The sequence below is a fragment of the Centropristis striata genome, chromosome 23 (assembly GCF_030273125.1).
Source record: "Centropristis striata isolate RG_2023a ecotype Rhode Island chromosome 23, C.striata_1.0, whole genome shotgun sequence".
Classification (NCBI taxonomy): domain Eukaryota; kingdom Metazoa; phylum Chordata; class Actinopteri; order Perciformes; family Serranidae; genus Centropristis; species Centropristis striata.
Genome location: NC_081539.1, coordinates 21,904,534 through 22,048,712, shown reverse-complemented (window position 1 = coordinate 22,048,712; position 144,179 = coordinate 21,904,534). Strand labels below are relative to the sequence as shown.

The window sequence follows — 144,179 nt, the reverse complement described above, 5'->3', positions numbered from 1 at the left end:
GTCTATTATTATTTTACCCAAATTAACTTTCATAGTATATATATATATATTTTACCCCAGGATGATATTAGTTGTTTTGAGAATAAATGAGTAAACAATTTTGCTATGATGGTTGTTTCATACAGTTAATTCTTAGTTGCTAAATTAAATATGTTGGTAGGGAAAATTCCAGTCTCCAGAAATGTGTACGCTAAATTGTGATTAGTTCACCCTCTATCAGTGAGATGTATGCTTGCGCTCTGACCACTGCAACAAGAAAAATGATAGTTGTAGTAAATATTGAATTGAACTACTGGAAGGGTTTTGGTGTGCTAGAACATAAGTTATACTTTTACCTCAAAGTATTTTTCACTGTACTATTCTATTTGAACGGGAGTCAAGCTGCAGAATCCCCAACTTTCAGTTTACCATAGGAGGGGTATTAATTCTTCACTCCAACACTGTATTTATTCAATTGGATTATGTATGCATGGGAGGCCTAATGAGGGCTTAAAAATGCAATTATTGCTTAAGCAAAAAATGTGACTTTTTTGATAAATGTTTCTATTACCTAATAAATGGAGAATCAACAGACTTAGGAAACTGCTTTATTCAGGGCTTGAAATTAGCCCATCAATCATTTGCAGAGTTTGTTAACTATTTCTCTCCTTCTCGCCTCCTTCCACTGTTGGCCCATCCTCGGAGGTCTGGCAATATGCAAAAAGGAAGAAGCGAAGGGAGGGAGAAAAAGCAAAAGGAGGAGGATGAATTGCATATGATAACCCTGGAAAAATATGAGGGAGAAAATCATCCCAGATGGGACAAAAGGAAAACACTTACATGCACGGTATAATATCCCTAAACGACTGGACTATGATAATGAATTGCATTTATAATTCATATAGTCTATAGGCACAGGTCAGTGGTGCGATGTGAACAGGGTTAATCAGAAGCAAGAGGGTCATGAAGCGCCAAAAGGTCGTCCTGATTTTTTATGAGCATATTGATTATGTTTTCACAACAATGAATATCACATAGTAGCATATGTGTGTGCTTTTGTATTGATTTGGTGAGTTCTCATCCATATGTGGCCTGCAAATATCAAATTGACCCCAATAATAGGCTGTTACAAAATTCAAGAAAGCCACTCAGTGTGTCCACAACTGACCGGTGGGAGTGCATCAGTGTAAAAATCATTTGGGTTTAAACTTTCAGCACTGCAGAAAAACTTACAACTAGTTTCACTCAAAGATAGAATACAAATGAGGAAGCCAGCCGTGTAACCGAGATAAAATGTTGCCTCTTTCAGTTTTGTAGAATAAAACTGTTATAGCGGAGAGATTCTTGAAATTAAACTGTAATGCTGAATTTTAATTTTTACACTTGCGTGATATTTTACTGTACAATTACACCAAATACCTGTTTTTTTAATTGTTGAAATGGTGACATGAAGCAAATGTTTTACTCTCACTGGGTTGGTTATTGTTGCAAGACATGTTGGTGTAAACAATACAGTTTCTTCCCATCATCAACCACGGCTGAAATGACTGCTATTGCTGCTTTTTCGTGGAAATCCCAGTAATGAAGAAAAATCAAACGCTGTCGTGTCTGGGTTCATAACATCATATCATCATTTTTTGTGGTTAAATTGCAACACACAGGTCAAAAGTATGCTATAAACACTAAATAATGATGTTGATGTATGAAAAAGCTAAATTCATGCTTTGTCTGGTCTGCCAGCAGAACGAAAAACAAACTTTTGTTTTCTGAATGAAGTTCTGTCTCTCTCTCTCTCTCTCTCTCTCTCTCTCTCTCTCTCTCTCTCTCAATTCAATTCAATTCAATTGGCTTTATTGGCATGACGTAACAATGTATATATTGCCAAAGCAAGCATCAGAAAAAAAGATAACAAGATAAGGAAAGCAATATTTACAATAAATTATTATATTTAAAATAATTTATTCTCTCTCTCTCTCTCTCTCTCTCTCTCTCTCTCTCTCTCACACACACACACACACACACACACACACACACACACAGCAGGTGTGATAGGGACCACACCTGGGGGAAACTGGGGGGGTTTGAATACAGACATACTGTACCTCCATTCTGCCTGTTATCACTTGTGTCAGTCAGTTAAGCTCAGCTTCTATCTATGGACAGGTACAGTAATCTGAGGTAGGGGACAGGGTCCATCTGCAAAGGAAAACAATAAGGCAATTTCATTTCATTCCCTCATCCACTCTAAATGAATGGAAAGTGGCCCTTCTTGTCAGAGTTGATTGGGAAAATGTTTTGATCCGGTTGATGCGTGACACGGGACAGACGACATGAATGCATATACGCCCTGCTGTACATCAATTCAAACGCAGGCGAAGGGAATATTCAAAATATATTCATGGAATGTTCAGAGCTATTTCAGCGAGGGATCACACAATATTACCTCCACACGGTGATAAGATAAGGTATTTTTCATATTTCCATGTATTTTCATTCATTTTCTCATTTTGGGGAAGGAGGAGGAAGAGTTTGGCCTCAGGCAAGATTAATAAGCATTTAAAACGGTTTCACTGCTAACCGGCAAATCACAGTGTGTGTTTCAGAGTATTGTTCACTACTGAGTGGCCATGAATGACATAAATAGATTGCCCTAGTATACCTCGCCAGCAAGCTATTGAAGGCAGGAACAAATAAATAAACAAAGCACACTTGCTTTACCTATAGAATTTCAGACATGCAAATGCAGTGTGGCAATCACATTCACATTAATAGGAAATGCACACAGTATACAACACATATATTCCATCTCCCATCTGAGCTATAATTAAATGAAAACTTGCCTTCCGGTGGCTTTTTTCCCCTCAAAAGACAGAATTCAAAACACTTAACCCCTATTAGATACCAATTGACAACAGAGCCTAAAATGGTTGCTGCAGCCGTTGGCTAAGACCAAGTTAGTGTCAATAGCTGGCTGCAAGCCTGTGTATGTGGCTACAGGCTCACCACCAGCAACACCAACCTCCCACCCACCGACACAGAAATCCCCAAACATGAAGAATAATATGCACATGCATATACCATATATAGGGATGTAGAGATGTGCGTAAAAAAGAACATTTTAGGCCGCTACTATATACATATACGAGCATACACACATACACACACACACAAACAAAGTTGTGCCCAAGCATTACAACTGTAAAGTGGTTTAATGGCTGATGTTCAAACAAGCAAGCGCAGCCGCCATAATTGAAGCCCTCCCCAAATTGTGTTTTTATTTTGCTCCCCAGTTCTGAAATATAATCAGTTTGCCTAATTTTATTGCATTTCCTAATGATGCTCGCCCAGAGCAATTGTTCTGTGTGTTCCTTAGCAAACAGCGCGTGTCAGCTCACTGAGATTAATCTTGATTACTTTAGCCCTTGATGAAGTAGGCTACAATAATGCTTTAATTGGGGAATATTACCACATACAGAAAAAAACGGTGATAGATAGACCAGGAGATGGATGTTTGACTCCAAACTGCACTAATTGTAATGCTGTTTGGAGTGATTAACTTTGGATGGATCAGTGGCTGTGGCGGAAGGCAGAACACAAACAACAAATAGGGAACCACATCCATGACTGTAGTGTGCTGCAGTCATTGATGTTATGTTTTCACTGTGCCAATGACAAAAAATGACTTGGATTTTATTTTCAAAAAAAGACAATGCTTTGTAATAGAAGGCTTTGGCTTCATGGTGTAAATAAGCCAAAAATGTCCTTATAGTGTCTTATACAATATAATGTCTCTATACAACGGAGCGCTGAACACGGCATTTTTGGTTGGCCAAAAATGTTACTATTAACTTTCTAAACTCAGATTCAAAGAAGTTCAAAAACTAAAACGTGGACAAAACCGAAACCACACAACATCGTGGTCGCAGGATATCAATGTAACTACGCCCTAAAGCCTGCTTGTCAGTTTTACTCTAAATGGAACCATAATTTATAAAACAATCACGTTGTATTAAAATGTGTGATTGAGGCCATGGATGCATTAAAAGATGTTTACTGAGATGATAAACCAAGTGAGAAGTACAGTAACTTTCTCATTGACTTCTATACAAATGGACTTATTTTGCAGCCAGTGGAGACGCCCCCTACTGGCCATTAGAGAGAATGCAGAGCAATTAAATAAACAAAGCTCACCTATAGAATTTCACACATGCAAATGTAGTGTGAAAATCACATAAACATCAATAGGAAATGCACACAGTATACAACACATATATTCCATCTCCTATCTGAGAGGTAATTAAATATAAACTTCCCTAAAGAATAGCCTGCTTGTTAGGTTTACTCTAAATGGGACTATAATTTAAAATAGATCATTCTTTATTGAAACTTGTGATTTAGGCCATGAATGCATTAAACAAATGTTTACTGAGATAATAAACCAAGTGTGAAGTAAAGTAATTTTCTCATTGACTTTTATACAAATTGACTTATTATGCAGCCAGTGGAGCTGCCCCCTGCTGGCCATTAGAGATAATGCAGGTTTCAGGTGCTTCCGCATTGGCTTCACTTTGCAGGCCTTGAGGTTGCAGCATGATTTCTAGCTGTGAAGAATATTTAAAATGTATAAGTAGGCAACAGAGAAGAGTTAAAAATTGTAGCATATGGTCATCTCAGAAAACAACCCAAATAAATTGTGCTTGTATCGCCAATATAAATTCATCCTTCTAACCTCATTACCCAAACCTGAAGTATAATGAAGCCCCTAAAAATACAAGTCCAAGGCCTGTCATGTCACTACTTATGGATACTACAGTACACACCCTGGGGGCAACACCCAAATCTGCTCATGCAGCTCTCCTGCTATTCTGCCCCATCTTCACTTGTGTAGTATTGTACGTGACACGGGTGAGCGTACACACACACACACACACACACACACACACACACACACACACACAAACACACACACACACACACACACACACACACACACACTGAACAGTAAAATGCATCACATGCATACACACACAACCACACAACGCCGAAGCTGTAGGAGAGACCCAATCTGCTTGGTTGGGACAGTTGTCTTACGAGGTGTCGTACGCTGACTGGACATATGCTGACCCCTTCCGATTTTTTTTGTGCTGACTTCCTCGTTGGTGCCTCTTTGTGTCATGGCTTTGTGCTGAGTTTTTATTTAGGGGGGATGCAGAGGGAGGAGGAGGTTGTTTGTAGTGTATAGGGTAAGAGAGGTTGTTCCTAATGTGTCTTTGTTGTGCTGGTGAGTTGGTTTGTTTGGTACTTGCTGGCCAAAGTACAGGAAGTAGTGCCAGAGCCAAAGAGTACAAACACACACTTTTGCACACACTTGTTGAGCACATGAATGAACACACAACCTAGAAAAATGTCTGTTTATATACTGGCTTTTTTCACACACCAACACACACTCCCGGCTCAATCTCAATCCAGTCCTTGTGAGCGACACCTGACAGAATGTGTGTGACCTAAGTTAAAGGTAAACACACACACACACACACACACACACACACACACTCACACCTCCAGAGAGCTTGTCACCTGCTCACGCCAGGCGACTTGAAGAGAAGAAGTTGGGATAGGAGAAGGGGGAATGGGGACAACAGCCTAAGCGTGTGGGCATTGGTGCTGTCTTGTGAAGGTGTGAATCTGTCATTGCAGAACATCACAGCTCACACACACACACACACACACACGCACACACACACACACACACACACACACACACACACACACACACAAGGGCAAACACTGGCACAACAAATGCATACACACAAAGGAACAAAAGCTGATATATTCTCAGTTTTTTTAAGGATTCTGGAGTCCTTATATAGAAAAATCTGCGTGAATACAATTGAATCCCTATTTAGCATGTATCTTTATGTACACACAGACATACCCATGCACACAGTCCAATACACCCACTGTACCACAGTCCTTGGTTCGGACTAGGAGGTCACCCCCAGAAAGTCTACTGTTCATCATGCCACGTCAAATGCTGCTGCAGCGTGGCTGTGCATGTCAAAAAGGCCTTTCTCTGAGAAGCCTGACAAGATGCAGAAGGATCAGTCACGCTGTACCGGAAAGATAACGTCACCAGAATCTGTTACGACATATTGAGGGGGGGGGGGATTGTGACACGTTCCACAAAAGCAGTGCTTAAAACAGGAGCTGTACAGTTATTTGGTGATAATAATGTATGACGACAACTAGCAAAAGAAAAAAATCAATAAAATTTTTTATGACATCTCCATCTCCCCTGGCCGGCATGTCTGTAATACTATTCAAATGGTAGCAATGATGATAAGGTTTGGCCGAGGCTTCTGTAAAGGAGGGGGAAAGGATGATAGAGGGCCCCCAGATAGCTCGCTTCAGGCTGTCTGCGGTGCCATAAGCTGTTGTTTTATTTCTCATTTTGTGGATGTAATCAGAAGAACAAATACAGTATGTAGTTGGCAGGGAGGTCTGAGGGTTATCCCCATATCTGAAATCGTGTAGCACAGTAGCAGTATCTACATACTGTACGCTATGTGAGGAATTATATAAAAATGTGTCATTTTGGATCCATGTGAATATGGCCAGAGGTCAAACTGTGTCTCATTCTAGCAGTGCTAGCTTTGAAATCTACACCACAAAATATATATCAATGTATTTAATATATTGTAGTCCAAACTATAGAAGGATAAAAACAATAATATGATTTACAAACGCCATATCCAAAAATCACAAAATACTAAATGGACTTCTGAATTGCCTGAGAGAATTAGTATAAATAAACATTTGGCGCAAAGTTTTTGTTGAGTGCATGCATGCTGAATATGCAAAATGTATCGGCGAATCAGGCGACTGCTTTGTATGCTCAGCTATTTAGTGGTGGTGCCATGTCTCCTGCTGCTTGCTTACAGTGGCAGCCGCATGGGTACTAACACATTTCTAAGCTAATTGATGACAAACGTTGGCATAAAATGTAGATATTATTGACTGCCAAATGACAGGCTTTCCATGACATAGGATGGCTGGTGTTTTGGTTAAACAAGTGAATCTCAGCAGATTGCATTTGTGGTTGCTTGTAGTAACTTGGTTGGTGTAGATGATAAACAGAGATGTACGCTAAGTATTTAAAATTGATTACAGTAAAATGTAAGCTGTTTTCGACTGTTACCATCACTACGAGTAAGCATGGACACAATTTCTTGATAGTCTCTTGTTAACACAGTAACTTGCTAAAACTCCATCCATTTGTGATGCCAACCAAATTACTTTTATTCTGTGGTAATTAGATTGTACTAGTTTTGAGCAAATGATATATTTCACAATAACACCACAAGAGTTCATTTATTCTGTGGACCACCAATGATAGCCAACTATCTAAGCTGATGTTACATGCTGTTTCACCATGTTAGTAATAGTACCAACATGGTGAAAGAACTCCTTGACATTGGTGTCAAAAGTAACGTTTAGCATAAAGGTAACAATGATAAAGAGTAATGGCGACTTATTAACTTCCAGTGATTTCACAAATTAATCTAGAGAACTGCAATGATGAGTCAACTAACTGATAATTCAATTAACAAAAGTAATCACCAACTATTTTGAAAATCGATAAACTGTTAATGCAAAAATGTTATATTTTCTTATATATGGAGACTCCTTGGTTTTCCGTTATGTAACATATTAAAGTGAATATCTTTGGGTTTTGGACTGACAACACAGAGCATTTAAAGAGATCACCTTTAACTCTAAAAGACTTGAATTTACATTTTTCACTATTTTTGACATATTATAGACCAAACAAAAACAATAATTATTAGTTGCAGCCCCAACAATGTACTTTAATGTTTCCTTAATCTGTGAGTGAACAGCTGAGTTGCAGTCACTTAATGCATTTCACCATAGTGTGTCTATTTGCTGATTATGAGTGTGGTTTTCTCACAGTATTAGAGTAGATTTCATTCTAATCTTTTGGGTTAACTCCATGTACAGTCCAACAGCAGCTTCAGCTTACAGGATTTTTTGACAGTTAACAGTCACCCCTGGTTTGTCTTGTTAGAGCTTGCTGAGCTCTAACAAGACAAACCAGGGGTGACTGTCAACTGTCACAAACACACATACACACTCACACATAGAAGCAGAAGGAGAGCCAACTGTACACTAAATAAACCTGCTTGTCATAATAATGATGAGAGCCGACTCCATTATGTTCTTTTGAGTTTATTTCTCTGATTTACCGCAGTCAAAGCGACGCATGCCTGGGACGGTCTCCAAGGTTGCTGTCAGGGGGAATTTAATGTCCTTGGCTTTAGCGTCTTTCTGGGAGCCTGTCACATCGGCTCAGCACTGACTGGCATACCAGCCGGGACCTCTGGCATTGTGAATATTAATAGAATATTGATACCGCCAAAACACTGCGGTGGGATTCTCATGTCTTCTCCCCCCTTCCACTCTCGGCAGGACTTTAACCCCCCCTCTGTCTTCCTCGTCTTCTCTCTACATGCCCGGGCTCTCCTTTTTTTCTTCTTAATTCAATAAAACCTCTAATATTATGCAAAACATGATTAATTACTGTTTTTACTACCTCTCCTTATCATTATATTAATAATTAATTGAGCAAAAAATACAGGTGTGTTTAATGCCTCAATTATCAGCGGAAGTTTTATGTGGGAGCCTGGTGGTTGGCCCTCTACACACACACACACACACACACACACACACACACACACACGTATACTGACATGCACTACCACTGATTTCATGGCAGTTGCATAAAGAACGCTATGCATGTACCTTCATGTGGACATTTCTGAAGAACAATGAGTCAGCCTTGATTAAACTGGGAGCTGGTTCAACTATCTTTATTCATGTTCCCGCACTGCAGTTCCACCAGCCAGTACTGGCATGACCCCACAAGTGCTGCAAATCCTCTCATCATATTACTTAACTGATGCTGGTTTTAGTATTTAAAAACCATATGCTTAGGCAGGAAATTAAATTGGACAATAAATATGTAATTTTTGGAGGGGAAACATAAGGAATTTTTAAATAGGCCCAGTTCCAAAAGCAGGTACCCTAAAAAAATAATATTTAAAAAAAAATGTATTCAGAGACCCTGAAAAGTTTTTTTTCAAATCCTTAGTATTTTTCTATGACAATAAGACTGACTGACTAGCAACAATCAGAAGAGAATGAGAATGATCTCTGTATAGAACCACTGAAATGAGAAATACATTTTCCCAGTTAATTGATAATTTATCTCTTGATGTATGCGAAATAATACACAGTCGCCAATAAAGTTTGAATAATTTTGTTTTCAGACACAATCTTTTGATATGATTGGAGGAGACTGATTAATAACATTTTGAGAAGATATACACTTTATCTGTCTAGAATAAATCACATTTTCACAATCTTTTCATGGACAGACTTTTTGGGCGACTGTGTAGATGTAAAAAAATAAATAATAAATGTCATTTAACATAAAATATCCCTGTTTTTTTCTCTTCCTGTAAAATCAAGAAAAATGGTTTCAAATGTTTGATGACTCATCTTGCATTACAAAAATGTATCCGGTTCAATGATACTTTAGGCGTCTCGCTAGCCACAGCAGTCATATAAAACCACACTGTTTGGGGGATGTAGTCATGGTCGTATTAGCTAACGTTGCATAACGTAACGTAGCTAATTAGCTGAAGTTATATGGAGAGATGGAACATGGAAGAGATGTGTGTTCAGTGGGCAAAAACACCAACATTCATAAAATGCACATAAACAACTAACCAAAGTATTTCTTATTATTATTTTAGCACTTTAAAAGTTAGCTAGTCTGTTTCATCTGTACTGTGCGGAAACAGTTGTATCAAATTTAATTGACAGTGCTAGCTATAAAAGCCAGCAACCACACACATGCCATTACATTTTGATTTAAATATTGATTAACTCTAATTGGTGAATGGAAATATGTGACATTTTTCCAAATGAGCCTCACCCACTTCAAATTGCGAAAAAATAAAAATAAAGAATACAAATACTGAAATGTCATATGTAGATTAACAAACTGTTAAACATTAAAACAAACATTATAGGAAGCTGACTGAGAATCGTTTCTGTAAATTAAGCTTTTTGTACCATCAATACCAAAACCAAACTTTGAGTTATTTATTACGACGCACACAACGTCACTGTCTTCCCTTATGATATTGAACCACATGATGAATTCCAATATATATCATCACAAGGGGCATTGATTTTGATGTAAACATAATTATCAAAGAGCGTCAGACTAAATTGGCCTGACAAGATAGAGAGTTCATTATCAGCCAAAACACTTGGGAGTGTGTTACTCTAATTAATTTTCTATAATGAACCCAATGTTTTTGTTCAGCTCGGAAACGGCACATTGTTTACTGAGAGACCTCGGCCCAGCTCCACTGGGTTTATGTGTTATAGTAACGTGGTGTATGTTCATGTTTTATCAGCAGTTCTTGAAAGTAAATCAAGTAACAGGATTTTTAAAGAACTTTAGACTTCAACAAGGTGGAACATAAAGCCTGGATTTAACTCTTGTTTCTTTTAATTAAGAAATATTTTAAAGTTCCTCCATTTTGGTCAAATAAGTACTGTCCCCTCTCTGCCTGCACTCACCGTGCCGGGCGGCGTTGGCATCAGAAACTATTTTCAATAATTGATTCTGCACTCTAATTGAACAGCACGACTGAACGACATAGCTCATTACTTTACTCATTAGTTAATTATCGGAGAAGTAGGACAAGTCAATAAAAGTGAAGGCAGTAAATTCCGATACTAATTAGCCGCGCTTCCTTCAAGACATATTTAAAGGCAGATTAGTTACCTGAATGTCCCGCGATGGAATAGGAGGGGGCTGGTGGGGTGGGTGGGTGCAGGGGGGGTGGGGGGGGGGGACACTAACGGGAGAGTTGGCTAAGGTTAGCTGCCTGATATCATTAAAGTGGGAGAGAGCATAGTTACAGCAATGTGATGGAGCTCCCCCAAAAGACAGCTTTTTTGCCACATGGAGATTTAAGGTTATTTATTATTTTATTTTATTTATTTTTTTCAATAATGAAATAATTTTGTTTCTGTCAAATCTTTGTGTCAGTATAAATACTTTTTTATCTTATTTTTTAATTAAAAAAAGTACAATTTAAACTGAAAATGAATAATGTAAGAAGGTCATCGATAAATAAACTAGCAAAAATATAAAAGAAATTACAAAAACAAAATGAATATGAAACTGCAATGATTCCTTGTGATTACGATCTGTGTTGAACAATATTAAGTGTGGCTCGTCAATATCAACTGGGATTGTGTCTTTGACATATTGCTCCAAATTGATTAATGGGGAGAAATGATTAAAACACTCTATTGCCTTTCATTATGAACCTCTCTGCCTCTATTTGTTTTCTTGGCTAACGCTGCTAATAATAACCGTTTGACATATTGGGCCCACAGTGAATAGCCGTGACTGGGTTCATGCACTCCTAACAGGGGGGCGGATTTGCAACAGTAGCGCAGATGCCCTGTCAGCCAATCATAAGGCGGGAGAGACAGCCGGGCCAAGCCAACGCTAGTGTCTTTTTCACATGCAAATGCTACAATGTGATAATAAACACCTGACATGGAGCATGACTGAATTATCCTGCCTGTTTAATCAAAGGCTCTCCTTATTGCAGCTCCCAACCCTCTGTTGCCCCTCTCTGTCTCTGGCACCTTCCTCTTTCTGTAATATTTCATCATCCTCTCCTTCCTTTCCTGTGCTTTTTGTCTTTGTTCATATTTCTCTCTCTATCTCTCCTTTCAATACTTTCTTTACTTTCTCTCTCCTTCCTTCACATCCACTTCCTGCCCTGTTTAATCCCCCCCCCGCGCGCTTCTATCACTCAGCTGTTTTCACAGTCATACATTATCACTTTTTCTGTCAATTGGCTTTAACCGTGCTAAGTTTTGTGAGGAGCTATTGGCGGGGGCCCCTTGGGGACAAGGAAATGACAGAAGGCGGCCTTTATTTACCTCTGTGGCCCCTACCGTGTCGTCTGCTTAATCATGTGGCTAATCGACAACACTGTCTCCCCGCTCGCCCGCACCCGGACAATGGGGAACCTCATTCATATTTAATACAATGGAGTGTTTAAGTCATTGCACGCGTCTGAGGAGGAGGATATTGTGTTTCATTGTGAAGGGCTCCACAGGGACCTCCTCCCTGCCCACCCAGGCCTCCCTATCTGCCCTCCTCCTCCCAACTAGCATATGCTTGGCACTTCTGGTGTTAAGCAGGCGGGCCCCGGCCTGTGCAGCTGGCTGGACGCGAGGGCCCCGGCCTGGTATCAAAGCGTTCATTCCCATGATTAATTCAAATGGTTAATTCTGCTTTATCATGGCTTAAGAAAAATTACCAAGACAAATATGTACTCCAGTGAAGAATGAATTACGTAGAGGTGCCTTTAATAATGCAACAGGGCGTATAATAGGGGCTCCTTTGCTTGCACTAATCTCCTCGCCACCTCCACTTTAGAGAGCATGGTGTCAGATGCTGGGCACCATGTGCTGCCTCTGTTCTCTAACAGCTCTAAAAAGGGATTTATCCCACAGAAAGGATCATTTTGTACTGTGTGTGTTTATGTGTCTGTCGTTACTTAAAAATGACATATTAGCAGCGTGGCTTGGCAATAGTTGGAAACTTACATAACTGCAAACATTTCTATTGAAGCTGATGTATTCCATGTAGTTCCTCTCGTTGTCAGCTCCTCTCCCTATCTCTCTCTGGCTGTCTGCTCTCCTCCCTGTTTCTTTAAAAGATTAACCAGGGTCATTAAGGACACTGAGAAGGTTCATTTCGTCGTTACGAGTGGCAAATTAATCATGGGGGGATGCCATTTAATGACACACTTCCCTGGACTGATTACTTGTGTTCTTGCTAATTACATTGGTTAACTACAGTGCACCTATGAAGGTCCTTTTGGTATTTGGTCTCCCAGGTCCACGGGCCTCCTTAAAGACACACTCACACGCTTTATTTTCTCCTCCGAGCAAATTAAAGAACATAAAAGAAACAGCTGTGTACGGCGCGGTACCCCGACGAGCCCATTACTGACACGCCTGCCTGTGCGCCACGGAAGGAACTTAACTGTGTCCTATAACCTTAAAACGAGGGCACGCCGCTTGCCGCAGTTTTACTGTCGCAGTGCTGCGGCGGTTTTCCTCCTCATCTCTCACTCCTTGTCTAAATGAGAAGAGCACAAAAGCTCAGTGTCATTAAAAACCAGCACCATTAGGACTGGCTGGCTTCATTTGTCCTCCATTATTACTGAAGACGGCTCAGGCTTCAGAGCCTCAGAGGTGCGGAGGGGGGGGGCTGCACGCAATAGAATACAGGTTAGACAGAGGCCCAGTTAATAAGGGAGGGATTCTTGGGGCAGGTAAGGGTCAAACTGGACACTTCCTAGCATGCAGCGAAGAGCCATTCATCTGAATGGAAATGTCAGCGGAGACCATCAGGTCAACAGCTCCAGGCTAACTTGGACCTGGGTGTGACTCCTGACACTCAACAGTGGACAGGGGCCAGATAATGGGTTTAGGACCCTGATGGTTATCTCCTCAACTCTGGCTTGTTTTCATTCCTCTCCTCCCCTGCCCCTCCTTCCACCCCCCACCCCCACTCTAATGACAACTGAGGAGGGGTTAAATGGTCCAATTCCACAGAGATGTTTTTTGGGAGAAGATACGTGACAGATGTATGGCGATAAACGTGATGCTGGCATTACTTAAAAACTCAGAAGCCAGGGACAAAAATGTGAATGTTGTTTCCTTTGTGATGTGTGCCAGTACTATTTATAGGGTGTGTGTGTAAACAAGCACAAGTCCCGCCTTTTGACTATCATAATTGGTTGGTTTATTTATTTATTTTTTCAAGATCACAACCCAGACCTCAGTCATTTTTTTTCCTTGAATACATTTTTCCTTTGCTAAGTGCACTGATCTGAAGCAAAGTTAGTTTTAATTGATATTTTAAAAAGTGATTTTCAGTCGTTTCAGTCGTTTCAGTCGTTCAGTCGGTGATTTTAAATATTTTAATTTCAATTGCTTATCAGTAGAATTGAAATAGCAGCACTTCAGATGTGTTTGAAATGACATGTTTGATGATTTAAATCAAAAGGGTTTTAATCCCAAGGGGGAAAAATACTTTTCCAACATGTGAAATGCGGAACGTTTCTTTTTTTTTTTTCAGGAATGCAACCCCTTTGTGTGGAAAACAGCAGACAAATATCCACATCTTCCTCATGTCAAAATCTGTCAGAGCATTTGGAGTCCTTTGATTTTTTTTTTCTTCCTCTTGCTCATATTGAGACGGCTTAGAGGAGATCCTGAAAAGACCTTTTGAAATGGACCAGAGCTGGCAGTCTGGCTATTTGGTAACCCCCTCCTTTTCCTCAGCCTGTTTTACAATCTCATTAAATCGGCCCTTTGTTTTGCCACTTTCCAAGCTCTGATCTCTGGCTTAGGACGAGTCAAGAGGCCGAGACAGTTTGAAAAAGGCTCCCTCCGCCACAAAGAGGCCGCTTGTTCGCAATCATTCCCCTCTTCAACGCCACCCAGACAAAAAAGAGAGGGAGAGAGCAAGAGGGTCATTCACTGGAGCGTTATCGTGAGAACTTAATGAAAGTTTTATAACTCTTGAAATGTTTATGACCTTCCCACTCAACAGCTTGTCCCACAAATTGATGGCTGATTCTGACAAGAGCCCATGCTGGTCCTATAGGCAAAAACATAGTAGAGAAAATGATTTAACATTTATTGCTCAACAGAAATTGGATGGTTCTCCTCTAACAAACATTGCTCAGTACTGAAGCCAATTTTTCAAAGGTCTTAATACATGTGCATTACCAACATGCATCCTGGCCAAACAGTTAGTTTAAAAACTCAGTCAAACCACCACGTCTCTTCATACATGTCTCAAAAAAGCTTGTTTGACCACAACACTGCAACACTTCTCACTCAGAAAACATACAGTGTCACTCATGGAACGTTACATGAATGACTTATCTTTTCATACAAATCAGTGTTTCATTACAGAATGAGATTCTCACCTTTTCACTTTATTGACTGTAATGAAGCATATATAACAAGAAGGAATCACAAATGCTGCAATTTGCCTCAATATCCCTTTTTTCCTCTATCTTTGCATATATTTTACTAATGAAAAATTTAAAAGTTGGAAAAAAAATCGTCCCGAAGCCATCTTTTTTTGTCTGTTTGGTAATAAGACAAAAAAAAGAACACCTGGGTACATTCAGCTGAAATTGCAATCTGCCGTCTGGAATAAAATACGATTTTCTGTATATTTCAATACTGCAGAGAAGCAGTTTCCAATGTGTATTTATATTTTTATGATGGATTTTAGTTGAATGCATTTTGTGTGAAAGCAATGCAAAAGGAGACACAGACTGCTGCTTCACTGACTGCTGACTCAAGTTTGGACCAATGCATGTTCACAATACAAATCTGTAATCTAGGTGAGACTATCACTACCTGGCCTGTTTTGTCTTTCTCTTCAGATAGTGTATATGCCACCAGTACTTTACCTTGGCTGTGTAGTTGCTACAGGGAGGCTCGGCACATAGAGATATTATAATCTCTTTGGCAGCCCAGGCCTCTCAGGCACTGCTAACAAAGTCTTCCTCCTCTTCCCTGCCCAGCAGCTTTCCAGCTCTTGATAAATACTGCTCTATTGTGGCCTTATTATGCAACATTCCACTCCATTATGTCACTATGTTTACAGGGTGTAAAAAAAGAAAAAATTGAAGAATTGAAAAGGCCACAATCAAAGAGAGATTCTGCTTCATGTTAACATCCGAATAAAGCGTTCAAAAGTGTTGTATCAAAGAGCAAAATGAACAGTGAATGCAGCCTCTTTCACTCAGCAGACAGTAGTTACTGAATTACTCCTCCTGCAAGGACTTAGCAGAGATCCATCTTGGTACCGTGAACCTGTCATGGAGCAATGAAGGGGAATCCAGCGCCCATCTGAAACAAATGACAAAGTCTATCGCCCAAGGCCCCTCTCTCCCTCTTCTTAACAGCTATGCTGAGAAGCCATCACTGTCCACAAAATATGATAAAACCCATGCCATAATAGGATTCATAAACATGCCCAAATACAATTTGCTGAGATGTATTTCAGGAAAAGACAATCATTTACAACTTCTGAGGGGGATTTAGAATAAGTATGTTTGTATGCAAATCCGGCAAACACGTTTTATGTACTCCGCTCCCACAGATCATGAAAGCGCATTAGATTTATGGCAATGTGTGTGCATAATTGTGAAGATGGTGGGGTGGGGTGGGTGGGGTGGGAGGAGAGAGGAGGAAGACGAAGGAAGAAGCAGAAGAAGAAGTCTCAGGATTTATACTGAGACCTTTTTGGGGGTTTTGATTAGTGTAGAATGAGCCCAGCTTTCATGCCCCCGACATGGAAAACAATCGCTGCCACTTGGCTGAGTCCTGGGCATCCAGGCCCCCATTGCTTCCACATGGGATGCCGCCAACATTCGCTTTTGGCAATAAAGATAGCTGAGGACAAAAGACAGACAGCAAGTACCTCTTGGCAAATTCTTATTTGCAAGCAGGCCTTCTTAATTTGTAGATGTTTTTTTCTTAAAAACAAGAGCATTTATAAGGGGAAAAGTTTAAAAAGGGGACATATTGCATTTTTCCTTTTTTATTACTGAAGAAATGAAACTAAAGCCCGTATGTCCATGACATTTGATAAATTGGACTCTCCCAACATTGCTTAACATGTACCTGGAAAATGTAGAAAACAAGCTGGAGATATTTTGTTTTTTGAGACATGCAACTCCATTCTTTAAAGGAAAAGCAGCAACTTTTCTACTTTTCTCAAGATTTGTTTGCTGTCATATCCCTGAAGTCTGAAGCTTTCATCTGCATACACTGGTAACATTTAGGGTCTTATCGAATTCTCTAGTAAAGAAACTAAAGCATCTTGATTGGCCTTCTATGAAGATGCCACTTTAAATAAAGAAAGTGCTACAATGTCTAATGACTTTATGCTACCTTGGCTTATATAAACACCATTAGAAAGTTTAATCCAATAAAGTCCAATTTACAAACTCATTTATTACCAATAAAGGAGAGGAGAAACACCTGCTTCATGCCACCTTAACCTCATTTTGAGATGTGTTTTCTTTTCTCCCTCTCGTTCTGTCTGGAGAGACCGTTATGTGCAATGTGGCATGAATTTGCACGTCTCAGACAGCAGCCTCCTCTTCCTCTATCTCAACCATTGGTGGGAGAGAAGAAGGGGTGGGGGGGATTGACCCAGGAATCTGGAGTTTTTTTGGAATGAGAGTTCAAAGGAACTCCCCGCAGCCTATATAAACCACCCTCAATTGGCACAAAGAGGAAACTCAATTTGCAGGGAGCTGCGCTGTATACTTTTTATAGAGGAACTTTTAGTCATTAGGCCATATACTCCATCTCACTCAAAGAGCCAGGCGACGCGGCAGGAGGCCGCAACGTGCTTCTTCTACAAAAAAGCAAGACAGAACCCCCCCCCAACTCCAGAGAAGAAAAAAATTCTCCTAATGAGAGCCCAGTTAGTTCCTGTGTCTTCAGATGGTGTCCTGTTTGTTCAGCAAAGCAGGGGGATCTGTGTTAACCCTTCCACAACGAAATCTGCTTAGAAGGTGTAATCCTATCTAGTATGCATGTAGCAGTCTTCAGGCGGGGCTGTGCAGGAAAAACAGCCAAAGATGCTGTATCAAATTAAACATATGTGTGGAAGAAAAAAGCACACTCTTTTGGGCAACAATCAGTCCGCATTGAAAGAGAATGAATTTGCTCTGAAAATCTAGTTTAAGGTTGTCATATTCATTTTAGTCAAATGGGATTTGAGAACAAAACAGAAACATGACAAAAACAGACCCAATAGTTGATCTGTTTACAAAAACATTATTCACTGTGCATACTGTAGCACTTTCATCAAAGCTAGTCCACAGCTGCTTAAGAGGAATAGGGAAAGATTATTTTAAATACATATATATTTATTTTAATATTATTGATTTGAATATTTAAATAAAAGTCATTAAAATAGAACAAAAGTCAAAATATATATATATTTTATTTTATTAATTAAGACACATTTGGGTTGTTTGAGATAATCATTTGACTCCACAAAGGTGGAGCAAATCTACTGTAGTCTGTGTCAATTATGAGATAAGATCATTAATTTCAAATAAAAATAAAAAATATGACTGGAATTTAGGCTTCAGTTTTATATATGTAAGCTGAAAATGATTTTTGTTTTGATAGAAAAAATGTTTTGTGTATGAGAATATTATATTTACTTACTACTTATTATTACTTTTTATCAGTCCATCCTATCTTTTTTCGGTCTCTGTTTTGTTATAGTCATGTGATTAAGAATGTATGACATGTAGCCATGGGTGTCATTTACACTGGGGACTTGTGACCACCACTTTTTGAAATAACGGATTTTGTGCCATCACTTTTAAAAATTTGTTAAAAATATATATAAATAGGTTGCAATGAGAAGACAAGAAAGGTTTATTCTGCACAATGAAAAAAAAAGGTACCTAAATATATAAGAAATAAATATGCACTGCTCAAAAAAGTAACATACATTTAAAAAAAAAGAACAACAAAACAAACTCTAACCTACTAATTAAAAAAATAAAAATAAAACATGCATGGGCCAAAAGGTTGCAGCTGTGCATGTGATGCATCTGAATGACTACGAATGTCCGACTGATATTGTTGTGTGTTTTATGCTGAATACTTGTATTGCTGACTGCTATGCCCTTTAGATGCACTGCTATACATTTTTTTCCCAAACTGCCAATGACCACATGCCAATCCTCCCATTATATTGCTTAAAATCTCATAATTAAAAAAGCTTTTTCATCTGAGCTGTTATTAAAAAGTGACACCTTTGCATTTGGGCTGTTGCCAAGCAAAACAAATTGAATTTACCTGTCATTCACTATTTGTCCACTTTATTCACTAATTGAATAAGTGCTTCTATCTTACTGTCAGGACTGAAACAATCAGTGTATGTCGATGGAAATAAGTTGTTTTATGCGGCGTCTTTGTAGGTTGCAATAATCTCCAGGTCTGTTTCCAGTTTCAGACTCCATCCAAGCATCATCGTTCATCATCTCCACCTTGCATTGTCCACCTGGGTTCTTGCTAACCTTTGTGAACTTTGACCTTACCACACCAGCCCTCACCAGCCATCATATTTGTCTCTTTGTGTCCTCTGTTGCCCTTCTCTCCCCCCTGTTCTCCCCCTTCACTATGTATGGCAGATTAATGACAGCTAATAATATCTGATGTTCCTGGACATTGCGTCTGGTAATGAGATGCATTCCCAATGGGTAGGCAAGGTGTCACCACTAACAAATTCACCGTGGCTGTGTGCAATTAGCCTGTAAAAAGGCTGGAAAAATACACTAAATCAGTATCGGCCAAGATGGATGAAGCCCACTGAAAGAAAAATACCCCATTGTTACCAAACACCCAACGCGGAGGAAGAGAGAGAGAGAGAGAGAAAGAGAGAGAGAGAGAGAGAGAGAGAGAGAGAGAGAGGGAAAAATGTCTCTTTTCCTCCTCCACATCTTTCTCCTAGAGGAGATGTGGACAGGTTACCTTTATGGAAACATTATTCCTTGACTGCTCCCTGGCAGGAGTTCATTACAGCTCAGCCTTACGTTGAAATATTCTCTGCAAAATGTCAGCATATGTAAATGAGGACTCAGCCCTCATTCGCATGTCATGTTTTGTTAAAAGTTGTTGCAACCTTTCTTTCCTACTTATTTCTGGCTTTCCTTTGGCCCCACCAATGATTCAGTTCACTTCTACAATGATACATATCAGCTTTGGGGGAAAAAAAAAAAGAAATGAATGACAAGAAAAATATGTATATTATAAAAACTGACCACTAAAAACCACGGCTGTTATCACCCATCTAATGGAGCGTTAATTAGTTTTATTAATAAATAATGTTTTAAAAGCTACTTATATGTGAATGTGAAATAAATCTGATTTGATGTCTGTTTCACCAACATTCTAAAGAAGTTAAATGAAACACCAAATAATCGATTTTCTGTGTTATGTGGCCGTATTTATATCTGTACCAGTAGGCCATATTAAATCATGTTCAACAGCATCGATCCCTCAGGGCAGTTTAAATATTAGTGAGCATTAAATCAATATCAATGCAGGCTGTTGTTACACTCTAAAAGGGACGCTGGCATGATTCAACATTTATGCAAAACAACAGCTAAACTCTGGCATAATGTCTTGGCTGGTGCCATCCTCACTGTACGGGCCCTGTGGCTACTTCCAATGATGAGAATGGATAGAGCTTCCATTCACAGCCATCCATGTATGCCCAGTAGCTCAAAGCATCGACTAGTTGCCCAGTCATCCCCCAATGTGACAGCTAGCACAACTCAGATCGGAGCGGCTAATGCTAACACCACCCACTTCTGGCTAAATAAACTGTCTGTGCTCATGATGTTCACGCTCAAAAGCTCTGTTGCTTTCCAGGGTGAGGAAGATGCAAGGCTATATTGTAAATAATTTCCATCTTTGGGGGGGTTCTGCTTATCTCATGTTGCTACGCATGTATGAATGCATCATATTCTCAGTGTTGCATTGTCAAAAATTTATTTTATGCAGGGGTACAGAAGATGCCAACTAGTTCACCTAGAGCTGGTGAGGAAAGGGGATTTGGTGCATTGTGCCTGTGAAAAAGAACACTGCAGCACTCCCATATTCAGCAGCCGGCTCCTCGCTCTGCTTTGTGCCCCTTCTGTACCCCTCTGCACGGGCTGAATCTGTGGGGGCTCTATCAGCCTAATGAAAATTACATTCACACCCGCGCCACTTCTGCCTATACAGCCTACATTATGCAACAGATGAGCACTGGGGCCAGGGTGTCTAAGTTTGATAGCATTTCTTAAGCAGGATCAAACTGGAAGCGCGGGAGGAGTGTTGGCAGTGATGTGAATTTGATGAGTTCAACAGTAAAAATATTCACTTTTCACGTATAATAAGAATGACAAACAGGTCGGAGCTGGGTAGATTTTTTCGGGAGACTTTTTTTGGGGGGGGAATCTTCTTTGCAATATCATTACGTGAGGTAAAATTGATATAAAAATGAACTTTTTGGAATAATTGACTCTGTGCTCATAACGAGAGGGGATCCCGTCATTTGTTATGAGCCAAATGTATGCTACAATATAGGAAATCCAGTTAGGAGGAAAGTGATGAGTTTCAGGAAGGCACTGAAATCTACATGCAAATGCATAATAATCACACATCTACAATATTGCAGTGTTAAGAAAAAAATACCTTGAATTCAATTATCATGTGGGCTGGAATAATCATAATGTTATTGGAAACTCAATTACGGAGGCAAGCCATGTCTGGAAATTAGCTGAACTTAGCTAAGGCAAGTCAGCCCCTTGAATTCATCAAGTATGGATTATCACAATATTACATGTTCACTTTGATTCTGCTGTCCAAAGACAAACATTCACAGTCACTGCTGCATACTCCCCACGTTTGTTTTATTCATGAACTGCGCTCTGATCTATTATACATACAAAACTGATTCTATGCTGATCGCCTCGGGCTAAGAGGCTCAGACATAGAATTAATTATATTATATACACATGCATGATAATTGTGTACGATTCGGTCAAACACAGAGGTATTTCTCTATGTGTGATTACCATTGTTGCTTCAGCGGCAATTATTTTCATTATTGTTGCTAATATTGTTAATGTTATTGTTTTCTCATTACAGCATTTCTCTGGGGCTTATTTTTAAGATATTAGGATGTATGTGACCGCTACTCTGGAATAAATCATGGCGTTGGCTGACGAGGCCCATGACATTAATACATAAACGGCACGCTCATATAGCAAGAAAATTACTTTGAAATTAAACACCAGGCTAGCACAGGTCGGGCACAGGAAATAGAGATAAGGGTGCTAATTCATTAAAAAATATTAATGAAATATCCCCCTCTACACAGTGTGCGTGGAGACAACCATACTTTTGAATATTGCAACATTAAAAGTATTTCCTCTGGCTGATAGGAAGGGTAGATCTTGCTTTATTATTAATATTATATTGGTTGATACTTGTGCTCTGTTTTCCATGCCTGAGCATGATTGAAAATATCATTTCCACTTGGTACTGGGAGCGTCATGCATGGTTTGGTTATCAAATTCCAACACACACTGTAAGGTCCAATATGATTCCACCCCAAGATTGTCCAAAGACATTTATAATAAATATACTGAGTTTATGCAGAGTGCACTATGAAAAAAGTGGACGGAGGTCAATTGCATGCCTGGGTGGCATTTCTAATAAAGATTCTGTGTTTAGGCATGGACCATGGAAAAAGGTGTACAGCTCTTTATTGATATTTGCATAGATTCATGTGAGTGCATGTATAGTATGGGAATGTTTATGGCAGTATAACTGTACATTTTACACCTTTCAATTTAAATCATTAAGCATGATAAACAAAAAAAGGGAATCAAGTGCTATAATTTCTTTTCTCTGCTGTCCGCCATCAATGATTCTATCAATTCATGTGTCTTTGTGTGTGTATCGGTGTCTGTTTGTGTCAACTTCCAGAGTTCCTTTCAGTTCATTCTGTCACCAGCCTTGCCCCTGTTCCCCCTGCACCGCTGCCTGCCATGGCTGAGCTGGGGAACATGCAGCCTCGCTCCGAGACGACTTCAATCCCCTATTATCAGGAGAGCGCACATTGCCGCTCACAAGGGTTTAATTTATTTGTGCCTGTTTCAGCCCAAGATTAAAGTTTAATTGGCGCTGACTGGCAGCTCCCAAGTTTTGACTAATTCTCCTTATCGGGAATCCTTACCGAGTAGCTGTGGGCAATGTGAGGCCTGCCTGCCTGCCTGTGTGCGTGGCAGCAGTGCCCACACACACACACACACACACACACACACGCACATTTACACACACAGGCACACATGCAGTCAACATAGTAATCCCTTATTTTAATTGGTCGATACATTGAGTACCTGTGACTACATGTTTATTTGAGCTGTGTGTTTTCTAGGTGTGTGTGCGGATGTGGATGCAATTATGCATGTTTGTGTACATGTGTTAGCTCCATTTCTCCTTGGCAAGGCCCCCAAAAGCTTCTGGATTGTTGGGTAATTAGACATGCATCGCATTATTTACTCCAGACTTTATAATTGATTTGTAAAGGTGGAACCATCGTGCTATAGTGCAGGCCGCTCTTGTGTTTCCGGAACACAAACCGAGGCTTTGTGGCGACGCCGATGTACATGAATGTACACATTTACAAGTGAAATGTCTCATACAGTGTTGCAAACACAAGAGAAGAAAAATGCCGGGCAAAAAAAACAACAACCCAACATTGGATTGTGGGTTGATGCGGCTTGTGCTGCCACATTTTCCATGAATCGTTCTAGCATAAATCATTATAAAGTGCATTACCGTAGAGGGATCGCATTTCCATAAGTGCGTGTTTATGCCAGAGTGATACACAAGCGTAAATAACACTGATAATCTCAGCCTGTGTTTGATCAGCCAAATCTGAGTCTGAGGGTGCAATCATTTGTGACCTGTAATATTAGTGGCAGCTATTAAAAGCTGTGGAGGATTTGCAAAGCTTCATTTAGTCCGTCGGGGAGATGTGCGTGAAATAGAGTTCCTTTGGTCGTAACTAATGTCTCTAATTCTAATGAGCGGAGCTTCTGTGTTGCAGCTACATGCTCCTAAACTGGGAAGCAGTGTATTAAGAGAGTACTCATGAGGGCAAATGGACCCGAGTTCAAAGTCATCGGATTTGATCAGGCATGCAGATGTACACATTGGCACAAAAGCCTGCATCAAATGATTTTACTGATGTACTTTTGTATATGTGGTTGAACACACGCTCACTTTCATCCTATCAAAAATAATTACGATAAAGTGTTACGAAATTTGCCACAGCGAGTTTAGGCACATTTTCATATATGACTTTGAAACTTTTCCAACAGCAGTGGCATTTATAATGCATCAGTGAGAGGAGATGTATATGTTGGGGAAAAAGGAGATACAAGTGAGTGGGAATGAAAATGAAGAGCATGCATATGCAGTTGAAAAGGAAAGAAAGGGGACTGAGTCTTGCTGGCCAGTTGAAAGCAGTTTCTCACCTGCCAGAGCAAATCTGGGATAATGCCAAACTCACAGGTAGCGTGTGCATTGTGTCCAGCTGGAGAAAGCAGGCTCGCCTCTAATGCAAATAATGTGTTAATACGTCGTCCCTGAGCATATTGCAAGGCTGGGCTGTGCAATGAAACATGCCACCACTGGCTAGATACCTGTGGGAGTAAGGGGGGCAAAAATAAAAACACACACAAGCACGTATGTGAACACAAGCACATTCTTTTAACTTGTGTTGATGCAGAACAAAGGGGACAGCTTGTTCTTTAGCTTTGCCATTAACCACGTTGATATCTGTGTGTTAAATATGTATCTGCACCAGAAGACAGTCAGTTTAGCTTAGGGCAAAGACTGAGAGGAGAGGGCACAGCTAACCTAAAGTAGATTTACAATTAATAGACAAGATATAACATGTTAGTTAGTAGGTTTAATAGGTGTATTTTTTGTACCTTTGGTCAAAGATAGACAAGCTGTGTCCCCGTTTCCAGTCTTGTCGCCTAAAATAATTTTTGTGTTTCCATTAGACTGATCCCTTAATATGTACATAGGGAGCAGGTTCTCTTCACCATGGTTGTAGGCTATAATAAGAACTGGAAACCGGACCAAGAGACGGTACCTCTTCAGTCCAATGACAATAACTCGCCTGGTGCAAATGCCAAAATCCTTTGTATGTGGCACCCTAAACATGCTCAGTAGTCTTTTTCCAGCTAACCTCACTTGCGGGTTCCCACTTGGCCCATCGACTTTACAATGTGATCACGTCACCAATTATTTACAAATATAAAACCTCCATAGGTCCAAAATTCATCATTTTCATGTTTTATGGACAATTCTTTTGTGGTCAAAGGGGAAAATCTTTTTTGGATGATTTTTTGGAAAAAAGTTGCTGCAAGGCTAAGTAGTTGCACCATATCCAGTTCTATAATACATCCAGAGTTTGCCATATTGCACTGCCATGTTTTACAGTAGCCCAGAAAGGACAAACCAAACACTAGCTTTAGAGAGAGCATTTCATGTTTTATGTTACCTGGAGGCCACTGACATGTTTGAAAAAGCATCCTGTCTAGGAATCCTAGACACAGCCCCTATAACCCTAGTGCTATCTAGCCGCACATATAGTCAATTCAGCTCTACTGTGTTAGTGTGGTGGAGAAATCCTAGAGGCATAAACGTTCAAACATGGGCAACCAATAGCATAAGAGGCGTTGTTTTATGCAATTTGGGTCTGAAGATGTCAAATCAAGTAAGATGTTGTATATTTTGAAATAGAGTGCGAATTTGCTTCGCAATCACCATCAGAACCGATTGTGTAAGAGACAGCAGGCTTGTTGAATTGTAGAAGAAGGTGCTTGTGAATGATGGTTAGTGGTTGGCGTGGTGTTTGCTAAAATGGCCCTGGAGCATCACACATCCGTGCAGGAAAAGAAAGAGATGGTGAGGACACACAAACACACAGACACACACATGAATTACACTCTTGGACTTGGTGAGACTCTTAGCTGGGAGTCATTATTCGGAGCTGTGGGATCAGACGGGAATGGCGTGTGTCTGTTATGTGTGTGAAGGGTGTAAGTGTGAAGGGCTGTCAGTGTGTTGAGATGGGGGAGGTTGTCCCTAATGAATCCCCCAGGTCTGAGGGTCTTTCATTGACGGCTGCTAATTTCACCTGACATTGTGGAGCCGCCGCTGAGCACGGCCTGGCAACCAATCGGCACGCATCAGTCTCAATCAGGAGATGCCCCCTCGATGGTGCCCACACGCACAAAGACACTACTTAATACAGGGTCAGGGCAGTGATTCTACAAGTTTCATCCCCAAGGAGAGCACCTGATCGTGACCCGGGGGAGACGGTTTTGCTGAGTCTAACTCTCCCTGACCTCCAGGCGCTAAACACTGCTCTGACTCGGTTGTCACATCTGTCACACCTGAAAGAGAGAGCCATGGACTCTGGAGAAACACACCGATACAACACTCGGGCCTCTTCTTTTCTCTGAAGCAGAAACTCTTGATGACATCACCTTGGCTTATTGCCACCTTTTGCACGCCCCATGACAACTCCTCTAAAACGCTGTGTGCACCACCTGAGGAGTTGCAGAGTGGATTCCTCTCAAGCTGAAATCAAGCAGCACCAAACAAACAGCACCCAGTAGACAGATGGTGTCACGCTGCTGAGCTGAAGCACAGGAGAGGCACAGCCAAATAGCAGGGTTGCCAGTTATGGTATAACACCTCCCATATAAGATGCGGATGTGTGCACCAGCTTTTAACAGTTGTAAGTGTCATGTTTGTGTGTTCTTCAGTATTCAAAGTCGGTTTCAGTGACTTGGCTGGAGAAAGTGCACTCTTGTGTATCATTGAGACACATGTTGGCAGTCTCTGCTGGTCATCTGTGCAACAATAACTCAACAAACCTCTCTTTAATTCATAAATGTGACAAATGCACAGCCATCTTCTGCCTTCATCCTCCTCCCACTGGTCCTTTTTATTTAGCCTTTTTTCAAGGTCGTTACTCCGGGGCACGAAAAATGTTCCTTTCTGCCGTCCAACGTCGAGTTATGATGAACAAATTGTGAGGCGAGAGTTGTTTACAGGAGGAAACAAAACAAGAAACAATGTTGAAAAATGGGCGCCGCAGTTAGTTTTCGCAAAACAATTAATGTTGCTCGCGGTGGGCAAAAGCACCCGCGGCCAAAAGCCATCTCTCGTCCTCCTCAGCTTGTGTATGTAGTCGACGTTGCGGGTTTCTCACTGTGTCAAGAAAGAACATATTCAAATGTGTATGGCTATTAAATGTTAATTTGCACAACAGATGAATGTCAAGTACAGTGCTTCATCAACAAAATGCCCCTCTGTTTCAATATGCAAAGAGCCAGGCTTTCACCGAGTCGAATGAGCTCTTGATTTTGGCATTAACAAAGCTCAATCTCATTTCTTTTTAAGTTTTTAAAAGTTTCTTCTTTTTAAAGACCATTCATAAAAACAGAGGGCAACTAACGGCTCCAATGAGACAAATGGGGATGAAATGCTGTGCTCAATAGTAAACAGGAGCGGAGCCAGACGCTTTAAATATCCGGGGCTCAGCCTAAACCTTGGAGGGTCCAGGGGCATGCACTGAACAGATTGTTTAGTAAGCTACATGTTATTTTTCAAGCCATTTGAGATAATAAAATGCCTGAAAGTCTATACATCATTTAGGAAAATGAAAAAAATAATCCTACATTTTATTCTGTATCTGCAACTGTGTTGATCATTCTGAGACCATAATGTAAAAATATATATTACATATGGTCCAAAGGCTCCTAAGAGTTGGGGGTTCTGGAGTACTTACTCAGAAAAGTTCGCAGTCATCTTTTTTAAACACATACCACAGCAGTTATTGCCTTTAAGCAGCATAATATTCTGTCTTTGTTCAAACACAATTTCTCAAAATAGAAAACAACTAGACAACCATAATAAAATGTTGAGGATGACAAATTTTCACTCCTGCCACCTAAAAAGAGACAATTTATTACTTATTTTAATTCACACAACATAGGGTAAGAATTTTGCGTAAACAGCATCACTAATCTTGAAACTTATTTTTGTTATACTGTACCATTCTAGAGGAGAGTTCACAGAATGAATGTTAAACTGACAATTCTGCTTATTTTTAATCCATCCAATAATAATCTGCGCTGATCTAATCACAAATTAATTGAGGATCTACCAACAAAACTAAATATGGTCTTCAATACTCACCACATTATATTTCTTTAGGGAATAGCGTAGTAGTAGTAGAACTAGAACTAGAATAGATATTTTAAAGTAACAGAACTTTTGCCGAATTGATTTTGGGAAAATTACATAAATGTTGAAGCTATTTTAAAAACCGTTTAAGAAAACATTTTGGGCAGCAGCCACCCTCTCACTCCGCCCCTGAGAGCAACACAAGTACAGTTGTTGGGGAGAATGATTACTCCTCACCTTTCCGAGCGCAACATGATTCAACTTTCTGGCTTATATTCAATATTTGAACAGCGATTATCAAAAGAATTCTGCTGTGCCACATGTATCAACTCAAGATTCCTCTATTTCCTATTTGATGTTTAGGACTTAATCTTGAGCAAACAGCTTGAATTGGCCACACACCAGGAGTGACTAATGTGCTTGCTCACCACGTATCACACAGCAGAGTGTTGACACTGAAGAATGTTGAAGCGTTATTGACAAATGTCATTATAATCAAAATAAACCAAATCACTGGAGATAGAAACCTTTTAATACAGCTGGCTTAGTTTGCTGATAGATGGAGATTATCACAGTCATGAACGGTTGTACCTCTCAGCACATGACTGAAAATTTCAAATCCAAACTCAAACAAAGTCTTAGGTTCAGTAAAGCCTCATAGAGGCCTCGATTGATCCATGTAACAGTCTCTTTGTCAGTTTGTTTAGCCTGCAAGACTGTAGCACGGAACTCTAGGCTTCATTTGCCTAAACAGATATCTCTCTTTTTCAAGCTTTTTCATTTTCCTAAATAAAGTATTTTTATTGTGCTTGTAGAAGCTATTTCATCACCTTTTTAATTGGTAAGAACTTAAATGTTCTGGTAACTATTAGTTACTTTTTATTAAAGTACTTGGAAAATTATAATTAGTTTAATGTGTAAACTCATAGAACTAGCAAGTATTTATTCTGTTAGATGAATTGATTCATTGTTTGTATAATTCTGGCAAATATTTTGTTTATGGGTGGAGTTTTGTAACTATATAGGTTTGGATGCTTAGGCGGTGGTGAAGGGAATTTTTCTTTGTCTGATGAAAGTGATGAGGTAAATGTTTTTTGACCGTGCTTTGAACCAGTTTTTTGGATATGTTATAAGTTGATATTGATGAGAAAATCAACGAATCTATTGAGTAAACTGTGATTCATTTTATATTGTAGAAAAGTGGACAAGCATCAGATATACCAGATCGGCTCCTTCCACTTAAGTGACAGTTTAAAACTTTTTAAGAAACTGCCACGACAGTGCACTTAAGAGAAAGTCAATAAAACTAGTGTTATAATTTTAAAAATGGCTTTTACTTGTTTTTTTTTTTACTGTTTATAAGCCTTGTAAAAGCTCTATATGGGGGTTAAAAAAGATTGCAAATTTTATAAATGTTTGTCTTAAAATAATCTCATATTTACAAAAAAATAACTTCCACAAAACAAAAAAAGATATCCACCCATGCTGTATCTTTTCCCCCTCTGCGGTATGAATGTTTCTACATTTGTTGGTCCTTTAACTGCAACTCAGCCATGAAGCATTGTCCAGGCATGAGTCACCCCTCTTCTCTTTATCACACACACTCTTAAGTGCCACTGTCAGTAGTACTCAGGTATGTGTGGGACGTATGTACCTGACAGCTTCTCCCGACCACGTCTGGGAGTCACAATGGAGATGCGACACACACCCGCACCCGAGCTGCTGAAACGGAGACCAAAGGAGGAAACGGCCTTCCCGGCGCCTAACGCTGGAGCTTGAGCTGATGTCGCTTGACACGGTCAACAACAAAGCTCAGTGTTTCTTCGCCGCTACGTTAAGCATCGAGGCCGGCGTGTCAGGCCTTACCTGCTTCCTGTTTGAAGGCTCCGTGGAAAGCCATTGTGACGACGCCACCTGGTCGGTGTCGGCAGAAGTCAGTATGAGCAGGAGGAAGGGAGAAGTGGAGAGGTAGACCTGCAAGAAAGCCACAATGTATCCTATACTCCTAATGTAGCGTATTGCTTCAGGATACTGTTGTCCATTTTCACAAATATTGATTATTTTGTTCTAAAGAAGTAACATGCTGTACTGTTGGCTCATGCTCGATTGTCCAAAACACTGACCTTTGCACTTAATTCAGACAATTGTTGAATTAAATCTTATTTAACCATTGCAGTCACTCTAAATCACTCTGCTTTAGTCCTAAATATTACTTATTTTGTGTTTTGTTGCCATATACCTGGAGCACGATATTGTGCACCTGGGGTAAAAGGAAGTTTGTGTTGGGACACACAGTAACATTCATTCGTCTCCTGAGCCTGCTTCTGATTATTTTTTTGACTGCATTGTTGTCAGATGGTTATGCATTGAGGCTCCAGAGCCATGTAATGCCTTCAGGGGATTTTTTTTATTTATCTATTCATTTATTGAGCTTCTGGTGCATTTTAAGAAGTTACAAACATTGAATGTATTCATTCTGTCGGCCCACTATTTATTGATTAGTAAAGTTGTGCCACATGCTGAAATTTTGTACAAGCTTGAGGAATAATAATAAGACTGCAGGCCTTGGCTTGGAGGCAGTGTATCACGGTCACGGTTTCACTCATCAGCCCATTCCCCAACAAAAAATGTTCTGTAACATATTTTTTGTCCCGTGACGAAGCGAAGTGATGTTGAGACACATAAGTCCAACCCACGGGAAGATGGAAGGGGAGGTCGACAACGGGACCAAGCAACCCAGGACTAAAACCAGGAAATCTGTATTTGTGTCCCATTGTTAAGTATCAGTTTTGTTCAGAAGTTGTGTTTCTGTATGACTTTTTTGGAAGTTATGTCTTGAATTAGTGTCTTTTTAAGCCTAACTCTATTTAACCTTTACTAAGTGGTTTAAGTGCCTAACCTTAAAAAATTTAATTTTGTTTTAAATATTCTTAAAATGTTTAAAGTGGCCGCAACATGTCACAGTGAGAACATGTTGCAGTGGTTCAGAAACCTTCATATTAAAAAAATAAAAATAAATGTTGCATTCAACGCATCTGTCGTTTGTAGAGATGTAAAAAGACAATATTTATTGTGGTGACTGGGTTATGGGCAGATATGCAGTGTATAAAGCTCACTTAATGTGACTACCATTTCGATTACAATGTAATTCAAATCATGTAATAATATGGATACTTCAAGTTCCAGCTTAATATGCAACATGAAATATGTTAAAATAAGTATCTGCTGGAGTCAGTGTTGATTTCTGTTTCCTGTTTAAACTCACAACACTGAAAGAAATATACAAAGCTGCCAGTTGTTTAGCAGCACCTGCAGTAAATCTGCATCCTTTTTGTTGAAATTAAACTCAATTGCAGTGTGATAAAAGTAGGGCATTGCAACAGAAGTGCAAAAGAGAAGGAAGAGCAGAATGCCTCTGTGTGTTTTCAGCCTTCCCCCAAATTGAGGCCACACTTTTAAGGTCAGCAGAGTGCGAGGAAGTGCAGCGGGTTGCAGAATGTTGCTGGCACTTAGCTTGGCGCACTTCTGAACCTCGTAGACGTCTGTGGCAAGGTCACTGCAGGAAGCATAAATGGGAGTTGATGGCTCCGTTGTTCCGTGTCATCCGCCGTGCTCTCCACCATACTATTTGGGGACGGCACTACTGAGCACAGCTGACATTGTGTACATACATACACAAAGGAGGCAGGCTGTATTAAAAAAGCGTGGCAAAAATAGAGCCCGGGCCCCACATTATTAAGACACAAGCTTCAGTTAGCCCACACAATGTGATGATGGGACGTAATTGATGCATTTCCTGTCTGACGGAGAGAGCTTTTTATCCCGGCCTTCACAAACACACATCCTTGTGTCCGACTGCATTTTAGTGGAAGTTTTTTGTAAGTATGTTTTTTTTCATCATTTTATAAATGCAAAGGGATAATGGATATTCATGATGAGAGGCCAGAGTGGTCCTGATCCTCCACTCACCCTTTTTCTACTCAGGACTTTTTTCCTACTTTGCGAATGCATTGTTTTACTGCAAATTATAACCATAAAAAGCCTCTGATCCCCCATTCTGTTAAATTAATAGAATTACGCAAAAAATGTAATGATAGCAATTAAGTCTTGAAAATGCAAATTTTATAGTCAAGGACGATTACCTCATTTATAGCATGTGCTGGAATGATGCCAGACGAAGGTAATTTAGATCCGGGTTGCTCACGGTTACATCATGATGAATATGAGACGAGCGGGGCCTCATCACGCACCTCCACTCGCCCAACTCTCAATCAAATGGAGAGGTCGGGGCGGAGTTAAGGGGGATGAGGAACATGAATGCTGTCAGGGACGACTCCTCCGCAGGAAAAAAGACATACATCAGGAGTAAATGGGACTGGAGGAGGATAAAAACTGCAGGTGTTCTCCAAAAGATGTGAGTGCTTGGGAATTTAAAATGACTGCAAAGGGCACTTCTGCGCTGACCATAAGCTTTAAAGGGCCTGTTCTTGACTTCTGTGACTTTACAAATATTATGCATTCCAACAACTCCTCGACAGAGAGAAACTGTAATGTCTTTTACAACGAATGCTGACATTTTAGAGCCAAATGGATTCTAACACAGGTTTGATGGAAGCCTCTCAGGACGACACCGCGTAGCTTCCTTCAGCGCGCCCTGTTAACCTCGTAATGTTTATTGCCTAAGATTAAGAATTCACATCTAAACTCCACGCCCAAATGACATTTAAATGCAAGGATTTTTAAACCGTAACTGCGTTTGGCTGAGTAAAATACTCACATTAGTTAATTATTCGAGAAAGGCAGCTGTAATGGCATGAATCTTTTATGGGGGTCTGCCTGGTGCCATGATCTCTAATAGCTTAACATTTCACTTTAGCACTCCCTCCATGCTGGTACACTCTTCTAATCAACAACTGTTTTACATGCCTTGGTGCAGTGTGGTGCAGGGGGCAGCACAGCACCAAGGTCCAAATGCAGTGCATGTTTTATTATAAAATCACTGCCTCACTGGCAGTCCGTCACAGCAAAAATCACCAGGAAGGAAGAGACTTTCAATTTGTTATGGCAATTTATCAAAACATTTCCAGTAACATGATCATGTCGGCTGGATATTCCCCACCTCAAAGCATGGATGGATAACTAAGCGGTCTACCAGGAACAATCACAGGGACTCAAAGTGTTAGGGTCCTTCACCTAGAAAGTGTCATTCAAGGACAAAGAGATACCAAAAGCATACAAAGAGGCCAGAACCACTACAAAGAGATGCAAAACAGCTGTAAAGAGAAACAAAGAACCAACCAATAGAGTTACAATGAAAATTAAAAGGGGCAAGAGTCACAGAGCAACTACAAAGAGGCTTCCAGGGACCACGAAGAGACGCAAAACAACTGCAAAAAGGGGCAAAAAACCCCACAGAAAAAACTAACGGCAAGACAACCAAAACAATTGCAAAGATACACATGAAAAAACTACAAAAAAGGCTAAAGAGGCTAAATACCTATGAAATCAAAGGTGGTGGGGCCTTTTGCATGTCTGTGCCCGAGGGCCCATTGTCTTATAATCCACCCATGTCTACCAGTCATATAATGTCTCCACATATCACTTAAATTTCACCTCCAGGGAGATTTCATAGTGCAAAAATCTCTGGGATAAAATAAGAGAAATAGCACAAGTATCCCTCTTGTTTCTTTTTAAACTGGAAAGCCATTTAACTAACATTTCACCCAGGTCTGGCTATTACACAGTCTATTGACACACATTGCACCCGGGTTGGACTCTTTCTCAACCCCATCCATCGGTCACACAGATTGTCCCCTGGTAGGCAGAGGCCTTAATGGAAATGGGGCGATGCTGGGAGCATAGAGCCTGGAGAAGCCTGGATGATCCCTCAGGCCATGGCTGCCACGGGATGAAATAGAGAGACTATTACAGCGGAGTTGTAAAGCCCCACACGCTCCACGCACTATCATAATAGAATATTGATTCTATCAGATGCCAGGCCCGGGCCTGTCCCTGCAATGAAGGAAAGAGCACTAAAGGTCATTGTGTAAAAGAACAGAGTGGGGGGGAGAGAGACAGAAGAGCAGAGAGGTAGAGGGGAATAGAATAGAGTGGACAGGAAAGAAAGAGTGAGCTGCTGCTGTTGTGATGCTGTATTTCTATTATAACTGAATATATCATGCTGTTAGAGCGCACTACAAAACTATTAGAAAAAGTAAAAGGACAAGTAGAAATGAACAATACTGTATGAATAAAGTTGAACCAATGTTAACACACTTCTGTTGTTCAATTAAACTATCTTTCCTTTTTTCTTTTTTTTTTTTTTTTTGCATTGCCGCATCTGTCTCCACAGCCATAAGTAACAAGGAAGCAATTTCAACCATTAATTGTTGATCAAGGCGGTTGGGAAAAGCGCCAAAGGAAAAGGATGACAAATAAGCGCCCACCACGCGAACAGCAGTACAAATTACACCACAAGCAGGAGACGTTTATGCTTGATTGGAGCAATTTAATGTTTTCTTACAAAAAAAAGCTTGCAAATCCTGGGAGGACAGTTAAGGAAATGACTTTTTAATCATCCAAGGAGCCGCTGCGCCTTGTCTCTCCTGATGGCCCCATATTGAAGACTTAGAGCCATTAGGAGGAGTTCAGCGGTAGAGGCCGTTCTTAGCAACAGTTGGGACTGATGGTACTTAAAGGAACTACAAGGAGTTTTTAACTGGTTATAAAAAGGTATATAGATCTAATACTGATGCTTCTATATGACCTCCACAAGCAAACAAGACCATTAGGAGAAGTTTGGCTATTTCTATATACTTATTCTTCATGCTGTCTGATTACATTTTCCCAGGCAAAGTTTAAAAGTGAGTTGTATGTTAGCAGAAGGCCATTTTTCTGTAGAGAATTCTTTTCTTTTTTTTCAGTCATTCAACAGATGGAAGAATTGTTGGAATTGAATTTCCTTCTTCCTTCAAATTTAATATGACTGGGTTTTTTTTTTAAATACATTGCAAGACGTGGTTTTACATTAATATAAACATTTTAATTTGCATTATGTTGTTTGTAAATAGCCACACATAGATAGATTAGCTCATCGCTATGCATCCTTCAGTAATCTGTGTTTGAAAAAAGAAGAACAGAATTAAAAGTAAGCTTTCTTTATTTCACTTTCACCTACAAAACAATGGCACTTGCTAGCCAGAACAAGATCTTTACGACACGAGGTGGTGGTGCTCATGTAAACAATATCCCTTTTGTCCACAGGGGGCACCAAAATAGACAAACAGAAAAGCTCCTTGTAGTGTCTTTAAGGAAAACTTTTCAGGGTGCAGCTAGTCCAAACAAATATTCAATTTAATTTATTTATTTTGAATTAATTATTTTTTTTATTACTTTGTTGAAATGACTTAAAAATATTCTATCTATTACAAGAAATTGTACAAAAATGCGTGTAAGCATACATGTATTGTCATCAAAAAAGTAAAGTATGCAGCTTTGAACATGGCTCTAAATCCTTTAAAAGAAGCCAAAACTACACTTTTGTAAAATAACAAAAGCCATCGCAGTCTGTCACCAAGTCAGGGGGGCTTTTTGCGCAACAATGCCACAGTTACATGCACAATACATTAGGAAATTGACTAATCTTCGCTGTGACATTATGGCCTGTACAAACTTCATGATGAATTCTGTTTTTCCGGGGCCCTTGGAAAATATATTCATGAAATTTCAATGTCCAATGAAACAAGTCATCTTTTAACCAGAGCTTGACTGTGACATACCATTCCTCATTTCTATTCCAGGCAAGGCTTTATTTTAGTCAAATAAATATCCATTTGTCTTGTTGTATTTCTTTTTTTTTTTTCAATTCACACACAGCTCCAGTAATTGAACAGTAGTTGTTGTCGAGGCGCTGGCAAATGAAACTGCCATTGTAGCATCAAAAATAATCAATTTGATGAGTCTTGTATATACTCCCATACTCAAAGTAATGTGATATTGATTTGGCGCTCTGATATAGTACTCCTCTTCTGCACCAGAATGATTATTGGCTTTAGACAAATTCCACCACAATCTTTTATCCCCCACTCTCCCTCCCTCCCTCCCGCTCTGCCCGGCCACCTCTTTTGTCTCAAAGCACCGTTGCCAAAGCCCTCAGCTCCAATTCCACTCCGCGGCCCGACTTTGTGTGTGTTTGTAACACACTTGGACAATAAAAGACTCTTTTCTTTATTGCTAAACAACAGCGGGAATACAATTTGACCCGATCAGTCTGCATCAAACCATTTTACACGCAACTCAATTTGCATCTAAAAGACATGCAATTTCATATAGTGTGCCTCTCTCTCTCTCTTTCACCTTCACACACACACACACACACACACACACACACACACACACGTACCTTTAAGTTATTATGTTTCATAGTGTTGTGAGGCATTGTGGATGGTAGCTCTGAAAATCTAATACATTATTTAAATCCAAATCACCCTCCCCTGTCCAGCCATGTTATAGATGACAATAACGCTGCCTCTCTCTCTCTCTCACACACACACACACACACACACACACACACACATACATACATACATACATACACTCTCTCTCCCTCTTTTATCCCCTTTCTCCCTCTCTTTTCTCTCTGAATCAAAGAGATGCCAAGGACCAAAACAATCATATGGATGGAGTGATGGTTGGGCCGTTAGGTGAAGGGATAGGGGGTGATGGATGCATGGATGGATGGATGGATGGATAGATAGATGTATGGAGTTCAGGGGTGGAGGGACAGAAGGGTGGATGAATGATAGGAAGGAAGAAATGGGAGAGATGAATGATGGGAAAGAGGGATGATGAGGAGGGAGAGAAGGAGGCCGCAGAGAAAAGATGGAAAGATGGCAGGCCTCAACACCAGGCCACTATTGATTAGTGTGTGTAATAAAGAAAGCGAGACACTTGGCCCCAGAGAGGACATGGTTCACTTGGTGTCTGCTTTAACAAGGAGTGTGTGTGTGTGTGTGTGAGAGAGAGAGAGAGAGAGTGTGTGTTTGAGATCTAAAGCCACTAAATATGCCGATGCGTGCATTTTACACACAGAAATGCCTATGGGTGTCTACAGAAATGAATAAATGAAAAAGCATGTGTGTGTGTGTATGTGTGTGTGTGTGTGTGTGTGTGTGTGTGTGTGTGTGTGTGTTTGTTTGTGTCGGCCATGTACAGAGCATGCGAGTGTGTGTTTGCGCACGCTGCAGGCTGCATCCCCTATGTGCCGTGCATGAAAACACCTCACACACACAACGGGGGCCTGCTCATGGAAAAATCAATATGCTGGTGATAGAAATATGCTAGAATGTTCTCTAGGTGAGAGATTGATCTGAGCTCCACAGAGGGTCTGTCCAAAACCAAATAATGGTTAGGGGCCAGCGACCTCCAGATCTCCACAGAAAACAATAATTATAACCATGCCGTGTATGCCTGGACTAAGCATAAAGGCCGCGGTCAATGAAGGCTAAATACTTGCACTGCAAAGGTGGTGGCTCAGCATTCACAAACAATAATTAGGTCCAAAATGTAACTGCCAAGATTCGTGTTTTAAAGTGTATGTACACCTATGTGACAAAAAAACAGATTTTCTTCATGACATTTAATAACACATATCTCTTCACACAGTCAATGTGGTTTGTATTATCTTAGGTTTTGGGATATCCAACATTTTCCCATGCTAGTCCGGTACAACAGAGGTGAGTGGAGTTTAATTTATGAAAAAAGTCTTTGGTAGAAAAAATTCCATTGAAAACTCAGCAAAAAAACTAAAAAACTCTGATTGAGGTAAAATCACTACGGAAGCCCTGAGAGGCAAGCGGGGGTAAAAATATTCTTGAGATTTCCTGAATCTGATCTTAATTGTTTTCTATCTTGTGCTCATGACTTTTTTAGTGACTTTTTTATGAATAGAAAATGTTTGGCGGGTGAAAAATGCTTAGTTTAGAAATATATATTTCTTCTTGTTTGTTTTTGCAATACCTATTTCAGACACATGAGGCTGAAGTGCACCACTATCCCATGTTCTAAATAGGACTAAAATGATCAATGTTTTCTTCCATTTCTTAATGACACACCACAAGTTGTCAACACACTTTAAAAGTACCTTGTGTTTACAGTCTCTGGAGAAGTTTAAATATATCCGAAAGATAACATGAAAAGTTTAAAGTCCTGTTTGGAACATGGGGTAGTGGTGCACTTCAGCCTCTTGTGGCCAAAATGAGTATTACAACAACAAACAATTTAGACACAACTTTTTCCCCACCTGTTTTGGAGATTTAAAAAAAAACAAAGGAACTAAGAAAAATGATCCTGACAGACTTTTATTTCATCAGTTCTTAAATCATAAAAACAAGAGAGAAAACAATTTGGAACAAACTCCAAAGATTTCTTCTCTCACTTGTCTCTCAGGACTTCTGTAACTTACCCTTTAACATGACCACTAATAGAACATATTCAACTTAAGCCATTCGGTGTGTGAAACTAAACATGCTTTATGTCTACACTGTATAGTGCCCAAGTTGCCAATTTAGATTTAATCTATAGTTCCACTTTCTACACAGATGATCACCATCTAATTATAGAATCATTCAACATAAGCAATAATCAATACAAAAGTGTACATGAGTGGTTATTGAGTTTATTGATAACTATAACCCAGACTTCTGCTGAATGACGTTTGTCAGCCAAAACAACCTGCATCATGATCATTTCATGTTACACACTGTTTCTGGTTACATAATGAATATTTAGTACGGCTGGATGCATGTATGCATAGCTGCAGCAGCACAGAGCCGCTGGTTCGGCTCTCCAGCACCTTGCACAATGCAGGAACAACAACGAAACAGGGCTTCTGTTTCATGAATACACCAAATAAAGAGCATGCATTCAGGAGGAGGGATATGTGTTTTCAAGCCAGATTGAATTTGGAATCTGAAATATGCCCAATGCATGATGTGTACCTTAAGCCACAGATCCATAGACTGCCCTGGCATTCTGGATGGTGATACCTGTGTTCAGCTCAGTGCTGGCTGGTGCAGTAACACAAGCTGTCTGTGTGAAAAGCAACCAGGCAGATAGACAGATACAGAGAGACAGCCAAGCCCAGCACTGTACTGGTATGAGGGGGTTTAACTGCTCTGTGTGTCAGGAAAGTAACTATATTTGGTCATTTTATTCAATTATGCTACAGGAAACGATAGATCTCCACATTTAAAAAAATGTTTTATGTGGAAATATGACATGAAAATACCCAAGTTAAAATTTTAAGTAGTCTTGGTGTTGTTTTCTCAAGGCTGGATTGGCCAACAGAACATCCTAATATTACCTAGCCAGCCTATCATCAGCACAGCCACTTTTTGAGTGATGAGTCTCCTACAGGAACCAACAGCTGTATGTGCAAATCATGCATATAAATCAATTACTGGGGCCCTATGTACTTTAAATGCACCCATTAATTAAGCAATGTCAGACACAATGAACCGTGAAGTTCATTACATTTTTAGCATTCAAACCCAGGATTATTTGAAGAGTGCATGAGAGAGAGGGAGACGGGTTTACCTAATGATTAGCCCCATAGCTCAATGTCGGGCAGACGCCAGCGGAAATTTCAGGAAAGCTGTTGTGAAGAGACAGAACAGCAGCGAGCTGTCTCAGCAATCTACAAAACACGGACGGGTTGATCAAAAGGAAAGGAACAACAACAACTAGGATGTGATCGCTGTGAACTTTCAACTAAAAAAGAAAAAACTTGCACAACTATGCTTACAAGTTCTACCTGGTGGATTGATGTGCTTTTTTATCTTCTCAATTTATATTTTGTCAGAGCCAGTTTTCCTAGACAGAATATGTAACATGCTTTCTGTGACAATATGTGCATAATTATACCAGAGCTAAGACAACCACTCCTTTTTTTATTTTTTCCAGTAAGATTTTCCTTTAAGTCAAGTGACAAAAAGAATAAACAAAACTAAAGGTTTTCTTTTCACAGCATTATGCAGGTGTTTTGTGTATGGATGTGTGTGTCCGTGACCTCTGTGCTGCTTCGTGCCAGGCTGTAGTTTGGTTCAAGTTGCTGTGAGATGACAGGAGAGGTTGGAGAGGGGGGGCGCACAGAGAGAAGAAGCTGGGCCCAGCTGCCTGGCATTAAGCAATGACCTCTGCATAATGAAAGATGGCGACAACATTTCCCACTCATTACAAGGTTCCACACTGTGACAAGATTTGCATATTCATATATTTTTCCCCTCCACCTCCCCTCCCCTTTTTTTTCACCGCAAATTATTTTTTCCTGTGAGCAGGACATCTGCCTCCCTGACACTGCTCTGGAAGAGGAAAAATAAATAAATATGTGTGCAGAGAGGCACATGATCTATCCAGATGCCACAGAAATATGGCACGATGTTGACATCTCCGCACACCCCGACCGTGTGTGTTTTTCCACGGCTTAAGCACCAGGAAATCATGTTCGGGGTCAGTGGAGAAGAATACAGCTCGGGCAGGAAAACCTGACAGAGGTCTGGAATGTATATCTGTTTTGCATATTATTGTTCTACTACAGTGACATAAATGCCACTGTTACACTGGTGTTGCAGGTTGCACATAGTTGGGGCTGACTAAAATTCATGCCATGTGTTGCCATGTCTTGTGTTATTTCTTCGTATAAATTACTAAAATCAAAGATATGATAATGAAGAGAGCTTTAAAAAGTACATTTATTTACAACCCAGTGTCGAAAATTAAAGTTTACATCATTTTTTGGAGAATTATAAATTACAATGTATGTAAAGATAGAAGTTGAATGAAAAAGTTATAAATTGATTTAATATTTAAGATGACATTTTTCAGAAAAATAAATATCATTTATAGAATGAAAAGTCACACTGTACACACATTTAAGCTGCATGTCGTCTGACTTCTCTGATGGATATTATTATGTAGGATTTCTCAGATCAAAAACACATCAGAACACCGAGTTCTTCCAAGACATAATTACATTTCAACATCAAACAGAAAGGTGCCATAAATGAAGTTGGGTAAATCGAAATGTATGCAAAGACAGTAAATGTACAAAGTTCTTCATCAAAAGAAATGGTTGCCTTAAAAAAACAATCAGAAAAGGTTTGAAAAGAAAAAAAAAAAAAACAAAGCAGCAAAAGTGGGAATTTGAATCCCTTTTATTTAGTTGGTAACTTTAATTCAAATGAATCAGGCTGAGCTGCACCCGCCAACCGTGCCCGAAGAGTCGCCGATCTCAACGTGCAGCGTAACGATCACCGCAGCACTTCTGAATACAAACTGTTTTATGTGAACACCTCAAGCTGAGGGCTACATAAATATAGAATTAGACAAAGTGTTATTTTTTTCTTTTTATGTTTTATTTTTCCCCCTCTCTTCTCACTCTTCAGCAACATCCCCAGGTTGGGTTCGCTCTAAGCAGATGCAGGCACTTCAAAAAGTTGCAGCTCCCTTATGATAGCTCTGCAAAAAGGTTTTCTTTTAACTTAAATCAGCAAATGTGTGGAGCAGAGACCTAGCGGCGTGTTTCTCTCCCCCAGAAATAATTGCTCCCAGGGATCAATTTGAAATTTAAATTGTGGTGAAATGGTGTTTGTCATTAACAATCAAATATTTGAACCGTTGAAATACCTTTGCCCCCTCTGTATCTGCACCCCCTGCCCCCAGTGGAAATATTGCAGAGGGCATTGTTTTGATGATGATGAAGTGAAAAGTTGGTGAAAACATCACATGAGAGAAAAGCAGGACGGTAGAGAAAAAAACATTCATCAAAATTATAGATTTATACAAAGGTATTATCATATCAAAACAGATACATAGACAACAGCAATATTTACGCTTTGCAGCTGCATTTATTTTGGTTGCAAGGCCATGTTAAACATATAATGTAGTATTAAAAAAGACATTGAGGGAAAGTGAAAAGAACAGGAGTGTTGGGTAGAATGATAGGAAAAATGTAGATAGAGTAGAGAGAGAGGTAGTAAAGTAGGACAAATGGAGAGAGAGAAGAGCTTCCTGTCATCTCTGAGAAGCAGCGTCTCTGCTTAATGTTCATTAGGGGGCTGATTGAATTGGGGGGTGTAGCACTGTCACTGTTAATGGAGTGATCTCTAATTGGAGCGCATTAGCTCTATAGGTTCTGGCTAGTGTCAAAGGCAGACAGAAGGACAGGATGCAACACGCCAGTCTAACACATCCTGCCAGTGCTGAAAATACACCAAATTAAACAAAATGTCATTTTCACACAGTGAAGATAAACAATCAATACAATCCTTGTAGGATTGTACTTTCGTGCATTTCCTTGTTTTCTAATAGTGCCTCAATTATACGGGATTTTTGAGACTGATCATTTTAGAGGGGAAAAATTTCCCAATTACCAGCATTGTGAGGAAAATAGTGATTTTTCTTTCAGCTGGGATGACATTTTTTATTTTAATGCATTATGCAGCAATTTTACACCAAAGGTACTCTTATACACATACATTTATTAAAGAATATTTGACATTACATGAATAACAACATATTGTCAATATATTGTATAGAAATTAAAACTGAGGGAAAAAAATAATAAATAAAATAAAATAAACAGCGCAATAAACACAAGTCAGTTGCTGACCATTAGGATACAGAATAAATGAAAATAAAATAAATAGTTTCATAAATATCAGTACTATGTTCTGTATGAGTCAATTGCTGATCAAGCAAATTAAATTAAATATAAATAAAAAGAGCTAACACCTGTCTTAAATCACCATTTTGCATTATAAAAGTTTTCCGATAGGTGCATATCGGAAAACATAAATGTCTATGATAGGCCAATATCAATAGATCGACTGATGAATCTAAAAATGTCATGTAAAATTTTAAACATCTTTTAGGCCCATGTCTCTATCAGATCTCCAAGGATCAGAAACAGAGGTGTTAGGTGTGTGTGAGAGAGAATGTGTGTGTGTCCATATGCACTGTGCACCACGCCCCCCGGGCCATGACTCTGATGGTTTAAACATGGAGGTGAGGAGCAACTTCAAGGCCAAAGTAAGGTGTGTTCCTGATAATGACGAGCCTGAATGGCCGCTATCGCCATCCAACAAGACCCAGAACTTGATCTGTAATGGCTGCCCATAAAGGAAAATCATCATCAATGAAAATGACAGGTTATTAAGATCCGATTTTAGGGGGGCTATGGCTTTAGTATGATAGGTTAGCTATCTATAAAACCTTTAAAGCCTGGCCCTCAACGACATCAGTCCCGATTCCCATCTCCCCGCGCCCTGTGCCAGAGACACATGCTAATAAGCTCACAACCTTTAATTAAGCAATATGTGTAAGTAGGCAGCCATTATGGCCTGATTTGTGAGCCACTTCATTACACTGAGCACCGGCTAGCAGACACATATTCAATACAAATCAAGCTGGCCTGAATATTATCCTGCTTAATGTGAGGCCAATATTGATATTTTATCACTCGTGTTCTGATTAGTGACTTTCAGAATCTTCATTTTTCATTGTGTTGAAGCAGTGCTGAACACCTAACAACTTGCATTCATTAGAAGTGTTGCTTAACATTGTTTATTGGGTGACAAATACATAGTAGTTCACATATTCTAATATGTTTACCTGCAAAGGGATGTAACACCAATATAATCTACAATGCTGTTGGTTGCTGATGAGTCAAACTTCTGTCATTTACTTTTTTGACAATATTAGAGGGATAGTTTAGATGATTTTAAGTATGGTTTTATGCAGTGCTGATCCATAGTGAATGTATGACCCACAGTAGAATGCAGTCAGCACACCCTACAGTTTTTCTGTCATATTTTTAAAGGTACAGTACCCAGGATGTACTACAAGTATACAGTACACACAAGCATTTTTTTCCCACTGACAAAAAGTTACTCAAAATGATTAATGGGATATTTTACATCATGGTTTTAGCTCAACACACATTTTTAATGTGGCTGAACTATTAGTATTGAGAAAACTTCCACCTTTTATAACTGAACTAACTCCACATCAGCCCAAAATTATTCAAGTATTTAAGGAACATAAAAAACTTCTGCTGAATACTGTCGTGACTTCAAGTCAAACAGACAGTTGATAAGGTGACTTACATTAGTTTCGGCTCCAACTATCTCCCTCTTTGCTTTGCTATCATTGGTTGAGGTCTTGCAGGGCAAAACTGGAGCCACACCCACTTCCTCCTACTGGCTCAACACGATGAGACCCTGAGGAAACGAAACACCAGATCAAAACTGTGTAAATGCTGCTAAACAAACACCAGCTAGGGAAAAACAAGGTTTGCACAGGCAAGAGTGTCACATGCGTGCGAGACGAGGTGACGAGGACTCCCGAGTGTGCTCTCAAATGTAACACTCACGCCCAAATAGTCTCTTCCGTTTCCGTAGCTGATGCAGATCGCTCACAGCATCCTTGTGGTCTCCCTGATTGGCAGAGCCCCGACCCGGGCAGGGCACCATCCTGGTCGCATTGTCCACCCCTTCCATGTCACCAATCACCTTCAGAAAAAACATAACGTGTGTGAGAGTCAGCAAGGCAACATGACCGGAAACTTAACAATAAATGAACAACTGTTTCAGGAGACCCCAGGGGTCCATATGCATCAAGCATCTCAAAGTACAGGTTGAACTTGGATGACAGTGACTGAGATTGGCAGGAGAACTGCTATTTTCCTCGAGGCCTGTGAGTAGTGTTGTCATGCATAGTCTCTACCTCTGTCCTGGTGCTTAGAGTGAACTTGGAGGAGAAGCAGAAATGGAGACTTTATATGACACACTACCTCCAGTCCCAGAGGGGAAACAGCTCTCACAACTCTGGGTTGGCCTACTTAGGTATGTACAGTGATATGAAATACAACTTAAATCTCACTGGTTGAAGCCGTGATGAAATGAAAGCTTGTAAATTTGTCTAAAAACTTAAAACACTTGTACTTTTAATTAGGGCTGGCAATTATTTCATTATTTAATATTTATCTATAGTTAATCGCAAATTATTCACACATTTTTCTTTTCAAAATTAAAACACATTAAAGGGAGATTTGTCAAGTATTTATCAACATGGGAGAGGACAATTATGCTTTATGTATGTAGATTTATCATGGAAATCAACACAGCAGTTAGAGGGCTATGCATGTATTCATAGAACTGGAGTAACGTCAAGTAACCACTATTTCCACTCCTGGTCTAAATCATTTTCTGTCACCCTGAGGTAACTGCGACTGCTGGGTGAAGTCCAGTAGTGCAACCATCATAGTCCGTCTCAGCTCCTCTGTTATTGTTGCTTTCTGGTCTTTTCTATTATTGGTGTGTCTACAATGTGGTGGTGGCTCTGGAAAGCAGTTTGTAAGTGTCGCAGGACAGGAGTTTGTAGGATTTACTACAAAAACTTTTACAGCACTATTCGTAGGTTGTCAGTGATAAGATAACATACGGCCCACCAAATCTTTCAGCCCGGTCCACAGAATAATAGAAAATGTGTTCTGGTATTTAGCATATTTAAAATGCCATTTCACAGTCTGCCTGCTTGGCAGAAGTCTGAGAGCATGTACCTAGTTATCATTATGTATTTCCCATATTTCCCATATTTATTAGGAGTCTGTTGACACTGACACATGCAAATAAAAATAGCATGAATTTAGTAGGAAAGTGAAAATATCAAACAATATTAGGGTAACTAGGCATAAGAACATTATATTTTCTTTATTTTAAAGTCTGGTACCGACAGTGTCTGCTTAGAAAAATTTCAGCCCTTCAAGGACAAATGTAGTTGATGGCCCCCAATGAAATGTGACTTGTGACAAACGCTGTTTTCAGCACATTGCACATGCTATAAAACAGTTACAATTAGGCACCAAAACCTCTTTCTTAAGGTTGGAAAAAAAAGAACAGTATAGGCTTAAAAAACACTACTTCCTGACATAGCTTCCAATAAGACATGAACACCGCTATCCTGGTTGAGGGACAGAGATTTAACCCATCCACTGTATTTCCCACCCACCTGATAGATGACCTACGTGGCTTTAAAGATCACGTTTCTTTGCCATTGCTCAAGATTTCATGGTATACCTATGAATTCCAGCATGTTACATGTCATAGGAAATCATTCAAAGTGTTTGTGAGGAAAGCCTCCACAATTTTAGGCAGCACCACATGCTAGATATTTAACTTACATCAACAGAAACAGAACTTGTCATTTAATGCCTTTTTCTTTATCCATTGCTTAATAGATGTCATCAGACTTTGGCCAAAGTGTGATCATAACACAACCTGTGTTAATGCGTCAGAGCATTTAGCGGCTTCATATCAGATTTGTGTCAGCATGTTATTATCATGTTAACTTTGACAGCACTGCTATAAATAGCTGAAGAAAACACATACAGTAGATTGTGATACATAAATAACGACTAGAAATTTAATACAATGATGGGTTAAGTTAAAATTGTTTCTGCATTCTTTCCACACATCTTCAGCTCTATATTTCATAACAGCATAAGAAGAGTTGTCAAAAAGGTAGGCTGGCACTTTTCTAAAGTTGCAAATTACACAGATAGAGCAGCAATTGAGCAAACTTGAAAAATGTGCCACAGAGTGCTTCTTTATCTAAAACTAGTATAAACTTGCCAGATAATTACATGCGGTGTACTTTGGAGAAGTCCTCCTGCTAAGCAGATATGGCTGCCAGGGAGGCATTAATCTCCTCATGCAACATACAGTATGAAGCCAAGGACATTCCCCCCTCTCTCTCTCTCCTTCTCTGTGTCTCGTAGCCACACACACCACAAAAAGACAGCACACACACACACACGCAGAATACAGAGCACACTCACTTCCTGTATAAATCATATTCATATTTCTGAGGGCTGCCGATGACCTCACGGCAAATGAAGCGTGGGTCCTCAGCTCCGCAGCGGCAATCAAACGTGCGGCAGAGTAATTACAAAAGAGGGGTAGGAGGGAGAATTGATGCGGTTTGTCAATTAATGTTGCTGCAAGGTGTTTTTTCCAAAGGTTAACTTCTTCATATTCTCGGAAAGCTAAATTAGGTCAATATTGGTCCGGCGAAGAGTCAGACGGACAGTGGGCTGAGTCATGCAAAGCCAAGACAAAGGGTCCTTGTTAATGAGAGATTTGATGGCATATCATGATGATGAGGTGTCCCCGGTGGAAGAGAAATTCTCTGCACTCTTTTTCCATTTCTTACATTCTCTGATCATCATCATCCGTCATTATTATCATCATATTTATCAGCTCTGTCGCCGTTATTATAAAAATCTACAAACTATAAGGGGATATCCTCTTGTAATTATACAAAGCATGCATAATAAAGCACGGCCCTCCCTGCTGAGGTTAAGATAATTAAATGCAATACAGTTAAAACCCCTCTATGTGAATAAACTGCATACCTTTTGTTTCTACAAATGGTTAAGCACATCCCCCCAAAAAGGGAGAGAAAAAAAGCTCAGCTGAAATTGCAGAGAAAAGTGTTTTTATTTATACAAGTCGCTGGAGATGCTCATCATCAGCGTTTTTTCCGAGCCATAAATAATTTGCGGAGAGAGGTAATATTCAAGCTGGCAGAGCCTTAGTTGTGCATCTTTAATGGAAGTTTTACAGAAGCTGAGCCAGTTCTTGCATATGCTGCTGCCTCCCATATGGAGGAAAGGAGACAAAAGGGGCACAGTTGGCTTGTCCTATCTTTTTATAAGTCCATCGACACTTAAATGCTAGCCCCGGAGAAAAAACGACACAGGGGGACATAAACCCACTGTGGTTTTAGGAGGGAAGATAATGACTTTGCCTGCATTAATTTCTTCATCAGCCATCTTGTTTCCTCAGACAGAGTGGTTATGAGGCCTTCTCTGAAGGTCCTAGGTTATATAGATGCATTTCCCTGCATAATTTCGGCCCTAACAGTTGTTGTCAGCAGTGCATTTTGCGAGTTGGCAGCTGGGGAACATCTGTTTATAGGTAATGAGTGTTTGAAAGCTACACCTCACTTTACCTTTAATGTCTTTTATTGGAGCACACTGATGGGAACGTAGCTTTAACTTTTTGTATTGTTGTGATTCAGCGAGAAGATTCCTTCAACATGGTCAATATTACAAACACCTGCCTTGGGCAACACGCTGAACGAGAGCATATGATGGATCATTAATATTAACTTTCTTTAAACAGAATTCAATATGCGAGACAATAAAGACTTCATTATCGTTATATTTTTTACTACGCAGCCACAACTCAGAACTTACTCCTTGCACTCCGTTTCTACTTCTTGCTAATGATGCAACGCAGAAAGGAAAAAAAGACTTTCAGTCAACACTGCTGGTTTTATAATGACTGAATAAACAACAGAAATATTTAGTTTCTCATGACTCTTACTCAGTTGCTCAGTCTTCAGCAAATCAAACAGGACACACCTCGCTGTTCTGTTACATTCAAACAGTGTCTAACAGTGTCTATAGCTCAGGGCTCTTCTTCCAGGACTTGCCTTTTAAGGTGTTCGTTTAGACACATTTTGGATGTAAATTTGTGGGTATTATGTAAAGCAGCTGGCCCCTGGAGCTGTGGTCATGTTAGTCTAAGGGAGGAGCAAGTCCTCCGGGGCATTGGTGTCCAGGACACTGCCTGAGAAAACAGAGCTCTTTAAAGGAAATGAGCCATCCGTCAATATTTCCTCAGTAAATGGAAACAGACTTCTTAAGTAGGATTAGTCTTTTAACTAACTGGGACAGGGAAGGGAGTCACGTTAAGACACAAAATAATGTTTTTCTGTCACTGTCATCCTATTTCAAGTGTCATCTGTGAGCGGGATTTCAAAACAGAATCTGAAAAATTACAAATTTATTGTAGCTACTACTAATAATTTTAATATAGAGAGAAAAAAAATCTAAATTTAAATACTGAAACAAAAGCAATGATATGTTGAAATAAAGCCTGTGTGAATATGTCAAATATACCTCAGCTTATTTGGCTTAAAGTAAAACAAATTACACTATTTTTTATTGCTCAACAGGCTACATAATACTTCGTCTAGTAACATAGCAGTGCAACCACATCACCATAAAACATGCTATTATTCGGATAAGTGAATAAAGTAATAAGCCTGTACAGGAAAACCCATAAAATTGCTTTAAAATGTCATAAATCTAAGAACAGACCTGAACTTCTCTGCATTAGTGTGGTCACTGCATCTCATAGTCAAGCCTTTTTCTATTTCATTCTATATTTTTTATCTATTTAATTTTTGTCTAAGTGCCTGCACGGCGGTTATTTCTCTCTGAGGAGCTGTCACCTTACATCTGAAGGCCAGTTTGTACACAGCACCCTGTCGCAGTGTGTGTGTATCGCTGCCAGAATTATATAAAGCACTAATAAAATCAGCTCAAGTGTTCTTCCGAGTGCTGGGGATGCCCTTTGGTGATTCCTGGATCTTGCTCTATACATAAAACCAGTCTATATATTCAGGGGAGGATTAGTTTTGAATATGTAAAGTGGGGGTCCGTGCTGCGAGGCGAAGGGGAATGGCATAGTGCTCTCTCGGCGGTGCTGCGCGTCGGTGTTATCGCTCCCCACTACCAGCGGGTGAAAGAGGATGCCATCGGCATCTCTTTGCTACTGGAGGTCCCTGCCTGTTAAGTTGCGAGGAACAGACAGCAACACCCAAGGGACACAGTGTGTGTGAGAAAAGAGAGCAACAGAAAGATAGAGTCTGTGTGTGTGTGTGTGTGTGTGTGTGTGTTTTCCAAGGACAGTAACACCTATCTCTCACTTAAGGTGGCCTCTATGAAACTGCCTTTACAGTTTAAAGAATGGAGAGTCAGCACAGAAGCAGAAATGGCAGGAATTCACTATTCTACTCCCAGTGAGCTCAGGTTTTGCGTGTCTGTGTTATGGGTGTACTAAGTAGAGCCCGACCAATATGAGACCGATACCGATACTGATTTTAGAGGGGAAAATTAATTGATAACCGATATGGTGGCCGATATAGTCATTTTTTGTGCTGGAATGAAAATAGACCTTTTTTATGTGGATCGTGCACTAGTTTTTCACCACCCTGCACATGTACCCAGAGAGCTACTTTCTCAAAAATAAAACGTTATTAAATAATATTTAACACTGTTATCCATTATTGTATTGCATTTTCAGCCAATTCTATAAACGGAGGAAATAAAGATTAAATAGGCAAAAAAAATAGTAACATCATTACTCTTCGTTTTCAGTCAATTGCTGACCATTAAAAGAAAAATAATAAAAAAATAATTAAGTCCAAAACCACTACTAAATCACGCCAAGCAACATTCTCTGCATAATATTGTGTAAAAAACAGCACATATCTTCTGGTTCTAGTATTAAATATGTGGTGTCATCTGCATCTTTATCTATGTTTTCATAATTCTTTCCACAAATCTGTTGTGTTTGTCCGTCTCAATGAGTATGTACTGTTTGGCTATGAACAATCCACCCAGATGTCTCATCTGCTATGCACAGGTCTAGAGGCTACATGCACACACACACACATACACACACACACACACACACACACACACACACACACACACACACACACACACACACACACACACACACACACACACAGACAGTGCGACACCAGTAATAAATATACCATGCTGTGTGTTTACTCACATAAGCTCACCATCACTCAAATTATGACGGAGAACCATTAGAACGCAAAAGAGCCTCAGAGCTAATTGTTAGCGCATACACCCCCCCGCCCCTCTCGCCTTCCTCACTCCTCTGACATTCAAACTTCAAAATATTAATTTTGTTGGGATGATCCAGGTTGCTCTTGGGCGACTGACAGAATGATTGAGGAAAGGAATGACTTCTTGCTACTGCAGCAGGAGTCACAAAGCACTACTTTTAATTAGGTAACAATCTGTGAATCAGTCTGTTTCTGACCTGCCTGTCTTGCAGGGGCTTGAAGGACGAGGAGCTAAATATAAGTTGCAATAATTACAATGCACGGCACAGTGAGGCGGCATTTGTGTGCTTTTTTTTCCCTGTCAAAAATTACATTTCATTGTAAATCATAACACAGTGTTAAACAGGATGAGGCGCTGGTGTTTTTATTATACCACAGAGATTGTAAATGCTTGTCACAAACAGAGGAGATAAGGAAAAGGTGAGTTTTGTTGACTTAGTTGTAGTAAGACTTACATTCACATGATGGCACATGATTTCTTTCTCAGGGTATATGCTGTCATTTTCTATTTCAAAAGAAGAACTAATTTAAAAACTGGTTTTACCATAGGAAAAATATTGCCATGGTAGTTCACCCTTTCAGACCGCAGAGCTGTACTGTTGCCTTTTATTGTTCTGAAAGCAAAATAAGCAACTAGTTTCTGCATCCCTTTATCTCCTCTTTTCTTCTTACCCTATTTGTTCTTTGTCCTCCTTTGTTTATTTCTCTTTATGTGAAGATGTAAACTTCAGTTAAAGACCGACCTTGCACATACAGTAGTATTTCGATGATTTAGATCATCTTTAAAAATCTGCATAGTTTTTGGTAACTATACTTACTGGTATCACTTTATATTGTGGTCAGTCACAAGGCATTCATAAGCCTTAGAGTTAAAAATGAACTAATAATCAACAAAACATTTATGACTTAATAAAGGTACAAATAACTATCACATTTTTGATACACCTATTAAACACCTATTAATCAGTTACAAACTCCTTTTTTTATACAACAGTTCATTACTAACTTTTAATTGTTAAAACAGATTTACAGGCTTGGGAAAGTACCCTTTGATACTGCAGAATGTCACATTTAATCCCACTTGTAATATTATCAGATATATTTGACGCTGAAAATTGTCCAGCAAAACTTTTGTTTCATACACATCCTGTTGATAAGTTTATTGTCAAAATGTTTTGACTATAATATGTTGATATCCCACCTCAATGATGGCCCCATCCGGCTGTCGGAGGAAGTGTCGGTATCTTTGTTTCAGTCCACTCAGGTAAAGGGTGTAAATTGCCACATGGGTGCTGGTCTCGCCCTCTGGTAGGGATGCACCATCCCTTGGGGGGTCACCTGGGGCTGCAGACCCTGCCAAGGGGTCCTCCACTGTCCAGATATAGTCATAGACCACCACCTAATCAGATACAAATATGAAGCGAGGGATGGGGATAAGGTAAGTATAGAGGAATGTGGGTGATATACAGTTTGCACATGGGAAAAAATCCAACACAAAAATAAGTGTCAGTAACTTTACTTCATAGAGACAACCCAATATCAAAAACCCATTTACAGCATATTAAAATCAGCCTGAACCTTACCTTGTAAACTGCTGAGATGCTCATTTTAATTACATACAACTGCATCCACCTGATAAGCACCACTGGCTTACAGTACATCAGCACACTAATTCCTAGCAGTGCATGAGTCCTATGGGGCCTGATCTGTGGCAGGTAAAGAGACAGGTTGTGTTTGTGATCATGCATACATATGTATAATCCTGGTGGCAGGCTTGTTTATGACTCTTTGTGTGTTTGTGTGTGTGTGTGTATTGGGGGCGTACACACCTGTAATGCGCTGCCCTTCTGTATTAGGGTGAGACACAGGGGAGCAAGCGGAGCGTGTAACATGTTATATAGGTCATGTAACTTGAAGTCATCCATGTGTGAAGATCATGGAAGCTCTCTCCCCATGTGATAGTGTCTGCTGGTGAAGGCTGGAATGTGTGCTGATCACATGGTAGATCTTATACATTACATTAACATAAAGACAAAGTAGTAAATATGTATACACCAACTATATATATATATATATATGATGAAAATATGACAAAAATCTGAAATTCAAAGTCCAGACTACAAGAGAAAGGCTGGCCCCGATCTCCTGTTTTAGGATGTGATAATTATGGCAAGCAAAATTAATTGTTCTGCAATGCTAGTAAAATGTGCACAAGGCCTGCAAGGTAAACCTAAATCAGATTATGAATCTACAGCAAACTGGGGGGCCAAGTAAAAAAAGTAAAAATTTGGGGAATCAATGCGTTAAGGCAAAAGTACTTGGTTTGGGTTAGGAAAAGATCATTTTTGTTTGGGTTGAAAGTTGAAAGCAAGTTGTGTATGTAAGCTACACTACTTATATGACGTAAGTATGTTACAGTATGTACTACATGACATAAGTTAAGTTTGTTGGGCGAGTTAACTTGCATACATAATTAACATAACCAAGCAGCAACCTCCAGGGGTGAAAAGTGACACTAATGCAGATTGCAATTCCTCAACTGGCCACTTGAGGCTGGCTCCAAAATGCAGTCAATCCCTATAGACTCCAATTTTAAAATTTTCAGCTTTATATCAGAAATAAGCATGTTTATAGCCTGGTACAGATAATGGTATGTATGTGGGTTTGTATGTGTACATGCATGTGCTATAAGGAACCATCTGGGCCATAATGGACACTGAAAAACACCATGGTTCAGTGAAAACCTCATGCATACACACACCAAGCCACCCTAAGCCACACACTCAGTTAAAGTAATAGAGGAGGAAGTTTTCCAAGTAGTTTCTAAAACTCAAGGTGACCCCCTAATTGGCTGCGTAATTATGATTCGTCTAAAAATACAGAAAAAGGAAAAAGGCAAACTCATTCAGCAGGCCATGAGTGGCAGGGTCAAGCTGAAGGAGAGGTTTAATTTGGCGGTGTATCGCTGTCACCCCACACTTATAAACGGTTAGCCAAACACAACTCTAGGCACTTCACCGAGAAAACAGTGGGAGCCATTACCCCTCTTGTAATTAGAGACATTGCATAAACTGCAAACCAGACAGCCCCCATGAGTAGAAAGGACCTCATTGTCAAAATGTCAAAGAGTCATGAGTGCAGAGAGAAAGAAGACCAGCTCAGAACATTTAAAGAAGGTGTGTGTGTGCATGTGTGTAGAGGGGAGGTGGGGACGCGGGGATGCATCTCTTCAACGCTAATTAAGACGCTCATTAGTGAAATCGCCTCAACTGCGTCTTGCCTCCAGCTTGGCCTCGGCCCACACTGGGGGAAACTGATTACCTGAATTCCTTAAGTAATCAGCACCTCTGCTAGGCAGCAATCAGTCTGTTTGGATAGTGTGTGTGTATGTTGATTTGCTGCCTTTTTTTTTCTTCGTCTTTTTGGGGAAACACAAGTGGGAGTGTGCAGAGGTCTCTTCCTGTAAGCTAGTGCTGAGCATGATACAGTAAGAAATCACAAACATTTGAAGTCACGAATGTGGAATGAGCGGAGTAAGAAAACATCCTCTCCCGCTGTGCTAGTCACAGAAAGTGTGCCTATGACCCGGTTAAGGCCCGAGTCCAGGATTTCATAAACCAAGCTGTACAGTGGTGATAGAAACACGGTGGATTCAGCCTCTGTACTCTCAGTCACTTTGGTTAAACACACCTGCTTGAATTCCCCTGTGTGGTGTGCATGTGTATGTATTTTGGCTTGCATGAAAATAGATTTTTTTGATGTTAGCCATGCCACCATCCTACGCTAATTAGAACGTGAAATCCAGTTGACAAGACTAGACAAAAGCTTGAAAAGGTGTTTGTGTGTTCGGTTTGGGTGATGCCATTTCATGCAATGCACCATGGCTCTCAGGATGCATCATTGCTGAGACACAAAAAGGAAAGAGCATTAGAGGGCCTGTCTGCTCTACACTACTCTGTTCTGGTCTGTTGTGTTGCGTTATGGTGCTAGCCTGGCTTCTAGCCCTAGCTTGAGTGCTCTCTCCACTCCACCATTGTTCCATTTGATAGCACTAAGTGACTGATTTAGGTTCAATGCCTGCATGGAGCAGACAGGCCAGCTGTGGGTTAAGCAGATAGCATTCAAGTGAGCTAACCCAATTCAAACCCAATCAAGCCGGGATTTATTGTTGGGGTCTGTATTTAGAAATCTGATAGAGTCTGCATCAGTCCCTTGACTTGCATCAGGAGAGACGGGCCTTATTTCTTTTAGCGGAGGACTATAAACGGCAAACCATGTTTTCCAGCAGGGACATAAATTTCAGGATTTGTAGACATTACCGCAAATGCACATAGAGAATGGGAGGGAGGGACAGGGGCACAGGAAGTGGGGATGGCACAGCTGCAGACATGGCTCCATGGTTCACAAATATAGTCTGTCTGTCTTTCTGGGAGAAGATGCGATTTCACACCAATCGAATCATACCATACCACATATGAATGCCGAATAAAAGCAATCAGTACTTAAATACAGGCGCCTGTGGAAAGCTTTTCTTTTTAAAAATGCACTGTGACTTGTAATAAAATTCGACTGACCTGTCAATCATGTTTATTCAAGTGTGTGCAAATATAAAGTCTGTCAAGAGATGGATTTGGAATTCCTTTGCTGTTGTGTTAGTTTGAGGCCAAAAAATAGGCATCACTGCCTGGGAGATAAAAGGATAAATGCACTACATTCTAAAAAGGATATTCTTTTGTGTTATATATATATATAAAAAGTGACCCATATTCAAACCTAAATTAGGGTTTAAACTTGCAACTAACAGCTAAAATTGAGGGCAGGCAGTTTTCTGGGAATTAAATAGTAATTTTCCACTGGGTGACAGACTGGTGTAGCAAAAGCTATGTCTGGGGAAGGTACAGTGTATTTTTATGTTCTTGTCTCATGCGTCCTTGACTGTCACAAATATCAGTGTCTGACATTTTCCTCCATTTTGTGACATGTCGGACATAAACAGTGTCTAGAGTTGACCATTATTAAAAAAAGGACATTTCCACTGTTTGGCATGTTCCTGCTGACAACCAAAACAGTTCTCAGACTTGACCCCATGAGCCCACTCAGAAAACTTTGCCATTTTCAACTGATAATCTAAACACAGCGTCAAAATGGAAACCAATCACATGACGACAGAGCAAATCTGAAGTCCCCCTTAGTCAACTCATGCAACATCTCTATAAACAGATTGCATATGAATGCAGAATTTGTAGACCAGGATTTTGCTTTTTGAAGCATTTTGGTTTCCATTTGTATTCCAAGGAGCAATGACTAATGCTGTTTGAGTTAAATGCAGGTAAAAGGTTTCAGGTGTGGAGCAGAAGAGGTGGAACGCTTTGGACCAAATGCAATCTCAAGAACCATGAGCATTCTTCTGACAAGATTTAGGTTTTCATATGAAGATATCTGGCCTGAAGCCCAAGGTATAGATGAAGTTGCTAACCAAACTGTTAACAGTGATCGGCAAACAGAAGAGGAAGTCTTGACCGGATATCTGTTATCTGGATATACCGAAACACCAGAAATATTGACCATTTCCCCCAGAGGCTATATCTTTGTCAAACCAAGATTTTCTTCCAAAATGCATGCCCTAATCCACCATTGTGAAAACACAACTAGAAGGAGGGATGCATCTTTGATTAATAACCAAAAACTAACAAGGCCCCAGAGTGAGTTATCCATAAGCATTGAATACTAGTTTTTTTTATCGGGAATGTGAGTGTAAATCTGTGTTGAACGCATTTGTGTATAATATATGACTACACACTATATGTACGTGTGCGTGCTCGCGCATGTGTGTGACTGAACCAAAGAGAGGAGAGAAGGAGAAGTCTCCATGGTCAGGCAGACTGAGCCGGGCTGGCGACTGTCCAGGACAGGAGCCTAAGGCGTGGGCACGAACAGGCCTGTCAGTCCCCCTGATCCTTTAATGATTGATCCAAACTAGATAGCCATCATTACCATTCATGCACTCTCTCTTCCCCAGGTCTCCCTTCCTCTGTCTAATTTTACCTTCCATTTGCATGTTCCCATGGACTAATTAAATCGTTCCTTTCTCTCTCTCCGTCGTTCTACCTCTCTCTCTCTGTCTTTCTTTCTCTCTGTGTCCATTGGTATGAAAAATAATGCAGCACATTTTTGGCACATTATTATGTATGAAATGTGAGGGCATAATATATTCCAGTTGGTTGAAGTTCTCTAGACCCTGTCTGTAATGAGCACAACAGACTTGCTGCACAGCCTGTGTGAATACCATACCTCCCTTTTCTCCCCCTCTGTCTCTCGCTATCTCCCCTGTTGAAGACAAAAGCTGCTGACCTTCCCTCTTCCTACCATCCGCACACTTGCTTCAGCTTCCCAACCTTCACGCACTTCATACATAGAGGGGATCCGGGTTTTCTCTTGCCACTGCCATGATCATTTTGGTTTCTAGTTCTGTCCCACTTGGCTTTAATTTACAGTGGGAAAATAATTAGAATCTCACTTTTGCGAAGAGTGGAGTGAAAATGTAAACAATGCTTCCCTGCGGGCGGGTGCTTCATCACTTTGACAGGTGCATTTGAATTTGCCTGGGTGGCGGACAGGCTTGGTTATTTATGTGTCAGTCGCACATGGAAGCCCCGGCTGTGGCTGGGACTACGGTTGGGACTGAGACTAGGGGAGAGATTGGCGCTCTGTAGAGTGGGGGATATACTGTAGGTTTAGCTTTGGGAGGAAAACTCAGGATGGTGCTGGTTCTGGACCTAGTACTTGGAATCGGGCTATGGCTGCTTCTGGCATTTAGAAAGGGCCGCTGAACGGAGCAGGATATGGAGCTTGTGCTGTGGCTAAGGACAGATTTATTGGTGTAGTGGGGAGAGAGCTGAGGACCAGAAGAATACTGATACCTGGAGGAGGCTAGATTTAGAGAAAAGGAGTGAAGTAAGGTGGGGTTTGGGCATGGGGATGTAGCTGGTGCTTGAGTTAGTGCCATCTTGAAAATTAACAAAGGAAAAGATATATGGACTCTGCTTTATTGGATTGTATAATTTATAGAACTTTGCTGATTTCAACCAGGTGCTTGCCACTCATTTGCCACCAAAAAGCTGCTGACTGATAAAAACGTGCCACCCAGCACTGCAATGACTCAAAGCTGGTTGAAAATTTACAAAATTGTCCTTTAAGTAGAGCTTCTTGAGTATTTTGGACACACTGATCCTTTGAAATGTTTAATGAGGCACCAAGTCATCTCCTGTAATTACATGTTTTATGTTGTGCCAAAGATGAACCAAATCGGACTAATTGAGATAAGTATTTTGAACAGTTTTGGTTGTGGAAGTTGTGGAGTTGTTGGTGGAATACCCTACCACATCTCTGCAGCATATTAAGAAAGGCCAGGCTCGTCTCACACAAACCTGTCAGAGCCGGTTAGCCAACTCAAAACATACCAATTGATGAGAGCTAGTTGTGTCCATGATGCTTTTCATTAATGAATGGCTACAGATTTTGAGGTCTATGCTGGAGCATAACATATGATGGTGCTAATATAGCAGCACTCTGAATCAGAATCCTAACAGAAATCGCTTGTTTGCTCATGAAAACTTTATCAACCAGCTGCAGTATATTAAACTGGACCACAATGCACAGATTTTTGACAAATTTTCATTTCCAATCCATCAAATTTATATTGTTGCACTGATATTGTCCTCAATACCATTTGACACAGATCTTTCTGTACATTTCAAAACAAAAGGGAGTCTCAACATGACAATTTAGCAGACACACTAGCAAAGATAGAGCAGAAAGGAGCATCAATGATTATTGCCAAGTGAGAGCAGAGGTAGACATGGTTGCTTCTTTTGTCCACAGATCCTCATCCACACACACACACACACACACACACACACACACACACACACACACACACACACACACACACACACACACACACACACACACATACTCATCTACATGCTAACACACACACATACATCCATGCTCACAAACAGACAAAGCCTCACACAGTGTGAGGCAACGCATGCGTGCATCTCCAGTGCCTGCGGGCGCTTGGGGCTAGGCAGCAGGGAGTGGGGGGAGGGAGGGGAGGGTTGTGGGGAGATGGGGAGGAGGGGGGAGACGAGTGTGTACTGTGCAGAGGCTCTCTAAGCTATAGAGGGTCAATCCCTCCACTCCACTCCACTCCGCCCCCCACCACCACCACCACCCTGTCTGTCTGTCAGAGCTGGCCCGGGCTCAAGGCCTGCTTGCTGAGCACTGGGTTCATACCACAGACACACACACACACACACACACACACTGGGTTCACACACTCAAACACAGATTTGAAATAACAGGCCCATATACTGTAGTACAGATGCACAAGCTTTGTACATCAGGGGTCACACTGCACAAATGCACATGCTCATTCACAGAGATATTAATGCATGCACATATACACACAGATACACACACACACACACACACACACACACACACACACTGGCTTCATGCAAGGTCAAGACAGGGTAAGGAACATTGCACATGGCTGGGAACAGACTAAACCATGAAGCATAAAAGACCACCGACATACATGCATGGATAAGCCAAGCAATGTCAGCCATTAGAATGGAAATAGATATGCTATTATTGTAAATTTGGCCAATATGTGGACGGTCGGCAGATATAATTGGAGCAGCTTGAAAATGGCATGGATGCACACTGTCTGCGTTGGGCCTGATTTGGCTGAAGCAAAGGTCTGTGTCTGGTTAAACGCACCACTGGACAAGACAGGCCACCCATTCATATTTGCATGCAGGGACACACGCATATATGCACACACGCGTACACACAGAGTGACAAAATGGCTAGTACGCTACAGTAGCTTTCATCCACCCTCCTCTCATTACTGTGCCCATGAAGCAAAGATCACTGGCTATAAATATTTCAACTTGAGTAATCATGGTTAAAGTGCAATAACACACTCCTTCCAAAAGTAGCACAGACCAAATTGGACTTCGAGAAAAGATAAACAAGCAACAATGGCTATATTTACAGTCAGAATAAACTGAACAACTTTAAAAGAGATTATCCAGTGAGATAGTATCTCTGACTGCCTGAGATAATCCAGAAAATAAGATATGCATAATTCACTGTTACTAATCTCCTTTGCAGAAAATAAAGCCTACTCCCAGCCTACAGTAAACAATTCATAGTAGCCCATCTTTTACTTCCACGGGATGTCTGACTCACCCTGTGCCCTAAGGAGATCACTTTTCCAGGTTTGTTCTGGAGCACATTGAAGTTTACCTGCAACTTTATTTAACAAAGGAAAATATGTGTGCTCAGGGGTAATATGCAAGGGTAATTAAAACATTGAACATATTAAATTAATGACTCCATCTGCAAATATATAAATTAAAGCCTGCAACACTACCACGCATAAGCCAGATGCAAGCATTGCAAATGACAACACAGTTGTGAAATTTAACATATTAGTTAGGAGATTAAATAAATATGGGAGATTAAGGGCAAGAGCAGGGGAATAAAGTGAAAAGAGGATTTTTTTTTTTTATTTAAAAAATGTTGAGAATAAAGTTGAAATGTTGAGAATAAAGCTGAATGTTAAGAATGAAGTTGAAATATTGAGAATACAGTCAAAATACCAAGAATAAAGTAAAAAAAACTTGAAAATGAAGTTGAAAAATTAAAAAACAAAGTCGAAATGTCAAAATGTTTAACTTTAATCTTGAAAGTTTATTCTCAACATTCTAACTTTATTCTCAAGATGCAAAAGAAAACTAAATTCCTCTAAAATATTTTTCCTATCCCTGACACTAATTATGATTATTACTAATTATGAAATTACTGAAACTTAAATTTGCAAACAGTTTGATAGTACTGGCCAACCAGAGACCAATCATTCAAACTATTGAAGTTTTACCATTATTTTTTTAGCATTATTAGTATTTTATGAAACCTTACACCAAACTAATTCAATGTTTGTTGCTCTGGCCATTTCTGGTAATCCTTGAAAACATGTATGGAATACCTATTTCAAATCACTGTGCTCAATTCTCAAAATTTCAGCAGCCCAGACTTCGTATTAAGATGCTGCAGACAGATGTCAAAGTTGAGTATTGCCTTTGATATCCAAAATTTGACTCTGGAGTAGCTTCAACCTAATCAGGCCTCGGAGGCTGGAGGTGATAAGTATCCAAGCCAATAACCCGAAATGAGAGCTGGGGAATCAGCGGTAAGACGCACACACACACACACACACACACACACACACACACACACACACACACACACACACACACACACACACACACACTGTCTCTTTAAGGTTATGAGTGAAACCCTTATGAAAAAAAATCCAAATGTCTATCTCTCCTCGGGATGTCATGTGGGGCTGTTAAGACGCGACACCTGTCACAATCACCAGACCTTCTTCATCCCCTCCGGGGCGCAGGAAGCAGCCAAGGTCAAACTCTTTAAAGGAGAGGAAGGGAGAAAGGGGGAAAGAAGTGACTAACGACAGACAGTCACAAAGAATCAGATCTGTCAAGTTCAAGCTGTAAAACCTCTGTTGAGTCAGAGGCTGTATATGCGTCTGTATATGCGTGTTTGAGTGAGCATTACATACAGCATTGTAGCTATGTGTACGCAATATGTCTGCATATATGTCTGTAACATTTCCTCAGCTGACATAATTACATTACATACCTCCTACTACTGTGCACATGTAAGGTTAATCAATTATACTATTTGGTTAAACCACATTCTACATCCACACTCAGGTGGTTTGGTCACAAAACTACTGGAACTGGCATACGTCCTTTTAATTTTTATTCCATGTGTGCTTCTGCTTCAATCTTTTCTCACTCCACAAGAGTCCAATTTGTTGCCTTCTGTTTCACATTATGGGATGTAAAGGGCCAGGACTCTTTCAGATGGAGGAGGAAGCAGGGAAGGATGCTTTTCCAAGAAAAAGGAAGGATGGAAAAGCATCTCAAAGTGGTGAAAACCTGGCGTCAATTTAACCTCCTCCAGCTGGACATGTTTTGACAGCTGACAGGCAAAGCTTCATATGATGAAGAAAATGAAGGAAAAATCTCTTCATCATTGACGGAGTCACAAGTGTCCGAAACATTCGAAGATGTTTTATAGCCTCTGAGAATCTTAGCTTGATCTTTTTGTGTGACATGGAGGTCGACTACACTGTAGGCTGCTAACCAAAGGCGCTTCACTGTTTTGACTCGTTTTCCTTTTTTCACTCCCTCATTCCCTCCCTCTTCTCCCTCAGACAGAAAAGCCTGCCCAGGCCCAGGCTTTGGTAGATAATGACATCCTCTCCCTGGATTAATTGTGAGGGACACATTAAGCAATGGGGCTGACACTCCCTGTAATTAAACTGTTCACACCGACGAGTTCATACTGGAACACTTTCTCCTTTCTCTCTCAATGTGCTGCTGGAACTGTGGGCCGGTTTAGAAATGGGATGAGACATTATTGTGGTGTGTTTGTTATAAAAATAAGTGCATCACCTTGTTAAATTTGTGGGCTGCACCCTCCTTCAAAGAATTAGAATAACCATATTTGCATAAGTAAAGCATGACCAAAAAACACTTTAGTTTTCTCATGCTGTCTGTCTGAATATACCGGATTACCCTCTATCTGTCTGTCTCTTTAAGTCCCTCCCTAAAAAAGGACAGTCTGCTCTGATTGGTCAGTGTTTTGGGGTATTCCACAAGTTCTTAAACCAGGAAGCAAGTTAGCATTTTAGCGTGCTGGGTTCTAACCTCTCAAACTCAATAAGTATTGTTGAATGGATGTTGGAAATAAGGTCGGTGGTTTACATAAGATGAAGAGATGTTTGCGTTTTATTGTACAACATAAAATGCGTTAGAAAATACCCCCATTATTTTGACATTTTTACTTGTCCTTAAAACGGTGGTTGCCAACAAGTGGCTAAATGAGATTACAGTGGTTATCAGGGACATTAAACGTCATCACGGACAGCAACTCTGTCATTCATCCGCCTCACAGCCTCTATTTGTGCTTGCAAACTCTTGTAGATTATAGATTAGCTTCATAAACAATTTACTAGGCGATGGTTTCGCTAGCTCTTTAAAACCGCTGGTTAGCTTGTCAGAGAGCGTCTTAAACTAACGGTAGTGACGTTTAAATCATGTGAAGGTGGAGTAGTTCGCAATAGCATAACTTTAGCTTTTTATTTCTGTCAACTGCATTAACGCTTCAAACATCATAAAAGTTATGTTCATCTGTGAAGATTATGCTGCTGAACAAAATGAGTATGCATCAGAAATATTTGTTTGCCACAAAGATTATTTTCTGCCATGATCCATAATCTAATGCAAAAATCCCATAGGTGAATTCTTAATAGACCCCATGGCGATGCTACTTCCGGGTTGGCCTTCAGATTTAAGTTACTTTGTTTGCCCTTTATTCCTGAACTCTCTGCACCATCATTGCAACTCGTGTACAACTATAAGAGCATTGCAGTGACACTATCACAACCTTACATCAGTCCTGATGGCTCATTTAAAGGCACTTTCTGAAAAATGGCTTATAGAAAATTAACATTCAGCCAACCTTTGTTTATTAAAGCACTGAGACATTAGTAATAGGTCTTCCTGTGACCATGCCCTCACACGTCTAGGACTCTTGAGACAGCTATTGTATGTATGGGCCTGAGTATGGCTATTGTGTGTGGCCCCTTGCTCCAAACAGCAGGTGCTTAACAGAGGTCAAAGAAGAGGCACGTACATCACAGAGAACAATGCTGACTGAAAAAAGGTTGCAAGGGACAGACTAATGGAGAACAGCTCACCACCCATAGCTCGATTTAAGATTTAAGAAGGGTTCATAGTAAAGCACTTAAAATAACTGTTGTGTGGAAAGTTGTTTTTACATCCTAATTTACATTCATAAAATAATAAATGTGTGAATTGGTAAGAAGGTGAGAGGTTACATGTGTTTGATCTTTATCTGTTTTTTTTTGTCCTTTCTTTTTTAACCACTGTGTTCCGCTTTCACACATTACTGCCCAGCAAAGTCCGTGACCTTTTCAGGAACACAGGCATGTAGCCTTTGCAGTCATATCTCATATTGAGCTCCCTAATGCTCTGACTGTGGATGCTGTGCTTGCTGCTCCTGTCCTTGCCTGCCTGCTCTGCTATCGCCTCGGGGCCATTGGGGCCCTCAGCGCTGTCCACTAAAAAAAAAAAGAAAAAAGAAAAAAGAAAAAAGCCCATCCGCTGTAATTGAAGAAGCCACTCTAATGTGACATGCACATGCGGGCGTGCAGAAATGTTTGCATGCATGTACTCACACTTACAAATGTGCATGATTGTACACATATACAAACATACTGGCTTGAATTCACACACATGCAGCTAAGCACATGAATGCACAAACATGCACGCACACACTGTGCACATTTCTATTTGGAAGAGGTTATTGGGGGGTTGGGAGGACTTTGGTGATTCCACAGTAATCACACATGCATGCACGCATGCACAAACACACACACACACACACACACACACACACACACACACACACACACACACACACACACACCATTGACTAATAGTTGCCCTCTGACTCTAGACGACCCCTTCTGTGCTACCGGAGCACTCAGCTCCTCCTCTCCTCTCCTGGTGTTCCTGTGTTGCTGTTTTGGGTTCCTGTTCAGAAGCTGAGGGTTCTATTGTTGTGTGACAGCGGTTCCTGTGTATCCTGACACGGCCTACTGCTCCCTGTGTCTGCCTTCTTCCTCCTTTATTCGATTTGCATCTCAGGTGGCCTCATCCTCACTTTACTGTACTATTGGCACAGCAAGACTGATAAATAATAACCCAGATGAAGTGCTACATTGCATTGTTGTCTTGTAAATAGAGTTTCACATGAATTGCTTTATTGCAATGAGTTTAGAGGCCATGCTGATTTTATGATGAAAACTTCTCATTTACAGTGATACATAATTAAAATTACAGTAAGGTGGAAGAAGTGCAGCTTCTTAAGGCTTTACAGTGTTTTACAAGTTTATGTTCCGTAAAAAAATTGTAGCCATAGGTCATATTATTTTGTGTGAAAGGCAAGGCAATATACAAATTATTAACTTGAATTGCAAAGGAATTAAATCCACAATATGTGACTTTTTATGCTGCTAGGGGTCTCCTAATTAAACCAATGACAAAAGTTGTGTTTGTTTGGTGTCGTCTTGCAGTACTGTGGGATCATGCAAAGGCATTCTCGCAACCATTACTGTCACTGCATTCAGGTGTTCCCTCTTAGGATTCAGTTAGGAGGTTCAAACAGCCAATTTATCCACAGAAGTCTCCTCTCCAAAGAAATAATAATTAAAACTAGTAAAAACACTGAATAAAGCTGTTTAGCAGACAGCAGCTGACTTTTTTCAGCTTCTCTAAAAACTTAAGATCAAGACTACCGATACCTAAAATCCTTCACCCCAATAGAAGTTAAAAAAAGAAAGAGAAAGACTAAGATCTAAAAAGAGTATCATAAAAATATGGCTTAAAGCTGCATAACAAGAGGCCACAGATCCATTTATAGAATCAGATATAGCTGTTTTGGTTGGAAGGATGATTGTAAAAAAGTGAATCCTGAATTTGTGGAAATTTGTGGTTCAGAGAAATGGCAAACACATTATATCTGGAGAGACTTTTTTAAAAGATTTTTTATAATGCATACAAAGGAGTTATGTTTGATGAGATCTGGGACCTTGGACTTGATATTTTCAAGGTATGGAACAATCTTGTGTCTAATGTAACACCTCATTTTTATCTTTTTTACAACGTATATACACACAGCTACTGTCTATACACACTGCTACTGTCTATACTGCTATTGTACCTTTATAGCTACAAATGTTCTTTTTTGTCATAGGTAATTAGTAGGGGAAATGATGACCCTGGTATCTCTGTGGTCAGGTGGTACCTTCATGTCGCTGCTTTAGATTAAAATGGAAAACACATCTGACATGATTAACAGCCAGCCTCCCAGACTTAGGTTATCATTACCACTCCAATCTGTGCTGTTTGACTCTCAACAGGTTTACTCCCCACCAACCACGCTGCTGTTGCAAAGCACCTTGGGTGTTCCCAAACTCGCCCGCTGGTAACCCATTACCTAGACATACGGAGACAAACGGCACAAAGGTACGCAAATGTTGATGCAATCAGGTTGCGAAAACATCTCCAGGGCCACCATGCAAACCCCCCTGCCCCCCCTCCTCTCCTCTCTCCCTCCTTCCCTACTTCTTTTAATCTCTCCCTCTCTCCTTCAATTATCACAATGTCACCACCACCACCACTGGGAAAGTTTCCTTTTGGTGAATTAACAGGAAAAGAGCTTTGCAGCGGGTAAGCTGGATCTCTCCTCTGTCATTGTCATAGCGGTGGCTCTGACAAAACAGTTTGCGTACCTGCTTAAGTATTACAGAAATTAACACCTCCCTTCCAGGTACAGTAATCAACGGGGTGACGGGAGACAATTAATTAGGTCCATCTGCATCACTGCCTTTACATAATTAATGGGGCTCATTACTGAACCGCTAGTATGATGTGCAGCATGCTAGCACACACACTAGCTCAGAGCATGATAAAAGCTTGAGGAAAGTGAAGATTTTTTGTTTGTTTGTTTCATTTTGTACAGATTTCCTTCTGGTTGATTAATCTGCAGTGTCAAATGCAGTTTCCAATCAAAATCTGCCAACTTTTTATCGGCTTATTCCAAAGGTTCTGTTGTCCCCCATGATGAATCATCTTAAAAGAATGACACTAAGTCACATAACCCTTCAAGTAAGTATTTAGCAGGGGAGAAAAAAATGGTAAAGTCAATGCAAAAATACATCCGTTACTTTATAGAACAGCTGCCAATGGCAACCCAATCAACCACACTTTACCGTAAAGTATGCAGTGGTGGAAAAATATTCAGATCCCTTACTTAAGTAAAAGTATTAATACCACACTGCAGAATTACTCCACTACAAGTAAAAGTTCTGCATTCAAAACTGAAATAAAGGGACAAAAGTATCAGCATCAAAATGTACTTAAAGTATCAAAAGTAAAAGTATTTGTTATGCAGAATGGCCCCACTCAGATTGTTATATGTATTCCAAATATATTATTGAGTTATTATTTTTGATGCAGCAGCATTTTATCTTGTAAAGATATGGCTCATTTAACAACTCAATGTACTGTTATGAGGTTTAATTTCTAAAAATGTCCCTTTAAATTAAACATGTTTTTAATATTAAATCTCAACCTGAAAAGTAACTTAAGCTGTATGCTAAATAAAAAGTATAATATTTGCCTCTAAAATGCAGTTGAGTAGAAGGAAAAAGATATATAATATGGAAATACTGAAGTACCTCAAAACTGTAGTTAAGTATACTACTTGAGTAAATGTACTTAGTACATCCCACCATTGAAAGAAAGATATCATTATTTACATTTATTGCAAAAATGAATCTCCAAAATTTTTTTTGTTTAAGCCATAATGGAACAACAGCACACTAAAAGGTGACGTCTGCTGGATATGTAAAAAGCAGTGGGGTATTAAATGTGTAAGGTAAGTCTTTACGAATTTCAATTATGAAAAATGCCATAATTGTTGGGTGAGCTAATGCCCCCTCTCTCTGCTGTTATCCACAACACTTCAGGCTAATGATCTTTTATGGAAACTCATTCTTTTCCCTTCCTTCCTGGGATCAAATTAAAGAGCACACAGGTAGATGGATCCTTGAGTCATTCACCTTCTTTGCTTAGCCGGTAAGCTCCACTGCTGACACCTTAACCCGAGAGTCATATTTAAACCTTGAAGCAACTCAAATGATCATATGGCATGGAGGGATCTATAATATAAAGTTAATTGGTGAGAAAGTAAAAATTAGATTATGTTTTATGACCGCCTTGTGAAAATTACAAGTTTGATAATAATAGGCCATTTGCAGGTTGGTTATTGAATGTGGATTCTTTTTTTATTGTTTCAGTGCTGGAGGGAGACACAGTGTCAGAGAGATTTTGCTGACTTCTGAGTTACAGCACAGCACATCCGGAAAACTAGTTTTACCTGAATTGATTATAATCATCTTTCATTTTGTTTAACTTGCTTTAACTTTGCCCTGTTTTGCGTTCCTGCCTAGTATAAACAGTAGTAAAGTCATGATCTCTGCACACTGCAAATGCATTTCCTTCATTAATACAGATGTTTTAGTTTGTCGTCTTCTGTATATCTTAAATAAAAGTCTGTTCAATGTTTTTCCTCATAACATCTTCCCTATTGCCATACACCTTTTGTCCTCTGGGGTCAGAAATGACCCCGCCTGGTTTGACTGTTATTTAAAGCATATGGTATACATTGTCAATCAATCCTGTGTTACACCTTTAGTATCAGTCCAGTCCATTACTATAAATGTTTCCCTTCATTTTGGAATTTAGGTCCAATAGACCTTGTTTACATGAAAGTATACCCTGTTTTTTGAAGTTGTATCTGCTTGTCCCACTAGGTGTTTTCCCATTTTAGTTGCTACTGCAGGTGATTTGACCAGTGATGACCAGTTAGGTACAAGAGACATGGATGGCTTACTGAAATTGCCAACAGGGCACAGGCCCAGGGTCCCATGGTGACCATGACCTTCACCAACAAAAGACACTCAAAAACATAACCAGGAAGAGACTCAAATAGATTACAAAGAAACACAAAACAACAAACAAAAGAGGCTAAACAACTATGAATTCAGTGTGTCTTTTTCCTATATGTAAGATAAACAGTGGGGCCTTTTGCATGTCTGTGCCCGGGGCCCCACTGTCTCAATACCCACCCATGACAAAAGACCCTGATTTTACAGCAGCCAAGCACAATGCAAACTGGCAGACAGAATTTTTTTAAGTTTCCAGATATATGCACAGTCCAGCAACAGACTGCTGCCAGTGATGCAATGCAGCTTAAACACCTCTATAGACTACAGACGATGGTTCTGAAATGACGGCAAGTTATCATCTAAAGTACAAAATTCACCTTTAACTGACTTTCACTTGTGATTCCCTCAATCATTTTCCATTTTCATTTGGCACGTTTGGCATCTGACATACAATTGGTATTAAATGAGGCTTAAACTAACAAGATATACGTGCAGTTCATGTTTGCCACAGATCTGATTTGTTGAAAATGTCATACTTTATCCTTTTTAAGAGCGTACTGTTCAATAACTTTCTAAAATTGGCTCAGTATCAGGCTGCTGTTCCTGTGAGTACCTTGTTTTCCTTTTCCTCATCCCTCCTTTCTCTCACTCGGCTAATGAAGGCCTCGTGGCCCACTGTTATTAAAATTACGCCCTTGCCTCTGATATTAATTGGGTCCGTAATAAGGAATGCGTCGGATTCATTATTTAATTGCAAGGGCACATTTGGAATACAGTTTCTGAAATGTATTTTTAATGAAAAACACTACATCCTGACCTAATCATATCAACCTTATTCTATCTAATTAAGGATGCAAAAAATCATTAGAGTTGCAAAATATTAGCTTCAGCTCTGTCGGGCTGCTCCTTTGCTCGCCTTCATGAATATATTTTTTTCCTGTCTATGATAAATAGTTAATGAGGGAAAAATGACAAAAATTTGCATGTAGGCAAATTAGTCTAATAGGGATATGTCTTTGCTGAGTTAGGAAAGTGACCCTTTTCACAGGAGAAATTGTTACAATAATTATGAAATAATGGCAAGGCCCATCTTATTTTGATGAAAAATGGCCAGCTTGAATAATGTAAAAATCATAAAATGCAATAACCCTAAATTTTCATCATGCTGGAGAATGTGTTAACGTGTTAGCATTTTATCAGTTTAATAACGCCAAATTAGGAAGTATGCTGAATGAAGTATGCTGTAATTGTTGCTGTGGAGGGAGATATGCAGTAATGCAAGGATGATTTAGCAGTGCCACCACAGCAAGAGGCCATCAGCGGCTAAATGAAGCATTTTCTTAATCACAAACTTTGGGGGTGTAATTTCTTTCAAAGTCTCCAAACATTGGGAGGTTCAATTTTCTCCCAATAAACAGGTCCATCACCATCCCATTAGCAGTAGTGTAGTCACCTCTCGGAGCCAGGGCTGCAGTTCATTAAAGCTTACAAGCCTTTACAAATATATAGGACAAACAGCAGCATACGTGTTATGTATGGAGTAAAATACAGTTTACAATTTTCAATATGAAGAGTTTCAAGTATGATAATTGTGCTGTTTAGTTTTTTTAGTTTATAGTACAACTAAAAATTGACACTTTGAGAGAGAGGGGACAACATGCAGCAAAGGGACACAGGTTGAAGTCAAACCTGGGTCACAATGTTAAGAACTCCCTTTTAGTATATTGCTATAACAGGGTGACCTAAATGTGCCCTTTTCAAGCACCAATTAGAGACCATTTGCACTGGGATCATACCAGCTGATCAGTGTGTATGGAAGACATGACATGAGATAAGTGAGTTTGGTGAAACAGGTGAACTGTGTCTTATTTATTCAATATGCCTAACAGCCTCACATGGTCAACTTTTTATTCATAGTAAGGAAATATGTATGTATTGTGCTGAAATATTCTCTGGTTTACGTCCCTTGTATGTTGGTAACTTTCTGACCAATCAAAATGAGATGACGTACAAATTGGTGAAGTGGGGACAAACAGCATGCATTTGGTTTGTTGTGAGTTTGTTTCTGTTATCTTTTCAGGTAGCATATTTTGTCCTCTTCCCCTCTTCCTACCCCCCCTACTTCTGGGCCTTCATCTTGACCTCAATTACAAAACTGTTAAGTTTCATGACTTGCACGTTTGTGACACTATTGCAGAGACAAAATTTGTCCACAAAGAGACAGACACATAAACACTTCAACCACCTCTGTGGTAATTTGTGTGACAGAAGGTTTTCTCCAGAACCACATTTTGCCATGATGACTCACACATGCCTTCAAAGTGTAGTCTACTTTCACTTTTATAGAAATATTAATTACCTTGACTCTCACAAAACATGTCTTGGTTTGGCTGAACTTGTTTCTACTCACCTGTAAGACCAAACAGTGCACTCGTTCTTGACAGCCAGTCCATCTTAGTCAAGAAACCGAGAATCAACTGCAGTTTCTGATTCTATTTTACCCCTTAACAGCCGTATGAACTTGTGCAAGCAAAGAGCAAGGGAGTTAATGAACATGGAGAACACCGAGCGATGTGTGCCACTAACAAATCCTGCGGAATAAATTAAAGTGGGCTGCAGTTTGATCGCTGCGTTCCATTTCCCTTATCTCAACAAGTCACATGTTCAATCACTATGCAAAGATTTTACATCGGGTGTAGGCTCAGTGCTAATACACTGCCCTTCCCCGTGTCATCACCATCGACCTACGCCGAGCTGTCAAACATGCGACAGCCTCTCTCAAGCAATAGTAATTTCATGGAGACATGCATTTATGTGAACTGGAATCCTGCAATCCTCCATGACGCCAAGTTGTCCACATTACAAGAATGCCCAGTGTAGCATATGCACATGCACCCCAGTATGTGTGTTGATTGAGCAGTCTTTCTTTAATGAAATATCTTCGGAAATTGGTTTCCACAGACTAATCAGGCAGCCCGCTAGCCGAGTTTCTGTTTTGGTAATTATCCTGTACTAATTAGAATGAAGCTAAAGACCTCTGAGATGAATCCTCAGCTTTCTGAAATGTAACTAAAGAAAATGTAATGATATAAAATGAGCCTATTCTATACATCCTCTCGGACTAATATCTTCTTTAAAGTGACCAAATTGAATTGTGGTATTGATGAATAGTTTGATACCATCATGGTCACATTAGTTCTGCCACAGCCAGCCTTTGCTTCAGCCCAACCTCCCCGGGTTACAGACAACTAACTGTAATTCCTCCCCTATACACAGACCAATCGAACAGACAAGTATAAGTGACCTTTGGCTCACTCTCATTAAGAAAACATCCATTAGCCCAATTAATCACCAAGGGTTTGAGGAGAAGAGCATTGTCTAGAGAGACAGGAGAGGCTGCTTACCTTGCGCCTCTCCCCGTTGAAGCCTCTCCACTGCTCCGCCTTCTTGACAACGTAGCTCAGTTCCTGATTGGACAGCTCCAGGTCTTGAGGCAGGAAGTAGGTCCCCTCCCGGGCTGTGAGACGCTGAAAGACGTCCAGCATGCGACCGTCGTTGTGGAATCTGGGACGTGTGGTGTGAGAGAAGAAGTGAGGAGAGGGGGGAAGACGCCATACTGAATCACTGTCTTTGCCCTGTAAAGGTCACATGGGGTCAAATGTCAAAGCAAGGAAAAACATGCATCTTTGCCTTGTGCCAAGCAGCATCATGTCCTCTTTTTTATATTGGCTGGCTTTTATGGAACAGGTCAAATCCCAATGATCCCAACATGCTGGAAGAACATATGAATCTTCTATTGATTACACAAAGCATATTTGCAGTGTGACGCTCTATAAAAGTCTAATACATCAATACAAACACAATGAAAGAGCAAAAGGAATCAAACAAATTGGCCTGTGAGTGGGAAGCACTTTGTTAACACAAGCTGTAGCGATGTCTGTGTTTGGCTGTGTGTCTGCGTGGTTGTACATCTGTTACTGTGTGGGAGTCAGATCCTGGGATGTTCTTCAGTGTTAATGCCGAGCTTCAAAGATGGCAGATGCAATGGACGTGCTGGTTGCAGATGTGTCTGGAGAGACTGGCCTGAGTCACAAGAAAACGTTCGGCACAAGCAGAAGGCGTATTGATTCATACCTCCAGATGAGCGCGCATCACCAAAGTGTTATTTTTCTTTTGCCACACAAGGGTGCATGCAGCCAACCCCTAAAAAGAATCACCATGTCTGTAAACAAATGCCTTGGCTGACCATCAAAACCAGCAGACCTTGTGCCCTTCCATAGAGATTCTAGCCTGTCAGAGGGTAATCAACTCTCAAATAAAACCGACATCAAGGAGACGGGGATTTATACAAGACGCTGGTACGGAGCTTTGAACTCAGCATCATTCCCCATCGCTCTTGGGAGAGGGATGTTTGTAGAATCTTGACCTCAGACACAGGAATAGCATGCATTCATTTTCATCCTACACTTGAATTGTGCTTCTCATTCATTTATGCGATCTCTCTCTTGGAGGAATTCACCATCTTTGCATCTTTGGGCTTCAAAACAGGCTCATTTCCACGATGTTGGAAGTGCCCTGAATGTAAGTTTTTAGTTACTTATATCTGGGGTTCGACCTGGATGATAAAGCTCTCATCAGCTCCTCTTTGGTGTAGGGGTCACCTTAAGGACGTGCGTTAACTTACGGCATACATTTTTAACAGAATATTCATGATGACATGACCAAGATGGATAAAAAGGCAAGGGTATTTTTGTGTGGGAAAACTAGGTATGTTAAATGCATTCAAAAGGAATTTCAACAACAATATTTTCTATCTTTGTGTTAAAATCAAACAGTGGTGAAAGGTAACTAAGTACAATAATGCTACTTTATAATTCTAATACACTAAATCTCCCAGTCCAGTGAAACCTATGTATCTCCACATCTGCTGATTATGACTTTTTGTTTGTAATAAACTGAAGGATGAAGTGTTCCTTTACACTTTAAAAACTGTCTCAGATCAGCTGGAAGATGCATGGATATTAATTTCAAAAACAGTATGTACAAAACACAGACCAGGATCACCTTACTGTACAATGAGTACTTTAACTTTAAGTACATTTTGCTGATAATACTTCTATACTTTTGCTAAACTAAGGCTTTAAATGCAAAACTCTTACTTATCTCTGCTTGTATTATTTTATAGTGTAAACTTCTTCCACCACTGAAATCAAATAACTGACTATGTTATATTATTCTTTTATTACCAAAAAAATACAAGAATGTCCAACCTCTGAATCCTGTGCTGATACATATGGATTTTTAACCGCCAATCAGTGCATGTGTCCCTTAAGAAGAGGTGATCAATAAGTGATCTGGCTGTGGTTATGGAGTCTAGGTGCCTCCTCACCCCTGACTTCCTGTTTAAACAGCGTGCTGTATGAACATTTATACACATGCAAACTTGAGAAACACAGTAATTGTGTAAGGGAATGCACATTAAATAATTTATTTTGTATTAATTTCAGTGTAAATGCACCACTATCAATGTAACACTACTCTTTCTGCTGTTTATAAAGTTTCAAAGAGGATAGAGATGTAAAACACATCACTGATGTGTATATTTGCAGCCAGTGAATAAAGGCTGCCTAAAATGTAATTAAAAAAGGATAACAGTCCATTCTATCTATACATATAGCCCCAGGCATTTTTTTAGAAATAGGTCACGCTCTGTGTCAGAGCCCCTTCCTTGTAGCCAATAGGAAACTGTAACCCATAAAATTATCAGCCTTGCTTCAGCCTCGTGGCCTACATTCAATACAAACCCGTGTGGCGGTTGAGTGGCAGAAGTCATTATTCCCGGCTGCTGTTTTAATATTGTCCATTTAGCTGGAGCCCGATAAGCGTCCCGCTTACTGAAATTAGATGGCACCCTCTCCTCGGCCGCCAATCTCAAACTGATTAATTCAATAAGGGTTTTCTTACATTTTGAGCCGTTAATGGAATTTGGTCTTATATGAGGGTGGGAGAACACACCTTGGATGAATACTGAGTTACATTATTCAGTAATTTATCACCCGCCCTTCTACTTTTTTTACTTCCATGCTGCAAAAAAATGATGTCCTTCTATTATTTAAAAAGTGCAATAGTCATCTTTTAAGCTGGAAATTTGGAATCACTGGTTCTGCAGTGCATATTTAAGCCTGCCCTCCTATCGCAATGACGTGCCAATCTCCTGTCATTTTCTTAACCAGAGAAAAAACACAATGTTTGACACAACAGTTAAAAGCTGCAGTTCTCAGAAAGCTTCAAAAAATCTCTATAGAGGACATGAAGAGGAAAAATGTGTCAAAAAATTTGAATTTAGGAAGTAAATGCTTCAGCATGGGTGACCTCAATCTGCAAGACATGAGTGGAACACATAGTGCAGTAAGATAGAGTATGAGTGTTCACCACCATGTATATGCAGTCCATTTCAATATGTATGAAACCTGCAGTGATACCAACCATGCAAAACATTCCGCCTAATCTGATAACGTAAGGGGGTTATATGTTCACGCTATATCAAAACACATCTAACTTCTGAATTAGAAACGCTTTCAATTTTCCAACCAATTGCAAAGTATGGTGTGTTCAAAAAAAGGCAACTGTGCGGCGCATGTGTCTATTTCTGCTTTTGTGTCTGGTAACTGAATGTGTGTGTGTGTAGATGTGTGAGGTTGATGCATAACTGCATAAGTAATTCCATGCGACTATAAAATCAAAATGGATTAGATCAACATTTGTTTTCATTTTCTGTTGGGGTTTTTTGTGCTTTTCTGTGGACAGAGGAGGAAGGAAAGAAATGGTGGATGGGGTGGAACATGGCACGAGGCTGCGGGGGCGGAAGGTTTAGAGTTATTTCTGAACGGGTGCTTGAGAATAGTAGGCTGGTGAGGGCCAGAGTTGTTTCAGAAAGGGTCTTCCTCTTCATTGGCAGACTGTCCCTACAGGCTGTGTCAATTCAAAAATACCCAAATTATAATTCCCAGCTAGAGTTGTGTGCGTGATGCTTTTCAGCCACCAGGAAGGTCAAACACAGAGTTTAAAGTCAGGGCTGAATGAGCAATATGGAATAAAAATGGAACTGGGTCCACTGGAACCAGAATCTTTTGTAGTTATGGGAACATGCTCACCGCTGTGTTTGGCCTCTGTGATACACCTGCTACTTCTTAATACTGACTTATGTTGGTTGCTCTCATAGCTTCAGTTACTGAGTTAAATTAGGTATATTCATTTATAGCATTTGTATTGTACTTTGTACTACATTTGTCTGATAGCTTTACTTTTCAGATTACAGTTTTTATCCCCTTTCTGTCCAGTGAAACCTACGTATCTCCACATTTGGGGATGAAGACTTTTTGTTTGTAATAAACTGAAGGATAAAGTGTCTTGGATCAGCTGGAAAATGGATGGATATTAATCCAAAAACATTATATATTAAAAAAAGTCCAGGATCACCTTACTGCACAATGAATACTGTAACTTTAAGTAAATTTTGCTTTATTCATTTTCCTGCAGATGATTAGCTCAAAGAGAGTAACTTTGTTGATGAAAAGACATTGGCATAACGTATTTGTGTCTCAAAATAATGCTCAATATTTTTTACTTAAAATGCAAGTTAAAAGTTATATAAACACGTATACAGGAGGTTGAACTATTTTGAATAGTGCATCCATCTAGCAGCCTACTGACAACTGTGTAAAAATGCTTTCATCAATGTATTTCCTTCAACTCTTTGATAAAAATTTCAAAAATCAAAGATTAAACACAAATATTGTTAGCGTTACCTGCATATTTTAACGTCAACTGTCAAACTAGTATTGAATTGCTTGTATACAATTAACATATTGTTATTGTATTTTTTGGTTTTGTGAAGAAATGTTTCTAGGTTTTTTAGGTTAGAACAAACATTCCTATTTAACATAGCAGGATGGTCAGAGCGGCGGCCATTTTTATGTGTACCGTTACTATTGCAATTGCATTGTTGCATTGTATGTGCATATCATAAAATACATTCTCAGCTAGCTCAGTGATAAGAATTGCATCATGTCATCATCTCCTCACCTGAGTATGTTAATGGAGAGGATGGTGATGGAGAGCAGGAAAAGGACCGCATAGAGGAAGAGAGTGATGATGACTCCCGCTGCACCTGATTGGTCGGCTCGATAGAAGTGCCAGTAAAGCTTGGCTGCGTCACCCACAGGTGTGTCTGGGCTGTAGGCGAGACGCTGAGGAGGCAGAGATTGAAAGAAAAGAAAATAAAAAAAACATCAGACAAATCTATAATTGGACATTTGCAATATGGGGAAGCTCTTGCCCAGGATTGAGATTGTTCACATGGTGGCTCAAGAACTTTCACATCCTGGTCAGCTGTGTTTCTCTCACTGTACAACTTCATTTCTTAGTACAAAATAGAACAATTTGATCAAGCACATTTTCAATGTTATTTAGCTAGGATTCAATTCACACATCACCTCGTCAACTGTTAAAAGTCCAAATCATTTCCAGTCTTCGTCACTGACAAAATCCAAGCCACTGCCAAAAAAGACACCCATCTAACCTTCACATTTTCTTTCTCACCCTCTCCCCTCCCCCTTTTTTTTGTAATCTAAAGTCACTTTGCCAAGATAAAGTGAACTCCTATTTAAAGTGCACAAGTGTCCAAGTTATTTTTAAGTGACTTACCCCGAGGACGGCGTCCACTGCAAAGACTGCCAGGGGGTCGAGGACTGTCCACACTCCCTGAGCCATGATAAACTTTGACGTGAAGGAAGGGAGTGAGCCAAATATCTGTTGACAGCCCCATCTGATCAGAACCAGCAGGAACATTACTGCGTTCAAGGTCAGGGGACCCACCACCACCATCGCCAGCTCCTCCCGGGTGTGGAGCAAAGAACTCTGGTATACGAGGTCCACCGTGTGTGCGTGGAACTGGAATCTGGCGGGAGAGGAAACGGAGGCGGCTGATGTGCTGTGATGTGGGCAGAGTGTGAAGTGTGTGCGTGTGTCAATATGATGTTGTATATTTGTGTTTGTGATGCGTTGCAGCTCAAGGGCAACCAGTTCCAGCAATTCACACACTATGTTATGTTGTTTGTGGTTGATTCAATCATATTTAATTAGTTTGATGACAATTAACATTGTAATTTGCTGTATTATTGGTATGTGCTGATCCCTGATATGATAATGTTAACACTTAGATAAATTAATGAGATAATCTGTATAAATATATATATGTATATATATATATATATATATATATATATATATATAAAATAAAACAACTAAAAGTAACAGTATTAACACATGCACATGCAGTTTTTCTTGGCCCACTATTGAAAGTGAGACTCCCCATTTACCGCAAGCCTCATGAGTTTCTTAATCTTCCCATCAGTCAGGAGGAGGTAGAGCCAGTGGTGAGAGAGGAGAGGTCCAGTTTTTGCTCATTAATTTCCATCTGATTTGCTCCAAGAGTCAAGCGTCTCTGAGATTCTGTCCATTAATCTGACAGTGAAGGTCCATTGGTGTTTTATCTGAGGCAAATCTCCTAACACACAGATCCAATCCTCTGAAAGTCCTTTTAGAGCACAGAGATTACCTCACTGAATGACCAGCACACACACACAAAGAGTTTAATGTTATTTTTTACACTTTAGGCTTCTCTTTTGCAGATAAATTGTTAAATCTCATTCCAAGAATGACAGGGGCATATTTCATTTATAGTGAATCTTGATCTAATATGATGAAACTTTCCAGTTCAATAAATTGTAACAGCATTTTGACATTGGCAGCATCGTTTCATATCAAATATTGACGGTGATCATTCCATATTAGATCGAATTTAGCGTCTCTTCAAATGCGATTTTTGAAATATCAAAACTGCATGTGGTATTTATGAAATGTTTTAAGCATGTGCAGCGCTTTTGCCAGGCAATGTAGATCTTGATCAGTGAGGGAAATATTTTACAATTACTCAAAGGCAAAAATGTGTTTGATATGTGAGTATTTTCAGCTTATGCTACAACATAATTCTACTCCATAACATTTCCGAGAGAAATATTGTACTTGGATACATTGTAATGGTCATTGTAATAAAATACAATTAACTTCCCAACTGGACAATTACTATTGGCCTGATCTGACTCAGCTAAAAAACGCTACGTACACATTGATGCATATAAGCAACTAGTGGAAAAGACCTCATGATGTATTGTATTTTATTGCACAAGGCATTTAAACAACACCTTGATAATTATTTACAGTATTTTTGTGGCAACTAGTGATGGACACATGAAGCTTCATGAACCATTCTCTGCCCACTAGATGGCGCCATTCTCTGAAAGAACACTGAATTACCATTTCTTGAGCCTTTTTTTACATTAAGAGCCCCATCTAGCGGGGTCAACAGATACAATTAAATGGTTCATGAAGCTTCAATGGACATCACTAACAAAGAGCAGCGGAGGTGTATCAGGTGAGCAATTAAATATGTACCGACATTTTCATGGACTTTCTGATTTTTTTTCTGTTGGAAACCAATTTTTTTAGTTGATTCTGACCCATGAATGCATCACAAATGCCTTATTTTGCAATGTTAATGTAAGTGAAAAATAACTTATGTAATTACACTGTGATTGGGATCTGCCCTTCCATCAAGATTAATGAAAATTGTGCCAGTAGTTGCTCTTTAATCCTGCTGTTAAAAAGACAAATACATTACCTCTTTGGTGGAGGTAATATCCGTCCAATAACATATTGATACTATATATCAATGATAGAAGCAATTGTGCATAATGAGTACTTTTGCATTTACTTTAAGTTCTGCAAAAATAACAAAGGGCTGGTACTGGACCAATTCTAGACTGTTGTTTTACTTATGTCAGTATATAAAACTGCACTACAAGAAAAAAAAAGGAAAAAGGAAGAAAGGAGAGCTCATAGGTGACTGAAGCAACATTGAGGCCAGAGACTCTGTTGCTCCTGGGCACACTTTGCTGTCCGTTGATGTCCAAGGGTGGATTATGGGGGAGGAGGAGGCAAAGAGACACAGAGTTAGAGAGGAAGAAAAAACAGAGTGAGATAAAAACAAGAAGGGAGGGAGGCCTGTCATCACACTAGCCACTCTGACTGTCACTTGGCCTCTCTGTCGCTCTCTCTCACTGGGCACCACCAGCTCTGGCCATTGCATGGAGAGAGAAATGCTCGAAGGGAGAGCAGCAGATTTGGACATGTGGAAGTTGTCATCCGACGTTGACCCCCTCTGTTTTCACATTTTTGTTTTTTCACCTCCTATCCACCCCCTCAGTCCATTTTTTTTCTATTCCGCCACATTTTTTTTTCTCCCACAGCCTTGCTCTATCACTTTCCATGATTTAACGCGTGATGTTTGCACCCCCATGTTATTGTAATAAAAACCTGCTTGTATGCATGTTTGCAGCCAGCTTGTTTTATTGTGATGAATTAAATCAGCACCATATGCTATTGAGATGTGATTTAACAGTTCTGTGGTATCTTATTGCTGTTTATTATCGATGCTGTGTACCAAATAATAACAATAAATTCCTTCCAAATAATGTAGCCTTTTGGGACTTAAAGCCGTGTGGTGAAATCAACAAACTCCCCCAGCAATGGTTTGTTAATATTGAGAGAGTCTTGTTAAAATGTTAATGGGGGGATTCCAAACAGATGATTTGGGCGTATCCAGTGTGTGTGTATGTGTTTGCCAACACACACGCTCAGACACACTGCACATCCTTGCTCTCTCCTCTGCTCCTTAACCCCTCTGCAGCCTGTTTCACAACTTTGCATGTGTGTGAGCTTGCACGCATGAGTTTGTATGTGTGTGTGTGTGTGTGTGTGTGTGTGTGTGTGTGTGTGTATGTGTGTGCGCATCTGCAATTTGCATATGTGCTTCAGTAATCTATGTATGTATCTGCTCTCCATGTAAAAGGATTTATGTCAGCAGCAATGTGTGTGCCCAAAAAGTGTCTATGTAGTTCTACTCTGTGTATCCATACACTCCCCCCGCCCGTATGTGTGCAAGTGTGTGTGTGTGTGTGCATGCAGGGTGATATCAAAGGAAGCAAACTCACTTGTTGACAGGAACTGCTATGGCCTGGAGGTAGAGCCACTGGCTGCAGTAATGCAGGTAGAGCCTCACAAACCACATCAAAGCCAGCAGCAGCATAATGAGGCCGAGCTGCCGAACGGAGCCACGCCAGCTACTATGCGGCTGTTGTTGCCTCGGCAACGGCAGGCCCAGCTCGGACGGCAGCATGCGGAGGGCCAGGCGGGCTCGATCGGACAGGCGTGATGGGCGGGAGCCAGATCCAGTCAGTGCTGATCTGTTTTTGGACAGAGGAGAATCAGACACACCATGCATGAGAAAGTTTTTCATTACCTTTTCTTTACTTATTCCAATAAAAAACAACATTTAGTCAGATTATCTTTTGTCAAATGTCTTAAACTGACACTTTTTCAATGTCTTTCCTTTTGCATTTTATTTCAGCTAGATAGCTTGAACACAGAGTGATTAAACAGTTCCTGCACATGTGTGACAGTGTCAGTAAAGACTGTTTAAAGAGCAACATGTACTCTCTCTGTAGATCTCAGCAGGTTACAAATATAAAGGTGAGAAACAACACAACATGTTATGTTTATGTATGTATGTTTGAATTCACAATGCAAATACTTCCTTTTCTATGCATTACATACAGTATTCAAATGCATTTTTTTTTACTATCATCACATGCAGGCACTAAATAATAAGTAGGGAAATGTAGTATTCAAATTGACACACATTCACACACAAACAGATAGGAATCCCTTCCAGCAGTGCTCAGCATCCCTCAGCACCTCTGCCTCCTCTGTGCCGCCCTTTGTCAGGCCTGCTCAACTATTCCCTTTCATATAGAGGGCACAGATGGAACAGTGGAGGAGAGGAGAGGAGAGGAGAGGAGAGGAGAGGAGAGGAGAGGAGAGGAGAGGACAGGAGAGGAGAGGGAGATCAAAATATGTTGGGCTTGTAACAGCCTAGAATAAAAAACCTCATACATACTACATCCAGCATGCGTGCATAGTAAATAAGTGTATAGTTACAATGTGCCCAGCTATCCATTTATTATAGTTTGAACATGTCAACATATACAGACACTGATGACCCCAATCGTCTGGCCGGCAGTAATTAGACGAAGGCTAAAGTAGGTGTATACAGAGGAGCTGTGGTTAGAATCACAGAGTGTGACTTAAGGCCTTTGCCTGTGGACATCCCTGTGTCTCACCACTGTGTCCCAGAGCACAGTTGGAATTCACTTTGTAGTGTGTATCTAGGGAAAATGGTACACTGCCTAAAGACGAAAAATGAGAAAAAAAAACAGAATCAATTGTATTGCCCCCTCCCCATCCTACCAACCAAATAATTAGGCTAGACTTACATCAAAATGCAGCATTGTGTTTTCTCGTGCCTGTACTGCTGCTGAAATATGTACAGTCACACGGCTACATTTAAAACAAAAGAGATCATCTTTCTTGTTCCTGTGAGGTGGCTACACTCTCTGAAGTGTTAAATTATTTGAAGTTATCAAGTTCCTTAGTGGATGCACACAAGAGCGGTGGTGTAGCGTACAGTACATGTGGGAGAACTCGAGATTCATTCAGAAAACGCTCAGTCAACAGTTTGGGATGATAAATATTCATAGCTTGGCTGAAATAAACTCGAGCAGAGAGGATAAACATCTGGCAGAAAAGTCAGTTACCGGTCAGTTCGGTAGTTGAGATTTTAAAAGTACTGCATGTATTCCAAGTGTTTGACTGCATTTAGATACTTTGAGATGCTGTACATTAAAGATTTTGTATCTAATGGGGATGTACGGAAACTTGTGTTGCATTTATTGTGATTTTATTACATGTAAATTAAACCTGAAGGCACTATTTACTGTTGTTTTGGTAAATAGCAGTTTGTTGTAAAGTGAAAACTGTCAGCTTTTCATAATGGGATGCCACAGCCTCTATATTAATTAATTACATTAGAAATGAATATAACTTTGAAGTAACTACCTCAAATATTTAGGCGACAGGAGATGTTGCAAAAATAGATTATGTATGTCAGCTTTCAGGTCACCGCAACAAAAATAAGTTTTGATGTAACTGTATGATTTTGAACAGTGTGCAATTCTGATGTCAAGTGTGTTTATACAAGATTCTTAAGTGTAACACACACCGAAAAATGATAATGTATGAGCAAATGCGTGTCTCTGCTTTTTTATTATGATTTTGACAAAGGCCCTTCCATTCTGTTCCAAGCTTTATCACGACTTGCTTCACTGTGTGGTATAAAACTGCTTTCCGCATGTCTGCAGAAGTGGAATTACAGAGTAGACAAAAAAGCAGTGTGTCACAGACACAGGCAAGATGCTACCCTGTCAAGTGACATTAAAGGAAAACAGCAAATACAACCTGACGCCCATCTTTCATATAATGAAGATATTGATGATGCATGAAAGAAGGAATATTTTTAGCCGTCTTCGTGTGGCGGCCTCTTCCAAAGGAAACTGGTAACATGATGTGAAATCTGTTATCACCACTGAATTGATTTCATTATGGCACCTCCAATTACAAAAGTACAATAAAGAAAAAGAGGGAAAGGCAGGGGGTGGAGGTGTGGGCTTTTTATCTTGCAAGAACGAAGGATGTTTCACAGCTTGTCCCCCGAACGACTGATAGCATGTGGCGTAGCGGGCCCAAAGATGAAACTAACCATTTCAACAGGCATGCATTGGTACATAATACTATATTTTAATTGTAGTATGATTCTGTGAAATCTGGGCCAGAAGCTGTTCCCTCATTATCTCAGTTTTGATACGGTTGTTGTTCATTCCCATGTCATCAAAGCACGTTGCAAAAGGACTCCTCGTTCTCCTTAAACCTTACCACAGAGTGCCAAAGCCTGTAAATCAGATTTAACTAGCATATATCTGTCAACCATTGGAGCAAGAACCATCTCCTGGACTGGTTTTCCCAGGCTGTGTCCCTTAATGTTGTATGGCATGACAGTAAACGGGAGCTGTGCTCTTAAAAATAGCACAAAGTGAATAGCAAGTACAGACAAGTATTAAACCTCTAAGACGGCATGGGTAATGAGAGATGGAGGGGCGGGGGAGGAGAGGAGTACAGTGGGGTGTTACATTTTAAATAGCAGATTTGTGGTGAGAAGGCTCCAGGGCCGAGGAGAGTGAAGGTAACCCTCAGAATCCCTCTGCATCGCCCTGATGGCTTAAACCCTCCAGTCTAAGGCCACTTAAAGTATTGGACTTATCCCTTTATTTTGAGGATTAAGTTATTTTCTGTCACTTTCTTATTTGGGCCACCGGCATTGTTTATAAATGCACTAAAACCACACATCTTTACCACACAGTCGAAGAATGGCTTGCTGTTGGGGAAATAGAGAAAGCAAAAGATACAGTGTGAAAAATAGACTTAAAAGATTGACAGATAAGGTGATTGTTTTCTTAGAGGAGTGCTGAGGTGATTATGGAAGTGTGATTATCTTAGGTGTCAAGAGATCGGACTGGAGATACCGCATCTTTGTTTACATTTCAGTTTTGAAGAATGCTGATAATGCATTTGTTTTGGATTGCGAAAGTATCAGTCATCTGTCCTCTGTGGGTTACATAACTAGCTCTCTTTCTGAGGCTTTATTAAGGTTTTGAATGTTGCAGAAAATAACGTGTGAAACTTATAAGCAGATGCTCAAACAACGGACCCTAACAGAACATAGAGCTTGCTAAGTAGGAAGCTCCGGAAACAGACAAGTTAGCTAGCTAGCTAACTAGCCAGCAATCCATTTCTTGAGCTGCTGTCTGCACTGAATTAGTCTATCAGTTGCAGGAGTTTGGGAGTGAGGTTGAGGGAAAGCTGGCAACACTAGCTAGCGTTTTCTTGTGATATTTATGGTCGGATAAACACAATTTCACCGGGTGGTGCTGCGTCGCGGCCTTGTCAAACAGAAGCGGGCGTGGTTAGATCTAATGTGGCCGAGAGCCAGGTCACTAGAAATGTGTCTGAACAGGAGGGGGACCAGACGCCTCTGCCAGAGTAAATGAAACATGAGCTTACAGATATGTCTCGTTCCCAGGCTACTAAACTGCCATATCTATATATCTATATGTCAGGAAACACAGGCTTAATATTTTTCCATCTGTATCCAATAGGATCAACAGGTCAGCCAGTGGAGCACATTATTAACTCTGTGTTGCATAAACATGAACAAATATACATGGGTCTACTGATCCTGATCAATGTTGATCAAAGTTTACATCCTGTACGGATGTTACAGTCATTCCCACAATAGAAGCTTTAACTGCCTATTTATTGCATTCAAGCAGAAGCACATAGGTGTACGTAATGATTGGCATATAAGTAGGGCTTTGCACAGGTGGGGCAAATATAATACAGGAAGCTATGAAACCTCACAAAGAGGAAATCACAAAGAAACCTGCTCCCACAAGATGTATTAAATGATAATCATTGGTTACTAAGCTGGTATCATTTTCCAAAGCACCTTGAATGTGTGTGTGCATAAAAACAAGTTGAACAGAGCAGCAGTATATGCCTGCAAGGCTTTTAGATAATTGAGTCATTTTTATATCATCTTGTGAGAAGTTTTATTTATACTGAAAAAAATACAAAAAAATGCCTCCAATTTAACTTTGAGCTCACTCTTTCTCACTCACTCTCTCCCCCCTTATTTTTTAAATTTTATTTGTTCCAAGAACAATTACCATTTTGGGGCTTTATAAGCACAGCTTTTTACAGAGACCCTGGCAAAGCGAGAATACACATAAATGAGTTTCATTGACAAAATGGGAGCACAGTGGCAGGTATTTGGGGTGTAGTTAAAAGAGAATTATGGAAGAGTGACTCAGCTGCAGAACTGGAGTCCATCATGTAATTAAAATAGTACAACGATGCACCACCGAATTATTTGCAGCTGACAGGGAGTGGAGGGGAGCATAATCAGAAGCAGTGAAAAAAGAAATGTTCCACTTAATTAGGAATTCATGTTTGACTAATAGTTGGCTGCTCATTTTTACAATGCGAGGGAGGTTCTCTCATGCAGGCAAGCGTATGAGGGCAATGGAAAAGGCCACAAGTGCTCTTTGCTGTTGATCAGCTAGCAGGAGATGAGATGCATATGCAAACCCATAGAAATGTTGAATTAATGATCTTATCATATTTAATGTGAAACCAAGTGGGAAGAAACATTTACATCAGTATTAAAATGGTAATTAAAGGCATGATGTGGGGCATTTTATATAGGCAACCAAAACTCCAAATTGAGGATGTGAATTCTGGAAGATGACTTTGTATAGTAATGATGTTAATTGATATATCATCAACTAAGATAAAAAAATAGAAATGACGACTCTGTGCTGATGTTCAATAATTACTGCCAAGAAGGTCATGTTTTTCAGTTTGGTGTTTATTTGTCTGTCTGTCAGCAGGAAAAACTACAGGTCAGATTTTAATGAAACTTGGGAAAGAAGGAAGAACCTGTTGAGTTTTGGATCAGATCCAAAATGGGGCAGGTGCACAAATTATGTTTCTCTTTTGTAAACTTTGCGATATAGGGCATTTGTGGTGTCGGAATAATTGGGAAAAAATGTTCCTGATCTTACTTGCTTGCTAAAGTGAAGCATTTCCTTTACTCTTTTTGTTACGCAAAAACTGGAAAGCTATCAACGTGTTGTTTGTGTTGCTTTGTATCCATCTTGTTTCACATTACAACTTTAACACTCTAGTAGGAAGAAGGATTTCCCAACTTGGGAAACGGATCATTCAATGGGGACATGAATGCACCACTGGCCTTGGAGGAAGTCAGTGCTCACAGAGTGGCAATCTAGTTCCTGCTTACAATTTTTTCATAACCTGAAGACATCATTGGAAAGTGTTTGAAAAAGGGCAGGCACTTTCAAAAATACAACTAGGAGCTGATTGGTCTAACCACAAACACATGATTGGAAGCCTGATGAAATGGATTCGGTGATATATGATCCTGAGCTTCTTGCATAATCTTGTGATAATATGAGAACCTAGCTGCCATGCACAGTAAATTGTTTCTTGAGGAGTAACTTCCTGGATTCTCCGATAGTTTCCTGGAAACGACACGACAAAGAAAAGACAGAAAGTATTGGGCATGACCAAGAAAAAGTCCAGCACATAATGCTCCAGTTTATGCCTAGTTTTCTTGTATGGAATTTGTAAATATTGAATGTTAATAAAGTTTTAAAGGTGCGGATAGTAGGATCAGGCTAGCTTGCTCCAGTGCAATCCATTAATATACTTTGTTTAAAATGGCAAACCTATAAAGCTTCTAGCCAAAGGACCATTTAAGAAAGCAAATTTGATCAGTGATAATCCAGTTTTGTGACTCCTGCACTAGCCAAGCAAATCCCTTCTGCGAAAACGTGTTTTGGCCTCCCCACACACCTTGGAGTAGTTCAGACGTATACATGAGGTAGCCGTTTCACTGCCGTGCAACATGTGGCGTTTTTATAGATCGCCTGACTTAGCACGAGAGGGGATTAAAACATGGAAATGGCAGGTCCCTTGGTGCGCCATAAACTAGGGTGGAAACATTTCAAATGCAGATGCACCTGGGATCAACAAACACATCGAGACTTCCCACGCACTCATTACACACACAGCTACCACAGCTACCACCACAGTCCTCAACAATGAAGAACAGGTTGTTTTTCTCTCTATAAACTTTTTTTGGGGGGCAGTGAGAAAATACTCAAAACAGGGTGCCAGTAGTACCAGTGTGTAATACATAGGATGATTAATGCAGGACAAATAATAAATGAATTGAGGGGATCTATCCATTCATCAATTTGGGTGAGGCGTACAGAGAAGAGTGCTGCGGAGGCTGAGTATGGGCCTCCAGAGAGTTGCATCAGTATTTAAATGGATTTCACTTCTCTGACCTTGCCTCATAACTGCAGGACATTGTCACAAGAGAGATAGAGACAGAGCGAGAATGAGGAGAGGATGGCGAGAGAAAGATGGAGGAAATTAGAGGCAGGGAAAGCAAGATAAAGACAGAATTATTGGAAGAGAGTGAGAGAGGAAATAATTAGGAGCCAGAGAGACTAACCATGTGTTATATGTGTATATGTAGAGAGCAATTAAGTGGGTGCTGGACAAAAAAAAAGGTTTGGCATGACCTGAAATGCCGCCTTGTGCCACAGACCAACTGTTGAGTCAAAGCAGGACGAAATGGGTCACATGACTTCTGATGAGAAAAACACCATAAATGGGTTACGGGTTTGTTTTTATAAGTGTCACTCTTATGCATGTGTGCCTCCACACAAATAAAGTGCAAGACAAATGTGGTGTCAGTGCAATTATCAATCAAGCATGTTCTAGTTCTAAACTGGCACTTTATGCTCATATATACACAAATGTGCAAATCAAATTCTGATTACATCGACATCTAGGACTTGTCAGCTGTATTATTAGAGCTGCCAGTCAGACATGTTTTCCCAAAAGTTCATATTTATTTGCACAGGGCACAGCGCATTAGTGTATGTTTGTGCTTCAATGCATTAGCTAACATGTATCTGCATGTACAAATCCATTTTTAAATTCTTGGAGAGTTGTTTGCTGACTTTCGCAATCTTTTTTAGATGTTTATGTCAAACTTGGGGAACAAGTGATTACAGATGAAAAAAGAAGAGCGTGAGGGAAATGTCACCTCTGGCCTGGCTCCTTTTCTCTCTCTCACATACACACAATCATGCACAAATCACATGCAATCACTCATATGCTCTCACATATAGTTCCTGTCATTTTTTCTCAATCCGTTCCCTCCCCTCCCCTCTTCTCTCTTACGTGTCTGTGGGAAACGCATTCATTTGACCCAGACCACCAATGGGACCGCAGTCAGCTCTGACTGACAGCCACATCACTGCAGATTAACCAATCATATCGCAACATTAGCCTGTCAGGGAGCTGACAGCTCAGATTTCCATAAAGGAAGCAGCTCGTTGATTGTGTATGTGTGCGTCTGTGAGATCCGAAGTGACCCAGGGCGCGTCTGGCCGCAGAAAACCCTAACATGTGCACTCGGGCCGCGGTAGCCAGGGGCCTCTCTTTCACACATGCACGCACGCACTCGCACATGCACACACACATTCCTGCCCCCTCAGCACAGGAAAGCACTAGAGACCCAGGGGTGAACAGCACTGCCATCTCCACCCACCTCTCCTACCAGCATTACATCAGAATTGATTGACCCTTGCACTGAGTTGTGATTCGATGCTGCAGTATGCAGGGGATTGACAGCCTGGAACTAGCTGTTATTTCAGGTGTTTTTCTCTCTTTCTCTGTCTGTTACTGCAGGCCGATCTCTCTTCCTCTCCATGATAGTTAATGGCTCTTCTTCAGAAAAAGGAATGACACTGCGGGGTGCATCCTATCAATGTTTTCTGCACATGATCCTGTGCAGACGAACGATATAACTGCACACTTTATTGCTAAATTTACATTGTATGCAAACAGATGGAGGGCACAGAGAGACAGAGAGACACAGTGAGTGAGTGCTCTGATGGGCTCGGTTGGGGGAAACGGGAGGAGAGGATTGTTGGTCCCCAACGAGGCGAGCTAACTGGGGGAAATTAGGTCAGTGTGTTCCCTCTGACTCCACAACAAGAACAGGCTGTGCATGTGTGCGTGCGTGCGTGTGTGTTTTGCCTGTGCACCTACAGCGCCATACTGTTCTGCTATAGCAACATACTGTGCAGGTCTGTGCGTGTTTGTGTGTGTGTTTGTGTACGCTGCCTGCCACACGCTGACATGCGAGTACAAAACATTGGGCCTGATTTTAATGCAGGTGATAATTATTTCCATCACGTTCTCTTCTGCAGCTTTGATCAGACTTAGCAGTAGTGTTTGATAACTCAAAATGCTAAAACTGTATTCATTTTGACTCGTCTCATCTAATTGACAGAAAACTAGGATGTAACTAATCATAACATCATTAAAAGTAACAAAATAGTTCTGAATATGAAAAAAAAAAAGAATAAAGGTTAAGTGACATTTATCCCCAAATGGCCATAGAGTCTTTTGGAATAAAAGCTTTGGGGACAGATGGAGTCAGTTCTGCAGTCATTTGGCCTCCGGAGGATGTGGATGCTCTTTTATTCTACCTCCCACCCAGCTTTGTCTTTACTCTGTCTCTCTCTCTCTCTCTCTCTCTCTCTCTCCTCTCTCTCTCTCCTCTCTCTCTCTCTCTCTCTCTCTCTCTCTCTCTCTCTCTCTCTCTCTCTCTCTCTCTCTCTCTCTCTCTCTCTCTCTCTCTCTCTCTCTCTCTCTCTCTCTCTCTCTCTCTTCATGTCTCCTGATCAGGACAAGTCACACATACTATAATTGATATGAGATTTAGGGGGTATATTTCAATGTAATTAGAATCTTGATAATTGGACTAATTAGATCTAATTGCTATGTGAGAATGACTTTGATTAAAACAGGTTTCTCTCCTCAAAACCAGAGTAGAAAAAAGAAATAGTTGGGTGACATTGGTGAGACACAAAGCAAAAAAAGCTAATTGGCAATAATCACTGATGCATGAAAATCAAAATTTGTCTGAGGAACAAGAGATAGGAGCAAAATGTTCTCCGAAAAGCAACAACTGACAAAAGTATTTTTTAGGATGTAAGTAATAAAAAAAGTGAAGTTTGTAAAGCTTAAATGCAAGCTAGCAATAACTTATCGCAGTGCTGAGTACACTTAGTGCAAAGTACTGCTAAAGTACCCTCTAAGGTGTGAAATGAATTCAGTCTGAGTATGTTTACCTTTTCTAGAAGTTGTTGCCGCACCATACGAAAGCATTAAATTGGCCCTATCGAATTACAACAGCTGTATTGAATCAGGTGCTTTGATTTTGCTCAGTGCTATTCTGTGAGAAAAAAGGTGGTTAAGATTACACTTGTAGACATCAAATAAGCTGGAAGGTCGGCAGAAGCCTTTCATGCATGTTCAAACAGATAGCAGCAGCATAGGAACTCAAAAAAAAAAGAGAAGAGTAGAGAAGAAGAATCATTCCTGGCTTGTTTTCATAGTCTTTTTCATTTGCCCAGAATTGACTTGCAATTGTCAATACTTGCAGTAAAAGGAACACTGTGTTGTCTTTGAAATTGTAATTTATGGTTTACAGTTATTATGATTCCATATACCATGTCGGGTTTCTTCTCTCTATAAGAGGGATGGATGTGCTTTTGAGGTTATGAACTAGAACTGTCAAATAAAATACTTTTTAAAAAGATAATAACATTTCTAGCTTGCAGAGAAAAGCTGACACTGGCCTCACTGAAACAAAAACTTTTAATATAGTAAAGACAGATATAATGGAGACAATCAAAACAGCTCTTAGAAGATGTATTTCTAAGCAGTTCTACTTGTCTGAAGTAAAAAAATAAAGAAAAGGTGTTTTAGTTATAACTATCTGTATTTGTATCTGTATCTGTCCAACCAACAACATTATCTGTGTCTGTATTTGAATAGAGCACTGAAACATGTGTGGTCCCATTACAAAGGACAAATGTAGAACTTGTGTTTTATAACCTCACATTAATTGGTAATGCAATTACCAATTTGTGCCTTCAAAGCGTCAAATTGATATAATATAGAACGCATAGAACTGATTGAGAAATTTCAAGAAACATAATGTCCGTCGCACAGATGTGTTAATCTTTTTTTTCTCACTTTATTTGAGTTTTCCAGAATAACATAATCATATTCTGGTACATCCCTCATTAGATTAATTAGATGCATTCATACAACCCTAAATCCAAAAAAAGTTGGGACACTGTGAAAAATGTAATAAAAATAGAATACAATTATTTTCAAACAACTTTTTGACCTACATTCAACTGAAAACTGTACAAAACAAGATATGTAATGCTCTAACTGGTAAACTTTTGTTCTTTTGTAAATATATACACTAATGTATTCTGTCTTTATTTATGTTTATAGAGCGTCGCAACGCTTCTGGAATTGGGGTTGTATTAGATTCAACACAGGTACAGCTACTAAGAAAACACAATGCAGTTTAACATCTATCCAGGAGTGCACAAAAGCAGTAAAGTGCAGAGTAATGTGCAGAATTTCCAGAATAAAATATAGAATAAATAGACTGTGAAATAAACAGTAAGAATAAACCAGATATATACAGTATGAACAGTATCATTAGTAATTTACAGAGAATAACAGCTAGAGTTTAAAATGGTATAGATCCGGCATATATGTATGGATATAACAGTGGTAAAAAATATTAATAATCCATATGGGCTGAAGTACATATGCATGGGTATGTAAGAGTGTGTGTAATGTAGTAAATGAATGTATAGTTGGCAGTAGATAAGTGAAAATATTAGTTACAATATCTGTAAAAATATAATTTTAATTTTAGACAGTTGATTTCTTAACAGAAAGGTTAGTCACATCTGTGGCTACATACATAAGGTTTACTCTTATGATAAGTTTAAGTACTGTAAATACTGTGGAGCTCTGTAAGACATTGGCCTGCATTGTTCCAATACAGTTCTCTACATTTATTCTACATAAAGTGTTCTTGACTGTGACGTCCTGGAAATAAATGCATGTGTTAAAGATTTGGTTTGATTCTCAGACTATCCTAACCGAATCTTACTGTTTCTAAGTGTTTGCTTAATAATGCATGAGCATCTGATTTGCACATTTGTGCCGGGACGCCCTATAAAAACCTCAATGAGCTCAATCTCTTGTGGCTCAATAGATGGCAGTAATATCCCTCAATCACTGCAGTATGAATCCTCATCCCACATAAAATACATGTATACGCAGACATTCATGTGCACACTGCACGCTGACACAGTCGAGAGATGATGCACACGTAAACACACTCCCACACACATGCACAAATGCATATAAACACACGCAAAGATAGAAACGGAGCCCTAGGAATGCCAGGAGAGATGGAGATGACATCATTACGGCACATAAAGTAAAAAAAAAAAAGAAAATCTGTCAACAATTCCTTTTGTCTGCATCTCTGTCAGTCCTCAGGTGATGTAGAGGAGACTAAGTCAAACAGCACAGTGGGAGAGAAGGGTGAGGGTATGACTTTGAGACCGTCTTTAACTTCATTGTGAAAGCCAACACTGGCACCGTATCTTTCTAATGTTCTGATTAGACGAGGGCAAAAAAAAAAGCAGCCTTTAGCTCAGAGATACTGTAATGTGTGTGCTTGTAAAGATAAAATCAATAGCAGCAGCACCTTCACAGGGCATCAGGGAACCGCCAGGGCTCCAACTCAATACAATCCGTACCTATAACTGACAGAAACGTCTCATCTCACGGAACCCGGCGACTGCTCAGAGGTAAAAAAGCGGCACTATGAATAATCGTGAAAACCATTTAATTGTGTCCCTTTGTGTGCAGCCTGCCTGGGTTTCTGTGTTCGTTTTGTATTCACTCTCCCTCAAGATAGTCCCTGTGTCGTCATTTGTTGGCAGGATACGCTGGTAATCATTTGAATTCCCCCAGTATGTTCAGAAGATGTCAGGGAGTAGTCTCTGATCTTGTTTAATATGTGACCAGCAGCTATAAATTACCAACTCCCAGAAATGAGGAAACATGGGTACTTTTAAATCTCCAGGGAGAGCTCTCTTTCTGTCTCCCTCACACACACATAGGCTCCCTCTCTCTGCCTCTCTCTCCCCCCCAGTGTAGTAGTGTGTGTGGTAATCCCCTCCCCTTAATTTAGTTGACGTTCAAATAAAAACAAATACCTGTGACTTTTTTGTTGAAATAAGCAATTTTGCTTTTAGCCTATTTTGATGCTCCATGGGCATATGGTGCTGCACCTTGTTGAGTTTAACACGTTTGGCCAAGGTGTTTGAAATTTGCTGCTTCCTGCTTTGTTTATATTTTATACATCCCTGTTTTCTCATTAAAATCAAATGCTGTAAGCCATGGCAAAGAGGAAAACTAATTTTTCCAAACCTACTTTGTTGCATTTTATAGTGCAGAAGAAAACAAATACGCCACACAGTGACACTGAGGGTGTGGCGATACAGCGGTATTATTGATATCATGGTAATAACACACACGGGATATTGTGTACAACCCTGATTTAGAAAATGTTGGGACTTCTAAAATGTAAATAAAACATAATGAAATAATTTGCAAGTCCATTGAAAACTGTACAAAGACTATATATTTCATGTTCACATGTACACTTTTATTTACATTTTGCTCAGTGTCCCGACTTTTTGGAATCAGGGTTAAAAATAAATTTCAGTGTAAGGATTATGCGTTTATTTGTTTATCTGGTTGTCTTTTCAATTTCCATTAAGTGTAACTGCTCTTTTATACAGTTGTGGGTTGCAGACTATTAACCTCTTTACACTCCACACACATTTTAAGTTAAATTTATCATATAGTTTAAAAATAAATATATATTTATAGATATCACAATAGTATTGTTATTGTGAATTCTTTTGGCCATGGTTATTGTGCAGTAAAAATCTGATGTAGTGACAACTTAAAGTGACATAATGGGTGTAGGTTGTTTGTTTTGGCTACACATGGAATTTTCTTCAGAAAAAGTAGCAATACAACAATGTAAACACTGTATTACAAGTAATTACATGTGATCATTATTTATAGTTGTATTTTTAATAAATTACTGGAATATCAATACTGATTTATAGATGTCTAGATGAAAGCATTTTAAAGTTTTGCTATTATATATTGATCTGAAATGTAGATACAGCTATAAGATAAATGTAATGGAGTACAATATTTCCCTAGAAAATATAGAAGTGCAAAGAAGCATAAAAGGGAAATACTCAATTATCCCTAAAGTACAACCTCTGTAAAACTGTACAGTGAGTTACCTTACTAATTGGTTTGAATAAGACTGATCAAAAAGTGAACTCTGATCTTACAATTAAACATCTGCATCTAATGCATAAAAGCTGAAATGTGATATAAAAATGTAAGCTCTTATTGAAAGTGGTAATTTTCCTGCTTACTAACAAAGTTCTCACCCAGTGTGACTATCTTTTTTTCCAGGCCAGATTAGGCCATGAGGCTCTAAAAATGACTTGTGGCTTGTTTATGTTAAATTAAAATTAAGTTATACACGATTAAAGCTAAAGCACATGCAAACTGCATTAAGTTAGGATTTCCCTCAGAAGACATGTGACTACTGTATCTATATCTGTACAGGAGGTGTTGAAGGCACATTTTGTTGTCAGCGTCTGTCTGCTTGATGCCGTGCACATCACTGTCTGTGAGGCACAGAAACCAGTTGTCACCCACGTTTTTCTTCTCCTTTTTTTTTCCGCGTTAGAATTTCGCGAGACTGAGGCAGGATAATGAGTGGTGAGACTTACTGTAGGGAGAATGTATACTCCTCCATCTCCTCCGTGGAGAGGTTCTCCATTGAAGGCTGCATCTTCTGTTTGTCTGCCTGCCGAGGCGGTGCGCTGCTGCCGCTCATGCTGGGGCCGCAGCTATTTGTCTTCTTGATTGGCTTCTTCTGTGAGGAGCAGAAATCGGGGAGAACACATGCGGATGTCATTTGTAATCAAAGCAGGAAACAGGCCTCTGAATTTATCTTGGGGGATGCACACGGTGACAGTGACAGTGTGCGTGGCACTTTGGAGCCTCTCCTATATCTCAACCGCGCCTCAATTGACATGAGACAAGAATGACGGCAAAATCGCATACGGCACGCCATCATTCAAGTTGAGTTCATTTGGGGAACGTGTGTACAGTGACGGTGGTGTTAAATATGTGATATTTGAGCAGCTGGCACTGTTTTTTTCCACACAAGTCGTTTACTGTCATCGTCATAAACACAGTCAAATGGAGTTAGGAAGTGGGGTTTTAAATATTTCACCAAGGTACTTGGGAGCAGATATTATTTGTTAAGCCGCCAACATGTTAACGGCTTGCTTTCCCTGGCCCTGTCAGCCCTGCCTGTGTTGCCCTTGGGTGGGCTTAGTGCCTTTCTGCTTGAAGTTGTGAAATACTCACTGATGTATGTTAATGAGATCCACAGTTGGAATAAGCAAGCTCTCTCTTTCTTCCGCCCCTGTCTCACTCTACCTCTCTCTCCTGTTTTTTTTTCCTCTCCTCCATCTCTCTCTTTCTGTCTCTCCCTCTGAGATAAACTGGGCCCAGGAAGTAGTAAATGGGCAGGGCCCCATAAAAGCTCCATCCGTTTTCATAGGGCAATCTTTGCCAAAGCAAGCTTGGATTCCAGAGTGATGATCACAATAAAAAGGTGGAAAGGAGCGGGAAAGAAAGCAGAGAGAAAAAAAATGCAGGAGATATATAAACCACAATGTTCTCCGGTGTCTCCCCACAATAAATTTAATGCAATACCTTAAGAGCGGATTCCATATATAGCTGGATTCCTGCCCTGTGGGCAAAGTGGTCGCCTGGAGAAAATTCATTTTAATTAGGCCTGCACTGCAGGTTGAAGGGTTGAAATCTGATCCCTCGCGCTCCCAGGCTGGGGCAGGTTGGAGATCACTCCACTTAATCATTAGACAACTGGGTTCCACACCACGACATTTGACAGAGTTAGCAAGGTTTTAAAGATAGGGCCAAGAGGAGGAGAAAAAAATGGTCTACAGAGGCTGCAGAGAAATAAAACCTCAGATCAACAAACTCATTTATTTAACAGGTCATCACTGATTAATGGAGGTCTGAAGAGCCTCTTGTACATCAGTAGGAGGAGGTTAGTAAGAATAAAGACTTGGAGGGAGAGAGGCGGGAGGGGAGGATGTGTATATGTGTGTGACAGACGGAGGCTTGATGTTGTTCATAGGCTTCTCACTACCGCAACAATAACATCACAACAACAAAAGGCCGCAGCAGAGGCACAATGGCAGGGGCGGACCAGGAGGCAGCAATGCCAGATCAGCACACAGAGTAATTTCGCAATTACCACTTCAAAGTATGGCAGGTAACATGCAGGCTTTGATTAATTTAGCTTAAGTCCTCTGTAGCACAGGAAGAGGCGTGTTTAGAGCGGCTTGGAGAAAAAAAGGGAGGCCTGGCTGGCATTGCTGATTTCACAGAATTTGAGCTGCTTTGGCTTGTCAAGCAGATCAAAACTGGCTTTGAAGGCTGAAAAATACCTGTTAGTGTGAAATGTATTTTGACAAATCTCAGATAATAAGCCGGGGAGGTGTGTGTAGGGGTGCAGAGAAGGGGCGGGAAAGGAAAGGAAGAGGAAAGCAAAGAGGGTGCTCATTTCAAGGGTGGGAAGACTTTCCTTTAAATCACAGTGTTACCTTGTAGTGAATCCCACCCTCTGCTTTCTCCCGGCACGGATCACTCTTCTCTCCCGTGTTTCCAGAAATGGCTCCTGAGGAGGAATTCTTCCCTGCATCCCCAAAAAAGACAAGTAATGTGGAAAAAGAAAGAAATCTTCATGTTTGTTTTCTTTTGCAAACCACATCTGGCAATCATAGTGAGGATCAAGGGTGGCTGAGCGGTATTTATATTACCAAATCCAAATGATTGTGTGTATACACTTGTTAAAAGTGCTATGAAAGGTATTTTTTAAAAATATGGAAATTGACCAAAAATAATCATGAATTATAAAAATAATTTAAAATATGTCACAATACAATTAAAAAGTTTACATTTAGTTGCACAAAATACATTTAAAATTGAGCTAAAATGCTGAGAACTCAGGGTTTGTAATGGGACTTAAAAATAAAAATATTTTGTTGTAAAATATGTTGTTCCAAAAAATCTAATACAATACTCTTTGCAATTTCTACTCTGAGGCAGGTAGTCAGGGTGTTTGGTATTCTATCTGGAAACTTGTAAAAGCAACAAAGACTGATTTGACTGTGAAAAGAGAGAAGTGTTAACTTATAGAGCTCCCCCTGCACAGTCATCTCTGTCAGAGCTGAACCTTCTCAGCCTCGACGCTCTAATGTATGCAATTAGAAATGATGAAAAATCGAAAAAGAAATTAAGTTTGGTTGTAATACATTTTCCCCATTCTTCTCTTCTTTGGAAAATTACTTTTGAAGTATTTTTTCATCCTAACCCTCTTTTTTTTCTTTTCTCTCTCTATCTGTCTCACTCTTTTTTTTTTTTGCTGTAATTTAAATGGTAAGCCGCCAGATGTGTGTCTCATGCTTGAAGAGTCGGAGATCTGCATTATTTAGCATATTAACATTCACAGAATTTAAAAAAGGGTTCCTGCATTGCCTGGAGGTTGTAATTAAGTAAACCTTAGCTTGATACATGTAAAAATCTCACTATGTGAAACTTTTTATCCCCCCGTGGAACCAGTCACATCTATATGATACATATGGAAACCTCTGCGATGATATAATTTTTTTCTTGCTGCGGGATTAAATATATCAGTGATAATAACTTAAATACAGGCGACACATCAGAAAGCCTTCTGACAGCTCAAATGTACTTAAATGGCAGGCAGAGTGTGCTCACTGTTATTTTTAAGCGAGTCTGAAATCAGATTTCATCCTAACACAGATGTAGTTTTTAATTACCAACACTTTGCTGGTAAACATGTGGAGCGCCTACAGTTACAGGGTAATAAGGTTATATTTGTTCTATTCTGGGGTTGAAAAAAAAAATGTTTCTACATTTTCATTTCATTACATAACTGTGAACTCACTCTAGTGACAAGATTCCAATAATCTCAGTTCAGTCAAATATTTTGTGTTCACAGTGTAAATATATTGCAAAGCCTGGACCTGGACTGGAAATAGCATTGGAAAAATGTGAAAAAATTAAGAAATGCCAAAGATGGAAAACCATTTAGAGAGTGACTGGAGGTGGATGTTACACTGCCGATTCCCAAAAAGTTGGGATGCTGGGTAAATAAAAACAGAAGGGATCAAACAAGAATTCAAAGTTTATATTTTAAAAAAATCTAATGTTTGATTTCAAAATATAACTGTATTTTTACAGTTTCCAATTGAATTTACATCACAAAGGATTAGCAAATTATCACATCCTTTTTATTTTACACTTTTGTGTCAAATGCAGTTTTCTCTTTTTATTGATTGTATGTATTCACCCAAAAAAAAATCTTGTACATTCTGCATTTCTAGCAGTTTTCATTCAAGTTGTAGTGTTTTGTTTTCATAGTTTATTGCTAAAATTCTAGGTAGAAGTGCACTTGAGCAAATATTACATTTCAGCACAGTATGTGTGTGCTGCTGCGCAAACAGTACGAGACAGAGCAAAGTGGCCCATGGCCAGTTGCTTTAACACACACACACACACACACACACACACACACACACACCTCAATCTCTATTAGCAACAACAACAGCAACCGTGGACTCACAGAACTGGACCACCATGATTTAGGATGCTTTCTTCGACTGCACAACCACACACACACTCATTACACCAGGCCCCACTTGCTAATGCGCAGCCGCTGTGGAACCAGAATGAGCGCGGAGGCAGCATCGACAGCTTCGACAGCTAAGGGCTACGTCTGTGAACTCAGAGCGCTGGAGCTGCCACAACTCCAGCCTCTCCGGGCACTCAAGGCCAACAACAAACTCCTTGTTATCCCCCTGTGCTCTGAGCTGTGTTAAGACCAGCACACACGTACTCATCCAGTGCACTTCACTGACGCACCCACACACAGGAAGGCATGCAAACAAAGATATTAATATGTAGACACTTGCATACATGCACAAACATTTTCCAGGGTAGAAATACAAATGAGTGTACCTCACAACTAACTCAACACACCTCTTTCCTCTTTTGCTTGTGCACAAAAACAGGCCGAGGAAAAAGAAAAGCCTGAGGGCCGTAACACTGTCGAGACCCCATCACTGCGTTACCGGTGAGATGCAACCAGGCTGGGATGGCGGCTCTTGCTCACCTAGCCCCCTAATTGCCTGATGAGTGGTCCAAAGTTGCAGAGAGATCGAAGGTCAGTGACTCACGGATTACCCCTGAGTCCTTGTCCGGATCTGGTGTTAATGTTGCTATGATACGGTAAGGATACGGTGTCGCCTCACGCAAGAGTTTACTATCTTGTAATCCGTTGCATTTTAATGACAATAACACACTTTTGTGACACTCTGTGAATACTAATATGTACAAATATGCAGTTTTAAGACTTTTTCACTCTCACTGGTGAAGTCTGTTGCGCTGAGAGTCAAATCTGTCTTTATCATTTTCACATAGGCTGCCTTTGTCTTATCACACAAAGTGCGTTTTGGAGGCAAGACACTGTCACCTTTGGGTGCATTTTTCCCCCACATGCTCTGTATTTGCCCCCCATATGCAATCCTTTAGGCTTGTTTACCATGCCCACTGTGAGGGTTTACACGTGTATCTCTGCAAACAGGCATCAAAGGTTGAATCCATCCATTTGTAATCCAGACATTGTAGAATTAATGGACGGGATGCGACTGATTGAGAGGGTATGATGCAACATTGTGGTTTGAAACTCTTGATGACTGGGACCGGCCTGGAGGGGAGCACATCCTGAAAGTGCAGGGCAGCGCTCCAAAGAAGACATTAGATGAGGAATCCTTCGAAATCACTCTCTGTGCTCAAGGGGATGGATGTTACAATGCATTTGTTAAAAAAACAACTAAATAAATAAAGAAAAGGCAGGAAAATGGAGCAGCAATGCAGCTATGGCACAATCATCCCTGTGCTCAAAGTGATCCACTAAAGGCGATCATGAAACAAGATGCTAATCTAATTAGTCATTTGGGTTTAAACAAACCGAATGTAACTGGATCATTCAGTTAATGTGAAAGGTCACTTAACCCATTGTGCCTCAAGCAAATCCCAATGTTAAAACACCAAATTCACTCCATTATGCTTGGATGAGTCAATTGAGGTAAATCAGGATTATTATCATCCCATGGCAAGTTAATCTGAAAGACAAAAAATATCAATACACACACAACACCAGCGAAGCAGTAGAGTACTCTTCAGATTTTTCGATCAAAACTTGTCAGAGTTATTATCTTGGATTGGGATGTCAGGTTTTGTTCTGTAATAGACACCTCACCGCGCACTGTGATTTTTCTACGGGGATTAATTAACTTAAGGCCTCAGGAATACAAACTTCCAGTCTCACTGTCAAGCTCTGCTGTGTGTACGTTATCGCAATGACAAGAGGTCTCCATATACTTGTCCTGATTCTGAGACAAACGGGTAATGAGGAAAATCCTGGCGTCACACGCGCAGAGAAAGCGATCTCCACACAGCGCACATCAGAAACAGAGAGGCATGAAATGGGAAGGAAATGTCTGAAATCCCCAGACTTGACAGAGGACTGAGGAAGGGGATAATTTGTTCTTCTTCTCCTCGCTGAATTGGATTTCCATTTTTTTTGGCTAGGTTAAAGTTGTCCGTCCGATTGCTCCCTTCAACCTTGACGTAATCTCCCCATCTGAATGCCATAATTCGCTCCAGAGGTAATGCAAAATGAACAGATCTGTATGCAAATGAGGCACAAACGTCAGGTCGGCTTAGAGAACGGCGTGGATGAGGTGTTGTGCGGGACACCTTTTGATCCAGTATTTCACTTACGGATCGGGTTCACTTCCCAAGCAACCTCCTCACCTGGCTGTGAGAATGTGTGTGTGTGCTGTTGTCCGGGTCTGTGTGTGAGTATGCAGCCGTGTGTGTTGAAGAGACCTGGTACCTTTTGCCTTGTGTGGCAGAACATAAATCTCCTAAAGTGAGTGCCTCCCTCCCTCTCTCCCTCCCTCCCTCCCTCTCCCTCTCTGGAAAGGCAGTCAGTTCGTTGGGGACACTTCCCTTGTGGGCGTTAGGATCTCTGTGGGGGGTCACAGGTCAGTCGGCGGAGGAAGCGACAAGCTGTGAAATGTAAAAGACCAATTTCTTCCACATGTTTCAGTGCTGGGAGAACACTGCCAAGCTGTCAGCCGGCATCACGTTTAAAATGGGCCAGGGTGCTACCCAGCAGACCTGTCACAACTCATTTGTAATTAAAAAGCCTGTGTGATGTTTAAAGCAGAGCACCCCAGAAACTTTTGAGGACTGTTAAATAAAGATGAGCTGTGCGTGCAAAAAAAAAAGAAAAGGAAAAAATGGGGGATGTATTAATAACAAAGAAGCTAGCCAGTCGCCTTTGTAGTAGATCAATACCAAATGAGCCTGGATTTGATTCCTGGCAAAGGCCAGGATGTTGGTTACTTAGGTGGGAAACAAGAATAGTATGTTTTTAAAATTGAGGAAGTGGATTCTTATTACTATTAACAGAAGTCATTAGTCGCTCTAGATGTGGTTACGATTGTGGTATGACCTTGCCTGGATTACCAGATAAGCAGGGCAACCACATCAAAACAGTTCACCAGTGCATCTGATGGACTCAATTATATCTATTCAGGATCATTTTGGAGTGTGTCCCAGCACGGACTGAAAGAAAAGCAAAGTATCACCAGTCCATCACGGAAATAAAACATGGAAACATAATCATATTCACACCTGGGAATGTAAGTCTCAAATCAACCTGACCTGCATATCTTTGGACTGTAGAAGGAAACCAGAGCACCCGGAGGAAAATAGCACAAAGAAGGGGGGAAACATGTGAGCTCCACACAGAAAGACCTTCTTGATGTGAAGCAACACTACCCACTGAGGCAATCAGCAGTCCCTACAATACTTTATCTGTGATATAAAACCATTTCATCCTGTGTTCTATAGTGCCTCTAGAAAGTGATATACAACAACAGAAATCCGATTACATTTAGAACAAGAGTTATACAGTGGATAATGGGACGGATGACAATTCAATACGGTGATCAGAAATGTGTGATGGATGGATCTGTATTTGAAATTATAACTTTTTTTACAGCGTTATCACATTAAAACAGTACAAAGTACAAGTTTAGTTTGTTCAGGAGATGTTTTGGATTTTTTTGAAGTGGGGTAGTTTGAGGTACTTATTGACATAATAGTATTACCGACTATAGATGGTGGTCAGATGGGCCCACAGTACAGACATACAAGCTGAGCAATGTACTGCTGTGGCTGTCACCTAAAAAATACGAAATAACAGCTTAATTGTATGCTATATGTTTTCAGACAGGGATCAAAAGCCGTTCTATCCATCTATTTGCTCTTCAAATCCACCAGACTCTATAGACAAAAACAGTAATTTTACCTCACAGAACACTAGAGCAGCTCTTGTGTTCTGTGAGGTAAAATTACTGTTTTTGTCTATGGAGTCTGGTGTGTAGCAAAACCTTACGCAACCCTACTTAAAAAAACAAAACAATCCTCTTAAAAACAGAACACTGATATGTACTGATAAAGTAATAAAACAATGTAATGCAGTGTTTAGTTTGGTTTTGTTATACAGTTATAGATTAAATAGTACTGCACTACATGATTTATAAGACTCAGAGAAGTTTCAAACAGACTGTTTGAATATCTAATTGGCAAGAAAAGTTTATCTAAGTTCAACGTTCAACTGCCTATTTATTAAAAAAACTGTTTTTTTAATAGCTTGGTAACAGTGAAACTTTACAAGCAGTGTCATGTGTGGCAGCAAATATTGGATTAATGTTCCTTCAAAGAAACTCTTTGATGAAAACAAACTATTAGTTTATATAATGCATGTCACTATGCCAAAGAGAGTTTGTTTACTTAAGTTGGTGGTTGTATGATCAAAACGCTTTATCTGAATATGTTACAAGTCTATAAGTGTTGTGCTCGCTTCTCAAACATTTACCTCAACTAACACTAATGCTACAGTGTAAGATCTGTTGGATTCTTGCATGCTATCTCACTGAGAAAACATCCTGTTTGATTTAAGTTCTGTCTGTCAAACTTGGCCCACTCTCTCTACCCAACCCTACCCTGAAGCACATTTACCTCCGCGGAGAACTGCTGTAAGGGAGGCCTGCCATTCTTCCCATCCCAGGGCTTGTGACATTAGGGTGACATTTTCTCCCCACTGTGGCATAGTCGGGGGGTTTTAACATTGGACCCCTACCTGGCAGAGATGAGGAAGAGCAAGCAGAATCAGCTGACAGGTTGAGAGGAGACCCCCGGTGAGAATGTACCACAGCGGGCTCTCCTGCTCTGCTGCTGGGGCCCGCGTGCGGCTGCTGTTGGGGGTATGACTGGGACTGGAGATGCGGACGGAGCTGGGCCTGTGATGGGGGCTGGGGCTGGATTGGCAGTTGGTTTTGTGGTTGGTCAAGGTGGACCTCAGGTTGGGGCATGGCAGAGGGGTTCGGTGGGGGTATTGATAGGGTGATGCAGCGCTCTGGCTCCCCAGATGTTCCAGATGGGAGCCTCTTTACCTGAAACACCACAAACAAGAGGGGGGTATGTCTGTATGAGGTCTACATGTGGGTTCACTGAACATTAATATAACCTCTTCATGTTAATGTCATAAGCAGTTATGTTCCTATCATTCCATTGCATCACCATTGTTTGTGGGAAAACAGCATGTGTTTGCAATTACACTACAGGTGTTAGTGATCAAACTGCAGACAGAGCCAACTATTAGTATTTGTCATAGTGTGCCATAATGGCGTAAAATAATTCAATTAAGACCATGGATGTGACTAGTATGAATATTGCACATCCTATCGTGCTGTACATCCGCAAAGATGGACAAAAACACAGCTATTTAAATCCTCAGAAATCAAAGCAGTAATGATAATGCAGTAATACAAACAATATGTCACAGTCCAAGGGACAAATAAAGAGACCAACCCAAGACAGAGAGCTTTGTTCTGGCTTTTAATTCAATTAAGATGTTTACTAATCTAATCAATGCATCAGCTCAAATGCATCCGGAATTGCTGGGTAAAGATGTGGTTCTTGTTTGCTCTCTGGGGCCAATTTCCAATTGCTCTGTTAAAGCTTTTTATCATAGAAAATCAAAAAAAAATTCCTACCCCCATCTACCATCCTGCCTCGCAAATAATAAGGGAGGGTCAGAGTGAGGGAAAAGATGCGCACGCACACACACACACACACACACACAAGCATATAATACATGACTCATACCTGCACACAATTATGAATATAACATGAAATAACATATAGGAACCTTCAAACGAAACATGCATGCACATGTTTCCTAATCGCACACACACCTGAAAGTACAGGTTGCACAGCCAGTGGTCTAGATCAGAGGAGATGACGGCTTCAATCTTTTTAAACTGGTCCAGTTGTGTGTTCGGCTCCCCTCTGAGCAGAGGGGTTCTATACCTGGGTCAATGACACATAACCGGTAATGGTTATTGTTCACATTGTGTTTACAACATAAGAAATGAAAATGAACTATAATTTCATGTCACTTCATGCAGGCTGTTCTCATGCACAATTCCAATGATTCCTTAAAAAAAAGTTATGCACTGTATTTTGTAGCTTTGTTACTTGTTTTTGTTTGGTGTCGTAGGATGAAACCCTAACCCTAACCCCTTTTTTTCCTTCTAACCTTAACAAAGTAGTTTTGTTGCCTAAATCTAACCAAAATCTTACAATCCACAGTGTTGACAATGTGTTTTAACTATGAATGGTCAAATTTCGTAGGATAACGTGAACAGCACTGCATATGTTTTCGTACCCCACACATAGGCTACATCAGTTCAGCCCCAATGCATCTCCTAAATGCCCATGGTGTAACTCCGTATTACACATGTACACATTTTTTAAAATGCACATACCTGAATTACTTTTAGAGCAACATTTATAAACATCTGTCAGAATTTGTACTGGAAATAATCTAATTGGACCCCAGCGTATCTATAATGGAAGACCTAGAAATGGTCATAGATATTGATAACAAAGGAAAGATTGATACTATTAATAATGACAGCAGCGAAAAAATACATATTAATTAACTGGAAATCTGAGAACCCACCTTCAGTAAAACAATGGAGAGAACGACAGTCATATTGCACCCAAGAAAAAAATTCAATATTAAAGGACAACCAATGAAATTTGATAGGATGTGGGGCAATAAAGAAGTAATATGCAAAAATAGAAGGCTTTATTTTTGTGTGATTTACATGATAGTATGTTGGTGTTAATGACAAGTTACGAGGATGCAGGATATGTCCATGGTGGAAGGATGAGGCAATGGCATGTGTAAATGTTTATTGATGAATGTTTTAAGTATATAAAGACAACTCAATAAAAATATATGTTAAAAAACAATGACTCAAGAAATCATACAAACCCATTCATGAGACTATGTGGCCTCATGTGATATTTTGACCTGAAATGCTTATGCAAACTAGGCAAAATAACTCTGATCTGGCTTTGACGCACCTGCCCTGGACAAGGCCGAGGTTCGATCCACACACAGGAAATGCCCCCCATGCCAGCACAGAGCTGATGTGGCTGCTGTCTCCCGGTAGTGCAATCAGTTGAAATACCAGGACCATGGAGGGGACAACATCACAGGCCGCAGGTAAGATCTGCAGTCACATAGAAAGGCACAAAGTCACTCACAATTCCACTCAGTTGAACACACAAGCCTGCAGGCGCGCACACTAACGTATGCACACATATGCGGAGACATCAACACGGCACATACAGTAGGAGCAAGCACGCATAGACTTGCTCACAACCAGAAAGCCAATGACAAACAGACACACAGAGGGTAACAAACAGGACAGGAGCCCTCAGGGGGCTACTAAATCTACATCCTAGACTTGAATCCTCTTTTAACTTATTTCCGTGTTTTTTTTAGAGCCTTCTTAACTGCCATTCTTACCCGTCCAACTCAGCAAATTGCCTAAAAGGAGATGTTGGAATGATAAAGACTGTCGGCATCAAACACAGGGTGGAGGAGAACTTGAGACTGCGGTTGTAGTCTATGAGCTGACAGTTACTGAATTTGCAATGCAGTGAGGCCATCATCAATCAAACTGATGATATTAAGGGTATCTTGCATAAAGCAAAAAGTGTTAGCGGTTAGCACTCGATGGCAAACATTCTTATTTACCCAGAGAACAGTGGGTTTGCTTAAAAAATGAACTGACAGTGAGGTGTGTGCCACTTCATCCATCACTGGGTGGAAATATTTTATCCCTTTATTAGTTGTAATGGAAAACGCAGGGGACTTGTTTTAACACATAAATCATGTGTATCCCTCCCACCCCCCCCGATAATCTGCTTTTGGTATGCACCTGTGAAATGATGGGTAGTAGTGTCTGACTCAGGACACAAATTTATGGCATAATATCACGGATTATGGATATTGAGGATATTTCATATTATTCATTTACTGCAAGAAATATGACCTGCATAAATAGTAATTTGTGTGCATGTGTGAGTGCATATGTGTTAGACACGTGCGCTTGTTTGCATATATGTGTGTGTAGGAAGTGTTGCTGTGAGGTTTGTGAGACTGGGTGATGTGCTTCAGAGGTATTCTCACTTCCTGTGTTTGCTGGAGGAGCTGTTTGAACCATTAGAAATATCCTGTTTGATTCAAAACTGTTTTATTATTTTTCCAAAAGAGTGCATGTGCAAAAATAGTGATTATAATTTTGCCTGACGATTCAGTTCAAATAACTAAGCCTGCTTCTTCAATGACCAAAACAGGAATGCAGATACAGAAAAAGAGATAAAACAAGAAAAAAAATGCATAGATCTCGATACCCACTTTCTTAGGACTTTCATCTTTTTTCTCTTTTCTTCCTTATTCCTTCTTCTTCCCCCTTTTATATTAAAATACAAAATCTTATACATCTTCCCATTTGGTGTAAAAACTGCACAAAGACCGTGGGCCCGACTCTTCTCATGTGCTCCCACTTGCCAGCATATCCAAGACATCTCCAACTGAACTGCACTGTTTCTGTCTAAATCCAAACCCAGACGCACAAAGCAAAGGGTGAATGAAAAAAAAGAAGGAGAGAGAGGGAGGAAAGGAAAATAAGCTCCTGGCTTCCCCTTACCATCACTAATTCCTCATTTCCTCTTAGAAGGCACTGCAAGCACTCCTGAAATCGCACGCTATAGTGTGGGCAAGAGGGAGAGAGAGAGAAAACATCCAAGCCAATCCTGATAGTGGCTGATCAGATTTGTCGGAGACTATCAATGAGGACGACAACAACAGGTTTGTCTATAAAGCCCAGCCGAGCGTTTGGGGAGGAGAGGAGGGAAGTAAGAGTGACATGAGGCATTTAACATGCCATACTTAAACCTTTTTTTACCTCTGAATCAGATCCCAGGTCCGCATTCAGTTTATGCCAGCTTTTACCCCGTCCTTTATGTTTGATGGGAGCTGGAGACAATATTATCAGGGTGCTCTCGCTCAGTGAATACGCCCACCAGCACATTGGCAGTGTCCACATGTGCTAAATGCTCCAGCTAAGGCCTTTAGAGTTGCCATCAGAACACTGAAGAAGCCCTTTCTGAGCCGGTACAAAACTCTATGGAATCAGGAGGGACACTGGATTTAGTGGCTTCTGTTTTAAGGTTTCTCTTGTGAATCTTGCGCACTGTGCACACGCCATCAAAGAATATACATAAACAGAGATTTCTAATCCACTGGTCAATATCAACAAATGAGTATGTAGGTTTTTAAGATTTATACAGCTTCTATAGAGGACGCTTCTCTCATATCAGGAGGTTTAGGAAAGTGGTTGTGAAATGTGCATAGATTTCATCTAATGTAATCTGCTGTGTTGTTTCATCAAAAGCACCAAATGTGAAAACATGTTCAGTCTTTGACTACACATTGGAAATACAGATTTTTATTACTAATTTTAGTCAATTCTGCCTAACTTTTATAGCCCTTCTTTTATCCAGCTCGGCTATGTTTCAGATGTTCAAAGACATGCAGAAAAGAAACTAAATTTTTCACTGCATTTGTACTCCATTTTCATTCCAATAAAACATTACTTCCTTATATAAATGAATAATTGATCTTGGGTTTGATTTACATGCATGGATTAAATGTCATGTTTGAAAAGTTGTTGTTTTATTCATATGGAGATCCCCGGAGAAAAACCTAGAGGCTGTGTGTGGCATATTTTCATATGTCGTCTTTTACAGCAATATAACTTCTCATAACCCTTTCAATCTTCACTGCAACTGATGAAACCAAGGGAAACTGAAAGAAAGATCTGGAAATACAAAAACTAAACATGCAGTGTGGTGAGTTCTGTCATATTAACAAAGCATGTTTTTTGTTTTGTTTGCTATTATCTGAAGGGACTGTTTACTTTTAAGATTTCGTTTTAGTCAGATTTTCCATTGAATTTCACATCAAAGGCTTCATCCATGTCATTGGAAGTGAGCATGTTTTAATTCAGGCTCTCTGAATGTCAAAATTGCTTTCGGATTAGAGATGTTTTGTATTTATTCAAATACTTTGCTGGAAATGAAAGAAACATTCAAACAGCTTCCCCCAACACCACATGAATAAAGGGGTTCTTATTCAATAAAATTGCACAGTCACAAATCACAGCCTGATTCTGTCTTTTCCTCGTTGAATATAACCGCATTAGTGTCAACAGAGGAGAGAAACATGTCACTGGTACCTGCGTATGCAGACTTCTGTGTTTTTTCTCGCCACAGCCAGCATGTTCTCTTTCAATTCTGCAAGCCTAATTGTGAATGTCAATGCCGACTGCAAACCAAACATTTGGAGTTCATGAACCAAATGTTTATTTTTTTAAGAATTATCCCATCTATTATCTGCCACAACATCTAAACAAAGCTAAAAACAAACTGAAGTTATGACTCATTCATTTAGCTAAATGTATTTAAATAGAAAGGCATGTTTTATGTCTTGTGGGCTGTTTTAATTGAAAATGATTAAAATATTGTGAATTCTTGGTTGTTACAAAATCATCACCATTCATGTTTTAGTATGTTCAATGTTTTTGTTCAACATCTCCTCACCATGAACAGGCTCTGGTTAATGTGCAGGTCAGTGTCGTAGAAGCGGCCTCGATGCAAGACCGGCTCTGTGGACACCGTCCATTGTTGCTGCTCCTTCTGACTGCGCCAGGCCAAAGCTGGACCCCCAAGACGGCTGTGAAGGGCCACACTGACAGTGTAGAGGCCTCTGGGTAGTTTGTCTCTAGTGGCTCTTAGGCAACACACACACAGCTCCACAGGCTGGGGGGTTGTACTCGGATTCACCTATGATACAAAGTGCAGAGCATAAGATATTATGTGATCTAACATCATGTGATTTATCATTGTGGGCAGTTGGACTAACAAGATTCTGCATTTGTCATCTCACAAAATAAAAACAGTTATGTTTTTACATTTTAATTTATCAATGCTGTAGCCCCAAATCAATTTATATTCTTCAATTATAAAAATGTGTGAGTAGTAGCAGTAAAACATTTTCCTTGAACATTTTAGTCAATTAAAATGTGTATCATAGCTTATGAAAATCTGTGGCACGGAACCTTAACCTCTAGTTTCGGGTTTTCCTCAACAGGCTAGCTTTCCTGAGATATTTCTCAGAAGTCTAGCCTCTTAATTGCACTTCGGTCCTAACTGCGTTTTGACAAAACTATTTTAATAACTGCTCATTGTGACCTTTTAGTGATGTTAGTAGGCTAAATGTGCTTCAGTTAAGGCTGTTTCATCTTCATTGTAAGGCTCCAAAATTTCAGTTAAGGCTGTCTCATCTTCATTGTAAGGCTCCAAAAAAAAATAAATTATATTTTCCCTTTTTTTGGCCAACAATGGCTCTTTTGTTAGTAAAGGTTGCCGACCCCTGGTATAGATAATTATTAACAGAACTGTGAACACACTATAGACTTTAAACCTAGGCAAAACAATAAACTTTTCTGATGTTTTGGAAATGAAGAGGTAAAACACCATACTTCACAGAGCAAATGAAGATCATGTATTGTCTCACACCACAAATGAATGGAAAGAGAAGAATTTTTTTGCTATAATAGCCAGTATTTGTAGCTTTCAAAATCATATACACTTAAGCACTGAAATCCCTTTTAATGAGTGAGAAAACTGATTATAGTCAGTGTTTGTTTGCTCATAAATAAAGTAACCAGTGAGCAATTGCTTATTAACTGTATCCACCTGTTGCCGTTATGTCTGTTACTTGGTTGTTGCAATTTACCACTAAACCATCAACTTCAGCTGTTAAAGTAAATAGGCGACCTGCCACTAAACAAACAACTTGTTGACAGTGTGAGGCGACCATATTGACCACAGTTAACAGATATCTTATCTAATCTACATCCCCCCTGCACCACTATGTCTGTAAAGACATTTGTAACTTCTGTTTGAGGTGCTGCGTAAATAAAGTTTACTTACTTAGATACTTATCACTTCCTCCTGTTTCACACCTCATGCATACTTAACTGTTATTGAAATAAGCAACCCCTCTATCCCCTCCTTGTAGGTAAAAAACAAATTTCATCTCATATTTATTTCTCCTGTCTTATGTTGTTTTGAAGATGGACGTACCAGTTGTGGAAGAATACTTGCAATTGCAGATTTATATTTGTAAGTTGCATGTGTAATTTAGTACACAAGTTAAGTGAGTTAAATATCATAACCTTACAGCATGTCATGAAACAACGCAAAATTATTAAAACTGAATAAGGGTGTAAATCTTGGGAAAAGACAGAATGGCCACAGTGTGAGAACAGTTTTTCTCCTGTCGTAGCATTGACAAGTACAAAATAAAGAATTTTTACCCAGACATTTTTTTTTTTATCAGGGTTCATCTCTTTTAACTTCAGGTATGTTTGCTCAACAAGAGAAATGTTTTTGTTCAACTGCAGTCAAGCAGTCATATGTAAGACCTGCCCAGTACAGCTGCAGGCTTCAATCTGATGATCTCCATTCATCCATTTAGAGGTTAAGTGCCTTGCTCAAGGGCACATCAGTGTTCCTTGTTATCGAAGTTGAGGGTGATATTTATTTCCCCTGGCCAAACTGCCCATTCAGATGAAGGTTTCAAAACACCAACCTTCTGGTAGCGAGCTCATCCCATTAACCTTCAGGCTACATCAGCCCACTTGTTGTTTATTTACTTGTTTGTTTTTGGTGACATGTGCCTCTTTTTTAGGGCTTAGGATGAGTAATAGGGTAAGCTGGTGAGACAGTTTTTTTATGAAAGATAATCAGAGAACAATATAAATACGTATTTAGTCTTTTGTCCCCTATGGCATCTGTTGAAAAGCATTGAATGAAAAGTCAATCTAGTTTAAATATAGGCATGTGGTCTTTGTTTGCATTTGTAGGTTTTTTAAACTTCAATATCAATGTTGGTTGGTCTTTTGTAAGGCTGCTTGAACATTTTGTCCATTAATTTATTGACCCAACACAGACCAGCATATCTCAGAAGATTACTGGGAAGATTGACATTATATTGTACATGAACATTATTGTTTCCAAGAATCCTTTTGATGACCCTTACACCTTACCTCTGTCCCACCCTATCCTGTCCTATTCCCCTACTTGATACTTTCCAATCCTATCCTATCTTTTCCTATCCTTTCCCGTACTGTCCCATCCTATTCCATCCTTTTTCTATTCCACCCTATCCTTTCCCTCGATTCTGTACTTCCCAATCCTATCCTATCTCGTTCTGTCCCATCCTATCCTATGGCATCCTATTCTATATTTTCCTGCATTATCCTTTCCCCTATTCTATAATGCCCGAACTTCCCCATCATCCCCTATCATATCCCGTCTGTCCCATCCTATCCTATCCATTCCTTTCTCATTCAATCCTATTGTTTCCATCCTATTGTGCCATTCCTCTCTATTGAATCCCATCCTATCCCACCCTATCCTTTCACCCGATTCTATACTTTCCAATCATATCCAATCCTCACCTATCCTATTCCAACCGATATCATCCCATCATGTCCTACCCAATCCCATCCCATCCAATTGCAACCGATCCTTTCCCATGCTATTCCATTCTATCATGCCCTATGCTTTCCCTTGATTCTATATTTCCCAATCCTATCCTATCCCATCCCATCCCACCCTATCCTATTCCATCCTATTCTGCTCCATCCTATCCTATCCCATCCTGCCCTATCCTTTCCTTTCTCACATGCAGGCATTTATTCTCCTCTGATTATCTATGTTGCATCTCATCTGCCCATTTATTTTTTTCATATTTATTTACACTGTGTTGACCAATTCCCTAGGGCAAATTTTGAGTGTCTGCCAATTAAAGCCCTCCATTCCAATCGATGACATAGCAGCACTCAGGGGCTACGTGTCCTCACACACACACACTCATACACTGTATCTGCTTCCTATCCTATTCACAGACACACCACACACACATTCCACCCAACACCGGCTGGCAGTGCCCATTGCTTTGCCAGTCTGTGAGGGGGGAAGGTGTGTGAGCCTTGCAGTACCGCCCCTCAATCTCCCTACTGTGAGCATCTTTGCATACCAAAACAACAAAAACAATTTAGGCAGTAGTGAAATTAGTATAATTGGTGGCAAAGCGGTTTAGCCCACACATCTCACATTTGGGAGAGGGTGATGGAGGGCTCCAAACCCCCACATTGGAAGGAGATGTATGCATGCAGACTTTAAAAGAAGAGGAGGAGGATGAGAAAGGAGAAAAAAAGACGCACAGAAATAAAAAAACAATAACATCACACCGGTGTCCAATTTGTACTATATTTTTTTAGATGTATTGTTATTATCTGGCCCACATGCTTGCACAGGCGTCGTAGGAGACAGTCAAGACAGGAAGGCGAAGGTAAAAGGTGAAGTGAGCCAATTTTCCATATCAGAGGTGGTTTGTTTGCCCCAAGCCTGAGTTGTGCCTAAAGTGCCATAACATTACAGCACTCCTACAGATGAGATCAAAGGCTCTAGCAAGGGATCCTCCGTGGTTTTGCTGGCAAGCGGCCGTCCTTTCGCTGAAATATCTTTTCAGGGCTTTCCACACATTGACTGATCACACAAAATGCACTCTTAATAGAGACAGGAAATGCCACATACAAAAACTTCCTTTCTTTCTAAGTATGGGCTAATATTCAGAGATTAAGCTTTCTCGTTAATTATTTTCATTTTAATTAGTAAATCTTAATTAACAATGAACATTTACCCTTAAAATTTTTTGGCTTCGGAATGAAGGAGGGGGGTGAAGAAAGGAGAGAATAAATATGACAATCTTTTTGGGACCTCCGGGCAGGATTACTGATGCAGGCTGCCTTAGTTATTAAACACGTTCTAAATTAAATGCCTCCATGAATTTTGCACAGAAATATATTTTCATAGTTTTGCATGCCAAATGTGACATTTTATATTTCAGATTCATCTCGCTGCAGTAATTTTAGGGAAATGTCATATAAACAAAGATTTTGTCATTTACCAAAGGAAATTACTATGCGTGGCAGGTTTGGCCATTGCTTTCTCTCTCTCTCTCTTTCTCTCTTTCCCTCTCCCTCTTTTGCCCCCTATTCTGCCTGTGCCGGTTGTTTCAAGTCAGCAAGCCATAAAAAATCTTTATCTCAGTGAAACACAGCAATTTGGGAGATAATCGAATGGTGACTGGGGGGCACAAACGCCAGTCTGAGGAATTATACCACAATCTCCCCTGCATTTACAACCTTCCTCAAAGCCAGTTGTCACCCTGGAAGGAAAGCCCCCGACTGAAGATTCATTACATCTTTAAGCCAGCACGGTGGCATGGCAGCCTCATCCCCAGATGCAACACAACAGCACACTCCTCCCACAGCTGGTGATGCTACCGCTAAAGCTGCAGCTTCCTTCTCTCTTTTCCACTTGGTTCTCTGTTCTCCCCTCTCCCTCTGTTCCCTTTTTTCATCTCCAAAGACTCCTTTTTCTTCCTACTTAGATTCCTAAAACCACAGACACCATCCCCACAAAGAAAGCGAAAAAAAAATCTTTATATACTGTATAAAAAATATTGTGGCTGAATAGTTAGCATACTGTACAGGGAAGTATTTCGCTCAGTGTATGGTGCCTGCATCTGAATGTGCCTTTGTGTAGGCATGTGCGCTTACAGTTCCCATTAGAAAGGAGTGAAGGAATTTAAAAAACTAGAAAAATATGGGATATCATTTCGTCATTGTCAATCAGGTCCCATTCATCACAGGATTTCATATAATTACATCATTGGACTGTTTTTCAACAAGCAACCCTTCTTTTTCTTTTTTTTAACACTTTGGGATCAATATCACCTCCTGTAAAACAAGCCTCTTAGAGATGAAGAGGTATGTCACTTCCTGTTTGTTTGCTTCCATTTTCCAGTTAATGTGTGTGTTGTCAGTTCACAGTCAGAGCGACTAGCAGATCTTACCTGCCACAGGGGCCGTGATGCTGAAGAGGAAGATTCTGGGAGCTCTGTCAGTTGGCCGTATTTGGCCATGGCTTCCTCTTGGCCTTCCCCCAGCGCTCTGAGTGACGGGCTTTCAGTGGTTCTGCTGCTGCATGCACACACACAGACACGTATACAACTCACACAAATACATGAAGCTAACCCTGTTAACAGCCACCTGCATTTTGGACTCTCTGTTGTTCCACTCTGTAGCCAACAGCAGCTCAATCTAATAACACCACAACAAAACACTTTCCACTGGGTCCCTCTCTCCCTCTTTCCCTCTCTCTCCCTGCCTTTCTCGGCCTTTCAATCTTATCAGTGGTAATGTAATAAGCGGTTGCTTCGCTCTGTCTCCTCGCCACCTCTCTTAATTCCTCAAAATAAAGCAATATCACAGGGGCCCTGGCCTGCCTGTGACTGGGGATAAGATGCTTGTAAAAGGAAGGATAATTCAGCAAATAAATGCTCGGCATCAAAGGCAGACACTGGGTCTTTCTTTCCTTTCTCTCCCTCTCTCCCTCCTCACTGTTCGCCTATCAAAAGTATTACATGTGCTTTCATCAGTTCACAACAAGGCACAATGTGCTTCCTAATGCAATTACTCGACCTCCATTAAATCAGAAACAGTGGAAACAAATGAATTACACATTTGTTACAAAAACCACAAGTCAGCTCCGCGTCTCTCCTCTTTATTTTTTTTTCCCTTTCATAGGCGTAGGGAGAGAAAAAGTGAAATCATTTCTCATTAAATTTCAGGCAGATGTAGCCCTAGGTGATGCATAGAAAGTCTCCCATGTCTAATAGCCACCCACCATTGATATCAGAAGGAATTTACAGGGTTCAAGGCTGTCGAGAGGAGGTCATCTTCGCTAAACTCCGAACCACATTCATCTGACAGGGCTGGTGTCCGACTACCACCCACCCATAAAACAACCAAACACAAGAGAAGATGTAGTAGTTTCTTGATTTTATCATGTCAGCCAGCATGGTAGTCCATAATTACTAAAAACTTAAACATGCTAAGCTGATCGCCCGCCGGGCTCTCGCTACGAGATTTGATGCGTGATCTCTGACTAAAGTGGATGGACCAAAAATTGATGCGCCTCCGAGCTCAATGACATGGACAGATTTCTGTGCCCTCGAGCCATACTACCCACAATGCAATGCCCGTCGACAGGAGAAGCCATGCAGAGGACATATGAATTACATTCCTCCTTGAATGTCAGTGGGAATACAAATGCTTTTCACACAATTAATGATTACAGTCATGTGACATCAATTGTACATATGTAGAGAAATATGAAATGGTCTGGACTTACCAGTGAAGCAGCGTGTTTAGCCTGGGCTGTGGAGCTCCTCTCACTGCCTCGTCACAGTCTCTTTGTGAATGAGGCTCCTTTGAAATATTAAAGGGGATATGTTAACAAACACTGTAAATGTGTTAACAGTCATTAACATTATCAGCTAATTGACAGTTTCATTTAAACCACATCAGTCTAAATTATGATGTAAGATATATTTCATTTCTGTGACTGACTGTAATGAAATATTGTGCTTAAAGGGACAGTTCACCCTAAAATCAAAAACACATATTTTTTTCTTACCTAAAGTGCTTTTTTATAACTCAGATTGTTATGATGTGAGTTGGCAAGTGTTGGCAAAGATTGTCTCAAATATATTTGAATTATATGGCACTTTGCTTATGGTTTCCAAAACACCAAGGTATTATATAGGTATTATAGATCAACATGACAGGACATTAACTTGGGGACTGTATGCAGTTTATAGATCGTCTAATAAGCTCGACATGTTCCTGCAATCATACTTTTTCTAATTACATTTATCCATAACATATGCCAATTCTAATGCTTAAAGGGACAGTTCACCCCAAAATCAAAAAATCAAATACCTATAGAAGTAAAAATAAAATGCGCCAAAAGAATACATTAGTTGGGTGTAGTTAAGCTGTGAGAAAATATTTTGAAACGGAAACTGCTCACAACAAGGTCTGTGGATTATCTTGAGTAACTGGATCATGATTTCTGTAAAGAAATCAAGATTATGCTTGAGATTTTATTTTATATTTAAAACCCTGATTTAAAAAAGTGGGGATGCTGTGTAAAATGTAAATAAATAAAATGCATCAAATTCAGAATTCAGAATGTATATTTCCCCAATAAAATTGTCTATTTCAAAAGAAAATATATATTTTCTTTCCACAGTTTTGAATAAATGTCAAAAAAGCATTAACAAATAAGCACATTCTGTTTTATTTACCTTTTTTGTCCACAATTTTTTGTAATCGGGGTTGTAGTTCCATTTTATTCAAAAGATGGGCGAAATCTCTAAAGCCGATATTTCCAACACTCACAACAAAACAATCTGGATCAATAAACAGCACCACAGGAAATAGAAAAAATGTCCTTTGATTTTGGGTTGAACTGTCCCTTTAAGCTTTAACATTTAGCTGGTTTATGTTATGGACAAATGCAATAAGAAATAATATGATTGGAGAAATATGTTGAGCTTGTTAGATGATTTATAAACTGCATACAGTCCCCACGTTAATGTCTTTTCATGTTGGACTGTAATACATATAAATAAAACAGCAGCACATCCTTCCTACAGTGTGTATCCAGTTTGGGCCTTTACCTTAACATTCCCAGCAAAGAAGGCCATTAGTCTCTCCTTTCTCTTGGCCCACTCACTCCTCTTCAGTTGTCCCTTCTGAGCCGCTTGCTGAAAATACATGTAAATACACATGCACACTTTCTTTGGATGCAGCTTTATGAAACAGTGCAGTGCACCATAATGGCAGAATTAAGCACAAGGAGCAACTGTAATGCAATCTGCAGGCAATCGATACTGAGCCAGGCCCTAAAGACATGTAGCGTTTGATGAGTATTTCTGCCGGTTTTACATTCAGTCAGCACATTCACACTCCCCATTCAGACGCATTGACACTGCTAAGTGACAGCGTCTCGCCCTGTAGAGGCTTTGTAAGGCAGAATAGAGAGAGAAGAAAAACACTATTATTTTTAAAATAGATGTGAAATCTCTGGTGGATAATATGCTTTCAATGGGAGGTGGGTGTGGAAACAGTAGGAAAGCGCATACATATTATGGCAGAATAAGATAACACTGATCCCAATACTGATACAGTACACAGTAGATGCCACTGATTATCCAGTAAGGGAGGATGAGTCAACTGTTGCTGTGATCGTGAGACATTGTTGAACCATTTTTTCCCAATTACGTTTACTTTCTATTCATATAATTTGATACTCCTACTCTCTTTTCAAGTGAGATTAGAACTAAAAATACAGTGGATAGAAGTTTTGCATTAATGTTTTGGTTTCTTTGCAATCTAGATTTGCCAACACAATGGAAACCCCATGTTCTTGTATCATCTCCCATTTCTTTTCTCATTGATGGAATACAAACACTTGTTTTGAAAGGAGCTCCAGATCTTAACGCTAGTTTACAATATCCCCACTCTGCAGTTAGAAAATAAAAAGTAGTCACGCTCTATTTTTCCTGAAAAGACCATAAGACGGGTAAAGAACCAAGAAAATTCAGCTTCTGTCAGAAACAAATATGCATAATAATGCACAACAAAGTTCAAAGACAGAACAAAACTGTCTCCACAAATAAGTTAATTGTGTGAGGATATCATATGTATATGCATAGATTATACAGTTGAAATCCATGCCACTCATTCAGAGCTGAGGATGAATAAGTTATCTAACCTTGAATGCATGTTCTACAAAAAGCAATTTCACATGAGTGCATTCAGCTCAGATTCAGACCATCTGCACTGAAAATGAAATACAGAAGTTTTTAAAGGTAGTGGTGGGAAGAAGAAAACAAAAAGGTTGGGGACAAAAAGCGGAGCAAAGATAGAGAAAATATGGAGAAAGAAAATTATTAAGCCAAGTATGTAACACACACACACACACACACTCACACACTCACACACACACACACACAGTACCATGTGAACAGACAAAACAGATAAATGTACACGCACACATGCACACACTCTATGTCCATTAGCCAAAGCCACTGATACACAGCATAATGGACATGGCTGATGTGCTGGTGAATATGGGATGATGACACAGATATTCCTCTTTGTAGCCCTGACCTGCTGCAGTGAAAGGCTGCCAAGCGTGATCATGTCAGGCCGCACACGCTCCCTCAGCTGCTGAGCGTAGTGGGGGATCACCTCCTCAGCTGTCCTCGCTGCAAGAAATAATATAGTGGCATCACAAGCCTTATAATATTTATCAAATACAATATGTTGCTGTAGCATTTTGCATGACTCTTGTGTCCTTTTTGTGGGAATAAAATATTGTCGAGGGACAAAGAATTAAACAAAAATGTTCCATTTGATGACTGACTTTATGTATGTGCAAAGAAAATACATTTATTATACCATGATTAATAGTGCAATACTAACAAAGCCTCTATGTATAAGAGATCAAACACAAATAAAAGCATAGCATTACTTTTTACAGTGCTCTCTCTGTCCATTACCATCCTCCCTGCTTCGAGTCCAGCCTCTCCTCCTAGGCCGGCACTAGCCCCAGCCTGGGTTTTGGCAATGGTATGGGCCTGGGAGGGCCTGGAGCCCGAGGCATCACCACCACCGTGGAGCAGCAGTCGCCGCTGAAGCACAGGATCACCCGCCTTCACCTCCAACACCTCCTCATCCCTGGAGGCTAGCAGCGTACCTGGAGAGATACGCATCAGTGGGCATGCACAGACACACACGCACAACCAGACACACACACACACACACACACACACACATGCATACACATACTGATGGATGTGCATACTTACCACATCCAGAAACACACACACTCACAGAGATGAGTATGTATATACAGACATTTTGCAGGTGGACAATAATGTACTCTTGAACATTTTTTTATTTTCAGACTACATTTTATTTGATTAATTTTCTATTCCTCAAATCCTGATTTTTATATATTTATACTGAGACATGACCTTAGTTCTGCATTGGCATTAAACATGGACCACATTACCCTGCTTTGCTATTTATTTATTTTTTACTAAAGTGCTTGCAGTTGTTTATTCAAACAAAATCTGTGTTTTTTTAATGGAAATATCTTTTAACATTCATCTAAAATCTTGCGAAAATCAGACAAAATGCATGACTGGAATTTTACAATGAAATAAACAACAAGAGGTTTTTTTTGTTGTTGTTTAGCAGATGTAGAAGAGGGTGCATAAGGTTAAAGGGATGCTGCAGAACTGAGTACAGATATGTAATGTGTCTCTATGCAAGGCATCAAAGGAAGATGTGGTGTGTTTGAAGTGACAAAAAACTGCAATTCCTCGACTGACCACCAGCTGACCTGAGACTGACTCCAAACGGGAATGGATCTTTATTGATTAAAATGCCCAATCTTACAGCGGAGATATACTTTCCTTTTTGCTCTTTGAAAACCTATGGGGACATTAATGCCAATACATCCATATTTTATACTGTCCTTTAGAAAAACAGATGCTATATTTTAAGTGATTTAAGTTGCTGCAGCTTTGAAATTTAATTGTGAACAACAAGCTCATACATTGAAAGACAGTTTTCTTCCACACTAGTTTTTAGTTAGTAACCTAGAATTCAGTAGTGAAAGCACAGAAGCATCATCTACTGGAGCTAACCTGCTTGCTGCGTATCTTTTCAGTTTTGGTGCACCGCCTCGTTGGTAGAAAGCAAGAGGTATTCATTGAGCATCAGTGTTTTCAACGTGTGCAGTCCAACATGTGCAACAGCCAAAGCTGTTATCACTGCCTAATGCTGTTCACATAGAAGCTGATATCAATGCCTCACGCCTCACAGAGAACTAGAATGAATAGAATACCAATTCTGCGTTCTTTCATCTTCAAGCCAAAGCAATAGAATTTATCGAGATAAAGAAGAAGAACTGAAGATCTTAGACAGACAGAAAGGGATTTCTCCAGGTTTTTTTTCTAAGAAAATGTCTACAGCACTGGCCACTGTCCATTTCATTAATACTTTGTTGTATTCATGCTCTTTTTTGTGAAATGTGCATGGTGCTTTGTAGCCGGCAGTAAAAGCTAAGACAAAAGCCCGAGAAGCAGTCACAAAATGTCAGGATCAGTACTGACATACACTGAGCTGGTTCTGCAGCTGCATAGAAGACTTGCGGCCTACACCGGTGGGAGGCATCCATACAACAGCGTAAGGTGATTGTCTTCAAGTCTATTGTAGCTTACTGAAGTGCTTACTGGCAGTCACCGCAGTTGGACTCCGACAGCACAGAAGTAAGAGCTCTCTCTCTCTTCCTCTCTCTCTTCCCTTCCCGGTCTCTCAGCCTCTTGCATGGAGGAACTGTTAATCCAAGATCCTCTTTACTTTTTCTGTGGGATTTCATGAACATTCCAAGACAATGGATGGGGCTGCTAATCTCGGTGGTACAGCTAAATCCGAGACAATGGCAAATAATACAAGCCGGCTAAATTCTACCGTGTTGAAGCGGGCCTAAACCCATCACTTGTGCGCTGGAATTACAAGGGAGATGTGCGTCATGTCAACAGGATCTGGTGCGACTGTCTTCACCCAGAACAATGCTAAGCTTAAACCACCTCAATGTTGCCTGGTTGGCTACATATTTAAATGAAACTCAGCTAATGAGAAAAGGCACGCCTACTGTGAGACAATGGCTGTGCTTAGAAAGCACTGACTATAAGTGAAGGTCCGTTTCTAGTCTTATTCTTTGTTCTGTGTTAGTGCTGCTTTCAGTGTTAGTGGAAAATGTAGAATCTTATTTCTGTCTGGGTTGTTTATGACTTAACTATCTTAAGCTTTTCTCAAAGCTACTGTGTCTTCAGACTGTAGTGCTCGGTGGCATCATTGATGAGGTCACTGTTTCACATGGATACTTTGGTCATTTTAGTTTCATGATGTTGATGATGAAAACACTAGGTTTTTAGCAATATATGATGATATGATATATGATTTGCAAATCAAAATGCATTAATGGTTCTAAAGTTTCAAAACAGAACTAATACACTAGATCTCAACAACATTAACCAGCAGTTACACATGTGAACAGATGTTACTTTAAATTATATAATTTATCTCTAAATCAGGACATTTCAATTCAATAGTGATCACAAAGGATTAAATTAACATTATATGCCACCAAAATACATTTGTAAAAAAAATGTATATCTGCTATTTTGATTAGGCAAACCAATCACCTTTTTCTTATTACCAAAATACAGCAGTACAATAACTTGGGGACACATACCAGGTATATTTATGAAGGCATCGTCCTCATCCAGCAATGCAGCCATTCTTTGATACAGCCTGTTTTCATCAGCATCCAATATTGCTACAAGTCAAAACAATTATAAAATGAGTACACCCTCAAAGGTGCTGGAAAATTACATGCATCTGTGTGCTTCAAAATTACTTTCTACTTATCAGACGAGTCAATCTAAACCACATCTTAACATGCAAACCTGAGATATTAGCCGTGGCTGGAGAGGGGTGAAAATCAAGTGTATGCAGAGGGGTAATGAAATAGGAGCATTAACATGCCTGTTAGCCGGCCTGTCATCATGTGATGAGATTTGGTTTGGCGAATCCTTTGATATTACACGGCAGTGATATCCAAAAGATACAGGTGAAATGGCTTCTCCATTAATAGCCATGTTTCATTATAACATGCATATTACTTGGCTCCCAAGAGCTCGCTTTTAATAGGCCTACTTTAGGAGGGGGCTGCAAACTATTGATGTGGCTCTGCGTGTGTCATTTGACAGGGGGAAGGAAAAGCCACGGCGAAATGAAAACTGACCAATGATACGTGACCTTCGTCAATGACAGCGAGTTGGGTAGCCAATCTTGTGATGCCATCACTTGGTGTATTTACATAGACTGTACTGCCGTCACAAACGGCGGCCTGCTACCAGTGATCTCTCTCACCTCCCTTTAATGAACCGGGGAGAACTATTATGACAGAGAATGGCATACTTAATTCCAGCTCATCTTCAGCGCTGACCCCAGCCATCCTGCAATGCCTTGGGTCTGTCTGCTCTGCCGACGACGGGTCAAAGTAATTTTGGGCACGTTTATTTCCTGTGGAAAGTGCGAGAGGCGAGAGAATGAGAGAAAGAGGGGTTGGGAGTTGGGGAGGGGGGTAGCAGGGGAGGGAAGAGGGGAGTTGTACAGGTTCAGGTTAGTGGTTATTAGAAGCACATGAAGCGAAATGTTAATTTTGAAACCCACACTGTCGAAGGGCAGGGGCAGCGGCTGCTACCAGATAAGGCAGAGCCAAGATGAGACAGGGGTACAGAGGCAGAAAGAGAGAACTGGGAAAGAGACTGCTGGGTTTCTCAGTGCACCTCTCCGCGGCCTGCGGTGCTCTGGGGCCTAATTAGCATGCCGCAAAAGGTCACGGCAGGCAATCTCTTAAATACGACTGCCATATGTTTGCCGTGTTCAAAAGGAACTAATGAGAAAGTCTACAAGCTCAAAAGTACCTGGAATTTCAAAGACAATACCTTCTAAATACTCCGAGGTCAGCGGCCTAGAGGACCGGTTAAGTTTGGAGGAGCAGATCCAAAGGAAAATAACCTGAGCCCATGTCTCATTGACTTCTTATTAGCAATCACTGACCTATGGGTATCAAGTCTGCTCCACAGAGTTTATGGGAATCCAATGGCTCCGGGGCTCTTTCTATTAAGGGTACACCCCACCAAGCAGCTTTCTTAACCCCAAATCATTCTCATTACAGGCCTTGAATATTTCACTCCAATCTAAATTGCTTTACTTGTATTTCTCAGGTTGTGGGGCAAAAAAAAACGCACGGTGCATTAAATCATGTTATATATTCCACACAAGGATCGCCTTTATAGAAGTCTGTGGGTATCGGTGCTTGGACGCATAAAAATGTGAGTAAGTGTGTTTGCACAGGAGCACCACTGGCCCACTCGGCCACTACCCAAAAAAGCTCACTGGGATTCTTTTCGTGCTCATATGAAATATCTTGCATGAGGTTTTCTCACTCTGTCTTTTCTTGAAGTCAAGCAGTCAGACTGAAAACTTATTAAACAAGGAGCAGCCGTATGACTCCTCAACGGCGCCATAAATTGACTGTGAAATTCACACGTTAAATCCCTCTACATCGTTAACAAAGAGTTTGAACAATTTCTCCGCAAATAGCTCTGAGGTTATGAAACCCTTTTTTCAAACACAAATTTGCATAATGGTGGTAGCTTCGTGGATCGCCTTTTGAATCATATCTGTGATTTACCTAAATAGTCTGGCTGTCCTCCAGTTCATCTCTCTAATGAAAATTTCAATTCTCTATTCTTGTATGCACATTATCAATAACTAGCACTTCTTGCCAGCCAGAGTTACTGCTAACAGAGAATAGGAGATAATGAAAGAGTTTGGTAAAGGCCAAATAGAAGTGTCACAAACATGAAACAATCTGCCTTTGTGATCTTCCAATAAAGGGACTTGAATCACTGAACTGTTTGCATATCCACATTCCTCAATAAAAAAACCTCTTGCCTATTCTGTGCGAGTGATTTTAGTTTGCTTATGTAAAATCTATATTCAGTGTAATGGAGTTATAAACCTATAAAACACAGTGTGAAAATGCCCTTTACATGCATGTAATAAGAGGGTGGACTTGACAGTCAGTTTAATAGCAAAGTGACTGTATAGTGACTATGTAGATATGAAATGCATTTTCCTGAGTTTTTAATGACAATAAACTACCATATGGTTAAGTTCATTCTGTATGCTTTAAGGGTACGGCAACTGGCCTAATTTGCATTTCCAATTAATAGAACAAAAAGGAAGAGAGAAGAATCTGCCCAACTTTATTCATCTCTAATCTTTAACAAGGCAGTATATTTTCAGAAAACTGTCTATATTGGTGCACTAAAAGACAGTGAAGTGCTAATAACACAGCTTTTTAAAAGGTAGGAATAGTTGTGTTGTTTTTAGTTGTTTTTTTAATGTATCTATAGGTTGGATTTTGTGGTGGAACATAATGTATGGAAAGATCATTATCATGTATACACCATAAGAACACAATTATCTTTTCTATTTTGCATTATTATTTTTTTCAAATGAATAAAGCAATGAAATTAAAATTAAATTCATTAATTTAAAAAATGAGTTGTTTCCATTCAAAAGTTGCAGAAATGTTTCTATTTTTAAGTATAATCTGATATCAACAAATACATCTAAACAAACACAACATGTGTTTGAAATACTTTTCATAAATTTAATTTTATTCTGTATGTTTTAAGCTGAGTCATGTTATGGTGGGTGCAGTGCTGAATTTCCATCTGAGCCAAGCATAAAAACATAAAAACCAAGCAATGTGATGTTTTTCAATAAATTATTGAGGATCCCCCTGCCTGATTCCAGTATTACTCTCAGTCATCTGCAGTTTAACAGCAGAAAGTTACAGCCTGTCTCCCCACACGGAGGAACCTCATGCTTGGTTCTTGGATGTGATCAAGAGAAAAAGAGACATGGGCAGACAGCCAGAACAAGCAGACTTTCATTGTCAGTTATTTCTGCCGATTTGACCTTACCTATAAACTGGACATCATTCATAAGTTCATTGTTTCTGACACTAATAAATGTGATATGAGTGAAAAACAAAACAGAAACAAAGATGATGACTTCTGGAATGGCCGAATGCTTTGCTCAAGCCATTATCTTCAGAAAGTCTTATTAATTACTGGTTTGGATTTATTTATAATCTCCTATATGATAAATGTTTATGGTCTAACTTTCTTGACCTGATAGAAAATATTGTTTTTGTTTATATGCTGGCCAGTTCCATGCAAGTGTAGTCATACCTCTTGTGCATAAAACATCATGACAATAATTGATAATAATTACTCGCCATGCACAGCAAAAGCAAAATAAACCACATTAAATCAAAAATCTTACATGTGACTCATCCCTGAGAAAACTGGCACGCTCGCAACCTTGAACGCATCCTAATTTACCATCCCATTCCTCAAGAGTTCTCCCTGACATACTGAATTATAAGGGGGCATATTCGTATGCCTGATTGGCCTTAAGCCGTGTTTCGGGGGCGTTGTGAGTACACCACACAGACAGCGGATCGGCTTGGTAGCGTAGTAGCGTATGTAAATGCACTCTCCTATGACTCCAGCCCACCACAAGGCATGTAGCCGAGAGTGGGAGTCAAGGCTGATTGTGTCGAGGGTACTTCTAGATAGAGATAGAACACCCACTACTGTAGCGTTCTCCAGCGGAGGAAGAAGTTATACGAGGGTTGCTTGTTAGGACACGCTTGCTTTGGAATGCAGGGACCAAGGGCCCCCCGAATAGAAAGAAAAAGAGAAAGAAAGAGGGAGTGAGAGAAAGGTTAGATCAGGAACACATCTACTGTCAACAAATTTGAGGCTAATGAAGAATGAAGCTTCACCTCTTTCTTTGGCAGGGGCTTGCAGCTCCATTTTTTTTTGGTGAGCTGCAAGGGTGCTATCTGGCCTGTCACCTCGAATTTCTCTCCCCAGCCAAACCGGAGGAACAGAAAGCTCAGTGCTTCCTCCTCCATCGAAGGCTGGGTTTTCTATGCCCACCAAATCGGCTCTCTCCTCTCTTCCTGACAAAATAAGTAGAAACATAAATAAAAATACAAACACTGACATGAAGGGGCAATACAACAGTTAGGTCGAAGTGACTCATAAAAAAAAAAAACAACACAAAGCACATTTAATGGCAACAAAATGTTTCTATTGGTGATTTCTCTGCCCCAAAATGTTCAAGCGCATCCTCCTCGAATGACACTAAAACACAATTAGGTTAAAATTAAATCAGAATCTTGCAAAGGAGGAGAAAAAAAAGAGAAGAAGAAGAAATGATTAAAATAATTACAAATTGCGCCCTGACAAGCAAGAGCAAAATTTAGCCCAAAGCCATTTGTCTGTAATTAGTTAATTAATCCTTACACAAATTATGAGCAATAACTCATCAAGCAGGACTCACCCATCAGAAATTCAGCCGACTTGGATTTCTTCTGCTTAGGTTGCTGCAGAGCCTTCTGCTGTAACTTCTGGAGGGAAATTGTTAAATGAATAAATTAGCTGCAGAATGAAGATCATCATTTATGATCCGCAACTAACGCAGTATTTTAAATATGGGACGACACTAAAATGTCATTTAATTTACATCGCCGCTAAAGGGGTCAAGCACTAATTGAACAACAGGAGTGGAAAAGAATTTAATCATAAATAGATAAGAAAAGTTGACATGAATGTGTAATGAAGGTCACATTAAAATACTTCCTCCTTGTTTCGAAAAATGAATGGGCAACAACACTCTCTCCTGGAAAATTATGCGTTTTTACACAGGCTGCACGAGAGTACACAGACTTGGTGTGCAAATGAGTATGGAAATCCAGTCATTACTTCTATTCACATGAACTCAACCTATAAAAAAATCTCAATGGAGAGAACAAATAGTCTTTAAATAACACCATGTCAGGCCCCTTGTATGTCATAAAGTTTACAGAATTTACAATATGGTAATTTCAATATATGAGTCATGCTTCAGGAAAATAAATACAAATTTAATCTATCTATCTATCTATCTATCTATCTATCTATCTATCTATCTATCTATCTATCTATCTATCTATCTATCTATCTATCTATCTATCTATCTATCTATCTGTCTATCTATCTATCTATCTATCTATCTATCTATCTATCTGTCTACATGCTAAGTCAACTTGTAGGTGGTCTACATTGGCATGGAATGGAAAGAAAAAGGAGGGCTGTATGAAAGCAAGTATGGCTTCCTTTGAAATCAAGAGTATGTGGAACAAACTCTGCAGTCCCACATTTCTCTCATTTCTGCGGACGAGCAGAACAATAAGAAAGCTGAGGTAAAAGGCATAAGTAGTTGTTTTTGTTATGGATATGTTTACATAAGAATGCACCATATAAAAGAGCTCTGTTGCTCAAAGCGTATGGAGCTTTTTAAGCATCATTTTATGCAGATTTCAATGATGAACTGTGCTCATGCCCATGAACAGCATGTATTTGTATACAATATTTAATTTCAAAGGCAAAATCAAGGGGCAGAATGGGTGGGGTGGGGGTAGGGGGGGCTTATTTCAACTCTAAATGACAGAGCAATTAAAATAGAGAAGGACTACTTCCAGACCAATCTGGTAAGAGGAGTTTTTGTAAATCTGTTTTTACATTCAACAAGCCCTACAGCAAGACATTCATTTATACCACTGAGATTAATGCTTATCTAATTGTAACTTATTTAAAAACCATTTTCATTTCGACTGGGTACCAATCAGTTTTTCAGAGTTTCACATACTGTGGAGTATGAGACTGGCAAAGTCGGCATCAGTGCTGATTGTCTCCCTGTGTTTTCTTTCATTTTCTTATTTTCATTTCTTCACACACACACACGCACGCACGCACGCACGCACACACACACACACACACACACACACACACACACACACACACACACACACACACACCTTTCTGCGAGACAAATATTGTCTGGGTGCACATGGAAATTGAGAAACTCCCTGAAACAATTACAGGAAAATTAATCAGGTAATTTTACAAATATAAAAAAAATGCGCACAATCACCATTTGCTTTGTGTTATATCAGGGCACTTTAACAATATTGTGTTGTAAACTGAAGCAGTCATTTAAATAAGCTACATGAAATTTGCATTTATTATATGGTATTAAAATTTTGATTGTTATTGGAAGCCCAAAGACAATTCTGAAAACCATAATGACTGAAAGTAAAATAATGTTCCTCTACAGGAAATTCTATTTTTACTTGATACTGTTGTTCAGCCATTTAACAACACACACTGTGAAAGTTATTGTTGGAGTTTATATATTATTTTGCCAAAGTAATTAATCCTCAAATTAGAACAATGAAGGAGGATAACACTCTTTATTTCACAAATTATTGCTTTTGCCCTGTGGGCTAAAGGCACTTTGCAGAGATCAAAGGAGAAATCACATTAAGTTTTATCTCAGGCTATACAAATGCATTTTGTTTATCACCCAAATTACTGCACAGAATAATCCAGAATATCATCTTCTTCTTGAAAAGTGTATGGTATGGCTATTTTACATATCTTTATAGCAATGTAACATAGAATTTTAAGAATATTTCTTGACAATTTTTTCCTTAAAAGTATTTTATAGTCAATTTTTTCTTTCCCTTATGTAATTTTCATATCGGTTCATACTAGTTCTCCTCTAGGCACAGTTTTGTTTTGGTTTCATTTCTAACAGTGCCCATGTTTCTCACTATGCAAAATAAATTAGCTCCATGTCCTGCAAATGTCAATAAGTCCTCTGATTACTTATGTATTCTTGGCTGAAGTTCAGTTACAGTGAAAAAAACCCTAGTAAACACACAAGAGAAAGTACACAGAAGGAGTACAGTACATACACCCCAGGCCTAAAGCTTTGGGTCATTGTCACTAAAAATCTAATCCACACAGCTCCATGTGAGCCTCTCTGTCTAGAGAGCTAAGAAAAATGCCTGCTTCTCATCTCGCTCCCTGGACCCCACTGACATTGACAGCATGCTCCTTGTAATACAAGGACTGTTGTTTAATGTGCCATAACCGGATGGAACATGCAGATGTTGCATTTCTAAAACGATAAACAACAATTCAATCCTGGGGGAAAAAAATAGAGGTTCAGGAAATAAACTGGATTTTTCAATTCAATGCTGTTCAATATTAGCACCAGAGTAAACTAGTGCAGTGCAGGCGTAAATTTAAATGCTTCTGTCCAATGCTCAAACTATGTTAAATTTATGGTGCTGCTCCAAAATTATGTGCCAAGACATTTGGGCACATTACAACATGCATATACAGTAGCACAATGCAATAGCCCCTGAGTTTGTCATCTGAAAGCATCTATATGCCCCCTTTAGCTGTCACACTTTCCTCATTTCACTGTGCAGCACACAGACTGCTTACTTTGCAGTCAACATGAGGAAAAAAATCATTTATAACTGGTGACAAAAAAAATCCATGACTGTTTTTTCTTCCTTTCTTTTTTTTTTTTTAAATGTGATTGTTGTCAAAAGGAATTGAGCACAACAATGCCTTGTTCAGTTCTTGTTGCATACAAAGGCATAGCTAGAAGGGCTTAGGGAAGACCGCTCGCTGCTAGGGGCTGGTGGGCACAGACCAGCTAGAAAGTGAATTTTGCATACTGTACGGATCATCGCCCAGTTCAGCCCAGTCACATTGAATCTGCCATCAACCAATTGTGCTTCATGAAACCGTCAACCCTCATTTACGTCTGCCTGTTTTCTTCCCCACGCAGCTGTAAACAAGGCCCCAGCTTTGAGCTGTCTTCCTCTGTCCCTGTGCGCGCTGCTTGCCAGGGGAGCGCAGACAGCAAAACCTCGTCTTCACAGAGATACTTGAAGCTACCATTTCCAGACAAGCACCCTGTGTGCTAGGCAGAGAAGTCAAGGACAAGAGTGTTTCTGGAAATGACAGGAGTTTTAGGAGCTTTACGTAGAGAACCCTGTGCATGTTTTGTCTGTTTCTTGAGATCTGATTTGTACTTTAATCCATAATATTAAGTCTGTGTTTGTTCTAGTAAAGCCTATCACAGACATATTGGTATCTATCGGTTTCAGTGTATTTGTTATCCAATATATGGCAAAATTTTAATATGGCACTTTTTTTTTACAGAACATAAAACACATATCAACAATGCTTGGTGTAATGAGTTTAGTGATCCTGAACATACACTAATGTTTATTTAGCTGTTTATTTCATATTTATTTGTTCTTTCATTTTAAATGTGCAGCAATTTGCTGATACCAAACATACATTAATTATTTTCGTCATTTTATTTGTATTATTCTTTTTTAAAAATCAGAAATTGACTGACACAAAGCTGTTTATTCAGCTTGTTTTTATGTTTTTATTGGAATTGGTTGACAATTAAATAAACTGTATGTATAATAATATATAATAGTGTTGAATGTTCCTTAATAAAGATATTTTAGTATTCTGAGTACCACCGTATTGGTGTATTGGTGCAAAATGTGTGAACAATCCACATAAAAGTTATTTTAATTCCAGCAACAACAAAAAAAATCACTATATCAGCCGCCATATTGATAATCTGTAAAAGTATCCCCTCTCAAATCAGTCTTAAAATATTGGTCTCAAAAATCCCTAGTTTTAAAGGTACTGTGTTCCTTAGAGTGACAGTGATCAGAATATGAATGTAAATTAATGTGCAAGTGCATAAAATCCTCTCAGCTCAATATAAATATGTGTGAATACATATCTCAATGGGTTGTAATAAAATGATGAAAGACATAATGAAGATGAGACTGAATGCTTTGCTAAATCAATAAAGACATAAAAGTTGATTTTTCATGTTTATAAAGTCAGTTTTATCTATCAACATAATAGAAATGACCATGTCTATAAAAGGTCATAAGAATAATGAAAACATCTCCAAAGCATCTGTATTTAAATCACTACAGATAAGGTTAGCATTTTGTTTCAAAGGCACACACAGCCATCTTAATTTATAGAGCAGCTTTCTATGTACACGGTAATTGTGACCCACCAAACAGTTTCTTATTAAACAACAACCGCGTCAGTTGGTGTAGACAGAAAACATAATTAGTATTCAAGCTTAATTAATCTACGCTGGCCCCCTTTAAGTGAATTAGTCAATTATTTATGCATGTGTGCTCCTTTGATGCTAACAGATTATGTATGTTACTGGAAAAAAACCTTGAAAAATGACTTTGAAAACTTTCCACTATAAAATGTCACTACAAGCTTCTGCGCTCACTTAGAAATGTCAGTGAAGACCGTGAATGCTGAAAAACAAACTGGAGTAAACTGTGAAACTTCTACAAATTCTCATTATTGTCAAATCACAGATATGCCAGTGCCAGTCAGGGAAAACATTGCATATCATTGTCCGAAATCCAGAGCAAAAGATAAAATAAATCAGCCAAATGCATACTTTTTGTGTGCCCTAATCCGTGGAATGGAAATCTAACACAGGTCGGATCAAGGTCTTTCCTGGGATCATGGGAACTCCTTGGGATTTTCAAGAGCCTTTTTGTTTTTACCCTTGAGAACCAGGCACTGGCCTCTGCACCCCTCAATCCCCCATTGAGAACCCAGAGGCAGCGCAGAGGAATGCTAAATGTCAATGGTCAGACTGCACCAGCACCTTCAGTGAGAGAGATGGAGGTACAGGCCTGACCTCTTTGTGTTCAGCTCCGCTCGCTATCAGGGGCCAAAAGTGAAACTGTACTCACACTGCTAAAGGTGTCCATCTTCGCAAACTGCAAAAGATCATCGCTGGCTGACCCTGATCTCTGAACAATGGCCGGGCCTGCAAAACAGAATGTGTGAAAAAATATGTTGAGAAATGTGTCAAAACAAATCTAATGTTGTACAGCTCCCAAGAATCTGCACTGCACGTGAGGAGAATCTGTTATTGACAGAAAACTTCAACTTTAAATTTGCCTTATAATTCAAAGTTTGTTGATTTTATTTGAGCTGGAATTTGGAAAAGAGCTCTTTTAATAGCTTACTGTGCAGCACCAAATCCTTCATTCCATGCAGCGTTACACTATCTCTGCCCTGCTTGTGTGTTTAAACCTGTTATCTCTGCAATGCATCTTGGAGAATAAAGGACAATAAACACCATTTATTATCACAGATAACAAATGATTTGCCCTGATTATTCAAATAGTTTATTCATTTACATCTGATACAATATCATTTGGTATTTTTATCGTCTTTTTCCTATGGTAATTCACATGGCTTGCACAAGTTTCTGCTGAAATAGCAAAACAAACCCCAGGCAAAATGTGAAAGATTATCCCATACCATGCGAGCTAGGATGAAATGCTATACTTTTTCACACTGAACACTGCTCCACTGGGTGTGATTGAAAAACATGTAAAGCTATTGAATCTGTGGTTTGTATATGTGAGGGGAAAATGAGTGTTGTAACAAGTGGGCCAGTGTTTTTGTAATTGTTTCAAATTACACTCGGCGTAATAACTCAGTGAAAGCAGAGCCAGTGTGCGGTCCGTACACATTAACTAGGCAAAGACCACAGGATATCCATGCACCTTATCGCGGCCCACAAAAAAACTTGATTGTGTAAACAACTGTGGAGACTAAAACTCCTTAGCTATATTTCCAGCTGTGTCTATTTGTGTCCAATGGCGCTTATCACCAGCTACACAAAAGAAGGATAATACTTTTAGATAAGGAGGTACTTTGCAGCATTTCCTTTACATGTGTATTTTATTGAATTGAAGGCAGCCTTAAATTCCTGTTTTTAATTTGCTGAACTGTTTTTCTGGGTTATAAATAGTGATGTGTGTGCGCAAATGTTTTTTTACAGGCTGTAAAATTGTGATGTTGTAAGAAAAATAAGTACATTAGTTGTTAAAAACTGCACGCTTCCTGCCAAATACTGGCTCCCTAACCAATGAGATTGCCAACATCATTGTTAACCACATAAATGACTGACTCACTTTTCCTGCATGGGGTTCAGGCTTTCTGTCAAAAAGTCGTATGCTAATTTTCTTACAGTACGTGCAAGAAACCCCTAAAGTCCTGCAGAGTATGATGTACTTGCTGGACTTGAGTTCGTACCAATCCAAAGAGATAGCCACGTATGACTTCCCTGCTGCGTAAAAAAAAGATCTCATGTGCTTACTAAACAATACACCCATGAAAACACACACTGCCAACAGCAGCCAGCATGCAGCTAAATGATCTATGCAAGGTTTCCGTGCTATTTGTTTTTCTGACCCGTACGCCACAGCACCGTTTCCTCGTTTGATTTCAACAACATGCCAGGAAAAAGCATTCATGGTCAGAGTTTAACAGCAGAAAGGCAACACTGCTGTCAATTGATTTCTGTTATCTCAGCAAGTACATAGCTACTTGTACATAGCTTTTCTTTAGATTTTCTCTGCACCAACCAGTGTTTTAGGGTTTTCAAAATCATGCAAAATGTTACATAATACCTCCTTTAATCAGTGGCGTTGGCATTTTGTCAGACCCCAAAAATCCAATCAAAAAATAATGAATGAGGAAGATGTTAACTGTTATTCTTGAAGTCAACAAATAATGACTGTATGAACAAAAACAGCAATAAAATGTAACTAAGTACACTTATTCAAATACTGTACTTAACCACCGATTTTATGCAGCTTTATCCTTTTACTCCTCTACATCTCAAAGGCAAATTTACTTTCCTATATTTGTCTGACAGCTCGAGTTACTTTCACAACAAAATACATGTTTGTTTCTAATAAACTGAAAAATGAAGTGTTCTTTTATGAGGAAATTTTCCAACTTCTTAAGCTAAATAAACTATGTAAAACCCCTCTTGTCCCACTGCTGCAAAAAAACAACTTAAATCACACACTAGTTATAAATAAAGCAAGTACGTATGTCGTTCCTCTAAAAAGACATGCTACTATATCTGACCTGCAACCATTTTTTTCCATCTCCGTCTCCTGTCCTGAGAATGACCATCTCCTCTGTCATCTAGTCAGCTAAACTCAATCAAGCCTTAATCCAGAATGACAGTGGGGTCTGTGTTGCACTAGACAAGGCACTTCCCCTTCTCTATGGCATAGTGCGACCTGAAATCTTCGCTTGACATTCTTTTTCTTCTCCTCGAACATGGATAAGGGATGTAATTCAATAGTCACCGAGGGACACGGCACCACGCACCAAAGACTATTTTATTTGCTTGTGGACAGAGGCCTTTTCTTAATGTTTGACAACAGCCAGTCTCCCTCAAGACATAGAGTTCACACAGCTGACAATAAGGGTAGAAAAAGGGCAGACTCTTTCTTCTTGGCTGGGCAGTGGAGACATTTGCATGCATATTTACTCTAAATGTACTCTTTGCACTTTAAAGTGCACTCACAAAGGCATATATCAGCAGTGCACTGTAAAGTGAACAGCACTGGAGTATATATGAGTGAATTCATGCAAGTCTTTTGCATCTTATTTATGGGAATTAAGGGTACACTTCTCAGGGTAAATTTGTTACACTTTTCACTCAAGAATGTCATTTGATCCTACTGGATTACAAACCAAATCTATTGCAAATAACTAGCACATCATATTAGTAACTGTATACATGCATGTTGTTTTTATTAAGGATTAAGAGGTATTTTACCTTGTGAGGCCCGAATTCTTCCTCTTCATGGTCAGCTACACCTCAGTCGTCTAGGTGACGATGACGCAGTCCCTAACAGCACGCACACATGTAGTCTCAGGTAACCTCCTCATGTTCACTTTCACTCACTGAAACAAAAAGTAAAAGAGAAAGTCTTAATTAGATTATAGACCTCTCAAATCTACAAAATACATCATTGAGATCTCAGGTTCTACCTGGCCATCTGTTTTATACACTGTAAGCTATAAATTAAGTTAAAGCAAAGGAAAATAGTACTTGAAAGTACTGTGTAGGATTCAGGGAAAGGAGAGATATCTGACACAGTCTAATGCATGCCATTACCAAAACTAGAACTGCTGAGTTGTGCCAAGATAAAGTTTTATCTGTTTGACAGTCTCATATACCAGATGGCATCACTGTTTGTGTTTTAAATGCTGTTTCATTATTAATGGGGAGTGTGGCAAAGCGCTCCTTCAAAAAGATAGCTTATTGTTTCACCAGATATACTGGTAAAATAGGCTGCTTTGTCACCTTTCAATGCCGATCACAATGAAGTCCCCCAAACTGAAGGTAAAGTGCTCACACTGCTTTGTTAACATCCATTATGCAGTATTTGACAATTCACACAAAAGTTCTCTTCGTGCATAATTTAGTTGGAAGCGCTGACAAACGTATGTCCCAGCCTAAGCGAACCTGGCAAGCTTTACAGCTGCTATGAAGAAAAGGTAGAAAACACCTGGCGGATTGGTTCGCTCACATCTTGCATATTAATGCTGATGTCCAGATCATGGCCTATAGCTAATGCATCCCTTTGAACAAACAGACTGTGTGTTATTTATGACTGCAAAGTCATCAGGCCACTGATGGCCTTTTCAACTGAGGAGGAGAGATTGCTCATATGTAATAGCAAAGTCCTCGCTTCTTTTGTGTAAAAATTGAGTAAAGTTTATGATTGGTGCTGTGAACTTTGTTGTATTCCTTCAATGTTGAAAACAATCAGAAGTTAACAAGGCACAATAATACACCATTAATGCACATTTTAATCAATAAAGTGCATGCGAAGAGGATCTTTGCAGCACCTATATTACAAAAACTGGGATCTTTTTTGCTCATTAAGTGGCTAAAACATGATCTAAATAAGATGCCCAGCGATTTGGACCTCCCATTACCTGGCGTAGCTGTCGTTGATCGTTTACGCGATTAAATATAGACCTAAATCTCCATCTTATCCAATTAATTCTCTGTGCAGGCATGAGAGTGGCTAATGATGTTATCTTACCTAATTAACCTGTATAGGGATTCAACTCCAGGACAGGGGATTGTTCATCCTTCATCCAAGTGTTCATTATTATCATCACAATCATTATCATAAAGGGGCTAACTTATGATGTTGGCCATTCCATCACCATTAATCTAGATTGAGTCCTTTTTTTTCTTTTTGGGGAGGGGGATCCTTTTGGGTCATTTTTAATTATCACTAAAAGGATGGGAATTCTGGCAAAGCCGAATAAGTTCAGTCGTGGTCACAGCAATCACTGGAATCCTGTGAGACCACATTACACGAATGTGATTTGACTACTTATGACTGAAGGGGCCTTTCTGATTTTGCTGTGTTTAGGGCCCTGCGTCCTGCGAAACTCTCCTCGCAGTTTTCTATCAGCTTTCCCATTGAATGTCGGCTTCAACCTATTAACACAGCAGACTTGGAGCAGATCAATAGCCCTCATTGGGCCATGTGTCATTAGTTAATCGGATATTGATGAGGGTATTGACACACACCTAATTAATCTCAGGCCCAGTGCCGGCTTTCATATGTTTCCTTAATTATGCACTTCATCTTAGTCCTTATACATCAGCCGGCTGCCGCTTCCTGTTTGACAGTGAATGAAAGTTAGCTGTCAAGTCTCACTCTTGTGTTATAAGTTTTTCTTGCTTTGCTCTTTTTAAACCGTTACATGCTGCAGCTGGAGTGCAGTATCAGTTTCAAATCTGGCATATGCAATTTGCATTGTTTGGCAAACGCAATATTACAGTAACTTCTTCACAGTGCTTTTTAGACATTTTTATTTCAAATTTGTGGCTTTTTTTTTTGTTTTATGTCAAAATGCAATTTAACGTAAAACAGATGCATATGGTGTAATTACAAAATGCAGCATTTTCAATAAGAGCAAGAATGTCTTCTTTTTTTTTATCATATTCTGTATAATATATATATACAGTCGTCCATAAAGCCACATTTTTTCGATTTCAGACACAATCCTCACAATTGTGGCTTAATTTTCATTGTGATATGTTTGGAAGAGATTGATTAATACATTTTTGAGAAGATATACACAAATATTTTAACTTTATGGGCCACTGTGGAAACCTTTTTCACGCGTTCTATTTAACGTTTCAATCGGCCACATGGTGACTGTTTAAAGAAGAATTTAACATTGTGAAATGTTTTCAGTTTTAAACGCGGTTAATGTTGTGAAACAGAATTTCTTGGTTAGGTTTAAGCACCAACTCCACTTGGTTAAGTTTAGAAAAAAAGATCATAGTTTGGTTTAAAATAATGTGACATGTGACGTTATTATGCAAGACAGTCAAATTACGAGTTAATCAACAGACGAACTTCAAATAACAATATTGACTTTTGGTTTTTACATGGGACATGAACTGTGGTCTCTTGGGTGAAAGCCCTGTGTTTATTTTACATCACCAACCCGACCTCCTCCATGGGCGGACATGCGGCCTTTGATGTAAACAATTTAGTGATATGTCAAAATCAAACGAAATCCGTGAGAAAAAAACCTTTTCCTCCGAACATAATTAGATGCAGATTAGCTGTATGTGAATGTCATTTTTCAGAGACCAGGCAGCTCTCTTTTCCTCTTTTGATGTGTATATATATATACAGCATGTGTGTCAGTGCTTATGAAGCATGCATGCACAGAACGCTGTGTCTATGTATATGCTTTTGAAAGTCAGCTCATATCTGTGTGCTTTGTGTGCACCTACATATGTGTGTGTTTGTGTGTTGACGCATACATGCTGATCAATAGAGCTGTGCATTAGCGCGCTGGTGTACAGATGAGAGAGCACCTGAAGGTGACCCTGACTACTGGCATCACCACAGGGCTCCAATAAGCTGCTCCTCAACCGCTGCTCTGCAAACCACAAATCTCCAACTTTTAGCCTGCTGCTGTTGGTTTGATTATTGTTTATAGATACAGCCGAGAATTAAAGTATGGCCCGCAGGCAGCATAATTATTTACAGCTGAAAACTCATATCATTACCAGCATGCTCCTAATTGCCAGAAGTAATATCAATGTTAGTTGATTAAGTGTATTTTTTTCATCTTCACTCTCCATAATGTGCAGAGATTGTTTTCCCTCAGCATATGGGGTGACGGTTTATCTCAATACAGCTGTTCATCTGGCTTGACTTCTATTTTTTTTTTTCCACTGTTCATTCCAAAATACAATATTGCAGTATCTTCAGAGGGTAGCGATCGATTGCTCCACTTTTTGTAGTTTGCTCACAAGGTCAAAGAAAACACAGGAGATTCATCCTTCACTGCTCAAAAATAATTTATCTCTGTAAAGATTTTCCCTAAATAGATACAGATGTGACTTACAGGGGCGGACTTTTTGACTCAAGGTGATGTCAGAGCTAAAGAGAAAGGCCAGTGGGCCTTAAAGCTACCGTTAATTCACGATCAAATGATTAATTAAAACAAATGTTTATTTGGCCTGGACCTCCCTCCCTCTGCTATGAACATGTCAAAATATTTCATCCTGTATTTAAGGCGGCAAGAAAGATGAGGCTATTAATAACACCGCCTGTGAAGGGGAAAATACATAAACCTTGAAGGCTACTTTATTATTCACATGTAGATTACTCAAACATGAATGTGGTGCTGCAGCACAAGAAACCTATTTCTCGGACCTGGGCATCAAAATCTCAGGTTTCATACAGTAAGGATATGTTACATTTTGAAATCAAATTTTAAAAAGTAAATGGGCAAACAGCTCTTAAAGTCATCTATTGCTTTTCATCAACACACCTGCAGATTATAACTGACAGATCATTAAAAGTATTGCTAATAAAATCCAATCAGATTTTTTTTTCCCTATATTCTTTCAGATACCTTACGCAAAAAAGATTACGCATGGTTATTAATATTTTATTTGCACTCCTGTTGCACCAGGTGTGGAGCTAAGGGCCAAAATACATGTGGCATGGATGCAGCGGGACACAGTGGTTTTGTGTTTTTTAGCTGAGCTAGGCCAGAAAATATTCCATATGTAGAGTGAGCACTGAGCCAGACTTTGTTTTAAGATTAGCCTTTTTAATGCCCCATTTCTTGTGAGGAACTGGAAATATTTTATCTTGTGTCCTTAATTATGATTAATCTGGCATGCAATTGACACACCAGTCACAATTTAGCTCCCTAAAGTTAATTTCCTGTGAACACGAAAAGTTTATTTTGTCATTGTACTATACATGTAACGAGTAGAAAGTGACACGTTCAAAACTGACGTAGAAGGATGCCTTGTGCGTAAATAGCACATGCTGTGGGCCTTAACGAAGCATCGGTCTGACTAGTTGGGATACGTTGCCAGTTTGGAACTAAAACGTTAAAAGGTAGAAGGTAGGTCTGTCAGAAAACTACTCCATGTACTTGTCAGGCATCGTTGTTTCTGGATTCTGGTATCCAATCGGATTAGATTGTGACTATTGTGAGTTATTTCCATCACACTTGCTTTGCTTTCTCTTGGACCACAGACTTCATGCAGCCTTACAGTGTAAAAGTGGAAGTGAGTCACATTTAAAAAAATGAAAAAGGCTCATATGTGAAGCCTCAACTTTGCTTCAATCAAACTTGGGAGCAAGCGCCGTGGAAGTCAGCTTGCCTTGCATGATACAGCATAAGTAATACGTAAAGGAAAAGTCATAGAAGGCGATACTTTTCCAACGTTTCCTTTCAATGCATCATATCTTGTGAGGAAAAACTGACGTGGCCCCAAAAGATTGTGTCTATTAGGCATAACAATCACAGGAATCCATCTCATGCTTCTAGAGTTAAAACTGTGCAGAGGAGTGGAATAATTTTTAAAAGGGCAATGCAAATAGTGATTAAAAGTGGGCCTAGGGTCATCATTAGGGCATGATCTCAGAGGAATTCAGAGCAAGGGGGGAGTGTTTGAGAAACATCTTGCTGACCAACAAGGGGCATCTTGCATGCAACTGACTCCTCTATGATAAGGATTTATTATGCGCCTTGTGACAGGCAGTGAATCTGCCCCTTTGATGAGCACAATGACTGCGAGTTCACGCAGAAATCGCTTGAGGAAATTAGACAATTGTCGGAATGAAACTTTGTGCTATAAATACATTTTCTTTCTTTGTCATTCATTCTGAGATGCAGTGATGTCATGGCACAGTGAGGGTCTTGTGATCCCTTGTAAAGATCAAGAGGCCACAGGCGCTGGTGTGTCAGTGGCTCAAAGGGTCGGGATGTACAGGATATGATATGAAATACAGTCTGAGGCATTAAGCTACAAGAGCGGACAGAAGAGTTCGACTCTATCTATTTCAGAAACTGCACTTTGATGACTCACATGATATATGAAAAGAAATATGTAAAACTGGGTGATTGGGTTACTGATGCTCTGTTGGTCTCTTCAATTGATTTATTTTCTGCTAATCCTTACAGTTATCATAATATTTACCAATAAAGATATATTTTTGGAGTGTTCTTCTAAAACGTGACAAAAGCAACAAAGCCTCAAACATCTGCCATGTCTTTCCTTTAAATAAAGAAGTTTACAATTTAAGTAGGTGTTTTGGCAGCCAACCTAATTCAATTAGTTAGCAGCTCTGTTCATCTTTTTTGACTTGACAATGAACCCTATGTTTCATGCCTGTCATTCGCTGAAAGGCAGGGTGATTATAGGCGCCCCTAACTACATCTAGTTACACAACAGTTTGAATTCCCCAGAGGTGGTGTAATGACATTATAAGTTTGTTTCTGTAATAGTGGTAGTAGCCGCAGTGGTAGTTCCTAAAACCTGACAGAGTGAGTGGCATGTTTGTACTTGCAGGTCAGAATAAATGTAGCTGGGTTTTTTTGTGACTAGTTACCAGAAAAACTTCTTGATGGTTGGTCAACAACTTTATCTGCCAAGTAAACGTTGCCATTCCATAGAGTTGTGGAGGGTAGCTATGGGTTCTGGAAATATTTTTACCCATTCTGTATTTCCATTTCAGACAACGGAAAGCTACGTGACTCATGCCAGTATATCAGTTAGAAGTGCCGGGTTAAATAGGCAATCCTGCTAACAAAAAGTAAGCAAGAGAGACACACAGTTGACTACGTTGCAGCAAAACTAGCAGTGAAGACTTGGGGAAATGGCTGCATGTGTCCACAACAATGAATGTAACATAGTGCCTGCGCAACCAGTACAAGTCCCCAGCTGTCTGTGCAACGCAAATGTCCAAGTCATAACTCTCCTGGACGGGTCAACTGGGACTCAGTTTCCTGCTTGTTTGTTAACAGTTAATGATTTGTAACAAGGGTTGGCTGGGCAAGAAAAATCTAAATTAACATCCCTAGCTTGTGTAAAAACATGTTTTGTTATAGACGTAGTGGAAGCAAATTTTCGTCATTGCAAAAAATTATGCCATAGTTACTTTCGGTCATCCAAATATTGTCCAAAAAATTGTCAATTTGAAAATCATTAGGACTTTATCTTCTAAATTCCATTTGCCTTATGTATCATGAGTAGGAGGTTAATTCAAACGTCCTCTTCTTTTAGTCTGAGCACTGCTGATTTTAATTGCAGTAAATCTTACCCTAAAGGTGCCTGCAAACCTTTTACTGCTAGACACAGCAGTGGAAAGTGTCTGAGATGTTTTGGCTCCCAGTCTAACCTGTCAACCAAGCTGCTTATGTTGTAATGTTCAACATCATAATCTAGCTTTTGATACATGTCAATCCACCTCACCTTTACAATTCTTGTCACTCCAAACTCTGATTTTCTGACTGCAAAACATTTGATACAGCAACAAGCAAAAATATGCCTTCACAACATTTATTGAGGAGGTCGCTACAGAAAACAAGTTTTTTTCTTTCACTTTAGCTGTTCAATCGAGCAGTGATGCAGGATCAGTGTGAACAGTAACAACTACTATATATTCAACTGAATATATTCTACACAATAAAAGCAGAATGGTGGAAAAAAATATTTTAATATGCTGTGTTTAAAGCTAAGGATTTAACTACTAAACTTCTCTATAGAGAAGCTTAGTTTGTTTATGGCTTAAAAATGCTCATTTACTGATGACTCACAAGGATGTAAGCCTATTTGAAAACCAGGAAATAGTTAGACTCCTGCTGGAACAGCCTGAAATGAGATCAACCCTGATCTCCTAGGTCACTACCTTACCCACACATCTGTCTTAATATCTAGGAGAATGTTTGAAATGTAAATGTCTTCAATGACCAACTCCACTCGGCTTGTCTTCAATGGACATGCAACGTTGACCCTTAGGGCAGTAGCAAGCTCATTGGACTATTCATAGACTGTGTCCTCTGCCTCTTGCCTTTTAAGTTTTTTAAAGGGTGTAATGTTCACTCTGTGAGTTTAACCTAGATCTCTTTTGAACTTTTAATGATCTATTTCCTACAGTTAATGATTCAACGCTAAGTTTACTACTGTGTGTGCACTGACATATTAACGCACAAGCAAAGCAAGGACACATTTACATGTAGAAGTTAACTGAGGTAACAGTGTATTTCTCCATGATTGCCTCATTTAACACACTGGATGCTACATATTTCAACACTTCGATTTTATATTTCACATTTAGAGGATCTACACCACTGTATGCATCAGTGAAAACGTTAGCAACTACTGTCTATAGTTGTGTCCTCATACTAATTCCCACAATTAACACACTGTCATTGTATTTTACACAGTATTTTGAACAGCAGGTGTGCTGCAGTTTTAATACACTATGAAGAGCATGAGTTCTAAGCAAATACATAATTGCCATTAGCATTAGCCAGCTAGGCTATTTTTAATAAAAAAAATAAATAAAATGCTTTACTCACCAAGTTTCCATTAGGTCAAGCTAGCGACTCTATTTTACTGTAATGTATCAGCAACTTGGACGCTAGCATGTTAGCTAGCAATTAAAAAAAATACTTGTAACCAGCTGAAGTACATTTGGTGGCGATTTTGTCGCACCGTATTTAAACACTATTCATCCGAGTTTTCTTCTTCAATTTTCTTTCAGGCAGAACAAGGACAAAGCTCATACCTGTGAACTCAGTTTTGTTATTAAGAGCAATATTGCCAACTCGTTTCCAATGAAAGTAGCTAGCACTTGCTTCAATTGTTGCTAAGAGTAGCCAGGGTTTTTTTCTCGTTTTTTTTTCTAACTTTATTTAATACAAAATTGTGTTCCATATAATAATAATAATTATTATTATTATCATAATAATAATGATGATAATGAACAAGAAAAAAATATCAATATGTTTAAACAATAGGATTAAATAGATACAATTATAAATTATAGATAAAGTCACATACTGTAAATCCTCAGAAATGTATTTTGCATTTGTGAATGTAGAACTTACCATATAAAATCAGTAGGTTTATAATGAAGGCAGTGTTAAATGTCTTTTGTTCAAAATATAAAATTACTCTTCTACAGTCAATATTTACATTCTGACTAGTTTTACACAGTATATAATCCCCATATTCTAATCCAGAAATAAATTGAATAGATAAAATGTTAAAACAAGTGTGTTAAAGATTCAACATCGTCACTGCAAAAACTACATGTATTATCAATCTCTAAGAATCTAGAGCAATACAAGTTGATTGGATATATATTGTGTAAAATTTTGATGTGCACTTCCGCTAAAAGTTGCCAGGTGACACGTTTGTGTGTATATTGGTGACATCATCACGCATTATTTGCAAAAGTGTAGTCGTTGTGTTGGTTGCAGTGATGG

General features: G+C 39.7%; 1 protein-coding gene across 1 annotated transcript; it reads right to left on the bottom strand.

Moving 5' to 3' along the window:
• Positions 1-41,699: 41,699 nt before the first annotated feature.
• Positions 41,700-143,516, bottom strand: ofcc1 (orofacial cleft 1 candidate 1). Its single transcript, XM_059326523.1, has 25 exons — positions 143,268-143,516; positions 135,163-135,290; positions 132,260-132,336; positions 126,931-126,997; positions 126,368-126,547; positions 122,914-123,018; positions 122,186-122,269; positions 119,390-119,614; positions 119,026-119,123; positions 117,531-117,617; positions 116,198-116,274; positions 114,858-114,984; positions 109,466-109,708; positions 105,878-106,026; positions 104,698-104,812; positions 103,581-103,893; positions 96,880-96,971; positions 94,966-95,111; positions 80,620-80,871; positions 77,213-77,465; positions 76,592-76,755; positions 71,911-72,070; positions 52,004-52,201; positions 44,441-44,579; positions 41,700-44,288 (listed from the first exon to the last, which is right to left on the bottom strand). Exons 3-25 carry the CDS (start codon positions 132,275-132,277, stop codon positions 44,215-44,217), a joined length of 3,366 nt encoding a protein of 1,121 aa, XP_059182506.1. The 5' UTR covers positions 132,278-132,336; positions 135,163-135,290; positions 143,268-143,516; the 3' UTR covers positions 41,700-44,214.
• Between the last annotated feature and the right edge of the window lie 663 nt (positions 143,517-144,179).

Excerpts from the sequence above, each read along its gene's own strand:
- ofcc1 (XM_059326523.1), bottom strand. Across the intron at positions 116,275-117,530 it reads TCTTTGCTGGGAATGTTAAG|GAGCCTCATTCACAAAGAGA; the intron begins GTAAAGGCCCAA and ends AATATTTCAAAG. Across the intron at positions 104,813-105,877 it reads CTCGGCCTTGTCCAGGGCAG|GTATAGAACCCCTCTGCTCA; the intron begins GTGCGTCAAAGC and ends TCATTGACCCAG.